Genomic DNA, 144,179 nt, shown 5'->3' with positions numbered 1-144,179 from the left:
AAAAGGCAATGAACAAACAAGTACACAGAATGCTTCTAGTTAGAAAGAAGTATATTCCTGTAGAACTGCTGCAGCTTTTCTCCAGAGCCCACGTCTTTTCTTCCCCTCACCTCAGCATTATGTTAATGGTCTCATTAGAACTGCTGTAGCAGTAAGAATTCAGCATTTGGGTTGCATGTGGCCCACAACAGACACACAGCTACTGCTAAAATGCTGTGTGTGGGGCTGTGCCATGTGGGCTCACTGCCTCTGCCACATGCAGCTGCAGCAATCTGGTGTGAGACATAATGCAAGTGGCAGCATGTGAAAGGAAAAGATCCCAAATACTGCCCAAGGCTCAGCGTTAGCTGCTTTCAAGCATTCAGTGGCCTGATTCCAAGTTGGTACCTCATGACAATATTTTGTGATATGTACAAAGGCAGACAGAGTAAAGGGATGCTTGCAAGGATGATGACTTTCTGTTGGGTTAGTGAAAAAGAAGAGAGGAATAACAAGCCTCTGTAACTATTTTAAAGGAAAAAACCAAAACCAAACAAAAAGAACTGGGATCAACGTTTCCAGGGTTTGTTGGTTTATTTTCTTTAGTATGCTAGCTCTCACTCATTTCTTGGTTTCAGGAAACAGCAAAGATGGCACTGAACAGTTGCTCACAAAATCTGCATTCTGGTTCCTTTTCTGCTCCTGACATTTCACATGACCTGGAGTTTATAATTCTGAATTTACCATTTTCTGCAGTTGAGAGAGGGGTTGCCAGTCCACTCCCACAGATAATAACTAACTTCAAGATAGTATTCCTCCAGAGGTTTTAAGATGTTTCTCTGTAATGCAGTAATACTTAACCAAGCTGATAGCCCTCTACAAGGTGCACTGTGGGTGCAGAGTGGATGAGGGAGATCAGTAAAACTTGTTTACTGTTGACTTTAGTAACACTTTTCACAGTGATTCATATAACAACCATGCTGTCTAACAGCTCTTCAAGAGAAATCTCTCTCAGTGTGCCTGTCTCTACCAGGATTCAGCTGAAGAGAGGTATCCCATATGGATTAGAACCAGCCAGCTTCCTTTTCCAGTTGGGGAAATAGCTAGAAATAGACACTGGAGCAAAGGGACTTCCAGCTGTAGCTCGCTTCAGAAGTTAGACCATGCCACTAGGATCTCATGGAAGAGATGAAAGAATCTGGTGTCTTGAAATAGTTCACTTTCTTCCTTTATCTTCTTGGGCTTTATCAGTGACAATTTAAAGATTCTAATTCTTCACTGAACTATCGATAATGAAAGAATTTCAATCATGCCTGTGAGGGTAGCTCTAAATTCACCCTAAGAAAGAAAATTGCCCTTTTGCTACATGGATTTTTTTATTTACTGCAATCATATTGTTGGTATTGGCTTTGGCATAAAAATAAAAAATAAAAAAATTCACACTGCTATTGCCATATTTTTAAGGAATATATGCCTATTTGTCTCTGTCCTCTGCAGTGAAGGAAAAATTATGTAATGCATTCTCTTTCATTATATGATAAAGCAGAAACTTGGATTACAACAACAAATTTCGGCTCTCTAGGCCTATTGGGTTTGCTCAGGGTAGCCCCATGCAGTAAGACCTTTTTTCCATTTGCAACTTTTGACAGCAATGCAGTATATGACATGCAATGTTTAAGCCCTTAAAACTGGTATCAAGAGTCTGATGAACCTGCTTTTAAGATAAGCACATTAAATGAGATTTCAGCTATGTACCAGCCCAAGCATATCCATCAGCAGCTGAAGCACACATCTGTTTCAATTACTTAAGTAAAGCTTGTCAGTGAGTTAGAAGAGAGGGTTTAGAATGTATTTTACACTTGAGTTTGTTGTGATCATAGCACAAGTTTAGCCCAAAAGGATCTTGCAAGAAAATGGTCTGCACGAATCTGCGTGGGCTTCAGCACTAGTCCCAAGGGCAGGACAAGCAGGAGCAGCTTACCATTCCGTGAACAAAATGGAGACCTAAATTCTCAAGGTTGTCATAACCTTCTCCACCAAGGATTACCAAGGCTTTTCCATAGATTAGGGAGAGAGAACACAATGTCAAGGTTCAGACACCTCCTCCCACAGCAGGAAGCTGTGACTGAAAAAACACTGTCAAGAAAGCAAAAGAAAATTCTTCCACCCAATTACCATGTATAAAATTCTTTACAATTATTAGATTATGCTGTGAAGAAGAGTGTGTTATCAGGGTTCCCTTTTTCAAAAGCAGAACACTGCTGCTTAACTCTATCAAAATGTTTTGAGTTTAAATAAGGAATCTGGGCATTCAACTGCCCCCTCTGCCATGAGGGATGCAAGTTGTTTCAGATTTCCTACTAACACCAAGTGGAATTGATGCCAGACAGCAGGTTTGCTTGTACAGCTGACCTGAGTTTACAGCCCTTCTCACTTTCATGGATCCAAAGAGCTGACTGACTTGCACGCTTCATCCACTTGAAATACATCCAGGGCACAGTGTGGAGATGAACACTGTTGCCAAAGTCAGAAATCACTAGATATTTGTACGTTCTCTTCAGTAAAGCAAATAATGTTCCCAGACTGCTTTCAATGGACTGCTATCAGGTCTTTAAAAACATTTATTCAGTTCATTGAGCTTATTATGAAACAGCTCATGAGTGTTGCTAAGATGGATATTTATAGGTGGGCAGATAAAATTAATGCAATGCCTTTATAAACCATGGGATTTTTGTATTTGCTGTTATCATGAGTTACAGGAAGCACATTATGGAAAAATTATGTCGTTTTTAGCCATATCCCTACTGTTTAAGAAAGACTTGTATCATAGGCAAAAGCTCATCAAATGAAAAGAGTCAGGACTTCCAGCATGACTCATCCTTAGTGTTCTAGAGAGCAAGAAGTTGAAGTCTGACCTCCTGATTTTTTAATCTTATTTTAAGAAGTAACAATAATCATCATCAGTTTTTCATAAGGTACCTGGAAAACAAAGGTCATATATTTTTTAAAATAATAAAGATAATATTGATCTGCTCGGAAGTATAATGCCTTTATTTTTAATAGACTAAATTTAGATTGATGTTTTTCTTGAAAAATTTAAGCTGAAAACAGCAGTTATCTTCAAAAGTTACTATAAAAACATTGCTACTTATTAAATCCCAATTTGAACACAGGAGCTTTTTAATCTGGTATCGCCACAGTTCCACTGAAGTCATGAAGTCATCCTGTTGAAGCTGTAGGCTGCAGAAAAATAAGAACTGGCATATCCACTATGAGAGCCAGATATCCCAAACCAGAACTCTGGTATGTAGCTGACAGAGAAAGTGGTAGCAAACAGATTCACAAGGTCTGATGCAGCTTGTGATCAAGTCATGCTATTACTACCCATTCCTTAGCTCTGACTCTTACATTGTCCCCAGTTGGTGGGTAATTTATTCTGCCTGGTATAGTAGTTTCAATATGCCTTACCAATTTCTCACCTTTCCCAAGGGAGATATCTGAGTAAATGCTAGTAAGAATTGCACTTATTTGCCATTTTCTAGGTATTGACACATTCGTGTGCTTTGGCTTAGGAGTTTTGAGTTGTTTCATCCAGCATTTGAACGTGATCAAGTATGGGATACAGGATTTCAGCAGCTGAACAGTGCACAGAATCACAGGAAAGCATAACATATCATTTTCCCTTGAAGTAGGATAGGAAATTGTACAGGCAGAAAATAGATTAGCTGAGATTGGTACTGGACAGAAATATCCAAACACAGTCTTCAGTTATGACAGATGTTCAAGACTAGGTTTCACTACGTACCTCAGCAACTTGGAAAATTTTTTTACACGTATTGTATATGAAGAGAAACTAAGGAGTAAATAAAGCAGCACGAGCTTTTGGCCTGTAGTTCAGCTATAGTTATTTGCGATAGCCCATTCTAAGGGGCTATTGCTGCATAATGATTATATTTTCCATATGTAAAAGATGATGTAGAGTTTACTGCTGTAGTGTGTAGGGCATAAAAGGTATAGGTTTTGATCTGCAGGATGTGTGTGGACTGGGTGAGCAGCAGAAGGTGACTGAGGGAAGCCTTGCTAGGCCTCCTGCCAGGAAGAGATGGTATCCAGCATCAGTAAAGGTCAAAAGTGTGACAACGTGGAGATTGTGAATTCTGGACATAAATATGGCCTTTTTCAGCATGTTAAAAAGGGACCCATTCTCAATTGTGTCATGATTCATGCCCAGCTGGTACCAACCAGGCCTCTGCTTGCTCACCGTCCATCCCCACTGTGGGACAAGGAGAAAATCCACATTAAGGCTCCTTAACTGAGACAAGGACAGGAAGGTTTGCATTTTCCAGTTACAGTAGCAGGCAAAAAACAGACAGGTTCAACTTGGGAAGAAAAAACCCTAGTTTTGTCTAGAAGGAGAAAGAGAAAACATGGCCAGATCTTAATACCCGCCTCCTTCACTGCTGCCTCCCCCTCGGGGCACAGGGAGGGGCAGGGGGGGTTTAGGGTCAGTTCCCCACACGGTGTTTCTGCCACTCCTTCCTCCTCAACCAGAGGGCTCCTCATGTTCTTCCCCTGCTCCAATACAGGGTCCCTCTCGCGGGAGAGTCCTTCCTGAGCCCCTCCGACATGAGTCCCTCCCACAGGTGCAGTCCCTCAGGCACAGACTGCTCCAGCCTGGGCTGCACACAGGGTCATGGCTGCTTCAGGAGCAGTCACCTCCTCTGGCACGAGGTCCTCCATGGCTGCAGATCCACATCTGCCTCACCCATGATCCTGCACAGGCTGCAGATCCACATCTACCCACCTGTGACACTTCAGGGGCTACAAATCTACATTTACCCCACTGTTGTCCTCCAAGGACTGCTCCACCATGGTCCTCCAGGGACTGCTCCACCGTGCTGCTCCATGGGCTGCAGGGGCACAGCTGCCATTTCACCATGGACTGCAGGGAAATCTCTGCTTGGGCACCTTCCCCTTCCTTCTTCACTGATCTTGGTGTGTTTTCTCTGGCATTGGTCTCTTACCTCATCCTCTGCTCTGCAGGCCCTTTATATATATATAAATTTTTTTAAAATTTTTTTTTAGGTTTGTTCTCTTTTCTTGACTATATCACCAGCAGAGGCACATCCACCTTCCCATATCTGCTTGGCCTTGGCCAGAGGCAGGCAGGGATTGGAACAGGGGGAGCTTCCAGCAGCTTCTCACAGGAACCACCACTGTGTCGTCCCCCCCGATTCCAAAACAGGACTGCACTAACCTAAGGTAAATTGCCATCTGGAAAAACGTAATTTTGCAGGTGATTTCTGTAGAAAAGTTGTTCTGAGATAACTAAAGATATGGTCCCCCATCATGCCTGACCATTTGCCTCTGTCGTTGTATGGTATCTGATGCAATTACTCAACGGCAACCACACTGTATGTACTAAGCCTGTAAAACATGTATGGACAGAAATTCGCACAGTACAATGTATTTTGAAGGTTACTGCTGTCTTTAGCTGTGCCAAACAAAGCACTGCACTCACATTAAAGAAAATAGCATGAAGTGCAGCTGTTTACAGAAATACTTGCAGCCAACAGAGTCTGCACAGAGCGGGAAGCAAGTGGCAATGATGCCACTTCACAAGTCACCTTTAAAAGAGATAAGATTTCTGAAAAAAACTTCAAGATATAAATTAATAAATATTTAAAAATTATCCAAGACCATTCTGGTCCCAAGCTTAGCACTTGTACTTGTTTCATCAATAAGCTTATTTTTAAAACACTACATTTATATAAAGCAGGAAACTATTCATAAGGTTTTATAATTCCACCATGCCTTACTGTATTTTGTAGAGTACATTGATTATTTTTGATTTTCATTTTCACCTTCTAAAACAGATTTGCACAAATCAAGAAGCTGAGATAGTTTTGTCTGCTTATGAAATACCGTGTTATCTGCTAGATTCAGTTCAGGATTAAATGATACATTATTTTCATTCTCTCTGCACCAAAGGATCAGGCTTGGTGATTTAATAAGTCCTTCTGGCTCTACAAATGGACAGACAAACCATTCAGCTGGCACACAAGACTTCTACTGAGGAGAGGGTATTAACTGGACTATCAAGTTATTTGTGTTCCCATGCTGAAAAATGAGAATCACATTAAACTTGTGAAATGTGTGTATCTGTAACACACACATAAACAATTGTCTAGAAAGTCATACGGAAAGAAGCTTATTGCATACAGAGCATACAGAATTAGAAATCTTTGCCAAGGACAAAAATACTTTGTCCACTTTTAATACCCTGAAATAATAAAAAAAACCCCTACTTGTTATGCAGGCCTTAGAGCAGAGCATTATCACCATCTTGCATTACAGATAAAAGACTGAAGAAGTCTGGCATAAGACATATTTTTTAAATTAAAAGATTGTGGTGCAATATCTGCAAGATACCTAGTATGAGAACACAATAGAAACTGTTAATTTCTATTTATTACTATAGAGAAGCAATCCAACTTTAAAGGGCAGGTTTTATGATTACAGAGAGAAAAGAATACTGTCTCTCACTTCAAAATTTTGACCTACATTGTGATTACTGTTCGATTATAACATTCACTTGGCCTGCTGAATCCATATTTTATGCTTCCATAAAGCAGTAGATCAATTAATATTAACCCAAGGATGTCTTAAGTAGCAAATCGAACACTCTTTCAAGATTATCTTATAACTCTTAGAGAAGCAGACTACTGCCTGCTAACTTTCAGGTATATTCTGTGTCCTAGTATGAAATTATGAACAATTCAGACTGTCACCACTTTTTGGTAAATAATTATGGGGTTTTTTGTTTGCAAATAGCTGATCAGGAATGTATTTATCAGAAGACACTGAGTTCATGAGCCAAATATTGAGGAAAATAGTAGACACTCTTCCAGCATAGTGGAGGCATTCCATGGGGCATAAGTCCCTGGCTTTGCTCTTTGTTGTCACAACTACTTGTCTACATGATCTTCAGTTTGCTATTTTTGACAGACATACTGGTTATGTAAAGCTTGACTTATGCAGAAAATTTACTACAGCAACCTAAGTCAAATGTTCTCTAAGTCCATGAATAATACCGGAAGATCTAATTCTAACACCTTACACAGCTACTTGTGTTAACTGAGGTAAAAGAAAACCTGAGGTAAAGAAAACTATCCCTTGGGATAAACAGTACTTAGTTCTCTATCCAAAAGTGATGGAAAGCCATCAAAATGCTGTAATACGTTTCACTGAACTTACAACCAAATACTTGAAGGGCAACAGTTGTAGAACCATGAAAACTAATACAGGGGATTTTATTAACCATACAGCTACATGCTACTTTGGTGATAATTTTCTGTGGTGTTTCTAGCTGGGGTTTTCACAGACTTTTGAATTCTTGTGGGCTGGGTGTGATGATTGCCAGTCTAACTTTGATATATGCTCCCTAGAGCGCAATTAATTCACAAGGCACTAATAGAATACATGATGGCCTCAGCTAAATTTCATTACACAGCTATAAAAGAATTGCATGGATAAATTTGTTAGTTATGTATCAATACAAACCACTCATCCAGTGTGGTCATCTCTTGTTTCTATATGTAATGGTGTCACAACAAACCATAGAAATTATGTACCATTTAATTAGCCATTTTCCTCCTAGGTCTGGAATCTTGGTGTCTGAAAGATGCATCACTATCCTGTGCCCTTAGTTGAGTATCATAGTTTTCTTGTGGTACAGGAACATGAAATATGTCCTACTAGGTAACAATAGTCTTCTGCTTGTAGCAAAAATGTAATGACACAACTTCTCTCTTTTTTTTCATGCTCCTTCCAGAATTCATGGTGATGCTATGAAAACTGTGAAAATTCTTGTAACATATAATATATTAAAAGTAATTTTTTAAAAATTTCCTAGTTAGAGCTTGTGCAAGTTTCACCAGCATGTTTGCAACAGACAAGTCAGTTGACATGAAAGGTGGTCTGTGATGACAGAGCAAACTAGAGCCTGGCTAAGAACCTGTGCATTACCAGGGTTTGATGTGCCTTTTTACCAGCCTTAAGGAAAAAGGGCTAGAATGAATGTGCCATCTGTGTAAATACACTGCCTCTCTTCCTGCACAAGTAACATCTGAGACCTTGCTGGGGGTAGAGGAATAATCTGTGGATTATTTCTGGAACACTGCTCAAGAAAGCAGAGAGTAGTCTGCAGAGAGGATGACACCTCTGCATGTGGCCATGCAAAGGCTGTGAGATTGAAAGTGGGGAACTCCCAGAAGAATGAGGAAATGGCCCAGGAAAGATTTCAACTCTAAGCTGTAAGTTGCTGTTGAAGTAAGAGAGGTTTCTGTAGGACAAATATCCATGTCTATCTTAAAGCAAGACTCTTCAAGTGGCAGAGACAGGTGGGGTTTTTTGGACTTTGGAACACTCCTAGATCTGGAACAGAATCACATAAAGTCAGGGGTTGGAAGGGACCTCAAAAGATCATCCAGTCCAACCCCCCCTGCCAGAGCAGGGTCATCTACAGGGAGGTCACACAGGAACACATCCAGGTGGGCTTTGAGACTCCACAGCTTCCCTGGGCAGCCTGTTCCGGTGCTCTGTCACCCACACAGTGAAAAATTTCTTCCTAATATTTATACGGAACCACCTATGGTCCAGTTTATAACCAATAACCAATACATTATTGCATCAGCTGCTGCAGTAAGCTTTTTTTTTTTTTTGGATGATTGACTGATACTCTACTTCATTCCTAGTTACAGGTGGCCAGGTCCACAAACACTCCTAATATTCACTTGACGGTGTAAACTCCCACTTAAAAATGGAAATTGAGTTCCTCTTGAAACATCTTGTCCCATCCATAGGTAATTTTCATGACTCCTAAGCCACCCATAAAGCATCTCTCAGTGTCAGGCACTAGCACCAGAAACATTTGCTTTTATCTCTGAAACAAGAACTTTCTCTGAATACTTGAGATTTGGAACTCAAGACACACAGTCACAATACCTTTGTGTCAACTACTCCTGGATTGTTATATAAAAAACCCAAAATCTTTAGAAATCAGACTACAGTTAACATTTAATGTGCAGAACCACAATCTCCTCCCATCCTCTGGAACTGCATAAACAGATCAGTCTGACAGGCATTTCAGTATCATATGCAGTTAAAATGGGCAGTAGTATAGTAATTATCTACTCCTTGTGGCCTTACATATTAAACCTGCCAAGCAAGAAATGGAAGACTCTTTCACCTCACATTATTTTTAAGAGGCTCTCATCAAAATTGGTGTGTAACCAAGAAAATATAGTGGTTATTACACACACTTATACACACATACATACAGAAAATAGCCCTGTAGTACTAGCTTGCTTCCAAGATTGCCATGGAGGCAGCAGCAATTGACAACATTCAAGTGGCTGTTTTTCTTATTTTAGCATTTATACACAAGAGTCTCAATGCAAGGCTGAATTTAAATAGCATAAATGAAGATACAGGGAGATCAAAAACCACAAAGATGCTTCAGAGATTGCAAAGGCTGGAAGAAATGGATTAATTGAATGCAACCACATTATTCCATTAGTTTGAGGAGAAACATAAACAAGCTGCAGGCTTCTAGGTACATTCTGGTTTAGGAAACCTAAGAACATAAACCTCACTTGCTTTATAGGAAATAACAAGGGAATATAAGACATTTCCTGGAATAGAATTACTTACATTATTCAAACTGTATATAAGTAGATTAATATGCTTTGTTCCATTAACTTCAAACATCCTGATTCTCCATGTCTCACAGTGTAAATGCAGTTTCCATTGCCCAGTAAAACAAAGCTAGAGGACAATAAAAAAATGCAATCCACTGAGGTAACTTTCTGTTATGTCTTGTGCATTTTTGCATGTTTTTGTTTTGTTTTGTTTTAAATCAAACTTGACTCAAGTCTAGAGACACCTGCCTAGTTTTCTAATGCAATTATATTTTATTGCTCTTTAAGAAAGTGTGGCCATAATTATTGGCCACTGGTAAATTTCTGCTTCCTTGCCACAGTGGCAGCCTATGAGAGAGACCCTTCTTCCCATATTAGAACATTGCATCTCATCTAGTTTAAAACCTGGTGTGTTTGCCCTTCGTATTTCACCTTGGCTTTAACTTTGTCCCAGTGCTGGAGTTATGCAATGGTGTGAAGGAAACACAGAGCCTGCAAGGAGGAGGATTGAGGAGAGGAGAGAGAAAGTGAGAGACGTATGAGAGCACTCCTCAAACTAAAGATGGGGTTACAATGGCAGGCACAGCAAAGCAAAGCGATTGCTCTTTGGAGCTGCAGATCTGAGGACACCAGGACATAAAGGTAACACAAGTTCTCCAAACATGTCTTTTGAGGTCCTGTTGCCAGGGGTGGGTGGTGCATGGTGGGGGGTTCTCTGGCACAGGCAAAGCATCTCTACAGAGAGGAGGGAGCAGGCTGGAGGCCAAAATTCCCAAGGATGAAGTCTTTCCAAAGTCTGAACAGCCTTCAGGTCTGCACTCAAGTACCACTACAAATGTCAGGAGAGGGGGTGGCATTTGTTTTTTATAAACTCACTGCCTGGCCCACTGTCACACTATTTTCACTCTATTGTAGGCAAGTACTTTCCTTAGATGTTGATTTTAAAAACCAGTAAGCTGAAAATAAAAGTTTTACTGTTCATTTTATGTCAGCAGCCCACTACTGCTGAAAGAGCACTGGAAATGCCAAAATGACCACACATCCTGTTCCACCTCACTATTACACTGCTCCTTGACAACTTCCATCCTGGTCTTCGAGCCAGGAACAAGACACAACTGCAAAGACAAGAATCAAAGGAAAAGAGAATAGAAAGGAATTAAGACTAAAAAAAAAAAATGCTAGAAGAAAGAACTTTCTTAACATTTTTTTAAAGCCAGTACATGATTAACGTTTCAAAGAAATTTTAATGAAAGACAAAGTCTCGAAACTATTTCCAAATCAGTAACAGACTCATGTTTGCACATGCATCTGTATAAACAGTATACACATTTACTCATGAGCTCTAACAAAGAAATTTAAATATGGTTTAATTGTTCCTTTTTTGTCTTTTTTTTTTTTTTTAACTACTGAAACCACCTCCTTTAATTGTGTGCCAATGCCTGAGAGAGTTTAATGGCACTTGAAAACAGTGTCCAAATAAGCAAACCAATTAGATTAATTGGCACCAGAGGTACTGTGTGCTTTTGGATAGTACACAGATGGAAAAAAAAACCCTCAATATTTAGTAGTTTAAAAGCTGTGTCTGTAGAGCTTTATTTTCTCTAAGGATGGTGTCTATGTATCATGCTGCTATTGATTTTCACAGGAGAGGAACTGCATGTACACATCCTGTCACAATGTGTGTCCATAAAATATCTTCCAGATCCAGAAATAAAAGCTCTGAAAAAATATTTATCACTTCCCTTTTCAATCACAAAACAACTCAGAAAACATACTGTGTATGCTTCTGGAGAAGAGAATTTAGAGGTGAGGCACACAAAGCAATCCTTCATATTAATTAGTAGATGATTCACATTCACATTTTGCAGTGCTATAAGCAAATAAATGCCTAACCTTACTTACAGGTTCCAGCTTCCAACTTCCAAATGTCCTTTATTTTTCAATCTTTTTTTCTTAAATCTTCACCTTCAAATAGCCAAGTGAATTTCAGCAGGAATTTTCTTTTAAGGCTGGCAACACACAATCTTACAAGGTACTCACTATTTTACAGCACCACACGTCTTCTACATTCCTACATTGCTAATTAGGAGTTCAGGCTATCTACATCTTATGAACAGTTCCACTAGGCAGCTGCAAGTGCTCCAAAGGCTTCTGCATGTGTAATGTGGATGGGCATCATGAGACAAACCAGCTATCCCAACAGCTGCTGCAGACTTGGTGGCATATTTGAGAACTTAGGAAGCTCTTTTGAGCACACCTAATATCTCTCTACTCACTCTACCTAACTGAAAAGCAATGAGAGGAAGAACTAACTCACTGCAAGTTAATAAGCCAGCTTCAGAAGTCACTTGTGAGGTAAAAAGATCATTCCCAATTTACCATACTAAAATTAATATTGAAAAACAAGAGTCTGATGGCAGCCAGACTGAAGTATTTTGTGGAAGCAGTGTTATATTCCAACAATTTTTCCCTCCCGGTGTTGTTGGGCATAAATGTGTGTCTCGTCACCAAATTTGCAATGGATTGGGAACACACCTTCAGCTCAGCAAGACTGGTAACTTGGTGGCAAGCAGCTAGCAAGGATAGACTGGCTGCAGTCAAGGTTTCAAAATTCTTAAAAAAAAATTAGCCTATGTTGACGACATAAATTATCCATGACATTGATCCTATATGGGACTAAAAGGGGGGAAAATACCCCACTCATCTCCCATGACAGCCATTTATTTGCTACAGGGAGATCAGAACCCATGAAGATGCTTCAGAGGTTATACAAGCTGGAAGAAATAGCAGAGGTTTGTAGCATTCAGTTTGCAGTAACCGGGTGACGAGATCACTGATAACGGAGCCTGCACCCTTCTTCGAAGGGGCCTTGCTATGAGACATGAGACAGGCTATAGAGCATGTACAAAAGAAAGGAGGATTATTTTGGTGGGATTATTCAGTACCTTTTTTTGTTTGCTTTTACTAGTTGGATTATGTCTTATTTAGGCGGTAAACTTCTCCATGAGGTTCAGACACCTGTGGAGTGCTATGCTTACTTGCATTGCTATGTAAGCAATACTTTGATCTCTAAAGTATCATAAAAGTGATTTATAGTGAGTGACAGTGAGTGATTTAATAACTGCTTCAGTTACAGCTGTAGGTTATATAGTAAACATCATGCCTGCAAAACTTATTTCAGCTACAGTGGCTCTCTGCAGATCCATAAAAACACATGTGTTTTGTTACTTAAATTTAGAAACAAAACAAATTTTCTTGAAAGTTTCAGATGCTGTAAAGAGACCAGACTAATAGCCACTAATTTAACTAATAATAACCATAAAATTTTCATTAAAAGATTTATTTCTATGCAATCAACAGTTACTTGCCTTCAGCAACAGTAAGAAAATAACAACCCCAAAACCTCAAGTGTTCACGAACAAAGGATGGAGATTGGGGGTTGTGGAGTAGGAAAAAAAAAAAGACCAAACACTCCAAGCCCTTAGTCAAAAGCAGCAAACAAAACACTTTAATACTTTCAGGTACATCGACATTTCAATTATTGCAATCCATCACGTAGGCTGAATGGAAAGTGTAACAGTTTGATAAAGAGTATGTTTGATAAACTGTGAAACACTGACAGGCTCTAATTCACTTCCCTACTCTTTAGTTCCACAGTTTATCAAACCTCTCCGGTGACTGTTGTGAAGATTGTATACCAAATGCATTGAGGCCCAGTGCTGTATTGTTGTTGCTTGAGCTTGGAGCCCAATATTACTATGTATTCAGGCATCCTACATTTAACACAAGGCATGGGGGTGTTATTGTATGGTCTTTTTCTGTGGTACATGATTTGGACAATACAGGAGGATCCCTACTACAAGGATAAAAACTTAAAATACTCAGAGTAAAAGCCTCAGTGACTCTGGAACCCTTTAGAAAAGCAATGTAAATATTGCTAGTATTTCAGCATGTTGTTTTGGCAAAAATCTTCGAATGGTTGTTATTCCCATATGCTTCCAGAGATGACAAAACAGTGATGTATAAAAATTCTAGTGCTAGTGCTTTTGTTTCATCTCAGAAAATGGAGTGCAAGCCCTGACTTTGTTGCTTTTAAAGTTAATGTTCAATATAGAGTATGTTAGATTGGATGAAAAAGAATTGTCTCTCTCATGTTCCAGAATTTAGAGTTGAAATACAACGCAGAACGGTCTGAGTGCGGTCTGAGAACGGTCTGTTTTTTTGTTTCTCATGTTTTTATAAGGAAAGAGAAAATAAAGAAAAACAAACAAGCAAACAAAAAAACCCCAACAAAACCAAAAAAAGCCCCAACATAGATAAACTTCAGCATTAACAGTAAATACTAAGTAGGCCATGATGAATCAGTAGCTCTGCTTAGATTTCAGCACTGTTGTTCTGCCATGCAACAAGGGAGAAAGGTTAATCAGAGTCAAGAGCACTCTAAAATTTAGAGATAGGAAAAAGTATTAAACGATCTGAAGTATACCAAAAGCTAACTTTTGAACTTTTTCAACCTGTTCCTTTGGCATCTTCACCTCCCCTGGAAGAAATCAAGATATTTTAGTCTTAATAAATGACTGCTTATCTTGCTTTTCTCGACAATGTGCTGCATACAGCCATCGTTCACCAAGTGAAGAAGTGCTATCAGTTTTCTATGTTGACTCAGTTTCCTAGAATACTGCTTACATCTGTGTTTCAGCATTTGAACAAGGGAAAAAGTTCTGTAGTTTCACATTTAAAGACCCTGTACTAGAATTTTGAAAGTGTCCACAAAAACATGTTTGATATTCTTCAACTTAAAAATATTCTCTGAAGATGAGGCCCACAAAGCCCCATTTTCTTATTTCACATCTTTTTCTTTCTCCTGCCCCCTAGTAAATTAACATGCCCTCATCCAAACCATCGTTTTGGGTTTTTTTTCTAATGAATGTAAATTCTAACACTAGTATTAGCACCTCATCTCCTTTGCACTTCTGTCAACACCCTGCATTTCTACCTCTCTCTGTAGCCCAGTCCCCACACCTAGTGATTTCTTCTGCTATTTGCTTTGAAAACAATTAGCAACGCCAAAGCTCATTTGGTGCTTCTTATTAGCAGACACACAGTGCCTTTCCCCTTGGCCTGTTTGCCTTCAGGAAGGAACAGTTGGGAAGAGAGTGTTACCTGTTCTTGTCTGAGCTCCTTGGTAAAGGTATTCCCCTCCAGGGGACAAAGCCATTAACTTCAAGAGTGAATTAACAACCAATTTTTATATTAAAAAGAGGTTTTCAACTTCAGTATTACAACTGTACACACCTTCAACCAAAGAATCTCCCCCTTCTTCTTTTTGCATATATCTGTACCCTTCACACTGCACCAACACTGCACGTGTGTCTTACCCATTTGTTCTCTCTCTGATCAGCCTTATATTTGAACAGCGAATGCTAGTTGTTTCACCAACTTTCTAAAGGTCCTGTTTCTATTGTCTTCTCCCAACTTGAGGAAAGTAGACGTATAACTCATTAATTTAGAACACATTTCTGTTGAATGTCAGTACTTGAGCACAAGATGTTTTGTAATGGTCTGTTCTGAAACCCAGTGACCACCGGGTGCTCTCTAGATGTTTTATATTTGTTCTGGCTTCCACTAAGGCTTAGAGATCAAATCTGGACACATCTTTTCAGACTTTGTAGAGCATTCTGATCTCCTCTTTCTGGTGACCAGCAATAGAACACATGGAAATGAAATAAAGCTACAACACAGGAACTTCAGGTTGGACATTAGGAAATGTTTCTTCACTGGAAGGGTGACTGGTCCCTCAAGGTGACTCCCCAGGGAAGTGGTGACAGCATCAAGCCTGTCAGTCTAAGAAACATTTGGATGATGCTTTGATGGTGTAGTGTTAGGTGGTCCTGTAAGGAACAGGGAGTTGACTCCATCATCCTTATAAGTCCCTTCTAACCTAAGATCTTCTGATTCCTGACAGACTTCTTTGGTAAGATGAATACTTCACACTAGAAAGAAAGAAGATAGGATATGCATACTCCATACTTTATGCAACTACATTAGACATGAGACAGTTAAATTTAAGTTGCAGCTAAATGGGAAAAGAAAACCATGCCCTACAGCTAGTGAAGGAAAATTGGGGTCTGGTTCAGAGGATAAAAGTTAGGTACTAAGGTTACCAAAGTAACTGAAAGTATATACTTTAAATAGCCTAAATTGGACACTTAAAACTAAGGGAAGGTTAATAATTTTAGGGACAGGGAACCCCATACCATTCTCAGATTAAAACCAAATGTCATCCAGATATGAGGCTGTAGTTCGGCTACACGAAGTTGGAAACAACCACAAGGAGAAAGTCAGCATTATATCATGGAAGTGGTCAAAATAAGTGATTACTAATGCCACACTGGACATGAAAGCTCATTCACCAGATCTCCTGATGCCAAACAGGTACTTTCCTTGGCTGTGGTGTTTTTGTGTGTCTTGTTTGGTTTTGTTTTGTTTTTGGTTTTTGAAGTTTTCTACTTACCAGATCATCATGCTAGATTTCTTCAAGTCTTTCTATAGCTTGACTCCAGTTTTATACTTCATCTTTTCTGGCAAAAGCTGTCGCTACAGCAAAGATTCTCAGATATAATTTCCTAGCATAAGGATAATATTGCCCAGAAGTTTTTCTGTAACATGTCTCATACCTCCTTGATTTTTCTGGGGAAGTTCAAAGAAGACCACAGTCCTCTCTGATCATTTATGCTATATATCATTCATTGCTAGGCAAATAACATTTTGGTTTGTAAGTTAAAGTGTATCACTATGTTCCTTGGTTTTGTTTCTGAAAAAAAAAAAAAAAAAAAAAAAAAAAAAGATGTGTGTGGCATAGTTTTCTGGCACCTGTCTTGAGAGAGGGTGGGAAAAAAAACCAACCAAAACTCTCAACCAAAACTCAAAATAATTTCTCTGTTTATTTATCTTTAGGATAGGTAAAGGATGCATACTTAGCTGTCTTCAAGACCCTTTGTGCTGCTCTGACAATAGGAAAAGCCAGAAAATCCTTGTAACAGGCTACCTGACAAGGGAAAATATCCCCTAGATTGATGCTATTTCCCTACTCTAAACTTCACCTCAGCCCCAGCTCAGACAATCAAGTTAGCTATCTCTTAATTATTCAGATACTACTTAATGACTACAGACACAGATAAGGCTGTAGGATGCTTAGTACCTTCTTCACCCTGGCCTTTGCTTGAAATGGTCTCCTAGGTCTCTGTGAGCATACACAAGGTTCAAGGAAGAAAGTAGGCACTGGAATGCAGGAGGATTGAGTCTAAAATCTTATGAGAAGTCCTGACCCCCATGTGTCCAGGGCACCTGAAAGGATGCATTCAAAGGTGCTGACCAAGCTGGCTGACACCTGAGTGCGGTTACTCCCTGATATCTTGGACAGGTCACACAGTTTGAGGGAGTATCTTCTGATGAATAGTGACAGGTAAATGTGGTATCCAACCAGAGAAACAGCAAAAAGGGTGACCTGATGAACTAGCAGCCAGTTAGCATCTTTTCAGCCCCCTGGAAGTTCATGTGGTGAGTGCTCTTGGAAACCCCTTCCAGGAAAATGAAGGTGGTTGTGGCAGGTAACCAACAGCATATATTTACCAAGACTAAAAGGGAGAGCAGAGGATATAATTTATTCCACTTTTAATAAAGGTTTGAACATATTCTCCCATAGTGTTTTTACATTCAGGTTCAGATACTATGGTCTGGGTGTGGAGACGGCTACATGAGTGTAAAACTGTTTGGGTCACCAGGTTTAAAGTCTGCTTACTGATGCTTTGTGCTCTACTTGCAAGCCAGCGAAGAGTGGCATTTCCCAAGTCTGTTGGGATCTGCCCTGTTCTATACCTTTATCAGTGACTTGAAAGAGGAGAGAGAGTGCACTCGACTCAGTTTTGCATACAGCACAGAGTTGCAGGGCCTGTAGTCAAACACCTAGGGGCAGGGCTACATGACCTAGACACGGGGGGAAGAAGGGGATGATAAAGACCCTGCGAAATTTCACAAGGACGAATGCTGAGCTCTGCCCTGGCAAAACAGAGCCTGGCAGTAAGGCAGGCTGGATGCTGGGAGCAGCCCTGAGGGAACAGCAATGAGCACATGCAGGGCAGTATGGGGGCCAGCAACATCCTGGGTGGCATGAGAAGTGTGTAACCCTGAGAGTCAGGGGAAGGATAATCTCCTGTTCTTCCTGGTCTGATCATGTATATCAATCCCATCACATCACATCCAACCACATCACATCCAATCACTTCCTTCAGTGGAGGAAATATGCTGACAGGCTGATGGGACTTGAGGGGAGGCCACCACGATGGTGGGCCTGGAGTCCTTGCCCTGTGATGAGAGCATGTGGGAACTAGGCTACTTCAGTCTGGGCTAGTTCTGCATGGGGAACCACCTGCATCCCTGACACTGACAAGAGGCAATGAAGGAGACAGAGCCAGGCTCTCTTCACATGGGTGTATGTGGGGGAGGTGAGAAACAGCAACACAAGCCAAAACAGGAGAGGATCAGGCTAGAGATATGTACAAGCTTTTGAGAACAGCCCAGTAGTGGGGTCAGGGCTTGGGAAGGCTGGATGGTTTCCATCCTTTGGATTTTTCACACACAGACTGGGTGAAACTCTGAGCAGCCTGGTCTGGGCTCTGCAGCTGAGCCTGCTCTGGGCAGGAACTGGGACTGGGGACCTCTCCAAGCTCCTTTCTGTTGAAAATATTTCCTTGTTTTGTTTCTCTGCTAACCTACATGCTACCCCTCTTTTTCTCCACATGGACAGGTTACAGTCTTGCATTGGAAAGAAATTAAACCAATCAGACCTTGGTGAAACAAAAATCATTCAGGAGCTTTCCAAGAAACCTACTCAGTCTTACATTACTACTTCAATCCTATTAGTCAAAATAGGTTCTTATAAGCTCTTGAAGGATCAGCCAATTGTTCCTGTTTCCTAAACCTCCCTTACAGAAATCACAGATTCATTCTTTATCCAGAGACAACATAACAGAGAAGTCAAATCCATTGCTTGATTAAGCTTTCCCTATAATCACTAAGGTAGGGCAATCAGGTTTTACATTTGGTCTCCTTCAAGAAGTAACTACTGGAGTTTTACCATAGTGTTGGAGACTCGCTGTCCAGTAGGCCATAGAGGGTTCAACAGTATTACTGTTTTTTGCCTTGTTTCTGCTATTCTACATATACTAGAAGTTTGTTAAGAATCCTGAGGGTTGCCCCATAATTCCAAGAGCCTGATCCTGCAACTAAACACCCTCCTGACACACATTCAAGGTTCAAAAAATAGACAGCTAACCCCATGTATCTGTTGCTCTAAAACTGGGAGATTACACAGCATCATCAGTTCTTTCAATAGATATTTTAAAATAATTCACCACACAATAATGACTGATGCACACGAACCCAGTGAAGCATGTTGCTGAGCTGGGACAGTTCAACCTAGAGAAGAGAACATTCCAGGCTGATCTTATATGTACAACTACCTGAAAGAAAGCTGTAAAAAAGACAGGGTCAGGCTCATTCCAGTGCAACCCAGTGACAAGAAGCAGTGGGTGGAAATGGAAATGGGAGGTTCGCTCTGAAAACCTGGAAGTATTGTTTTTCCAGAGGCTGACTAAGCACTGGCACAGGTTGCTCAGGGAAGCTGTAGTTTCTATCCCTGAAGATATCCAAAAGCCATCTTGATACAATCCTGGGCAGCTGGGCAGTCTAGCTCCCTGACTGACCACGGAGGTTGGTCCAGATGACTGCTAGAGGTACCTTCCAACCATTCTGTGACCTCCATTCTGCTAGATATAGATCAGCCATTCTGTTGATCCATAACAATGGTATTTTGCAAACCTTTAAGCTTTCTTATCACTGGAGAAGAAGGGATGGAGAAAATTGATAGTTTTTATTTTTATTACACCAAAAGAACCAAAGCAGCAAAGTAGTGTAATGCCTTGTTGAAGGTCACAGAGGATATGCATGGTGAAACCAGACAGTTTCTTGATTTGCAGGAATGAAGTTCCTTCAGATATGTACTCCATTCAGAGCGCACAAGCATAGATATGTGTGGGAGATTACTCAAAATAACAAGTTTCCTGGCATCTCAGCAACTTTCTGACATTGTGTATGCAGCACAGTGATGAAAGCAGTGAAGCAACAAGCTGCATAGAACTGTATTTAAAAAAAGAGCAATGAACAAGTTGAGAGCTTTTGGGTAAAATTTAGGGTCAAGCCCACAAAGAAAAGGTTGTGCTTGGTGCTTATTACGGGCCCCAGACCCAGGTGAGCCTACTGAGAATGCATTGTTACTTCAGGAGGCATAGTGCTTAGAAGCTCTGAACCTGCTGGAGGACTTCAACCACCCTGACATCTAGAAAAGCAGCATAGTGATCTGTAAACAGTCCAAGAGAGTTCTGATGCATCGAGCACCATTTCCTCAGCAAGTTTGAAGATAACACCAAGCTGACTGCTATAGAAGATTCAGCTGAGGAAAGGGATGACAGGCAGGAGGACCTTGGTAGGATTGAGGAATAGGCACACATGAAACTCATGGAGCTCAACAAAGCCAAATGCAAGGTGCTGCACCTGGGTTAGAGCAATGATCAGTATCAGGACACACCGGGGAGGATAACTGATTGATTGCAGCCCTTGGAGGTGCTGCTGGGTAAGTTCAACATGAGTCAGAAATGTGCACTTGTGGTGCAGAGACAGCGTATCCTGGGCTACATAAAAAAGCATGAGAAGCCGATTGAGTGAGGCGATTCTCTCACCCTCTGTTCTGCTCTTGTGAAACCCCACTGGGAATTTTGTGTCTAGCTCTGTGTTCCCCAGTACAAGACAGACACAGACCTGTTAAAGCAGGTCCAAAGCAGTGCCATGAAAATGGTAAAAGGGCTGGAGCACCTCTCCTGTGAAGACAAGAGAGTTGGGGTTGTTTATCCTGGAGAAGGCAAAGCTCCAAGGGAGACCTTATACTGGCCTTTCAATAGATCAAACAGGCTTATATGAAAGATGGAGACTTTTTATCCAGGCCTATAGTGACAAAGGGCACTGGTTTCAAATTGAAGGAGAAAGTAGATTGAGATCAGTTAAAAGAAAGGAAACTTTTTACAATGAGGGTAGCAATCAATACACACAGGCTGCCCAGGGAAGTTGTGGATACCCTCACCCAGGAAGTGTTCAAGGTTGGGTTGGATGGGGCTTTGAGAAACTTGGTCTAATTGCAGATGTATCTGGCTGTGGAAAGGGGGTTGGACTAGGTCACCTTTAGAGGTCCCTTCCAATCCAAATGAGTTTATAATCCATAACATAGTATGTGCACCAGTAAGAAACTTTATCATTAGTATAGAACCCACAGCCATTCAAATGCATTTGGACTGTAAAGCAGTGTACCTAAATTCTTGAAACACCTACTTTAAAATTACTTCCATGTACTGTTAATAGCGATCAGTACCAGCTTTGATCCTTGAAATGAAAAAAAGCCTGTCTTAAAGGAAGAGTGACATAAGGTTTATAACAATATTCCTCGATGCTCACAACATTTACCTTACTTGAACACTCAGTGCCTGAGAAAGACCCAATAACAAGACCTTCCCAAAGGGTCTGACAAAATCCCAAAGGGACTTTAGTGAAAAAACTATGTGGTTGGACCAGATAACCTATCAAGGTCCCTTCCAACATCAAAAATTTTGTGAAACAAAAAACTTTCCTTTGACTCTGTCTTCAGAAGAAGCAGTAGGCTTAAGGCCATCAGAAGTTCAGCAGGTGTCTAATGCATCACACTGTCAACAGAAGAGCTTAAAAGCTGAATTTTGTTCCATAGCAAGACGGTAACAAGTACCTGCTCTAGCCAACCACTCCTTGTACCAGTGATAATGCAAAGAGAAAAGGCAGCTCAGCACAGAAAAATCCCAGCAGACAGTCATAATAATTCATTTTGTGTGGTGTACAGATGTCCAAGGGATGTTAGGCAAGAGACTGTCAAAAACTAATTGAGTACCTTAATCACTTACTGTACTTGCTACACAGGCAGAGGTAGTCATATGCATACATTTCTGTAATAGTAATAAAAATTATCTATAAATATAATTAAAACAACACTGCTAGGCTGCCTTGTTTGCACTGGACCAACAGACTATCAAGAGCTCCATCAAGCCACATCCTTATCCTACATGTGTATCCTTTCAAGGAAGCTCAATCTTAATTCCTCTATTATACACCACACTAACAAAAAATTATGCTAAAGAAAGCAGTATCTTCCCACATGTAAGAGAATTTTTTTAAGGAAAACTTTTCAGTGAAAAATAAGTCCTAACCACATTCTGTTTCCCCTTGGCTTGCCCAAAAAAAAGTAACAACCACATTAAACCCCCCCTACCCCAAGCCCAACCAAATCCATCGTAAGCATGAAGCTTCTGAGAGGGGACTGGCATAGTTGCAAAGAATAATTCAGATATTTACATGAATAAGAAAAGTGAGAACCTAGCAGCTCATGAAAGCTGAAAGAAAACTGCTTTATCCTGAATAGCCTGGGTGGTGCTGGCTAAGGCTATCCTGCGTGTCTCTTCTGCACTACTCAAAAGCTAAGCCCTCCCGAGGCATTTTGCAGTGTTTTCTAGACCACCCACTCAGAATCGGATACACAAACCACATGTGTTAGGAATGTAAGCCCTGCACTGAAAGCAGTATCAGCATTACGATGTTATTACTTGTGAAACCAGGCTCTTAATACAACTTATTTGTTTTATCTTGCCAATACCTTTGATTCTTTAAAGGTTTGTATGCAGTCTCTCTACCGACCATTGGATGTTTAAGCTTTTGAAAGGAGAATGTAACAGTTGGGAAAAGACATGATTATAGGAGTGAAAATATTTTTAGTGTATTTTCCTTTTTCTCTCCTAGAGAAACAGGCTTTATTTCCAGGTCTTACTAAAAAGATGCTACTGACAGCTTCAGAAATTATTTCCCACATAGGACCCAGACATTTAATTCTTTCTCCCTTTGAGCAATGATAAAATCTAATTGTTTATTCCTCACTGTCCTCCATCAGTTCTCTGAAGGAAGACAGGAAAATATACGAACTATTTGATGTAACATTCAGGAAACGGTTACTTTTATACCCAAATTATACTGAGTGATGATGAAAATACATCTTCTGTTGTATTCACAGACCTACATTTGACTTTGCTCAGATTTTCAGACTGGAAAAATAAAAATGTAAATGAAAAATGTAAGATTATTACTTTGTAGCAGAATCAATCTGGCCAACCTAAACATATAATATAAATAAGATGCAACACTTAAATGTTAAACAGACATTAGCATCTCAAATCATAAGACTTCTAAGACTTTTGTATGATGCTGCAACCACCTCTCTCATCAGGTCAGCAACAACACCATTATAAAAGCAGTGAACCAAGGAACCTGCTACACTGCAGGCTCTCACACTATCTTAGAACTGCTGACCAGCAAAATATATTCTCTTGTTAATAAAAGGAATCACATCCAGCTACTAAGGGAGGGATCTCTTCTTGACTTTCCACCCCCCCCCTCCAAACTCCCACCCACAGGGTATTGTTCTTATTGTGGTGACACTTTTTCTTGTCTAGGCACAGTATAATTTCTTCCAGCTCATGTAAATGCAAGGACCTGAATGTGCTTTGATGTTAATTTATCTGCTCACTTATACACAGTGAGACTTGTAAATGTCACTGGTTTAGCTGTGTGTGTGCACTGATTAACTCAGGAGCACATGCAAAATCACTGTAGATACATGAGTTTTACTCCCCAACTTCTGTTAGAAAGACTTTTATGCCCGACAGTAGCTTCCTGGTGTACAATTCCTTCTTTTATGTACTGCTTAGCAATCGAGAAAGCTATTGAGGCTCATAAAAGCAGATGCCTTGCACTTCTTAAATTTTGGAATATCTTTTGCACTGCTTGTTTTTGCAGCTCCCTGATAAGGTTGAAAATCTGACAAAATTTTCTCAGTAATGGCATCAAGCTGAATATCAAAGGACCAATAAGCAAACACAAGAAATAAAAAATCTTCTAAAGTCTGAAACCTGTTTGCCATTAGACTGCAAGTGGTAAAAGATGGGATATGATGTATATGAACAAAGACAATAATGAAGCAAATCAAACATCCCACCATCAGAGTTAAGTCTGAAGTAAGATAATGCCTACAACAAATGATTAGAGCAGTTTTCTCTTCAGACCATTCTAAAGCCTTCCCATGAAGTCTGAAAAATAAGTAATGGGGCTTGAAATATTCAAGAGATGCCAAAACTCTAGTGTAGCTTGTGAGAAATGTAGATGATACTTAAGCAAGGGCCAAGGACCCGAATCAGATTGTGAATATACACTGCAAGAATGGGAAAGAAGGACAATGGGTTAGATAAAACCCACAAACTTATAATTTCATTCCCTCAGACTAGAAGAAACTTGAGAGATATTGTTGTCTCTCCAAATGTACTGTACTCTGTATACTCTGCTTCTGAAATTGAAAGCACAGTCTTAACCTAAAAACGTCCAATTATGGCAAAGGAGAGAAAAATGATCAACCATTTCTTACAATCCAAAGGCTGAAGACTAAGCATGAATTTTGTTTTACCATGGAAATCTCCTCGCTTCAGTGTATGAACATTCTTCCTTTCTTGTGCTTTCTCTTTAGCATGGACTGGGATGGTCTTCAAATCTAGATGATATTAAAACTGTAAAGCTTTTCAGTGGATTGAGACTTTGGGAAAGGTAATAAAACTTATATTCCCAAATCAGACATCTCTCCACTGAAAATTGTCCTTACTACTGGATACAGTTACAGTCCCAATAACAGTGACTCACTTATGCTGAAATCTTTTTTTTTGATGTTGCAACTTACAGCTTTACAGCTCACCTCAATTAATTGTTCGAAATTCTCACATACAACTTTGATTTAAATGAAGTTTGATGTAAAGTAAAACTGCAAAACATTTCTTGCCAAAACACTTCAACCCATCCTGAACATCAGTGCTCACAAGCACTAAAGGCTTGGCAATGCTCGGATACAATGAAGACTTGGAAGGGTATCTTAGTATGTTTTCTTTAAGAGAAATATCAATGCCTGAAACTAAGTGAACAAGGATTTATTTTGTGTCTGCATACAAAAGTAGATGAAAATAGCTTGGTTTTTTTATTTAGATCAACACTTAGTGACTCTTATTCTATCAGAGTTTTGTGAAAAAATCAACACAAACACACACACAGAGACTGCAGTCTATTTTCTTCCCTCTACTGTTGAATTAGAAAACTTGAGAGTTTTAAGGATGATCCACAATTTGCATGAACTTCAGCACTAACTGGATACTGTAATTGCCATTCATCTCTCTTTTTATACCTGTTCTATTCACTGTGTTCTTCCACCTAAGTCATATAATAAAGCTCATCTGGCATTTTAATGGTAAAATGATTCATTTCACCATTTCTAACAAAACAGTGCAACAATCATACCAGAAGTATTATAAGATTCTTCCACTCCTGAAACACAATGAGTTTTTACCACAAAATTACAAATGTCAAATGGACAAAACTCTGTATGTGTCTAATATAACTAAGAGAGAGGAAGCTGAACACACATTGGTAGACCAAACATTTTTAAAGTTGCTTTTAGAGTTCCAGACATTTTCATATAAAATAATCAATAAAAATTGAAGTGTATCCCCTTTACATGCACCCGTTCCCTATCCCCACTATCCCCTGTCTCCTGTAACTTTACACTCCCACTCCTCCTCCCCTCACACCCCAATTGCACATTAAGACATGGACTTAAAATAACAACATAACGCTTCAAGTATGCTTCATGCCAATCATCAATAAGAGTCATAACATTACTGAAAAAGTACACTTATTCTTGGGAAGCCTGAGAAGGCCTTCCTGAAGAGTGTGGTCAAACAACATTTTAAATATGAAAAAAGCTCCCAACCAAATGCGTATCCCGCCCTCTCAAAAAGAGTAAAGTGTAAAATTTTCTTTGGACTTAAAAAAACAGTATTAAGCTTTACCACCTTAATAAGAAATAACCCCGACAGGAATTCAATTTTACAGTGCTGCACAGACTGTGTGCATGAAACAGTTAAGTCATACAGATACTACTGTTCAGCTCTACACACACAAACTACAAGTGGCATATAAGCATACACATGACATACTGGCCTGTCCAGAAACAAGATACATGTTTAAGGCTGGCAAACCTGAATAAACTTTTGCATCCAGAAGTATTTTTAAAATAATTTTCTCTTTTCATTGAGAGATTGAGCTTCTAATAGAAGGGTGACGCTTTCATCAAGAAAACATCAGCATTATGAAAGCATGGAGCTTAGACGTGAAATTGAGTACACATTATTTTGGTGGATAATGCATAAAGGATACTGATTTTAAGGAATAATGGATGTTACAAAAGAGTATTCATTTTTATAGGCAAGAAATCCTTCTGGAAACACAAGCAAGTTATTAAACAGATACCAAAATCTTGAAAATGTAAGAAGCATATATACATGTGTATGTACACATATATACAGGTGCAGGAATATATGTATATACACACACATATATATGATACAACATGTATTTATTCTAATATGAAAGTGTATAAGAACATATTTTTTTCTTTTCAAAGAGAGGGTTTTAATTTAGCAGTTGTAAAAACAAAACAAAATACCATAAACCAAACTAATCATACCATATACTACATGAACAAACACAAAGGTTATGCAAATAGCTTTATGGTAAGTCACACACTGGCAGCAGGGTGTTGAAACTTGTAGTAATAAATAGCTCCAAATTAAGAATTTTCTACAACATTTCCTTAGAAGACAGGAACAATATTTCTTCTTTTATGATGATCCTGCAGAAAACCTTCACTCTTACATACGTTTCATTTCCTAAAACAGACACAAGAATGCAGACTGCAAAAGATGGTGGATTCAGGACAGTATACATAACATTTTCTGTCAAAAGTCCTACTATTCACTAAGGCTAGACAGCAAGTCATATGATCCTATTTGGTGCATTTTCTACCATGGTCAAGATCAAGATTCAATGGATAGAATCAAGGACCTGCGGTCCAACCTGCTGCAGTCCAAGCTGCTGTGGTCCAACCTGCTGTAACAGACAGGATATAAAATTTAAGACCACTGTTTGATCCCCAAGTTTTTATCTTGTTTCCTGGAACTGAAGAAGAGGAAACAAGACTGTAGCATGTTAAGTGACTAACGATAGTAAGTAGTGGTATTTTAACATGAGTAAGGTTACTAGGCTTGTAATAGTACTGCATCAACAGAGCACACATGGGACCCCACTACTTGCAATATCTGATAGTGTCATTCGATGACTCACTGACTTTAGAATACATGTGTGTATTAATAAATAGATCAGTTACGTAATAAGGCAGTGTGTTGAACATGCATTCATCTCGTGGGCTAGAGCACCACAGAGAGAGATACATGATATCATACACATTCATTAAGACCAAGTATATTTGTGTGGTTTTGTGTGTTTGTTTTTCAAGGCTAGCCAGGCAAACACTTCCAGAGCATTTTCTTTGTGAGAAGAGTGGTCCTCTGAGTCTCGTGACTTTTCCTCTCCGTTGTCAAGAAATGATGACTAGCTTTAAAGAAGAATAAAGATTAAGAGGCCTGTTTTGTTTTTTGTTTTGTTTTTTGTTTTTTCCTCCCCAATTTGGTTGCATCATCCTGAATGTTTCATTCAAAGAACAGTTTCTGATGCAGCCAGATGCTGAGTCCTCAGGAGATTCCAGATGTTTCCAGATAACTCTGTAGTTTACGGACTGTGGTTTTATCCAGTGAGCAAAGATCAAAGTCAAAGGTTGTATTTGTGATATGAAAATGTCCAGTTTCTTCTATAAGATTTACTATCTGAAAGGGAAGAGAAGATGCAGTTAAGAATTTCAGCAGTTTCACATGACCACTAAATGTTGTAACATGCCACTAAGTATTACAGAGACACAAAACAAAAGTTAAAACTATTATCCTTATCACTCAGTGCCCTTCTGATGCCAACTATGTTCCATATCAAGCACCTCAGATTTTTTTTTTAGATCATCATCAACCATAATGCCAGCCTACACATCTGATGTTCCAGCAAACACTACCATTGAGAATATTTTTGTATGTTAAAAGAAAACCTGTATATTTTCTTACTCGGTCTTTATACAACAAAAGGAAAGAAAAAAAAAAAGTAAGACTCTCCTCACAGACCACAAGCCATAACAAAAATAAATAAAAAATAGCAAGCCTATCTCTGTTTGGAATATTTATGGTGTAGGCAGCTGCTAGCCAGGCTATGTTAGAAAATAATTGGCAAAAGTCTTTCTGAAATCAATCCCTATAGAATATAGTCCATATAAAAAACCCCAAACATATTCAAGAGCTCTCTCATCAACTGCTAGTTCACATACTAGCAGTTATTTCTTGAGTAATGGACCTAAATAAATTTCTTGAAACCAAATCAGCCATGAAAGACTCCTACCAAAGGCACAAGATGACTTCTGGTGACTACTTGATCTATAATCACAGCCTTCATCCAAACATGGAAGAGGAGAGCTACTACATGTTCCTGAGAAGAAAAGGGACTAAAACATGTCTTCTGTGAAGAAAGACTGAGAGAGCTGGGACTCTCCAGTCTGGGGAAGAAAAGGCTCAGAACAGATCTTACAAATGTGTACCAATATATAATGGGAAGATGTAAAGAAGACAGAGCCAAGCTTTTTTTTCATTGGTGTCCAGTGACAGGACAAGAAGTAATGGGCACAAACTGAACACAGAAGGCTTCTTTGAACATGATATAACACTTGTGAAGGTGACCCCGCACTGGAAAAGGTTGCCAAGGAAGTTGCAGAGTTTCTGTCCCTGAAGATATTAAAAAGCCATCTGGACACAATCCTAGCTCTATATGCCCCAGGTTGAGCAGGAGGAGGTTGGACCAGATGACCTCCAGAGATGCCTTTCGACCTCAACCATTCTGTGATAACAATGGTACATATCTAACTTGTGCCTTTCTGCAGGTTTGACATTTTTAGTCTCTGAACTGCAATCATACTCAACACATAATTCAAGTGCTGTAACAAGTAACTGCGGTTATGTTAAGTTCAAAGTGCACCTACCTACAAAACCAGTGCAGCATCTTGGAAAGACAAAGCATGATTTATCAGATAGGGTTAACACAGTAACAACAAATTATGGCTATGAATCTCTTGTGCACTGTTTCAGTCTGAGTCAGAGACATCCCAAGTGAGTACAGAGAAAGGCACCCCCTCCTGAAGAGGGAAGGGAGTGCTCTGTGTAGCATCATGGACTGACAGAACATTGCTCTTCTGCTTAGCCTTTCCAACCATCCCTTCCATGGCACTGAGGTTTATGGCCTTCACTTTGAAGCTCATTCATTTCTAGGGCTTCCACATATACCTCCACTGAAATGCTGCTGCTAGATATTCCTTGCTTATTTGAGGTTTATTACTCTGTGATTCCACCTCCATAGCTGCAGGAGATACAGTCATGGACACATGGTTTACAGAGCCTACCTTAAAATGTCTAATCTGTTAAGAATACACCAACTTGAAAGAACAATTAATTTAAACTAAATGTTTTGTAATCTTCTGGTCTCCATGACGTTTTTTTTCTTCTCAGACCACAGAAGACTATGTTGACAATAAATGAAATGACTTCATGTGTATCGCCAAAGATGGAATGAGAGAGCTCAGGATGAATTAAACCGAATGGAAAACAGATAATAAAAGGGAAATACCTTTTACTGTAAAAATCTCCCTTCCCAATCACTTCCCATTTTCTAGGTTGGAAAAAAAAAAAAAAAAAAAGTACCAAAAAACATTTACTTTGGTTTGCAGCTGTTCAAAATTGTGGAAGTACTTAAGAACAATCCTGCTGCTCTTAATACTTCATTAAAATCTGAACCTCTTGGTTTTAATTTTTTTTTCCTGCATGGGAATTTTTAACCTAAAATTGCCAACTTCATTTGTCCACTTGTTGATTCACAGATTGTTGTGACTCCCACTGTTCTGCAATTAACACCAGAGAGAAAAAAGAAAAAAAAATCAAATGTGCCAAGATTGGCTGTTACCAGAAGGAAAGTCCAATATGTCAAGTTTGTCATTTTCATTTTTGGCACTCTAGAGCCTCATTTAAGAGATTAAAGTTTAAGAGTCAATCCAGCCTCCTTTAATAAAGGTAGGAATCTAATCTCAGGTTTAGTCTCCAAATATCCTCTGTGCAATAAATAAATGGCTGCACAAGATTTTTACAGAAGTTGAGGCCAGGAAGACATAGAGATGCTGAAGAATTGTGTCTAATGCTTCCTCGTGTTGTGGTGGAACATTACCACCCCGCCTAGCCCCCACAGCAATATACATGGTTTTAGAAACAAAAGATACATGAAAGTGTTAACACATATTTTTAAACAGAACTGTATATTTTAAAACACTGATAAGCACTTTAATTGATCAGGTTCTATTTGTGCTTTTAACCTCCAGGCCAAGGGAAAAAAACATTTTAAACACATCCATCATCCACTCAACAAGAAATACAGCCACTGTGTCAGGACACCTTGTAAATCACACTGAAATGAACTCCTAAAGTTTTAAGGGATGTACAAAAATGTATCAACATACACCCTGACAGCTCAATGAAAAACACCTCTGTGTGTTCCAATCAATGACAAGTTAGTGACTAAGAGCATTAGCATACGCATCCTTATACTATTCAGAAATTCCTGAAGAAGAATAAAAGGATGGCATTAGTTGCCAGAAGGCCTGAGGTTTATATTAAAAACACAGCATTTAAATGTTTTATTCCAAAAGATCAGACTGCAAAAAGCAGAAGTATCCCATTTATTCCTGCTATAGTAAGTTTTCCTTTCCTGCTGTAATGCACATCTTTGTTTACACAGTATCTTTCCAGCTCAGTTTCATCATTACCCATCTACTACAACTGTTTATCTGCCTTTAAACAAGCAAATGAGTGTGTGTGCTAGGGAAGCTGAAGTGCAATTGTGGCATTGTTGTTTTTCAGTCAATAGTGAGTTTTATGTCATTTGGTAGCTTCCAGACCTGCAAGCTGTCCCTTGCTCAGAATCATCATAGATTCACAGAATTGCTCAGGCTGGAAAAGACCTTCATGATCACCAGTCCAACCTCATCCTAACCTTATTACCCTATTTCTGACGACTCACAGAACACAGTTGCCATCTGAAATTAAGCACACTGTGGAGATGAGAAATGCAATCTTCAGCAGGGCTACAAACTCTCAACTTCCTTATGCCTGTTTTGTCTAGTGCACTGGCTTTAAAGAGATTTTTTTACCACCTTAAGATAAGGCTTCTGATGCCTCGAAGTAAGACACAAAGTCTGACCAGGAATCTTCTTGCCTCCCCTGGCATCATGATAACATCATCTGCACTGAAAATGCAATTAGGTACCCAGATTTAGACAGTCAAATTTGAATATGTAGGACATGAAGTATTAACATCTGATTGCAGACTCAGCCATTTCTACCCATTTCAATGGAAATCACAGAGCTGGGAAAAAACCAACCAACCAAAAAAAAAAGAAAAAAAGACTCATCACTGCAAATTTTAAAATGTAATTTCAGACCAGTATACATCTAGCCACGGTCCAACAGTCACATAAAAATTGTTCAGGTGATTCTCACAGGACTAATTTCTTGGTCAAATATTCTTTTTCACCTGTATTCTGCCCTATGGACAATTCTTACACATCTGTAACTATCACTTCACATCAGGATTAGTTAGCTACATGTCCAGGCATTTGCAGTTCAGTATCACATCTCTCCTTCCTCCTCCCTCTGTTTTGCAGATTTATATCATCTTCCTTTTACAAAGCATTTCAAAGAGAAACGCCTCTCTTGGGAAGGAGTTATATTCTCAAACAGGTATTTTTTTTTTCCTCATTTCCAACTCAGCTGCATTTCTGTTTCTTGTCATGCCTATAGATGTGCTAACAACTGAGACTGCAAAAACCTGCCTTCTTTTCACATCCCTCAGCATAAATTTCAAAATCCAGTGCTTTTGAATTATCAGTGCCTTCATTCTTCCCTTGCAAGTCCTTTAAAATTTCCTAGAAGTCTGTGGGTAGCAGGCATTGACATAGACAAGAGATTGTTATCTGCTCTGACACAAAGAGATGACAATCACCACTCAGGAAGGAACACAAAACTCCACCTCATTCCACTTCAACAACACCTTGAAAATTCATGCAGGTACTTACAGTTTTCCACTGCATATTTTTGCTCTCAGTCCCTCTTTTCCTCTAGTAAACACCATCTCTTTCTAGAGTTTTATTCCTTGCTCTCCTGACCTTTGTGCTTCCTATAGTCTCTACACCCTTACATTTCTTGTTCTAGAAGTTTCACATTTATTACATGAATTATTTAAGGGGTATTTATTACATTTATTCCTAAAAGCTTTCTCAGCTCTATATTCTTTTTATTTCTGTGTTCACCGTAAGTATTTCAGATTAATTACATAGCTGCAGAGTTAAGACAGGATGACAGTTTATTTGTAATGCAGAGAATAACTTACTATCTGAAAGTTATCCGTTTGATACTGAGAATGTATTTCTGTAAACTGATATAATATTAACTAATGAATTGCAGAATATTAAGGGATTAAAGGCTTTAAAACTAAACTGCATTATTTTCTTCAAAACAGCACAGATATTTTCTAGTGCAGAACAGCTAACAGTAAACTGGTAAGTAACTTGGCTCTTCACTGAATTCTTGTAGACCCCTGTGGCCACCATTATACAGTTATGAGCTATTGACACAGAACTGTACCACTGTCTAGCTTGGACTCTGCCCATAAATCTTTCACTCTCTTCCACTGCTAAACATATTCATGGAGGAAAAAACATTTCTTGCTTGTTGGTTTGCAGAAAAGGTTTTGATGATATTTTTCAAAGTTTCACTTGAAGCTACCTAAACCCTGTGCTCTGCTGATGGAGTCCCAGACAAAGCTGGATTTATGGCCAGATCATGCTGGGGCAGGGCAGTGGTGTCGTTTTGTACTGACAGCTGGTAACTGCATAATGTTGGCTACAAAGCTCTGCTAGAGGTGAAACCATTCAAAAACTTTGCCTTGGATAACTGGGGAAGCAAGTGCTCAGGACGCAAAGATAGTAAACAAATTTACAATACAGCACATATTCACTTTTTATGCAGGCTCTCAAAGAATGAATGAATAATGTAATGTGGAATGGTAATTACAATATCTTATCCTCCTGTGCAGTAATTTCCCAATTTAGATAAAAATCTACCTCTGCCACCATTCTGAAAGCATGCCTTGGTTACCTTTGCAGACAAAGGGGAACTTGGGAAACACCTGTGCGTTAAATAGGACAGATAACCAATATTCATCATCATGTGTCCTAACTTAAGAAATCTGACAAAGCTATTAAAATACCTCTTTAACTAACAATATGCTTAATCAAGGTCTCCTTTTTCACTGACGACTCAATTTTTTTTTTCATCTTTACTCACAATATTGAGCCTGAACTAATAAACAGATTAATGTTGTGACTCAGAAAATATTTTTAACAAACCCACTCAAATGCTTAGAAATTTGATAAGTGGTAGAAATAATTTAGAACTGGTATAATTTCCCTCTTTACAACATATCCACAACAGGCACATAATCGCAGTAAACTTAATAAAAACATTTGTGCTACAGTTTAATTGTTACAGTTATTGTTCAGTCTTCATATTTTGTAATCCAATAGTACCTGATTATTTCCCAAAACAAAGAATACTATTCTTTATTCTTACTATTCCATAACCATTAAATAAATCTGAGGCCTTCTTGGTTTGCGTATTTTTGTATTTTACTCCCTTCTTGACTTCAGAAGACACACTGAATGTATTGTGATTTTGCCCAAAGTGAGTTTTGCTCTGAATTCCACATGTTCTGTTTGCCATAGAAAACATTTTAAATTGTTTCTGTGAAAACACCAGTCATTTCCAGGGAAAAGCATCAAGACTTTTACCTTAAAATTAGTACCAAACTGTGTCAATTGCCCCCTCCTGTTTCTGTAATTATTGATAAAGTAAGTTGAGAAACATAACAATGAACTGGTGAAAAATCTAACTCAGATAAGCATTTCTTAGTTTGTCTTTTGGTTTGACAACACAATTAAGTGCATGAGTAAAAAATCCCTGAGCTGCACTGGAAGTAGTAATGAGCTGTGCATCGATTATATAGGCTTGAAGACTATTAAAAAATAGATGTGACTTGGACTTCACAATTCCAATGAGCACACTGTGATATTGCATGAGTGCTCCTCACCTGTTGCAGTACATGTCTTTCTCTCAATGTCATTAATCTTCTGTGGAGCTCTACTAGTTCATCGAGATACGCCTAGAAACAAATCCCCCCCCCCATAAACAACTTGTTAATTAAGTCACAGCTATGTATTTCATAAACTTCAGATGTCTTAAAACCAATACAAACTGAAATTTCATTTTAAATCTTGTTTGAGCTAAAGTTCCTTTTTCAGTAGCTTGGCTTTCAATAGCTCAATGCAACCCAAATACAAGTTTTTGTGGGCTTTCTTAGATACTTCATGCAGCTGAAATTGTTACCAGTTGCTTCTTAGCTGTAGACAGTAACACCTGTATCTCAATTGTATCTTAGTCAAGAAGACTAAGGATGCCAGAACAGCCTCTTTAAAAAAACATCTCCCACCATTTCATGTGAAATAAAACCCCAAAGGTTCACAAACCCCTCTTTCTCCAAAGGCTCCACAATTAATTTTCCATGGCAACAATATAAAAAAGGAGAAAAATAAGCAAGAATAATCCAGTAGTAATTCCACTGTCCTTTTTCCTGGGATGTTAAATATGTCCCACCCCTCCACCCAGTTATCAACTTTCTCCTTCAGTCTGAGCCATTGGAAATTTTGCTTTTAAGCAGAGAGAGATACAGTACCCAGATCAAGAAACCTCAGGAGCATATGGATCAGGGCACAGAAAATCTAGCAGCATACACTGAAACTCTGGTGTCCTGCCTCACATTATCACAAAGTTGATTTTCACCTTTAAAAATGGACCTTCAAGAGTCCTTGTCCATATTGGGCAATTGTGCTTCACACCAGATCTTAGAGCTCTTACACATTACCAGCTGACATAATTTCAAAAAAGACTGTCCTACTGTTCAGTGGTAATTGTTGCTTCACATAACTCTAGTTAACATGTTAAATCATATTCTTACTTCCTAACTCAAAACGCTCAGAAAAGATTCTGGAAAATATGGGTTTTGGGTTTTTTTTAGATTCATTTATTTGCTACAAGTACAGCTGTGAACTCTTCTCTTCAAAGAAATTATCATTTCATCAGGGAAGCACAAAGCAAAATCACAGTGGACAGTAGTTAATATAAAGAGAGATATTAGGTTCCCACCTGGTAACATTTGCCAAATCACCCCAAAAAGCACACACACAAAAAAATTCACCACTTTCAAAATAAGACAGAAGAAGAAGAAAGAATTACAGAATAAGAAAAATCTGCACCTAAAGGAACTCAAAGCAAAGGTATGCTAATTACCAAGACTTATTCTGTAACAAAAGCTGCTATTTAGTAAATACATTAATATCACATTCTGGTCTAGTTTACTTCATTCTCATTTTACCTTATCACAATCCCCATTCTTTATTTGTTTATCAGACTTGTTTTGCTTTATTGGACTTTTCACTTCCAAAATCTGGAAAAGAAAGAAAATCCTGTAAAACTTAAAGGCATAATTGAATACAATTACAACAAAAAATTCTCCTATCAGTTAACAAAACAAGGAATGTAAGAACTGGAGAAAAGGTAATCAAAACTCAAAATTTAGCTTTTAATTTTTCAATCTACATACAACCTACTCATATTTTTCAGAAAAAAAACCAGCCAGAAGCAGAGGATTAGGAGTTGCTGGATTGAGATCATATTCATATTACTAGTGCTTAGAAGAATTAATTTTATATCATGAAGCCTCCTCAAGACATTTTTCTATGTTTTGCATGCTAGTGGGATAAGAGGTCTTATTCTGTAGGTACAAAATTAGGACGAGCTATTCTCCAGTGCCTTTGAGATGTCACTTTATCAGTCTATTTTTCATGCTCTTTTCTTCTATGATAGATCTTGTAACATAGTTTTTGAAATTATTTCACCAACTGCAACTAGGAAATAACCAAAACTAACATTGTTTGACAGTTATTTCTCATATGTATATGGTACCCTTTCTTCAATGTCATACAAAGCCATACTACCATATATAAAAAACAAGAATGCTTCACCCAGTAGTGAACCACAGTTAGGAAGAGCATGTCAACAAGCAGCAGAACACCATGCTTCATATGAATGTTTTAGGACTAAAGAGAGCAATATTTGAGGGGAAAAGAATTGATTAGAGTTCTATTTTCTGCACACACAACACAGTTTTTGAGGCTGGATATAGAGTCTGAAAAAAAAACTTAAAAAAAAAATCACCATGTCATTGCTAATCTGGAATGTATTTTCTGGAAAACATCAATGGAAAACAAATTACCACAGATTACAGGAGGTTTTGTTTCACATTTCATTGTATGTAAGAGTAACATCATGAGCACGATTCTCTCCAAAACCACAGTGGAGAGTCACAACACAGGACAAAACTTAGCACAAAAAAGAAGGAAAAAGGCATGTAAAAATAAGTCTCCTACACTTGCAAGAAGCCTCACTGACAGTTTTATTTAAGTTCCCTTTCATTTCCACTTCCCTTGGCATACAAGAGTAAAATTACTTGTTTGCTCCCAAAGTGACCAGCACCATAAGACTACAGGAAGCAGGCAGCCATTTCCCTTTACATAGGAAGTTACTATAGACCTGAGTTAACCTTACCTATGGATTTTTTTCAGCCAAAATTGATGCATGGCCAGAAAGCAAAAGATTTTTTTGAAGGAAAAAAGCCCCTGGGCTTACTGCTGTGTAGGCCAGTGGAATAACAAGTCTCTTTGGAAAAACACAGACCTCTAGGCATAGATCCAATACCTCTTAGATGCTTTTCTTGTTTTTAAAGGAAGACAAATTAATGTTTTTAAATAAAACCTTAGCAAGACCACAGTAAATCTAAAAAAGTGGCTTCCTTACAGTGCTCTTGGTATGTAGCTGAAATCTAACATCAGAAGTACTCTTGTTTAGATGAGACAGCAATGATCACATCTGAGGATGTGAAATACTGTGTCTTAGCTCTTTAGTTCTGTGAATGGACTTAGTCAACATAAACCTTATTTCATCAGTCACAAGTGTCACCCTGGCAAGCAGCACTATGCTATCAAGCAGAGATTTCAGGTGTGGCTATGGTCCAAACAATTTGAATTCTCATAATGCTTCCCTAAATTTCTGATTTTCAGCTCAATTATAAACTTCAGCCCAATTATAAAACTGGAAGAAGGTATGTAACCTTCAATTTTAGATGGCATACTGCTATTATTTGGAATGTCTAACTATATGGACAGATCTTCTGTTGGATAACTGAAGGGAAAAGGAATGTGAAAGTTGTGAATGAGTGGGCACTGAGTTGATGAGTTGATACTGAGTGAATGAGTTGATACTGACACTTAGAATTACTTAACAATTACATTGCCTCTGTAGAAGTTAGTTTTCATTAAACAAACAGCATTAGATAGGTGTTTCATTTTTCCTGTGTTTTTGTCTCCAGTAAATGCACTATTTTTCATCTTTATTGTTAGCTTTTTTCCCAAAAGACTCTCTCTTAAAAACTTGTAACTTTTTTACAGTTTTTTTACAGGCTTTTTTACTTCAAAAAGCCTAGAGTTGCTGGTGGATAGTAAGAATGCTTTCTGGACGTGGAATCTCCTTCCTGTCTTCACACAAACTGCTCCACAGGGTTTTTTTCCCCAACAGAGCATTTGAACTTAACTGGTATAAATTATACAGTTTTGGATTGGCATAAGTAAGCTTGTACCGGAAATATATTAGAAAAAAATAGCAAGTAAACAATTTCTGCCAGATAATTGAGGCAGTTAACCTAAGAGACGTAAGAAAGACTCATCAATAAAAATCACTAAGCAAATCACAAACTTTTGTTAATACATGTAGACCCTATTCTAACTGTAACAGTACTGTAAATAGGGATTTATTGCAAGTCAGTAAACTTGTATGATTGCTGCTGTAAAGTCAGTATGAGTTGTTTACCTTGCAAAGTGAATTCATACAGAAAGGATGCATTTCTTCAAATACTCATGAACATATTACTTTGGTCTATAGTATTTGCTAAACCAAATACTTCTAGTGACAAAAAGCTCTTATTTCCATGCACAGAATAAGCAACTTCACTGAAGCAGACAGAATATCATATCAGATCATCAGGACTTCATTTACAACGCCTCACTTTACCTGGTTATTGTTGGTTTTCAGTAAGGGTGGTGCTGGTTCGTGATGTAGTGGGGAAGAAGCTGAACTGCTGTCACTGTCACTGCCATCACTCAGACTAACCCTATGGAAAAAATGAGTGAAAAGATTACACCTCCAGACAACGGGCTGTTAACAGGGATGAACTCATCTTGCACTTTGAGGTAGGACACTAAGAATGACCCCTTCTTAAGCAAGACATCATTAATCACGGTCACATGGAAGAAAGGCATCAGAGGAGGGGCCATGCTCTGGAAAAAGCTCTGCACAGCATGAAGAACAATGCTGTCTGCTTGCCCTTGGCTGAGATGACATGTCTTCTAGCATCAGTTAATGTAAAAGAAATAGTTAAATTATTTAGAACATTAGCTGCTGTTCCAGACTGGGGAACCTGTGTCTTGGTTCACAGTCATTAGGAATTAGAAAAATATTTGGTAGAGATAGTTCTCTGCACTTCTAAAAGCTTTCTAAATAGTTGTACTTCCCACTTGGACAAGTGCTTGGACAAGTTGATAAGTACTTTGTTTTTTGTCATATCTAACACTTCTTTCCTGGCTAAAACTTAAAAAATGGAGTATCTCAGGAGAGGCCATGTGAAAGTTCAGCTCCTAGTCAAATGACCTTCAATTCATGCTTCTAGTTGAATGACCTTCACCCTTTAATTACTTAGGAAAAACAGGGAATATTTATTGCTAGAAGAAAAAGAATTGTTACTTGGGATAAAATGAGCATAGATAAGGTTTTGTTAAAAAAACAAACAACCTGAAACAAAATCTCCACACTTAAAGAGGTAAATTAAGCTTGAGACAACTGTTCACAAGATCACTGACACAAATTCTCAAACTGCTAGTTGTCTTGGTCTCTTTCCCCTTGATTTCAGCTGCTAGAATGCACAATGCAGCTTACATTCATAATGTTTTTCTATTACCTTCCCATTTAAGCAGTAGCTGATACTGACACTTAGGTGCTGCACACTCACAGCAAAGCCCTGTGGATCAGATTAAGAACCCAATATGAAAAGGCTCAAGACAGACTGTTTCAGATTTTCTATAACTTCAGCATTATTTAGGTGGAGCTTCAAGTATTCACTGCCTGAATAATCAATATTTTTTGTACACTCTTAAAAGGTTGCAGAACTTTTTTAAAGAAGTAATTTATATGACAGATGCTTGCTTTGGCTTCTGCTACATTTCTGTTCATGCAATGCAGAAATCACTTGCAATTCAAATTTCACCGATTCTGTTCTAACAAACTAATCTGAAACTGTATGTACAGAATAGCTCATCCAGACATTGAAGGACTTAATTTTATCTATTTTATACCACAGAGCATTTATGAACTGCTCCCCTTAAGTCACAATGGCATGAAATCAAGGAAAGTCAAATGAATGAGGATCATCATAATAGTATGGATTATTATAGAAATAGTTTGCTTTGGGTATTGCTAATTCTGATAGATAAGAGACACTTTTACATGCGCATTCTTTAGAAAGAGGGTCTGAATTCTCTTCCTTTATCCTACTCCTGGCTTTTTGAGAAAGTTAAGGCGATAGCCCATTAATAACAAGCACAACATCCTGGCCACCAGGCTCCCTGCTGTCACAAGACACTCACCTGCGACTCCTGCTTCCTCCTTGTGTGTTCGCTGGTCGTTCCAACTCAGAATCATTGTCATTCTCATCTGCTTCATCTGACTCATCTTCATTATCATCAGAATGCAGATCTTTCATTATAGACCTCAGTGGACCTGAAATAACAGAGACAATAAAATACAGAAATTAAGTTCATTTTGTGGTGTTCCAGGCCATGCACTCAGCTTTGTAGATGATAGAAAACTACCTTCCACAGACAGCACTGGGAGGGGAGAGTCTTAAACATCAGAATAAGAAAAGCACTGGAGGCTTAATGCTGCAGGGACTTATCTATGAAACACTTAATCACAAGAGCAACTTGGTGCCCTTCAATAGACTTTCTTATGGAACTGAAGTGATTCATATGTTCAAGTGTTTGCACTCAAACTGAAGTAAATAAAATACTGTTATGCCAGGAGAAAATTACTACTATGGTAATAATATTACTGCATTATTATTAGAAGTAAGATTCTTGGCATTACTGGGTTTTAGCATTTCTGCTTTCTCAAAGGGTATTATATGTGAGGGGCATACTGCTCAGTAAGTAATTGAATATTTGTTAGGTTGATCCATGTGCTGAGAAGCAGCCTAACAAATTCTGACTAACTCATACTGGCCAAGGAAGTTTCTGTCTTACTGCTTTTTTATATGTTTAATGTTTCTTTTATTTCAGGGACAATTTCAGGTCAACAAAGCACTTTGCCAGTATTCATCTGTAAAACTGCATCAAGCTCATGAAACACTATGCTCTTTTCCTGAAATCACAGAAGATACAAAGCTTGACTTGTTCATAAAACTGCAGTACACTCAGTTTGGAATTTAGATTTGTTTTTACTCTATTTTTGCTATAAAAGACATCTTACAGGAAGAAGAATATGTTTAACGTATCTGGGAATCGTAAAACTACAGTTGCTTGAAGTAACAGTGGCCAAAAGCACCTTAGAAGAGGGAAGCAAGCAAGACTGATGCCACAGGGCATTTAACTCCAACTACAGCCTTGAGTGGTTCTGAGACACAAATAAGCAAGTGAGACACAGCAAGCAACAGAAGTGATGATGGATGTAGCAAGTGCATTCCTGTTAAGTTTCTAAAACTCCTTCATCCCAGGAAACACAAAGCACTAACATGAATTAAGTGAGCTTCAGAGTGGTCCTCAAATGGAGATGAAGCTCCCTGTTTCCTAATGGGGAAACAGTCCAGGAGTGTCAATGCCAGAAGAGAAGACAAACCTCGTTCCTGCCAGGGTCAAGCCCCTAGGAGGGAGAGCGCTCTCTATGTGGGAGGAATGGCTGTATGAGGAACTGCAGATGAAGCAAGGCTCAGGTCACAGACTTTTAGACTAGTTTAGTGTCAGTGACTGGAAAGCTGATGCTGAGAATGATTTACCACTAAGGTTGCACTAGAACTCCAGTGAATTGGACCAGTTTGGGCAGGTTCAGATCAATGGTTTATTTTTTCTCTTTTTACAGCTTAAGCATGGCTGGGTTGGCACAGATGGTGCTGATACACAAATTTTTGGTGGACCAAACAGTTGTATAGAGACAAGGAAAGGGAAGCTATACTTCAGCACTTCCACTGTTGACTTGCAGAAGCAGCTGATCTGTGCTCTATTTTTAGAGAAAGAAAACTGTAGCAAAAACTTGGTAAAGAACAGATGAAAGGACTCTTGATGGAAGAACAGAGGAAAAGATCAGTGGGAGGAAAGGTAAAATAATCAAACAAAATGTGATTTTTGTAATGAAATTTAGTATGACATACAAATAGCTGATCTTGCATAAAACACCAGCACATAGCTCCCCAACACGGAAACTGGTAGCTGTGCTTTCAAGTCACCCAAAACAGAAGTCTTTTATCTTATTTTAAATGGAAGCAGAAAGAAAACCAGCACACATTTTTCATAATTCCCACACAGACTGCTCTCCCAAGCCTAAGCCAATTTATTATTCTTGCCTGTGTACTTTTTCCAAGTATAACAGAGGACTATTTTATACTCTGATACTCCCTTACTGTGCTCTGGGACAACCAGACAGTCCTGTCTCAAGTTGCTAATAGGCTTACTCCTCTTTCTTGGAGAAAAAGGAACTTGGACTCCCAAAACACACCCATCACTGACAGCCCCATATATACTGAAAAGCCTCATTTAGACAAATTTTCACTAAATGTAGGACCATGTCTGGGACTCTAAATAAACATTTTGTGTATGGAGCTAGCTACCTTTTTCCACAGAGTTTCCTAACAAATCAGCAAAGCACTAATTTTTAGTTCTTTTGCTTAGCTAGTGCTGATAGTGATACCATTGTTAATATTCTGCTCATAGCTAACACTTAATTTAAAATTCCATTACAACACTTTTTTTAAGGGTTTGAGCAGTTGCTATTTCAAAAGGGTCACAATAGTTAAGGGCCAGTTGAAAACTAGAGCTATCCAAGAGCAGGTGTTCTTGGTAAGGACACCTGGAAATATCGAAGTCCTAAGGGCAGAAGAACTTGAAGAACTTTAGGTTAGCCCAGTGCTTGTTCAAAAAAGAGGTAAAAAACTTCACGTGGTGGTTTTCTGACACTTGAGTGAGCACTGGAACTTGAATGCAATGGAAAATGGGCAGTGGCCCTGGCAAATAACTTCTAGTTAGAGAAAAACACATGGGTTCTGACCAGAATACAATAAACAGTGGGAACATGCCACAGTATGTCTAGTCCTTCGTCCTTCTGGTATACAATTGCATGAACTGGGTGCTAATTTAACTAGAAATCCCAGAAAGAAGCAGTAATCTCAACTTACTGTGGCAAGAAAGATGAGACATATATAGTGCTTTTACTTCAGAGTTGTTCATATCAGAAGAAATCTCCCACCTTTCCTTGAGAAGGTACAAAAAACTGAAAGACAGTCTGTGATGTCTTATGTATGACTTAGAACTGATGGATGGATCCCATCTGCTCAAGAGAAAATACTAAGTCAACAGGTTTTTGCCCAACGTATCAGATACAGGAACAGGTATCCAAATCTCTTAGCTTGTAATGTTCACACCAGTAAGGAGGTTTTCATGAGAGAAAAAAAGGGGGTTCAGTAAGAAGGGGTTCTGTTGAGACTAAAGTAAAAACTAAATCCCTGAACCCAGTAATCAACCAGAATTCACTTTAGCTCTTGCTTGCTTTCGTCTGGCATAACACTGATAGAATACATTAGAAAATCAGTACCAGTCACCAAAAGGAAGGCACTAAGCAGATACGCACCATGTGTAGATCTGTTTAAAAATCCTGTCTGAGAAAATAATGTATTTTCATAACATTAAATGAAGTCTACCATTGAGAAATACAAATGGGAAAAATAAATACAATTTTAATTCATCAAAAGCTTTCTTAAACGCTCCTGATCCAAAGAAAAAACAAAAGCTGAACAAGAATGTATCAGTTGTACAATCTTGTAGACCCAAGAAAAAAGCACAAGCAAAAACTAGGAAGTTTAATAGATCATGTAGAATTAATCTCATCTTATTTACAGAAAACCTGCCTTGGCAAGTTCTCTGAGAAGAAAACTTTACTTCCCTACTGAGTTCCAGGTAAACTGGAATTATTAGCCAGAAAACCAAACTTGAAATTTAAAGTCAACTTGAAGTTTAACCATCATCTTCCATTGCCATATACAGCAAATACTGCACAGTCTTAAAACTTCCCAATAGTATGGGAAGATCATGGTCCTTTAAAAGGGTTCACATGCAAACATCTTTGGGCTTCCCACAGGCAGTCACACCTTCCTGAGCAGGGCTTCAGATGGAGCCAAGCACCAGGTTTAACTAACCCTACAAAAGGACCAGCTCTGAAACAGAACACTTTTGACTTCAGCATCTGTTAAGTGACTGGCATGTATTTAGTGTTGGTAACAAACAGCCTTCACACCATTTTCTCAGATAACCTTTTTCTCCCCTTCTGTTTTGCCTTTACAGCCACCTCTGAAATCAACCCCAGGAAAGGTCTCTAAAGCAAAACTGTGGCCAGTTTAGGCTGTGAAAGGCAGCAGAAAAGCATGAGAACCCCCCAGTTCTACTTTTATTGGTCCCTTCATTTAACACATTCCTTTCAGTTTATTTTCCTTTGTTAGTACCTTGTTGTCTGGTGTTTTGAGATGGTGTAAAACTGGAACTGGAACTGGAGCTGGAACTGGCAGGACTGTGCTGTTCAGACTTAAAAGGAACAAAAAAGAAAATAAATAACATTATAAGAAACATTTTTGCCTAAAACTCTGTTATTTGCTGCCTAAGGCATGCTGTTAAGCAAAAAGAACTACAGAACTGAATAATACTCAAAGATCTTTATTTCAGGCATTAGTGAGGCAAACATTATCAAAATTGCTATCAACTTAACACCACTCCAACATCACGTCTCGTTCCTTACTAAGGCTGGTACCTTAACAAGATACTCCTTAAACCTTATTTGGAAGGCTATACAACATGAGAGCCTAAATGAGTTTGTAAGAGAACTAAGGCTCCTGTGTCTTTGACACACTGGAGTTGTCACATATTTTCAAATTATTATGATGTAGTAAAATAGACAGAGGAAGACCTGAGAAGACCACACTAAATGCCACACAGTCCTCTTTCCTCTTCCTTAGAAATTAAGTCTTAAGTTGAGTATTCAAAAGAGTATTTTTTCTTGAGACTGCATTTCTCCTCATTCCAGCAGTTTCTCTGTTTTAATACTCCAATAGTGATTGAACCAGGTAGAATACCTTGTTACACAGGCAAATTATCTGGAATCCATGCATTACAAAGGAGAACTAGATTTTTAAAATAGAATTGCTAAAATCGGTCAACATATTAAAAAAACAGTTCTATATAGTGTTAAAATTCTATAAATTTCACTCTGAAATCCTATAAGATAACTGAGAAAGGCCTATTACTTCACCAAAAAAAAAGTACATATTTTTCTCATAGTGTTCATGGTTTGAGGGTTGTACGGAGAAGTCTTAATTCATGCTGCCATGTGGCATGTCTCCATATGTGTTTTGCTGTTTCTTAGGCTCAGTGGCTTGGAGTTGACTGCTCTTGGTACGTACTGGCACACTCATCTGTGTACATGACACAGAGAACAAATCTGGCATGTAGGCACAGAGGAATGCTAACAGAGAACAAAAAACAAGAAACAAGACTCCATACAGAAGGAATGGTGATAATCAGATTAGGAAGTAATGGTCTAAAAATCTACTATTGGAGAGAAAACCTGGTTACGCTTTAAGTTTTATACGACTGTGTTATCATGACATGTTCTCCAGGCTAACAAAAGCTCTCTTACTTGCCTTGCCTTTACAATATCCCTCATGATTAAGTTAAAACTAAATTGTTCTCAGAAATATCCAGTCACTGCAGAACTCTGTTTTCACACACACAGGGGCTACATAAGACTAACAGTTGCTTTTTCTCCATAAATCAATCTATTGTTGCCTTTCACAATGAGCAGGCAGATTTACAGCCTCTCACTGCCTTTTCTCACAATGAGAGATGCCTATTTGTGCAACAGAATGCTTGAGGAAAACACCATTAACATCTGCTGTCACCAAATCAACACCAGGTCTGGTTCTCACAAACAGTCAAAATAGAGACCCTGGATCTCACTGTATGGATAGACACAGCTTTTATACAGGTGATTCAGCATTTTGCAAGAAACCCCAACTCAACCAACAACACAACTAATTTCTGACATTTCCCATATAGCCCACAGGACCAGACATTTTTGGAAGACACTGGAGAGTGGCATCACTGCACAGTGCTCTGAAAAATCAAGTAATTCCGATTTTTTTTTTCTTCCCTATATTGCGTGAACTTTTGCAGAACAATGCAAGACTTCTAGCTGTAAAATAAACATGATAACATGAACAGACTGCACTGGTGCAGAATAAGGGTCAATGCAAACTTTAAAGATATCACTGTTCTGGAAACTAACTGCAGTCTTCCAGCTTCAGGTTACTTTTATCTGTCACTTTCTGGTTTTTTGCAGCAAAATTACTAGCTGACAACTGGTTTCTGTAGATTTCTATTACGCGTATTTTTTCTTTACTATTTTCAACAAAAACATTATTTTGTATAAAATCCTTTCCTTTATAAAACAAATACTTAAGGACTATCATATTCAGTTTAAAATACTTACAGCACTAAAAATGTAGGAAAATAATGACACAGGTGCAGCAATATCTGTCACTACTCAACCTTCACTACTTTCTTTTTGGGTTACTTCACTTGAAGCAAAAAAAGGAAAAACCCACAATCTCGTTCACATTGTAAGGTATGAATTTAAGTTTTAAAAAAACTTAAACTCATTAAACATGAGTTTAATTCCTCAATGTAAAATTTCTCCTAGCATTAACTGAGACAGAATCACAGGAAAGAATGGATATGAAAAAATATGAAAGTGTTATAATACCTTCCTGGTAAAAATTGTGCTCTGCAAACTTTGAGAAGCCAAGCCACAGGAAGTCCTAGTGAAACCCAAATCATCATCCATACGCTTTTTAAAAGAAGCTCTTAGCGCCTCTTGAAACAGTTTGCATTATTTAAAGGCCCAGTCTGAAAATATATTCTGGTAAATACAGGGTAGTAGAAATGTTAAAAATGTTAAGCACTGGAAATTACACCTAGCTTTTTTGACTTTGAGAAACCTGGTGTGAAGACTGCACCCAGAGGAAACATCTGCTTTTAACGTAACAATGAACATTACTAACAGAAAAGACTTGCCTTTTTAGAAGTAAAAATATGTGTCTCATATATGAATATGGATTAGTGCTGACAGTGCCAATGCTTCTGGTTACCAAAGGCTATCTTTTGTCGTTTAATCAATGCATTTTGACAGTTTTACAGGCTGCTTACCCAAGGGCTTAGGTATTTATGGCTTTATTCACTTGGTCTTTCTGCTGTTATCCACTGGTTACTAATCACCAAGCAGTTTTGTTTTTTTTTAATGGTTCTGAAATTAGCTAAATGGTGTTCTTCAACAATAAAAGCTTAAGACGGTACCAGCAAAGAACTTGTCTCATGTGTCCTTTTCCTGTTTTCTCTTCCTACAGACATGCTAATGAGAGTTTGGGCTCAAACTGTTCATTAGTGCAATGACCCAATATGATTTACTGCATTCTTAGACAGTCTATTTCATTTAGTGCTCTCACACTGATGCATAGAGACACTTCAAAAAGCCTCTTTATTATGGCTTTTTGAAGGATTTTTTGCTTTGAAACTGTTCGGCAAAAAACAGGCTCAAGTTTTCCCTGAAAAGGCACCTTTTTCATCAGCTATACCTTTTGGCTTCTGTCATTTCCAAATTCTTGTCTTTTTTTACCAGTAGTGCAACAAGTTACTCTTGAGCTGCAAACAATTTTCAGGCCAACTTACCTGTTTATGAGGTTTTTTTCCTTTAATATTTGGGTTTTTCTCAAGTCACATACCTTCCAAAAATAAACCCCATCATTTCAAGCCCCTTATTTCCATTAAAACACCCCAAAAAGTCTGTATGTAGGTGCCAATAGCTTTTCTTCTCTTCCCCTTAACCGTTTTTAAAGGAAGCTAACATATTGTTTCCTGAAATAAAATTTAAGTGGTGTAATAATATCCCATTTCGTATCAGCCAGTCTACATTATTTCCTACCATTTTACACACAATCTACACACAGTCTAAGGATTTATGTATGTCATACAGACTTAAAACTTCTTATAGCTAAGTATTACTTCCACTTTGTTTAAAGTCATCTTCTCAGGGAGGAGGAACATGCTCCCCCAGGACAAACCTTCTCTCAGAGAACTCCTGTACTTATAGCCTGTAATGCCTCTTAAGCTGCCTGTCACTGACCACCACCTCATCTTTCAGTGCAGTAATCCAACCCATCTATAGCTCAAAGAACAAAAGACCACCACCTCATCCACCATGCCCACATCTGCTGCTACCATGTGGGTGTCTATGGTACCTGAGCTGCTCATACTCTGCCCAAATTCTGTATTGCCATATCTCCCACCAGGCTGCAGTATTAGAAATTACCCTCCAAAGCAGGATAATAATATTCCTTTCTCAATCATTCACAAAAACTGCCTTGCAGATTGTATGCTCACAAGGAAGATATAAAAATAAGGCTATGGGGTGGAAGTAATTATTTTCTTATGGAAATGGAAATGTATTCAGAACTATGGTGTTTGAAAAACAATTACTTATAAGACATAATTCAAAATTAAGGAGACAAAGTTTAAACAGGAAATGTCAGACTGTTGATTTTTGAGAGGATACAGACACAGTCATTTGGCAGAGAATGTGACCTAAGGGTACTGACACAATTAGTTGCCTCATTTATAGTAATTTCAAACACAATTTCTGTACCACCGATGAAGATGACTTAATTAGTTGACTCTATACCTACTACTTGAGAAAGTCTGTGGGCCCTAATGAGATGCACCCATGAGTACTGGGGGAGCTGGCAGATGTCATTGTGAGGCCAATCTCAATAATCTTTGATTGATCATGGTGATCATGGGCAGAAGTGCCCAAACACTGCAGGAAAGCAAACCTACAAGCAACAGAGGAATGAGGACCAAAGGTGCTACAAAGTGATGACTCAGTTTGATCTCTGGTAAGGGGTAATGAAGCTGCTAATCCTGGAGCCATTTCCAGGCACTAAAGGATGAAAAATCATCAGGAGTAGTCAGCATGGACTCACCAAGAGAAAGTAATGACTGACCAGCTTGATAAACTTCAGTGATTAAATGACTGGCCTGGTAGAGGAGGGTAGATACTGTGTACCTGGACTTCAGTTAGGTGTTTGACAGTGTCTGCCCTAATACCCTCACAGATAAGCTGTTGATGTATGGGCTGGATGAGCAGACAGTGCTGTGGACTGGAAACTGTCGGAATATTTGGGCCCAGAGGGTGATTATCAGTGGTACAAAGTCTGGTTGGAGGCCAACAGCTAGCAGTGTACTCCAGGGGTCAGTAGTGGGTCCCATCCTTTTTTAACATATTAATGATCTGGATGATAAGACAGAGAGTATCCTCAGCAAGTTTTCTGATTATACAAAACTGAAGGAGTGACTTTTATACCAGAGGGTCATTCAGCCAGCCAGAGGTACTTTGATAGGTTGGCAAAATGGGCTGACAGGAATCACAGAATCGTTTGGGTTGGAGGTGGTCTTTAAGATCATCTTGTTCTAATGCTCCTGCATGGGCAGGGACACCTGCCACTAGACAGGATTTCTCCAAGTCCCATCCAGCTGGGCAGAACCTCATTAAGTTCAACACCAAGAAGTGTGAACCTGGGGAAGAACAGCCCCCATGTGGCAACATATTCTGGGGGCCACGCAGCTGGAAAGCAAATAGGTTTGAAAAGGACCTGGGGATCCTCCCTGATCTTGTTAATGTATATAAATACCTTAAAGGAAAGCACAAAGATCAGCCAGGCTCTTTTCAGTGGTACCCACTGACAGGACATCAAGTAATGGGCATAAACAGAAATAAAGGAGGTTCTCTCTGAACATCAGAAGACATTTTTGTACTGTAAGGTTGACCAAGCACAGGCACAGGTTGGCAGGGGGACTGTGGAGTCTCCCTCCTTGGTAATATTTTTTAAACGTCTACATGTTGTCTTAGGCAACCAGCTCTATATGGTTTGGTTGAACATAGGAGCTGGACCAGATAACCATCAGAGGCCCTTTCCAACTTCAACCATCCTGTGGTTCTGAAACACAGCCTTTATTTACTAATTAGCATCCAGAAAATAACTTAAGCCAAACATTGCAAGTACTTCATTTGAACAGTTATAGTGGATGAAGCAGGATTTGCAGTAACAGCAAGACACATTCAGTAAAGCAAGCAAAAACGCTTCAGTTTCCACCGATTACATGCCTACAAGATAATGAGTAAACTATTGGTAAAATAAGTAAAAATATATGTATAAGCATGGTCCTTAAACTGAAAAGTGCAAACGCATGGAAGTTCTTGACAGATAACCCCAATCAAGAAGGAGGTAAACTCTGTTCTTAATATGTAAGGTAATGCTGGAAAACACAGGATTATATAAAGCCTTAAGCTCTTCAAAACAGGTATTAAAAGCTGTGTTATCTGCACCACATTTCTTCAGAAAGGTATGAAAAAGATTTCAGCATTTGTGAAGGACAACATGAGTAAGTTAACAGTTCTATATTCTATTCAAAGTCTGAATTACATGAGGGGAAAAAACACCACAAAAATGAGGCCTGCTGATGGAAAGTTAAGACATCTTAACCAAACCACATATTTGAAGAACATTCACTATCTTGCTAGACTGAAAGCCCTGTGATGAAAGGTGATTGTCTGTGCTCTGTAAGAGTCAGAAGGTCAAACCAAGCTGACAAGCAATACTCAGATTTTTATTTTGATTCCAGAGTTTGACTTTACAATTTTTAAATGTTCACTTTGAGAGCCTTCACTGATTCTATACACAAAGCTCTTGTAAGCCAACAAAGGAGAGAAATGTGTTTTATAAAGAATATCTAATCCTCACTTTTAGTACTAGACACAAACTAGAAAATCCAGTCTATGTATTACAGCCAGCATTAGAGCTTCATAGAATTAAGTCACACTTTGTGCTCTAATGGGAATAACAGCAATGGTAGAAGATAGGTGGTAGCTGTTCTGGCCAGCCCTGGCAGCTGAAGTAATAGAAAATAACACTTCACAATTTCTTTACCTCACCTTATTTTCTCTTGTGCCCTAGTTTATGTATCAACACTGAGGACTAATGTTGATGCAGTCAGTTTAGTGTCTGGCAAATAGAACATGCAGTTTTCTCACTTTTGGTGTAACAAGAAGCTTGATCACCTAAATTCTCCCAAATCTGAGGCCCTGATGTTAGAAATTCGTGCACTCATATTCACAAAGAAGCTGGAGAGGATCTCACTACATGTAAAACTGCTTTTATAAATGTTATTCTGTACTGTGGTACATTTCCACAACATTAGAAGTCTGCCCATCTCTGCAGGAGTTCAAAGATTTTGCAAATTCACTGTAGTTCCTCTCTCTTTTTATGTAACCCAAACTTTGGAGAGTGCTCCCAGAATGATCCTACACTACACCTGTACTACACAGAAGTCTTGTCAAGGCCATACACATCAAGTAACACCAACCTAAGTATACGAAAAACAACAGGTTTTTATCTCAAGTGCTGCTGCAGAGTCCTTGTGCACTCTTCGCTACTGCAGACTGCTGGTCCTGAACCTGTATCCCAGAGGGGTTTGGGTTTTTTTCAAGATTTCGGTATAGAGTATAGAGAAATACAGTGCACCTCTTGATTGCCAACTCCATTGGCCTTGTCACTTTAACAGCAAGAATTGTTATATTAACTTTTTTTCTCAAATTTAGCTCCTGGATGTTTAATGGTTATGTGAAAATGTCAGCTTTCAATTCTGAGCATTCCACTTTCAGTGAAAAGCTGTATAGAGAAAAGTACAAGCAGTTATGTTATACCCTAAAATTACTCTATTCCCCAAAACAAGTTCCCTCGAATTGTTTTTCAAGTCTCAAAATTTTTAGCCAATCTTATAATACAATAGGCTGAACAATGCTTTTTAGATGCCACTGTTGGCAATACTATGCTGTATACACATTTTGCTCTATAAATATTTCCTTCTGAGGCATCTGCCAACATGGATCTTAAGCACTTTCTAATATTATAATGTATTTGTCTAGCAGATTTCACAAAAGATTATGCCTATTATATACACAGAGAACTTTACAATGCTAAATCTCAGAAAAGAACACAGAACAGACTGCTGCTGTCTTTCTGGTATTTTGCTGTTGATGGTGAACACATCTATCTGTGTGATGCACCTTTGTCTACACGTTTACTTTTACAGATTACTAAAAAACCAAGAATATTAATTTAAAGCTCGTTGTCCCTGCTTTGGAGACTTGAAACAGGTTTTTGATATGGTGATCACAGCTTTATGTTAGTAGAAAGAGCTTTGTAAATGCTTTTGAAGATGTAATGTAATAATTTAAAGGTGTAAATGTAATAATATGATAATGGAGTGAAGTATGTTTGTAATGTAATTCATACAGGAAACTGAAGTTAATAATAATCAGCCAGTATTTCTAATATTTAAAATATTGGATGAATTAAGAACTCAGGTACTAGTAACACTAGTAAATATAATACTAGTAAATATTGAGTACTACAGTGCTCAATGGCTCAAAAAGGCTGAATATTGCGGAAATAAATCAAGTTGAACCATCATACCTACAACCCATTTTCTTTGACTAAAATTGTAACATCTAACTTGCAAAATTTTATCTGTTCCTAATGGTCCTCTGCCAAAGCAAGTTTAGGTCCCCCAAAACACCAAGACTGAGCTTTCTGTTTTGGCTGGAGTTTGCATTTTCCTGCCTTGAACCTGAGGTGCTCTGAAACTGAACTGCTGTTGTTCAGAATATTCAGACCAGGGCTCTTTGCTTGATATTTCTACCCACTCATGGCATTTTTCTTTCCTTGTGGAAGATGCCATGCAATAAGCACTGTCTTGAAACCTCACCCTTGTGTGTGACCTGGACAGGTCGGAGAGCTGGGTGGGGAGAAACCAAATGAAGTTCAATAAGGGAAAATGTAGGGTACTCCATCTGGAAAGGAACAACCCCATGCACAGTACAGGTTTGGGGCTGACCTGCAGGAAAGGGAGAAAAAGACCTGAGAACCATAGTAGACAACAGGCTCACCATGAGCCAGCAATGTGCCCTGGCAGCCAAGAGGGCCAATGCCATCCTGGGGTGCATTAGGAAGAGCATGGCCAAGAGGTCAAGGGAGGTTATCCTCTCCCTCTGCCTCACCTGCCTCACTCAGACCTCACCTGGAGTATTGTGTGCAGTTCTGGGCTTCCCAGTTCAAGAAGGACAGAGAACTACTGGAGGGAGTCCAGCACAGGGACACTAAAATGACAAAGGGACTGGAGAATCTGCCCTTTGAGGAAAGGCTAAGAGAGCCTGGGTTGTTTAGCTTAGAGAAAAGGAGGCTGGGGGGGTTAAAAAAAAATAAATCTAAAGGGTGGGTGTCAGGACTCTTCCCTGTGGAGTTCAATGACAGAACAAGGGGTAATGGACACAAACTGGCACACAAGAGAATGAAACTATATATGAGAAAATACTTCTTCACTCTGAGGGTAACAACACTCGAACAGATTGCCCAGGGAAGTTGTGGACTCTCCATCCCTGGAGACATTCAAGACTCACCTGGATGTATTCCTCTCAAACCAGCTCTAGGAAATCCTGCTCTAGCAGGGGGACTGGATTAGATGATCCTCAGAGGTCCCTTCCAACCCTTTATCATTCTGTGATAACCATAAATGTGACATGCTTTCACTCTTACTTTACTTGCTTCATACCAAAGCCAGTAAAATCATTGCACAGCCTTACGTGCAATTTCTAACTTCATGTACCACATACCCAGAGAAGCTGTGACTGTCCCCTCCCTGGAAGTGATCCAAGGCCAGGGTGGACAAGGCCTTGAGCAACCTGATCTAGTGGTGGAACCCATGCACGGGGTGCAGGAACTAGGTGATCTTCTAGGTCCCTTCCAACCTAAGCCATTCTATTATTCTCTATGTCACTTCTGACTAGTTTTGCTAGCTCATAGGACTCTAAAAAGATGCACACTGTTTTGAATAACAAGACTATCAATAAAGTCCAACGTATCATGGACATATTTGAAAAGTGGTATTTAACAACGAAGTGAGAAATCAAGACACTTCTCACTTGTCAACAACTCAAAGACAACAGAAAAACAGAGCTAAAATAAACACAGCAGTTCACCACGCTGCAGTGTATTCCAAATTGACCACAGAGAAAGCACCATGTTATTCTTTAAGTCATTCATAGAAAGGCTATTAAGCAAGGGCATAAAGTTTATCAATAGGCAAGGATGCAATTCACTTTATTTTCTGTAATCCACTGTAATTTTATAAAGGTATTTGAAGCTCAAAAGAGACATTGATTAAATATATCAAAGGGTATTGTCTGGGTTTCTGAAACACCCCCACAGCAACAGTATGTTAACCTGGCTGTGTTCTTAAACCTGAATTTTCAGGAACAGATTGGAGGGCGGATAAGTCACTGGCAGACATGCTCTGACACATTAAAAAAAAAAATTTAAAAATCCACCGGTCTTGGAGAGTGTTCTGTGTCCTCCACTTTTTGAAGGCAAAAGCCAATATTTCCAGTCTGTATGCCCAGAAATAGGTAGAGCATGATGCCAGCATTGAGAACATTTGAGCATTCCCTGCTTTTCAGTCTGAAATTAAAGAGCACTGATTAAAAGGATAAACTCCACACTGACTCACAGAGCAGGGGCTCTATCTGACAAAATCAGAGAAGCAACATCATTGCCTTCCTATAGCACCTACTTAGTGGAACAGCACCTCTGCCCAATGATGTTTGTTAAACCCCCCTTACCATGGGGATTTCACAGAATGTCATCCTTAGTTTAAAAAACTAAACCCGGCCTTCACCTATTCACAAACTGAACTATCTGTAAATTATAAAAAGCACAACTTAAATCCTTCTAGGTGAAAAAATACGATCTTAACTACAGAGCAGTTACAAACAGCTCTGTTCCATTACACCTCTAGTTACAAATTTATCATGTTTCATACGCATAGGTATGCATAGTTATGCATTATGAGCTGTACACCAACATTACTTATTTCAGGACGTAGGTGTGTGAGAAAGAGAACGCCTCTTACTCCAGTGCCATGAGGAGGCCTGTCTTACTCCATACCTTTTAAATTTTATAAGCCTTTGCATGCCCTAAGGGACCAGTCATTAAAAGCTCACTTCAGAAATAAATTACTTTACCCTTTGTGGTAAGTTTCTATGACGTAAAAACCTAATGCTGACATTGCCCTGCAGCAGGGTATTTATCATTTGTTCCAGAGGTCAAAAAGGGCTATGAATCTCATGGCAGTATCTGAGCTACACAAGAGAAAACATTACAGTGAGAGAATTGAACAGGTATGGCCGAGATGACTTCCTTTCTCCTGTGTACACACTACTCTAAAATTCTTAAGATCAAGAGCAAATTATTGACAAAATTTTTCAGAAAAGTAAATCTGCACACAAGCAGTCTCCCCTTGGGTAAGCCTGTTGCTTTGGATAGATTCTCCCCATCAGAGCAAGGAGGATCCACCTCGGAACTCCTCCTCCACAACACTGGAATCATTCACCAAATTGCCATTTTTAGCAGAAAAATAACAAGCACCGGGGCTGACTTACTGCAACCTTTTCCTGAATTTACTGAGTTCTACAACACCTGAACACAAAGATTTACAGTGTTAAATACAAGCACTTACATCAATCTTTTTCTCTCATAAGAATAATAAAATTCAAAAGAATGAGATCAAAAGAAAAATACTTATAGTCAACTCCTACATGCTAACTTGTCATCATGTTGACAGATTTATAAATTGAGTAGACTTGAATAGGCAATACAATTCAACTAGAATGCACAGCATAACTTTGAACAGCCAGAAGTCAATCCTTCATTTTGAACAACCTTCTAGTGAACAGGAAAAGGAGAAAATACAGAAATGGTGCCAAATCCCACAGGCTAGAAATACTCAAGACATACAAAGCAAAACAAAAGGCCACTTACTTCAGATTTGGAGGACACATTTTCCTCCGCATCAGAATCATTGGGATCTACAATATCATCAAATGGTGGCAGAGCAGGTGTCTTCCTTTCCAGTGCATCATTTTCAATTTTGACTCTCCCCACCTGAGGCTGAGATCTATCCTTTGGCTGTTTTTTGTCAGCTGAACAAGTAAGAATCAGTGGTGGCACACTAGAAATATTTTTAAATAATGAATCTGAGCCACTTTTCTTTCTTTTTTTTGCAGAAGGATCATCATAGTCTGGAACAGAAGGCCTTTTTGTGGGGGTTTTCTTTTCTTGCTGCTGCCCACCTGCTACAGTAAGGATAGGGGTGTTCTCAGATTTTGGCTCCTTGGACATGGGTTTGGGTTCCTTGAAGGCCGTCTTAGGAACTCCTTTTTCATCCTTTAGTGGTTTGTTTTCTTTGGGTTTCTTAGAGGATTCTTTGGAAGATTTATTGTGTTCCCTGGAAGATTCTTTGAAGGCACTTTTATGTTCTTTTGAGTCTTTGTAAGTTTTTTCCTTGTGCTCCTTTGTTAACTTGTGGGTCTTTGTAAAACTGTTACTACTGCTGCTGCTATTTGTGTTCAGAATCCTAGCTGGTTCCTGCAAAAAGGAGATGCAAATTTTGTTTTTTAAAAAAGTATAAATAATAATAAAAAAGAACACTTAAAGCCCCAAAAGACAGACACAATATGGACACCAGATTCATATTAAGAACCCTGAACTGCAGATTGAAAACCAAACACTGCAAATATCTGTGTAAGAATAGATTAAAAAAAACCCAATTCTGGTCAACTTATCTGTTACCAAGCGGTGAACATAAGTAGTTACTGCTGCTTGTTAATATCTGAAAGAAAAATTAGTTTTCATTTTATGAGTAAGTAGCATGTTTTTAAAAACATCGTAACAAGACAGTTTAGAAAATGTCAACCACAAAAACCGCCTATCAGAACAAAAAAAAAATTATAAGGAAAAATCAGGATATGAACAATATACTGTCAAGAGAATTGCTTCAGGATCAGAGCAAAACATGAATTCCAAATAACATTTCAAGCAAACTTTTACTTCTCTACTGCTATATCTCCATTTTTTTCCAGATCCTTTTTCTCATACACCATACAGCAGCCCTGGATCCAGCCTGGCTATTGAAGCCTTGATTTAACACATAACATATCAGCAGTCAAGGCCTTTTTATGGAAAAACTCCTTTACTAAAAAAAAAAGCTTTCATCTTTGTATTAATTGCCACTGTCTCTCCTGAGCATCTAATTGTTTTGTGGTTTATTTTAAATTCAACATTTTTAAGTGAAAAGTTTTCTGAGCAGCTGATGACTCTGTGGTCCAGGATGATACACAAAAGTAGAAAGAGCAGAGCAGTTGAATCACACAGTTGAATCTCAAAAGCTGAAATGGGAAGAAAAATGGTGATCTGAAGCCAAACTGACCTTTAATAAAGGAAATGAACTATCTGGAGTGGGCAGTATGGGATTCTTTCTTCTCAGAATCAATACCCATGAATTGTCAAAAATTGAGGGTAGCTTCAGCACTGCCCACTTACAATGAAATTGCTAGCAGTAGATGCTCAGCATCTCAAAACTACCCAGAAGCCCAGATGCACTCTTATAAACACTTAACACCGACAGCATTCCCTCCAGAAACAAGCTTCCTTTTCATACTGCTTCAAATCTGAAACATGACATTGTTGTTTCAATTTAAACGAACTTACTGTCAACAAGTTTAGGTTGCTTGCTTTCTTCAAAGCTGATAATAAGCATTTCTACTTACATAATACCTGGCATCATAGAAAATTCTAGAAAGAAACAATTCAACAAGTATATTGCATATACACATTGATTTCCTTTCCCTTTAACTAGACCAGAAGTTTAAATGGTTTAGAAGTGTGAGGCTCACGCAGGCGAGACTTGGTGATCTTTAAGGACCTTCAAGCCCAAACCATTTTGAGTCTAAAACTGAAAATACTAAAACTCTGAAAAAAAAAAAAATCATAACAAGCCATGAAACCTCATGTGTTGTGAAATTTTTAACAACCCTAACTCTGGACATAGATTTCTACGGAATAGGGCTTAATTTAAAAAAAAAGCAAAAAAACCCCAAAACAACAAAAATCCAACAAGCTGAAATACCACAAGAAATACAGTCAGTAGAACTGTGCTGAAAGAAACCCAAACAGTAAAGCAAAGCAGAACTAACCTGTTTAGTGACAGATATGTCAAAGATGAGAAATTAAGACTAGGAATACATCTGCTTTGTGCTCCTGTTGGCAGATAAGTAACTACAGATGACTTCTCCAATTATGGTATGTTAAGCCAGAATTTGATGCTGTAGCACCTGGACAGTTCACATATCACATTCACAAAAAAGTATCTCGCTTCCTCTCTGAAGCAACAGGTGGGAACAATTAATTAAAAATAACTACTCTGAAATGGTTATTCCCTTCCTAATGACCAAAGGAAATTGAATTTTCATGCAGAGCTGCACAAATTATTCAATTGTTCTTTTCTGTTAATGTGTTTCTTGCATCAGGAGTGCAAATATATTTTTAAGTCCAATTTGGAAATCTGTGTATCTATATAGCATATATGCATCAACCTTCACAATGGGCAGAAGCATCCACAATGAACAGTACTACGATGACATCTGAATGTCTGAATGTAAGGCACTTTCTCACTTCCTAAGCCAGTAATCAAAACAAACAAACAAAAAACCAAATAAAGCACTAAGTATTCACTAAGATGTTTTACTGAAGTCAAAACTCCTTTCTTGGTGTGTGGGAGTTCAAAATAATTTTTAAAATAAACTCTGTATTTTGTTGGATGCAAGACTAGCCCCAAAGGTTGACACATGAACTACTTAATAATGCTTTTATCTTCACATCTTGTTCCATCATGCCAGAACTGTATATGTTACCCTGGGGAGGAATAAAATAAAAGCCATTAATGAACTAAATTGAGTCCCTCTGTTTCTTTTTGGTCTCCTTAACATGGATTTTAAATTGTTCAAAAAAGAAAGACTCATTTTAGCGGTTTTCCAGCAGATGAAAACTGTGAGATAGGTCCTTGGCTACAGTAATATTAGAACCAATATGCATTTGAGATGTTTTAGAATTGAAAAGACAGGAAAGAAGTTGTCTTCTTTCTATAACATGAAGGGTGATATTTACATAGAGATCATAATACACATACATGACATTTATGATATAAACTTATACATGTATGTGTGTGTGTATACCCTGCCATACTCTCTGAGAGCTGCTTTTTTCACGAAGACAAGCAAACTTACTGCTTTTACATCTCTATTCATTTTTTAAGTAAAAAATAAAAACCAGCCTATCTTTTCTCATTTCCTGAGTTTCAGCAATGGCAAGCCAACAATGACTTAGAAGAAGCAGTAAGAGGAACACAAAATTTCTCAAACAGAAAAAAACCCCAAATATATTCACTGGTAAAATTATAACAAAACCAGTGAGGAAGGCTGGTAAGGATGAAATGTAGCTAAATATTATCTTCATGTACAGAATAGTCTTACTAAAAATTAGAATGTACTTTCAATCCATTTTCTTATTTATCAAAACCTAACAGTGTTTAACAGTTTCTTTTCTTTCCTGCTTTAAGAAATGGTGTGTACACAATTGGACAGAACAAGAAGTTGAATAAGCAGTATCCTCCAGAAATAATTTCAAACCTCTCCAGTTTCTGACAGACACTAGAAACCTAATTAGTAAATGAAGCGATTGAGGGGAGTGAGAGGTGGTTCATTAAATTTTTTTAAGTCATTAAAGTAAATACATTGGCATAGCCATGCCTGTCTACTGTAATCTGGGGTTAGTCTACAAATTTAGTATAAGTGATCAAAATAGCATGTGTTATTTTCATTTGTAATAAAAAAAAAGCATTTCTTTAAACATTTACCTATTTAAGTAATGTCTCTATCTTAAGCCAATGGACTGGAATTAGTCTCAAATATGCCTGCTTCACTTTAGAGGAAAAGAGAAGGAATATGTCTAAAAGAAATTACTTGCTCCAGGAAATTCAGCTTTCTGCTGAATACAAATGTGTTTATTATTGAATAAAAACACTATATGATTTGGAGAAAAAAAAACCAAACAACCCAAAACAAAACTCAGAACATTTTGAAAGCCTCCACATTTATTGCAGTATTCTTTCACTTGCTAACTGCATGCTGGAGAAAAATTTACCTGCTGCTAGTTCTTCTCACAGATTGGTACTCTATCACACACTTGCAAAGCCTTTCACATGTCAGCTTGTGCATCCCTTCAAACCATTATGACCAATGAAATCAGGAGAAATATAAGCAGATGGAGAATTACAAGGCTTCCTAGTTTGACAGAGAAAGCCCAAAGGGGGAACATGAAACAATTATTTACGTTTTTTTTCTTGTCACACACAGGAATTTGTTAGTTATAATAACACAGGTTTGTTATTTATAAATACCATTTCATGGCAGCTGACACCATAGCTCATTCTGAATGACATAATCATCCCAACAGAACCAATCAAGCAGCTTATCTACATTATTTGCATGTAGCACTTGCATAATACAAATAGGCACAGTAATAGAACACATTTGAAAGCAACACAAGTATCTGTAGCTAGTCTGTGGTTATTTTTATATACTGGAAAAAATGCACAAAGGTTTTGTGCATTTATGCCTGTTCTCTGTATTTCCAAGACTAAGCTTTGTTTGAGAATCAGAGTACTGTAGCTCACTAATACCATCTCCATTAAATTAAAAACAAAATCACGGAATTTCAGAAATACAAGCATCTCTATTTTAAAATATGTATTTCAGAAGAGACTGTGACAGAAAGCAAACTGAAAGTTCTGTCTTACTTGATACTTCATTGTGTTTTTCTGTAAGTGAATGCTAAACCAAGTGTAACGCTTGCACTGGTTCCACTGTCTTGACTGCAATTCTCTTTTAACCAGAAAGTCTGTGTGGTGCTTTGTAATGGCAAATGGGCAAGTGAATATTGTTAGGTCTCATGTTTCACACTAACAATTTGAAACTGACCTCAAAATGTACTTTGGTATTCACAGACACAAAACAAAGACAAGACAAGCCAAGGATGTCAAAATGCTATTGCTGCAGCAGGAAAATCGCCAAATCATCCCACACAAGAACCTTGAGTACACGCACTCACACACACTTACACAGACAACTTGCACCCAAGATCTACCTCTCTACAGCTCCTATTCTAGTCATCTCTAAACAAAATGTAGACACTGAAGCTGGTCTATTACTGGGGTTATAGATGAGAAAAACAAAAATCTATTTACACGTTGGCTGGAACTTGCTTGACCCCAAAACAAAACCCCTAGAGATAAAAGTCCAAGGGTTCTCAGCTGCTAGGACTTGTAATAAGAAAAAACCAAACTTTTTCTTATACTAAAGCCAAGATTACTTTGTATTTCCACTACTCAAAAACATTCACTTACAGAGTGCAGGAAACATGCAACACTGCTTTTACTATGTCACCCCAACCACACTCCACAATTGCTAGGTTTCCACACCAGACAAAAGTTCATTGTCTGTATACAGTTCAGAAAATGACATCCCAGGTTACCATTTGCTTATGAAAAAAAATCTTGTTATTTATGCAGTTCCTAGATGGAGCATTAGTGTAGAACTTGGTATCCTGTCTCTCCCTGAAGTCCTTCTGGAGGTGTCTGGGTTGCTTATTTAGGCCAAGCCTCACTATGCCTGCTTTCAATCCCCTATGAAGCCAGGCTGATGAATTTGGGATTGTTCAGCCTGGAGAAGAGGAGGCTCTGAGGTGACCTTATATTGACTTTCCAATACCTGAAGGGGCCTTCAAGAAAGCTGCAATAGGACCTTTTGCACGGGTGTGTTGAGGGACGACAAAGGGCAATGGTTTAAAGTTTGAAGAGGGGAGGGAGATTTAGATTAGATATGAGGAGGAAATTCTTTACTATAAGAGTGGTGAGACACTGGAACAGGTTGTGCAGGGAGTAGTGGCTGCCCCCTTCCTGGAAGTGTTCAAGGTTGGGTTGATGGGGCTTTAAACACTCTGATCTAGTGGGAGGTGCCGCTGCTCATTCAGGGGGGTTGGAATGAGATTATCTTTAAGGTCCCTTCCAGCCTTAGCCATTCTATTATTCTATGATTATAGCCAAATATGAATAAGCAACTGGAAACTGAATCTTAAGACTGATAGCCAGCCTCATAAGAACCCCTACTACAGAAGGTAAAGTATCAAAATAACTTATGTTCAGTAACTGAGTAGATGTAGGCAAGTCCTAGTCTAAGCGGTCAGACAGCTTAGCACCTTGCTTCAGCACCTGGTATAGCTAAATGCCTTCATTTTACGCATTAAGCAGTCATTTTACCATTTCAAAGGAAGTGCCTTCAGTCTGATTCTCATATTCAATCTGCCTCGGCTCCTCATCAAAAAAATAAAAATAATCACACATTCCTATATCCTTTGAATATTATAAGACCTACATTACAGATTGTGAGGCCCCCAGTTACAATGCAAGTAAAGCAGAAGTATCTCAAAGAATTTCTATTTTCTCTCCTGCTATGTATCCTTACTGTTGTGACACAGGCTCACCGTCATAATTAAGCATGAACATATTTTACCACCTTACGGATCTTACAAGATACAAGATCTGGCACAGCTAGAGAGCATGAAGGTCATTGATAAAATGGGTATCGCCCCTTGCAGTACATGCACTGCAAGATTCCGTAACATTTCGAATTGGCAAGCTGCTCAAAAAGAAAATAAAAATCCAAACAATTTCCAGAACAAAGGTATTTATTTTAATTCATTTACAAAGCAACATGTTGTGTTGCATTTCTTATTTAAATAAGAAATAAAAAGCTCTTTCTTCTCCCACATCATTAACCAATTTTTTCTAAGTGATGTAATTACCTGCTGTTTTGGAAAAAATTTCAAACTCAACTCAAAAGGTTCACAGGTCTATATCTTGTTACTATTTTCTACAGTGGGAATTCGATGTTATGTCATAGAGACTGATGATGCAAAAATAAAAATCCTGAAGAACCCAACTAAAAATTTTGCTCTAAACAAATAACTTTGAAAATATGCAGAAATCCTAAATGAAACTATCGTTGTAGTATTTTTTCATATTCTTCTATTCTTTACATTTCTGTAGGTCACACTTCCATCACCAGACTCCTCTAATACTGCAACAGACAATTAGCATTCTTTCTGGGAAAGGAGAAAAACAATTGTACATGTATGAAAGCTAGAAAAGTAGTGCCTTCATTGGCACCTATTTTTACAACCATCCTTGTTCTGCATTGTTTTCATCTGATGAACAATAAGTCCAAAAAAAAGGTATGTCAAAACCTATTACCACTGGACTATGTGATGGGATTGCAAAAAATACCCAGAAATATTTCTTTCCTCAGTTTAATTCCCAGGGGAAAGCTCCACTGGCTCAACTACCTTATAGCAAAATAAGCCTCACCTTTGTCCCATGAGATGATTTCTTCTTCACCTCAGAAAAAGACAGAGAGTTACTGGGAAGGTTGGGGAGGTGGAGGCTCTGTCCTGAAGAGAATGATGTGCCATCTGATGTTACCATGATCTGTTGTAAGAGGGAAAACATATCAGTCAAACATTATCAACAGAGTCTCACTTGCCTAAGAGCTAGCAAATTACATTGGTAGGAGAATAAATTCAACAAACAGTATCCATTTCTATTCTCAACAGGGAATGGGTTAATGAAACCACCCAGCCAACCTCTATTTGATAAGCAAATCATGTATTTCAATTTCCATGCAAATGTAACACAGCCTCCTCAGAAAATGGTGTAACTTGTTCTATTATGGCTGCTCATAGACCATGGCACCTGAGTCCTTGGCACTCCTTACATCCTGAGATATGTGGAGTAGACTTGACAGCTCATCCCACCTGCAGCAAAAGGTTCTGCAGACTGCTGATATCCCATAAATTTGTATGCACAGCAGACTTTACTTTTAACTAAAGCAATGTGAAAGAAAACTAATGTGCTCAGCTATTCATTTATCTATTGTTTCAAAACCCTAAATGCCAGAGACTCCTTTACCTTCTGTCTGATAAGCCCTGCAGAGCTGTAGAGAAGCTGCATCTCTCCCTTCCCATAGATCCCCATGCCCAAGGTCAGACTTGATTTTGTGTATGACCTGTGTGGTCACCCTTGCCTCTTCAGATGACCAAAACATCCTCTCATAATTGGAGATGGCAAGAGACTGACCCTTCACAAACCTCTATTCACCTTACATTAAGGGAGGAATGGAAAATGCAAAACTGGGACACCTGAGATGTAGATTTGTATACTACACATTTAGCATCTCCAAGTCAAGATGATACTTGCTTCCTACAGCTGCTGCTACAGGGTCTCTTTTTTTTTTTTTTCTTTTTTATTTAGACATCACTCTAAATAAATCTTGTTGAAGATAACTTCATTCAAAAGATCATGTGGGAGGTTGGAGAATATTAAGGAATATGTCTACGTAATAAATTACCTGTATTGGACTGCAAGTTGAGTATTACCTTTCAACACTGCTGCTAGAATTCAAAGATGGAGGAAGAATGCAAAGTTGTTCTCCTTCCTTGACCACAGGTTCATATATTTAAAAAAATAAATCTTTTCAAGGTACTTATGTTTCCAAACATTTTGTCAAGTAAGATTCCACACAGGGTATATAATAAATCTTCTCCCAGTTCTTCATTCCCATTTCTCAGCCACCTAAACTAAAGCCTGCCAGGAGCCAGAACTATATCAACTCTCAGCTGGGCAAAAGCAATGGTATTCTTCTTGTAATCATGGTAATGTCAACATCAGCTAGCTATCGTGAATCAGAGTGATTTCCTTTAGCCTAATAGATATTTTTCAGTCTCAACTTGCCAAGGGGTTGATTGAATTCAGCCCCACTGAATCCAAGGGAAGGCACAGACTACTAAATTGTCAGCAACAAGGACTGTAGCCACATGGGCATCCCATACACCTGTAGAACAGGCAAAGAAAATGTATGTCGCTATTTCCTGTCACAGACTAAGTCAAATGGATGGTTATATAAGATTAAAATTAAAACGTTTGAACCCCTAAACTTCATGGAAAATACCAATTGCATTAAAACAAAACCTTTCAGAAAAGGCAGATATAAGGTTATCCATTATAGAGTTCAACCAGGTATTTCATTGACAAAAAGTAGTTTTATTCATCCACTCATGAGAAAAAGACTCATATTCAGGTAGGAGAGAAATACAGTCAGGAGGCTCAGGGTTTGCCCTTCTTTTAAGAAGAAGAAAGAAGAAGAAACAAAAAATTCTGCCAAGGATTTTTTCTCCTAATGTTGAACGCTTCCATTTTCTCCCTGAAGCATAAAAGCCTAGCTCACTAAAATAAAAAGAAGTTCAACCAACTCCAAACTGATAATCCTGAAAATTTCAGTGTATTGAATCATGCAGCCTGTTATTTCATTATAAACCCTACAAAACATGGCAATTGTGGATTCAAAGTTTTTGTGTGATTAACAATATATGCCATAAGACAGTTAAGTTAAGACCAGAGACTTTACCGTCTGTAAAGAGGACAGAAGACCAAAAACAATCTCACATGAAATTAACTTTTTGGCCACCGTGCTAACAAATCACACCTTTGTTTTCCAAATAGATCTCTTTTCAGAAAAAAGATATGGTCCTCATCAAAATCCCTTTTATCAGAAAAAAAACAAACATGTAAAATGTAAGGTAAGAGGTCACACAAAAGCAGGGAGTTAGATGTACTTACTTACAAGGTTTAAAACCTCTAAAGGGTTTTAAAAAACAATTGTGTGTACTGGATTACATGGTACTGGGCAGGCATTAGAAACACGGCCAAGAGTAAATAGTTTTACAGTTAAATACCCAGGTACAAATAAGGGAAACACAGAACAGATTGTACCAAGAAACCTATCAAGGGAGGTAATTCTCCTCCTCTGCATTTCACTGGCATGGACCCACCTTGAGAAGTGTGAGCAGTTTGGGACACCTCAACATAAGAAAGACATCATACTATTAGAGCATGTCCAGAAGAGGGTGACCAAGGTGGTGAAAGGCCTCAGCAAGCCTTCTGAGTACCAGCTGAGGTCACTTGAATTTATCATCTTGGACAATAGAAAAGTGAGGGGTGACCTTATGGCTGTATACAACCTCCTCATGGTGGGGCAGCATGGGTGACCAGCAACAGGAGATGAAGAAAAGGAATGAAACTGTGTTAGGAGAAGTTAAGATTGGATATCAGGAAAAGGTTCTTCACTGAGAGGGGGTGATCAGTCAATGGAACACACTCCCTAGGGAAGTGATGATGGCATCAAGCCTGTCAGAGTCTAAGTAGCATTTGGATGACACTCTTAATCATAGTTTTGTTTTAGGTAGTCAAGTGAAGAGCAGGGATTTGGACTCAATGATCCTTGTTGATTCCTTCCTGATTCCCTCCAACTCAAGATATCCTATGATTCTAGGTATCCAAGTTCAGTTGTTTTCTTTAAAATTCAATTTAAAAACAAACAAAAAAATCAACAGGCCCCCCAGCCCCCCACATATTATACCTTTTAACTGTCAGCAGGAACTTCATAATCCTCAAGAACAGAACTTCTTTGGACTCTTAGGAAACAGCTAATATTACATGATGTGAATGACAACAAGAGATGCTTCTAAAAACTGACACACCATAAAAAAAAAGCTAAACAGGCCCACAGCTCAACAGAGCAAAAGACCTCATTACAAAGAACTTGGCTTATGTACTCAATGTTCTTTTAGCCTCTGTTTTCACTAATGAGACCTTCTTTTCTCAGGCCTTCAAAACACCGAAGCATCCTTTACAGAGCCTATGGCAACAAGTCAGTGCCAGAGAGGAGGATTGAGTTAGGATACATTTAATCCTCAAGGATACTTAGGTTCATGAGACCAGACTGGATACAAGCAAGTATACTGAGGGAGCTAGTCCCTGGTGACCAGGAACAACTCGTGGTAACTAGAGAAAATCAAATGTTACCCTCACCTCCAAGAAAGGAGAAAGAGAGTGCCGTAAGTCTCACTTTAGTCCCTTGGAAGAATATGGAGAAAATGCCCTTGGAAGCTACTTCCAGACACTGAAGGAACAAGAACACGACTGAGAGCAGTCAGCATAGTTACAATCAGACTCAAATGGTACTATTCAGCTGTGTGGGGTCCAGCTAGAAATCAGTGACTAATGGTGTCCTCCAGGATCAAGACATAGTCCAAAACTGTTTGGTGTCTTGATTAATAATTCAGGGTGATCAAGTGAACTCTCAGCAAATTCACAGATGATACACAGCTAAATATTTTTCAAAGACACCCTGTGTTATCCAGGAGAAGCTTCAACATACAAACATGACTGTTGGGTTTGAAGAGATTCAAGGAAGAAAAGAAAAAAGGTTTGATGAGCTGCTCCACATGGCATATAGAAATTCCGTCAGTTCAGGTGAACTCTCGAAAAAAACAGCCTGAAATCTAATGAAGATAGAGAGATGATGCCCCCACGGCACAGGACATAAGTCAAGATATAGAGAAAAGACCAACTGATTAATGAAATAACTGATGTATGTGAATGGACAAAACCAGAAGAAAATGAAGATGCTCACTGATGTTTTTCCCTGTCTTGCTTCAAAGCCTACATGTTCCAGTGAAACCAAAGACTGCAATTAATGAGCAGTTTTGGAAGGAGAGTTCTTTTTATTAATGCATATCAGATATGAAGGAGCTACACTCAATCTCATTTTCTCTGTGAAAGGAAAACTGGACAATCAGTGTGGGCAACTACTTAACATACATCACTAAACATGGAGAAGAAAAAAAATACCTGTCTTAATTTTGCTTTCTTCTGGTCTACACTGTAACTGGGAGGATTCCTAGACCATGACTAAGATGACATTCCATACAAGTTTCAGCTAAACACACAGATGAGATAGTAACATCAAAATACGGTTTAAAAATTTTTTGTTAAACAGCAGCCCTGGGAAAGTCCCAGGCTGGACTCCTGGAGTCAGAAGCAGTCTGAACAGCTTCATTCAGCAGCCTCAGAGGAGGTTGCTGAGCTTTCCTACAATGTGCTGCTGAAAAATTCAATTAGTACTTTCAGGAAGAGCTATGAGGTATCTGTTTGAATTCCACGAAAAATGAACCATTACTATATTTCTGCAGCCCTGAAGATGAATTATGCTAATTGTGCATAAATAGCAGACAAATGGACTTTGTCTGGTCCTGTACTGCCACAGCCCACTTTGTTTTACAGTGAAGATCAAGTTCATTCACTGCTGAAAGTACTAACAACAAAAATCCAGTTGTTCTGAACAACTATTACTACTATTTCAACTGAAAAACTCACAAAAGAATAGAAAGCCATTTAGAATTCTTTTGAGTTATTTGCTTCAAAGTAATATATAGTTTAAGAAAATTCAATTACTTAATTATGAAAAGCATAAGATTAAAGATAATCCCTTCCCTAGAGCAGCATTATATCTAAGGTTGGCTCTGGGTAGAAGCCAACTATTCCAACAGACACAGAAGAATTGCAAGAAAAGAGACAGGATAGAGAAAAGAGGGAAATCCCCACTATTTCATGTTTGCTACATGGATTAGGAACATAGGTTATAGAACAGGAATTATGCAGGCATCTCAAAGCCTGGAAAATGAAGAGATACATCTTGACTATTAAATAGCAAAACCACAAAGAGTGAAAAAGCAACAACAAAAGAAAATCTGGGGGGGGGAAACCTGAATTTTTACCTTAATATTGTTTTTGTAAAAATCTGCCCTTTAAGAACGATTCTTTCCCTCTCTCTTTACTTACTAATAGATCATTTGTCTTCTTCAGGGAAGGACTTGTCCTGATACAGCTGCAGAGCTGCTTTTATTTCCAAATCAATTTCACAGAAAGGACACCTCTGTTACTGAAAAGAATCATTTGTACTCTAACAGTGACCTAATCCTCACAGCCTTTAAATCTGAAACCTCAAGCTGTATCACTAGTAGCCATATATATTTGTAATAATATTACTAATTTTACTGGGTTTGTCTACAGTGGTAACTGCCCTCTAAGGAGCACCTATATGGCTTTTCCTTTTACAAAAGATAATTCCGCTACTAAATTTAGTCTGTGTACTCCTTGATTAAACAACTGATTTTTAGACTCCTTCCAAAAAGATGTGTTACACAATACAAACATTTTTTATTTATATACTGGCAGCTATGAAAAAGCTGTCTATATTAAACGGCTGTGTTAATGTGGGCTGAAAATATTTTCACTTTTTTGCTGCAACAATCAAAATTAAATTAGCCAAAATATCATATTCTAAAAAGTTATGCCTAAGCAAGCCTGTGTTTCCAAACACAAAAGTCAATTTATCTGTTGGGTAGATGTCATTCAGCATTTTCAAAATGAATTCATTTTTATTCACTTAATATGTAGATTCAGTATAATTTTCAGTTTTTTCTTGAAATTAAAAAGCATGTAAAACAAAAAAACCAACAGAACCAGCACTACTCACAACATGAAATACATCAATGGAGTAAGACCATATCTATTAATTGTTTTAGTGGGATTCAGTATTCAAAGTCCACATTAAATTTGAAGGTTGCTTCTTAATTACTATAATTTCTTGGTCAGTGTCATCTGTCTGTCCGTATCCACACACAGGAATCGCAGTGCCCCCTCTTCTCCCTCAGGTGCTCATATTTATAGGTTGCAACTAATCAGTTAAACTAGAGTTTACTCGATGAAAACTTCAATCCTACTGTGCCTATCCATGCTTCTTTTTGTACTCTGTCTATAGAGTGAACTCTGTAGAATACGCTGTTTATATAGTTCCCTCACTATCTGTAGCCTGAATATTTGCTTGGTAAGAAATGGATTAATTAAAAGTCATCATCTATATACAAGGTGTCTCTGGTGCTTATGGTATACAATGCTTATTCCCTTGAGTCATAAAGGTTGGAAGGGACCTCTAGGATCACCAAGACCAAATGAATATTTGTATCACAACACATCCAACAGTCGTATCCGCACACATGCTAGCTTCACATTATGGTGTAAAAAATTTTCAGTGGCATCATTTCTACAGCAAACCTTTCTAAAAGAAGTATTTAGAATATACATGCAAATAGATGGAACAGAAAGAATTACATTGAATAGTTTGACTGAATTTGCCTAGTACGCTCTTGAAAATATTTTACTACTTTCTGTAAACAGTTCCCATTTATGAAAGATACACTTTAAGTAGGTAAATAGTAGGGATAAGTGTGAGAACAACTAAATCTTTTCAGGGGGTCAGGGTAAGTTCAGTGTATAAAATATGTTTTCTGAAGGTGAAAAACTTTTGCGAAGACAATTGGATATGGCCTTTGTAAGACTGAACCAGAGGTTCCTATTTATCATCCTGACTACAGAAATACAACCCCTGCAGCCAAATCAAATCCACCTTGTAAGGGCTAAAGAAGTAATTCTTAAAGAGAAATTAGTAAGTTGGTGACCTCCTACTAATGATGGCTAACTGCAAGTTTACACTTTGGTATCCCAAATAAAATGCTACAATAGAAATATTCCACAAAGATGAATCTACATGTCTGGCACTACCCCAAATGCCCTGTTTACCTTAATTAAAGTGGCCACAGCAGCACTGCCAAAATGTGCTACAGTTGTTTTCTCACTTGTTTAATTGCTCAGAATATCCAGATTTAACTCATACTCTGTATCACCGAACAATTAGACTTTTGAACACATGAAGGATGGGATGCACATTGGGGGGGCTAATTGTGAGAATGCATTGAGAAACTGCTAGCACTTTATTGTAAAACAACAACAAAAACAGGTTCTTAGCCTAAAAGACAAAAGAACATTGCCTGTAGCAAATACCCACAACTAGCTTGCATTTTAGATGTGACAAGATGCATGTGTGAGGTGACAGGGAAGTCGTGGGCATTCAAGCAGTAATTTAAGGAACCTGCAGCAAGAGACAAACATATAGCTGAGTCTATTGTGACTATGGCAGCATGCAGGTGCCAGGTGAGCCTGCACTTTTCCCTACAGAAGGACATACTATTTGTAATACACATGTTTATGCAAATAAGAAATAAAGAATCATGTTTAGTATTTTTTCATCAGCGAACAACACATCCCATGAATTTCGGAAGAGGAAAAACTACTGAGAGATCTGGATTTCAAACTGCGCAGCAATCATGTAATTTACAACCTTATTTAAAAGCATGTAAGCAAAAGTCTGTCATCTTAAAGACTGCTCTTCTTAAAGCTACCACTCAGTATTTTACATTAGTAGGGTATCTCATTAATTTTGAAGGATGTGAACATCATTTTGCCTCAGTTGCTGCCTGTCAAGAAAATTCAGTGACTTGACTTTGTTTTCTTGAAGACAAACATAAGCTAGAAGTATTTTTTTTTTTTACAAAGTGCAAAGCATGTCTTGTACTTTATTATCCTGCTTTTCTCAGCCTGTAGCATGGGAGATACAATTGAGTATGTTTCATCAGTTGATTCAGTTATCTATTCAACTTACACTGGAAGCAAAACCCAGCTTTACAGGCTTCGACAGAAGTCAGCGTACAGCATTTCATAAATGTGTTAACAGGCCTTTCAATGCTGGGAGATATAGGCTCTTGACAGATGGAATGCTATTACAACACCTCTGCCAAACTGAGCAAATTCACAGGTCAGGAAGCCTAAAGAGGGGAGTCCGAAACACCAAGAGCTCCATTAAAAGGGAACCCATTTCTTGGCAGGATTGTTGGGAAAATGGATAAGAAAAAAAAAAAAAAGCAAGCAATTTATTGCTTCCCAAAGACAAAAGGCAATGATGTGATACATTTTAAGAATGACCACATTCAGGAAAAAAATTTGATCAAAGCATCCCATATTCCATTGTTTACCAGTCAACATTTTTGCTTTTGTTAACTCAAGAAACCTAAAATTAGAAGGCAGAAAATGAGCAACAAAAGGGATGTTTCTTATTTTCACCCTTCAAACCACTACCACCACCCCTTAAAGTCCCCATACCGACTAGATTTGTTACACTTGCCAGTAAAACTTGTCCCTTGACAAATGACCTGATACAAGTGTACAAGATGACCTCTGAGATCATCAAGTCCAACCCTTGATCCACTACCGCCACAGTTACCAGACCATGGCACTGAGTGCCACATCCAGTCTCTTTTTTAAATATCTCCAGGGACAGAGAATCCACTACTTCCTGGGGCAGCCCATTCCAATGCTTGATCACCCTCTCCATAAAGAAATTCTAATATCCAACCTAAACCTCCCCTGGCACAACTTAAGACCATGCCCTCTTCTCTTGCTAAGAGTTGCCTGGGAGAAGAGACCGACCTCCCATCCTGGCTCAAACCTCCTTTCAGGGAGTTGTAGCGAGTGATGAGGTCTCCTCAGAGCCTCCTCTTTTCCAGGCTGAACAACCCCAGTTCCCTCAGCCTCTCCTCATAGGATCTGTGCTTGAGTCCTTTCACCAGCCTAGTTGCTGTCCTTTGGACCTGCTCCAGGACCTCAATATCCTTCCTAAACTGAGGGGCCCAGAACTGGACACAGGACTCAAGCTGTGGCCTCACCAGGGCTGAGTACAGGGGCAGAATCCCTTCCCTGGACCTGCTGGCCACGCTGTTCCTGATACAGGCCAGGATGCCATTGGCCTTCTTGGCCACCTGGGCACACTGCTGGCTCATGTTCAGCTTCCTGTCAATCCAGACTCCCAGGTCTCTTTCTGCCTGGCTGCTCTCCAGCCACTCTGTCCCCAGCCTGTAGCGCTGCATGGGGTTGATGCGGCCAAAGTGCAGGACCCGGCACTTGGCCGTGTTGAACCTCAACCCATTGGAATCAGCCCAACTCTCCAGTCTGTCCAGGTCCCTCTGCAGAGCCCTCCTGCCTTCCAGCTGATCCACACTCCTCCCCGGCTTAGTGTCATCTGCAAAGTGCTGATGATGGACTCAATCCCCTCATCTAAATCATCAATGAAGATATTAAACAGAACTGGGCCCAGAACTGATCCCTGGGGGACACCACTGGTAAGCAGCCACCAATTGGATCAGCACCGTTCAGCACCACTCTCTGGGGGCCTCCAGCAGTTCCTAACCCCGCACAGAGTGCTCCTGTCTCAGCCCTGGGCTGACAGCTTTTCCAGGAGAATGCTGTGGGAGACGGTGTCAAAGGCTTTGCTGAGGTCCAGGCAGACTCCATCCACAGCCTTCCTCTCATCCCTCAGGTGGGTCACCTGATCATAAAAGGAGATCAGGTTGGTCAGACAGGACCTGCCCTTCCTAAACCTGTGCTGGCTGGGTCTGATCCCTTGTCCATCCTGTAGGTGCTGTGTGACTGACCCCAGAATGAGCTGATCCATAACCTTGCCAGGCACTGAGGTCAGGCTGACAGGCCTGGAGTTTCCTGGGTCCTCCTTCCAGCCCTTTTTGTGGATTGGCGCAATATTCACCAACTTCCAATCATCTGGGACTTCCCCAGTGAGCCAGGAGTGTTGGTAGATGACAGAGAGAGTGGCTTGGCGAGCTCTTCTGCCAGCTCCCTCATCACCCTTGGGTGGATCCCATCTGGTCCCATAGATTTGTGGAGATCCAAGCAGCTCAGTAGGTCACTGACCGCTTCCTTCTGGATTACAGGGGGCTGTTCAGATTCTTGTTTCTTTCTACAAGCTCCAGAAGCCATCTGTCCTCAGGACAACCTGTCTTACTGTTGAAAACTGAGGCAAAGAAGGTGTTAAATACCTCGGCCTTTTCTTCATCTTTGATAACTATATTCCTGCCCATGTCCAGCAGAGAATGGAGGTTTTCTCTGCCCCTTTTGCTATTGATATATCTGCAGAAGGACTTTTTGTTATCCTTCATAGAGGTGGCGAGATTCAGTTCAAGTTGTGCCTTTATCTGTCTGATTTTCTTTCTACACAACCTAACTATATTCCTAAATTCTTCCTGAGTAATTAGCCCTTTTTTCCATAATCGGTAGGCTGTCTTCTTTACCCCAATTTCTTTCAAAATCTTGTCTTCCCCTCCGACTCGCCTTTCGGCACAGCGGGAAAGCCTGCTCCTGTGCTTTCAAAACTTGCTCCCTGAAGTACATCCATCCCTCCTGGACCCCTTTGTTTTAAAGGGCTGTTTCCCAGGGTACACTCTGAATCAGTCTTCTGAATAGGCCAAAATCTGCCCTCTAGAAGTCCAGCGTAGAGGTTTTATTGACGGCCCTCCTTGCATTCCTGAGTATTGAAAACTCTATTATTTCGTGATCACTGTGTCCCAGACGTCCACGGACCACCCCATCTCCCACCAGCCCCTCTCTCTTTGTGAACAGGAGGTCTAGGGGGGCTCCATCCCTGGTAGGCTCCTTTACCAGCTCTACAGCTCTACTTACACTCTATGAATTTCCTAAACTGCCTCCTCTGCTGTGTGGAGTTCCTAACAGACGTCTGGCAGCTTAAAATCACCCACAAGAACAAGGGCTGACGATTTTGAAATATCCACCATCTGCTTGTAGAATAATTCATCACCCTCATCATCCTGATTGGGTGGTCTGTAACAGACTCCCACCAGGATATCAGACTTTTTGGCCTTCCCCCTGATTCTGATCCACAGGCACTCAACATCATCGTTACTGACTTCAACTTCTACAGAGTCAAGAGACTCTCTACACAGAGCTACCCCTCCAGCTCTCCTACCCTGCCTGTCCCTTCTGAAGAGCCTGTAGCCACCCATGGCAGCACTCCAGTCATGGGAGTCATCCCACCACATTTCTGTGACAGCAACATCCTAGCTTTCCTGCTGCACAATGGCTTCCAGCTCCTCCTGTTTGTTCTTTTGTCTCTCCGATGAGGGACCTGTTTCCATTCCCTCCCCTCCACCTGGTTTGCTCCAAGTGCCTGATGGCAGAAGGGGCAGGGCTTCACCATCTCCTTCTACACTTCTTTTGGGTTAGAAAGGGTGTGACTCCACCAGTCAATTTACCTTTCACTGTCCCTAATACTTCTTAGTCTCTCTACCTCCTCCTTGAGCTCTGCCACCAGGCATAGCAAGTCATTCACTTGCTCACATCACACACAGACCCCACTTACACTGTCCTCTGGTGCTAACACGAGGCTTAGACACTCTACACAGGCAGAGGCTTGAACAGCTACATCCCTCTTGCTGTCCCTCTTAAGGGGTTCCGTCTGTGTGGACACACCCTGCGTCTTAACAGCAACAGCTTTTGCTTTTTTGGAGACCATTGCTCCTTCAAGAGAGCTGGGAGGTGGCTGTTCCCCTCCTGCTTGCTCTGCCTGCATGAACTGCCTCACTCACTGCCGTGCCACATTCCTGTTCACCTGCTCCTGTTCACCACGCTCCTCACCGCCCTTTATATACCTCTCCCCAGTGCTGGGTGTCACCCCCTTATCAGCTGATTGGCCTCACCCGAGACCACCAGCACCAGAAGCAGCAGCGTAAGCTGACACATCAGAGTTTCAGGCAGGAGATAAGGAGAAGCCTTTTCCCCACAAAGACAGCCCAGAAATGGTGATGCCAGGGCCCAGGAAGGTTGCACCATCTCCAGCCAGGGAGGTTTTGCAGCCCCAGAAAGAGAGGTGAAGTCCTTAACAGCCCAGTTTTGTACTAAGGTTGTGCCTTTGGTGGTCCTTACCTGCATGAATGATTCTGCCATTATGTGAAACACAGTAGAATGGTTTCCCCTAACAGACAAAGTGTAAATTTAAAGATTTGGCTCTCTCCCTCCTCCAAGTGGAAAAACTTCCTTTGGGCTTTTTCATATCAGTTAATTCTACCAACATGTAAAGAAGTCTTGGTAAACTTTACGGTCCAGACTGTGTGATGTATTATATAAATTAAAATAGGTTTATTTATACTTACAGTTTCTACCTTATTCTACCTTATAACTACTAAATTTATTCTGCTTAGTATAGAACCATTTCTCTTCAAATGAGAGTCATTTTCTTATTACTTCCTCCCATCACAGTAGCCCTCCTGTATTTCATCTCTGGAAAATCAAGCAAACAATGCTTCATGTACAAGGTCTAAATTCTGCTTTTGCAGAAGTAAACATGAATTGCTTGGAGACAGCTATCTAAGTGTTTACTAAAGATAGGCACTTGCTCATTTGCTCACCCATTCCACTTAAAGACAAGAAGAACTAAGCTCTCACATGAAGTTAATCACAAAAACCACTTAATTTCCCCTTCAGGTCAATCTTTCTTCTACTAATTATGCACCAGCAATAAGCAGCAACATCTTTATTGTGATGGCTTTTGACACGGGTGCAGGACTCACCCCTCCTGCCTTTAGCAGCTTTCTTCTGAATTCCTCTGTCGGGTTGTTGAATGTGAGCTTTTCACAGCGGAGGTGATTTACAGGTGGGTGGCCTTCAAGGTGCAGGAATAAGTCATAGTCAAATCGAACTTTCTTAGGTTCTTCCTGAGGGTTGAAAATAACCAGACAAGAAACATCTAGCACCAATACTAATCAAGTTGAAAACAAGAGCTACATAAAGACTGTGAATTAAAAATACATCATTTTTAACCATTCTCTGTGCTCTTGGACACATGATGGAATTTACCAAGTGTGAGCTGAGCTACAACAAATCAGAGAAGCTCCTATCAGCTCATGAGAACACATGGTAACATCCATGAACTTCACACTGTTCTGACAGGGCTTAACTGAAAGTGTTGTGTCATGTTTGGCACCGGCTACAGACATATGCATAGGCAAATACCATGATTCAGCTGACACAAGGTAAGTCAGTCACCAACACCATCACATTTCTGAGTCCTAGATAGCACTGAAGACACTGCAGAGTAAATTGTAAATGCAAATTCTGCTGCCGTAGCCAACGTTGGTTTCCTCATGAGTTGTAGAAAGGTGCAAGAAGGAAAATGCTGCAGCCTATTTTATTTGATCCCCTCTGTACGGAGGTCTGGTTATTTACTAATGATACTTCATTGCCTTCAAACAAGTGTGGCCAGCTAGATTTCAAGTGTCCCACCACAGCCTGAAAGCAACTAAAATTCTCTGCCATTGCAGGTAAAAAATGAGACTGAATGTTCCCTGTAACAATATGGAGAGAGAAAGAAAAGGCAAATTTATCTTGATGGAAATCATCATTGCTCTGCCGTCCTGAGAAAGTCTTCACTGAAAAACAACACCAGTGGCACTGAATAGAACTCGCTTCATAATACCAAAAAAAAAAAAAAAAAGACGCTTTGTATGCTTTGTTACACATTCACACAGACCCTTCTACAAACTGTGTGAGTCAAGTGCTTTTTTGTGAGGCATTATTAAATAGCCTTACCTCCAAAGGTTCAGATGTGAAACAGAAGGCACCAAATGAGTGACAGCGTTAAGGCAGAACACAAGTGGAAGGTCAGAATCAAGAAAAGGTTTAGTAAAAGGGAACCATGAAGGAAGAGAAGGAAATAAAGCAAAATCTTATCACACACTGAACACTGCATGTAAATAAAACGTGTGTTCTGTGCAATGGGAGGTGTTTAAAAAATTCACATCAAAAAGCATTCAGTTTTGATTCAGGATACCAAGGATGTGAAGAACAGCCTAGAATCTCAGTTGCACTATACGTTAAATCAGATTTCATCATGGTCAAGGGACATCCTCATTGTCTCATCTCTAGGCTTGGTGCAAAAACAACTGAAATTACCTAAAACAAAAGGCCTGCAGTAGTCTGTTTCTCAAGACACAAGAGAGCAGTTCCCTATATTCTTGATGGACTACTTTCAAAGGCAGCTGTGGATGAAGGTATTTTTTACTGTTAGAAAGATTAAAGTAAGATTTCTCTCAGAAATTACTGCAAGTGACTTATTCCCAGTCTGCTTAAAAAATTGTCTTGTTGCTACAGGCAAATGTTTGGTAGCAGTAGCTTTGCCATAAAAGCGGTTATAAGAAATTATAAATTGGAGTCTTCAAAGAATTCTATGGAAAGCCAGATAACATAACCACTGATTTCAAAGCAGAATTTTACTGTACCCCAGTACCACTGGTGTTATTCCAAAACAGTGTGAAGTGAAGGAAGAACATACTGCAGTTTATGAGCCTCATCCTATTTTCTGCCATTGGAAACTTTTGCTCTAAAAATGCTTTTCAAGGAGTAACAAATACAGCCTACTGCTGATGGATTTGGGAGGGGGTTTCTTTGTTGTTTCCCTAGTTCTTTAACATTTGGAATATTTGTCACCAGGGTGAAATGCCTATTAGATTTACTTCCAATTTCTGTTTAGTCCTGGGAACAGGCACCCTTTAATTCTTCACAGGTCAAGTGGCTTCCTGTAGCCCTCCCTTCTCTGTTCATTAGGGCACCTTCTGAACCAGAAATTGAAAAGCTATCTGCCTTCTGAATAAACTGATGGTCTCTGTTCTTTTTCTCTTTCTCTCTACCTCCTTTTTCTATACTAGGTTACATGTGAACTGGCTTAGAGAACGGAGTGTAGATGAGCTAGGAAAAAGCAGTAATTTGCCTCAGGAATGCCAGCTCAACTTTTGTGCCGCTCTTCCTTTGTACTGTACCAGTCCCAGGGAAGGACATCCTGCTGCAGCTGTCTGAAGAGCTACCTGACCTGCAGCTGCTTGTTGTATTCCATGACACCAAAATAGGGGTGAGGGATGTTTGCAAACTTCCTAATTCCACATGCTGTTTGAGCGTGAGGTGAGCTGTAATCACTGCTGCCCTCTTGATCTCAAGCCTAAGCCACAACTCCTGCTGGAGAACGGAGATTTGCAGGTCTCCACAGTCAGAAAAGGCAGCAAAAAGTGTTAAGTGGAAAACAGAAAAATAAATGTCAGATAGGAAGCTTTTTGTAGAGATGTTTCAGTGATTGACCCCGCTGCCTTCTGACTTCGTCTGCCTAGCTCTCAGGTGAGCTTCTAACAGAGTTAAAAGAAAATGGGCTGTTTATAATCAGATTTCCTGAACGAACCAAAACTGTTACACTAATGGAGACAGAGATAAAAAGCACACCAAAAAGCTAAACTCTCAAAAAGTGAAGTCTAACTCTCTGAAGCAGTTTTATTTTCTTTTTCAAATGCAAAGAGTGTAGTCTAAGCCCTGCTCTTCACAGATTGATACAGGGAACATTTCAGAATTACCTGTTTGAAACCTACAACTTATAAAGAAAGTGCCTTTGCAGAATTATCCAGACAGTTCACACTTTGACAAAACTTTCTGTGGATGACAAAATATCTGCTTGAAGGCACACACAGCTAATAAAGTTGTCATGTTTAAGACAAGTTTTAAGTGACCAGGGTTCTAGTGAAATCTAGTTCTTTTACTACACATTTCTCTTTACTTTCAGTTTTAGTTTTTCACCAAGGATTCAATACATTAAAGACATAACAGTGACTTGATTAAAATAAATATGTGAACTGCATGCTGGTAATATAAAACAAACACACATACCTTAGAAGCACATGTGAAGTACAATAATAGCTCCGACAAGGCACATGACATACAAAAGAAACCTCAAATACTGCAGTTACTAAAGTAGCTTACATTGAACCATACCTACTTTTTGCTCTTTATGCCATAATATTTTTTTTTTTTTTGAGTTAATATAGACCCTGTTATATACATTAAAGGATATCTCTATATCTAAAAGACCCATAGTAAGTGCAGCGTTTACTTAGACTTGGAATTTGAGACACTACAATAATGCAAGCTTCATGGAATGGCACTGGGTTTGTTTTTAAACTATACCCCCTGGTAATGTTAAGATGAGTAGAAACAAGGTTCACATGCAGTCTAAAACAATGTTTTTTCAGGCTAAGTATGTAGATTTAAAAAAACAAAAATTGTTTTGAAAGATAAAAACATGAACAAATTGAAAATAACTGTAAAACTAAAATAGAACACTGAGTTCATTATTAAATCGACACAATCAATATCTGTTTCCTTTTTTAAACCATAAGTGGCTCTTGAACTTCCTTAAGCCTTATTTAAAGTCTGTCAATTTCTGAGTAGGTATATTACTTCTCCTGAACAATTATATCAACTTCTTTACCAGGTAATCCTAATTTCAGTCATCTACTAAATAAAATTACACATTTCTAAAAGTTACAAATTCTGAGTTGAGCAACAGCACTGATAAAAACAGCTTTGAAATTATTTTAACTGAGTTTATGATTGAACTGTGAGTCTTTTAAAAACCCTCAATTCCATGTGAATTTTTTTTTTTTTAAAGAAAATTATGTAATTCCATACCTTGTTTTTGAAGTAAACCTCAATTGGTAAAATGAAACCAGCATACCCAGATTCTTCAACTTTGTAGGGTGGATCCTTGCACACTGAAAGAAAGAGGAAAAGGTGTATTTAATAGAGCAAGAGACTTTGTTAAACACACAAGCAAAACATACAAGCAAATAGTCTGCAAAAATGTTTCCACGGCAGCACCATGAAAAAAACTGCACACACACAGCAGGACATATTTGTACACAACTCAACATAATTTTGCCATAATTCTTCCTGCCTGTATACAACCTACAATTTAGGGATAGCAAGTTTTAGGTTTGGGTTGTTGTTTGGTTGGTTTTTTCATTTTCAATCCTCTCAGACTGCTAGGGCAGAACCAGCAGGGACTCCAACACCATGCAGACCCCACAAGCATCCAGAATGGCTAGAAAGGTAGAGCAGACAAGGCTACTTTTGGGGAATAGAAAATATGTAGGATTCTACCCTGAGAAAGCTGAATACGTAGAGGGCAGAATGACATGCGTCATTCATGTACGCATAACCTAACACTATTATAATCCTAATTCTAATGAATGTCATTTAAAATAAAATTATTGAATTAGAACTAATACTAACAAAAGAGAAATTTGTGCTACTGGGCAGAAGAAAAACACAAAACAATGTTCTAGTATATATATAGTGGAGAACCTCAGGAAGGTTAGCTATTGTATTATATTAAAACAGTATCCAGGTCTACCCTACAGGATTCAGACTTCTTAAAACATGATAGAGAGTATATCAATCTTTTCCTTTTTTAGCTACATGAAATCCCTTTAGTATTGAACACCATCTCTCTGATGAAAGTAGCACTAGCCAGTGACAAAAACTGTATTATCAAAGAACCTCTTTCCTTCTTCTGTCTGGCTGCCTGGCAACCTCATTACACAATTTATACCCTCTAACACACAGGCACAAAGGCAGGCTGAGCCTGAGAAACCATGCATCTCCTACAGCATCAACTCAGACACTTCCAAATGCTGCATTAGCATGTATGAAACTCTTGTCATGTGTGCTACGGTCTCAGTGATATTGTAAGCCAGTTACAGTTTCCCTACTATATTGACACGCCTTCCCTTCCAAGAGCTCAGCAGCACTTGAGAAATGTAAATATAACAGCCCTAGTTAAGCAGAGTGACAGGTTACAGTGACACTGTAAACCTTTTCATAGAGGAGCCCCTCTGCTCCTCCTCTGCCTTTAGGAGGCAACTTGAGGAGAAAGCCTTCTGCATTATCTGAATGCAGAGTTCAGGAGACTGAAAACCACTTAAATAAAACAAGGAAAAAATTACACAGCAGGAAACAGAAAATTTGGAAACTGTAATAATACATTAAATGTTACAAAGATTTCTGGCTTCATTACGTGGTAAGTCACAAGTCCCTTTTTTAAAAAATATCACATCAACTTTTTCCTGAGCACTTAACAGGTACAAAAAATACTATCAGCATAGATATTTTTCATTTTCTCCTTCAAATATCTCTGATTTACACAGCTGTTATCCATACTAAACAGTACCTTGCCAAAGTTGCACATTACAGTTCTGAAAACAAAATCTGTTGCACTTGCACCTTCTGCTGAAACTTAGCTGATGGGTTATAAAACAACTTTGGGTGCCTACCCAGACTGAAAGACAACCTTAATAAAAGGAAAACTATGCCATCTCACAAATGCAAAAAACCAAAGAACAAAATTTGCCAACTCTCTGTAGAGTACACCTAAATTGAAAGCTATTACACTTCCTCCATCTTTCTTGTGGAAGTCACTAAGAGAAATAGCACCTTTGTGGAGGCTGAACCAGCACCCATGGGCATAAGCACTTTTTCTTCTGTTTAATATATGAAGTAGTAAACACGACTGCACACGTGTGGTTTAGCCAAGCTAAGAGGCAATTATCCTACCAAGGTCTGTGAGAGGAGAGAAGAGAATTAGAGAGGCAAGAGTTAGAGAGGAATGGCAGAAAGAAGAAAATAACAGAAGAAAAAACAAAGCAAAACAAACAAAAAAAGCTCCAAACAAAAAAGCCCCAGCCAAAAGTAGTGGAGAAGGAAGAGAGAAACAAAAAGCAAACTGCAAGTACAGAGCAAGCAGCAGAACCAGTAACAGAAATTAGAAAAGACTGACTATAAAGAAGGAGGCACTTAGAAACCTTAATATGCTTCTCAAAGCTCACTAAAATAGCAGCTTAACTAGATCAGGTACTCTTCTACAGACAAACAAGTATTTTCTTTCCTATCCAAAGGGAGATGGCCATTTCCCCAAAGAATTCTCTTTTCCTTTGAAATGGCACCTACAGATGCATTGTAAGCACCAAATAAATGAAGCCTCTTATGCAAAATTATCATTAGGACAACTATTTTGATCAGTACTTTTTTTTTCCTATGGAAACAGCTCTTATGATCACAGTACACTTCCTCCCTCTTTTATTTTTTGATTAGGTGGTCCAATTTGAAGACAGTTTCTTAAACAATTAAGGCCCTACAGTTCCAATGAGAAAATTAGTGCCTGCCCTGAGAAGGAAGTTTCCAAGAACATTTTGACTGAGATGTTAGGAGAAGCAGCAGCTGCACACTGAATTACAAACCACTTATAACACAATGTCCCTTCTCATGAGAATTGTAGGGCCAACAAAAGAGAAGTAAAGAGAAAAGTCAAACTACGTAGATTTCTTTCAGCCCACAGGCCACAGAATAAGCTGGGTTTTTTTGTCGTCTGTGTAAGGTAAGTTCATGAACTACTATCATTCAAAATGTAGGATCACTTCCCTTCTTCCATAAATGAAATCTTTAACCTTAGGTAGCAAATGCTAAACATGGGTGGATCACACCCCTTAAAGCAGTCTTGGGTGCAATTTTGAAATAAAAATAGGAGTTCATGCAACACAATTACATAGCCAAAGTAAATCTGTCCTGTTCATCATGTTCCATTGTAGTGTGGGATCAACACTACTGCAATAAATCGCAATGTAGGTATGCTAGAGGTCGCAGAAGATAACTTTGGTCAAACTGGGCCCTAACTACAGCAAAAGCTGTTCAAATACTGCACAGGAGCTTAAACTTAGGTGAAATTTTAAGTCTACACAAGCTGTAAAAGGATGGAGGCAAGAGGTAAAAATACAAAGCTAGAGCACAAGGTCTAAGGACCTAAGACAAGGGGCAGTTCCCATGGCTGGATTGCCCTTTCTCCATAATGCTGGGGAAACAAATGCATGCACAAACTTGTGTAAATGCACAGCTGATTGTCAGTACTGCACATACTCAGGTGCCCACCTATGGCATATGGTCATTCAGCAGAGGACTGATACAGACACTCTGCTGCAATCCTAACTGTGTTACAAACACTTCGTAAACAACCAGAATAGCTAGAAGAATATTTGCTACACTGATGCATTAATTTTGATAGACCTATTCTTACACAAAAGTGGAGTAATTTCAAGCTGATAAAAATCATTTAGATGCTTCTCAAATAAAATGTGCCTTCCAGAGACCAACTGCAAAGCATCACTGCGTATCTTTTAATGGAAGCCGAGTTGTAACATCATCAGTACTAATACACAATTTATTAACAAGGATTTAATCTCCGTAAAATTTTAGTATCTGTTTTGGTAAAACTGGCTATTATACTCAGGTTACACATAAGAAAAAGATGCAAACCCTCAGTTCTCGTACAGTGCACTTTAAACTTAAATTCTTTTTATAATGCCAGCACAATGAGTTACTAGTCTGGAAAAAAAACAATGTATCTCGGGTATCAGTGGATCAGAGTAAAGAACTTTCAGAAGTACCTGGTCTATAAGTCTTCTGTTATTGTTAACAGTCAATACAGAGTTTGCATTTGAAGCAATATTAAATAGTATCTACGAGCAAACCAGTAATGCACTGGAGTTAGCACATATTCATTATTTATCTGTTGAAATAGCATTCTGCCCTTGGAGGAATGATATCCATTACATATATTTATTGTCCATTGAAGCCCGAAGACACACTGCAATATATTTTAACTTGGGTCAGCAAGAAACTTCTTACAAAACTGTCTCAATATTCATTACATTTTATCAAATTACATATCCCAGAAAACAAATTATTTTGTTTCTGTGATCTACCTGATAGACTGAGCAGACACATACAAGATCATGAATGCTAGCCTACGTTTCAAAGTTACTTTAGCAACTGGAGAGTGGAACTAAGAAAAGAAAACAAACATTTTATCAATACCATTCACTAGCAATTGGGAAAACACAATAAAGTATGCTACCCTAATTACAGCAAATCACTGATTGTTAATACGATATGAACTTAAAAGTACAGAAGGGCACCACTAAGGCTGGAAGAATTGTGTACACTGTGCTTACATGAATATGCTGGCTTTTACTGACTTTCACTGAGCTTTGCGTGTGTAACAGACCAATATTAAGATCTACAACCAAAAATACCATGAATACAGAAATTTGAAGTCTGTGTGCAAACACATTTATAATGAATATGATGTAAATGTATTCTCCTCAGGTGAACATAGCTTAAGACCTGTGTCTGCATGCATGTTATGCAGATGTTACATATGTTGGAATGCAGTTAAGGATCACCAAAATTACACTATAGAGCTATCTGATACTTGGGGGGAAGAGAGAAGGAGAACAAGTAGCCATGTAAGGCTAGTAATGAGTGAATTCTAAACAAGGGACATAGAAAACTAATTTTCTTTAAACAGAAAAAATTAAAATTGTCATGTTGTTGTTCTCCCAGAAGAGCACTCTCCTGGCCTCTCTGGCTGGTGTGCTGGCTGGGTTAGGGGCTGTTTGTTTGTTCCTGCTCCTACTGGTGGTTTCCTCAACAGAGGAGAACGTCATTCATCAAGACAGGTCACCTTCTCCTGCCCTCCCAAGCAGGACACACATCCAACGCACTATATCCTATTGTAGATTTGACTGACAGTAACAGCACAAGATGGGTTTTCAAAATCTGGCATGTTTTATTCTGGGGGTTCTGTACTTTCAGATTTTTGATTTGTTGGTTATGTTTTGGGTTTTAGTTTTGAGGTTTTTTAAGCCAGCAATTGACACAACAATTTGTCTGAATATTAAATTTTATTCCATGTCTCACCTTCATAGTTTTGAAGAAAGAACACCCCTAAGTAAAAAAACAAACCACCTCTTTTTCTTCAGTGACAAGGTCACAATGTTAGAAATGTGCCCACACATTGCAGAACCCCTCCTCACATGCATAACAATATATTACTAAGAAAACACTAACAAGAAGAAACTGAAGCTGTGAAGAGAGTCAGTGTTCAGAAGTAGAAAATCCTGAAAGAAAGACCATAACACATGCTGGTATGAGCCTCATGGCTGAAAGGTTCAGCAGTCATGAGGTGGAGTAGCACAAGAAGACGACTTCCAGTCTAGCACCAAACTGACCTTCATCTTCAGTAGCCAACTGCTGTCAGTAGCAGAACTTCAGTCACATGCTTCAGAAAATAAAAATGCTTCCATGGCTGTTTGCCAGGATACTGCTTGTCAATATCCAGTGCCATTTAGATAGACTGAGATTACAGGAAACACTGAAGACAAAATAAATCAGTCACAAAGTTGTCACCTGGAGGAATGTATAAACAGGCTTTCTGTGGGTTTTGAGACACATGCTCAGATCTCTTCTATTTCATAGCAGTCCACTTTTAAGAGTCCTTCAAAATCTAACTGATATGATTAAAAAAAGGATTAAGAGAAGCAAGGGAAGAATAGGTGTTAAAAATATACATAGCAAAAATTTTTAGAACTCCCTACTACCTTTTAAAGTGCCCTGAATTTACTTTTTGAAGAATGCATTAATGTACACAAAAGAAAGCATGATAAAAACCAAGCTATATTATGGTCCACATGAGTATAACTGCACATTCTTGATTCTCCTCAGCTGTTTACATTACTCTTAGGACAGCATGGAAGATCAAACCACCTCCTGCTCCAGGGTAGGCTTTGGGGAAAGCAGAAATCAACAGAATCCTTCTCTTGCAGGAAACATTTTGCTTTAGTTAAGATAGACTGTAAATAACATTCTAAGCAAAGACTGACCTATGTAATTCAATTTTCCTTTCAAGAACAATCACGAGCACTAGACACTCTTAACCTTGTCCACAATATTTAAGATATCAGAGACGAGAGTGAAAGATTGTAGGGATTGTCCACTTTACAGGTAGAGAACGAGGTACACACAAGAAGAGTAGTGCACAGTATTAAAGAACATATATGACAAAGTCTGCCTAAAAGCAAGTCCAGAACTCAAACACAAATTCATGACAACACCGTCAATTCTTACATGTAAGACTCCAAACCCAAGGAAAACATTGAGTTGGGCTTGAGAAATAGCACGCAGATAGAAATAACTTACTGCAGAAAAAAAAATCCATTAAACCAAAAGAGTATAGAACAGTCAAATGAGACAGCACTCTTAATTTAATGTATTTATTTATTAATCAGGCAGATTGCTTCTAGTTTGATAATTCTTACTGACATTTTTCAGTGCTATTTAGAGCATTTATCGATGATTGGCTGCAAAGTAGGTAGACTGCTGGCAAAACACTTCGACAAAAGACAACTAGATTAAGCTCCAGCTGAGCATAATGAAGAATACCAGGTGATTTACCATAACTTCCTACACTTAACAAGGTAATAACAAATGGAAATGTAGAAAGAAACATAAAGCAAATTTTTAAAGGACACTATTTAAACTATAATACCATTTTGAATACCTACCACTAGTACTATAGCCTATTTACAAATACAGTAAGTCAAGATGATTTCAGCATGAACCTGGTAAACTGGATGACTGTTTCAGTTAATTATAGATCTGCTCTTGTGCAGTGTAGGATAATTACTATGGGTAACTGAATTGCTGTAATACTCACGAGGTTTCCTCTTCTCCCCATCCCTTAAAAATCAGCAAAAGCAGAGAAACCTCAAAGCAGTTCTAAAAGGCAAGAATTGCAACACCACCGAGAAGAGTTACAATAAATCTGTAGCATGTTTTATTCAGATAGCATAATTAGGATGCCCAACCATGTGCTTATAAATGCCATTGACACAGCTTCAACACGCATACAAAAACTAGGCTCTTAAGATGACCCCAAATATGCATGCCTTTCCACAATGCCCTAGCTGAAGCCTTACAGCAACATCTGACAATCATTTCTCTCAATTTTAAATGTGAACTCTCTCGCAATAAGATTCCCACAACACTTCCCAAAAGTAAGTACCAATTATTGTGACTTCAGACCACAGCAGTTACCTTAAGAGGACATTGAGCACTAAGTGCTGGTAAATATTGCTTGTCTGTCCTTTAAACTGTCAGTCCTCTAAACCACCTAATCTATTTCAGCTCTCTTTACCATACTTGTGCATGAACACAGAACACTTGAGTAATTCAAACCTGTAATTACTTGCAGAGACACAGTAATGCCCCCACACATACAGTGTTGCTGAAGGAAATGCATATCAAAGTCAAAGCATATGACAAAGATAATTTAGCAACACTGAAATTATGCTTTCAGAAAGCAGCATACTGTCAGCTGCAAAATCTCTCTAAAGTTAGTACCATCTTTGTAAGATGGTTAACACACAGCTGTGGTCCTACAAAGCTAGTTGTCTCTGACATTAAAGACATTGCACTTCAGACTTTGGCATTCCAGTACAAACTTGCTTACACCTGTGACATGGTTAAGATGCTATTCAATACAAATGCCTTGATACTTCTGTTGAGCACTACCCCAAGCCCAATTTCACTCTATATGTAACATTATCTTTTTGCCTGGGAACCTACAAAAAGCTTGTGAAAGTGTATTCTGTTCTAGCCTGCCCCTCACTTGCAGAAAATACATCTGCTTGCTACATTCTGAAGTGGTAGGTCTCTTTAGTTATGTTAATGTAAACATTCTAACTATTGAATTACATAATTTTCATGTTTGTATCCTTACTGACTAATTTTACACTACAGGATTTCCCAGGAAATTCCCAGGCTTTGTCTGCCAGTGACGAAGTATTTGGCAGTCTTTAAGGTATGGCTTCAACACAGTTAACTAAATGGATGACTTCCACGGAGCTGCAGAAAGAACAAACTTACACTTGGATGTTGGCTAGTACCAAAACACTTTCTCTTCTTATGACTCAGTCAGCTTTCCTCCCATTAAACTAAACAGGGCTGTATAACAAACCATACTTCTGCCTCCGCCACTACTGTTTCTTAGAGAAATAGACAAAAATGCATGACCCATCTAGGTGTTTGAATAAAGCTTACTATTCCACACTGAATTCCTCACAGCCACCAGTACATTTCGTCCTTTGAAAGTTTACACAGCTTTGTTGTAAATGTCATGTCTGGACTTCAAGTCAACCCATCCAACTCATCCACAACACTACACCTGCATTAAGATCCCCAGCCTGAGACTGAAAAACCTTCCAGGGTCCCCCAAATCTTTGAAATAACTGTTTTACACTTAAATTCTTTTCAGCATTCTGGTCCCTCGGGTTCGTGTCTGAGAGTTAAGGAGGCACAGAATAAACTCCGTTCTGGTTGTGTCTTCTAGAGAGCTAGTGACTAAAAACACTGCTCTTTGGGAACATGGTGTAAAAGCTTAGCTAGTATGACACTTCCTGCCCTACAAACAATTTCATCTAATAACTAAATCATACAGGATCTGCTTATTACAGATTTCTGAACAAGCTTTGTGGGGTTTTTTTACTTCAATGCTTTGAAATAAGACTAGGGATTTCCTTCATGTTGTCCACTCACAGGAGGGACAGAGAAAGATCCTTTTCACTAATTTTAAATGAGAATGGCAAAAAATAGTCAGTTATAGTTTGGCACCCCACAAATTATTGGGAAATAATTCAGACTGAGGGTCATAACTGGGAATCTGTTACCAAATGCTATTCATCCAGAGATTTTGGGCTAGAATTCTTCTAGATAGCCACAGATACTTCCAGATAGCAAATACAAGAGTTACCAGTTCTTCCTACTTCCCAGTGCTCAACCTCTTTGACTGTGGTCATTCTTAACCTTACAGAAACTCTTGCTTGCTCTGTTCACTTCCTTCTGGATGTTACTAACACCAACGTATTTCCAACACGTGAAACATTATTCAAGCTGACATTCTCTGTAAATGTCATTTTACCTCACTCATTTTTCCTTACTCCTAGCAGCAGTTAACTGGCTTCACTAGAAAGCTAAGGCAGATAGACAATCAGTGCTTGCACTTTTGTTCCCTATTCCTCCTCACCACCCCAAGAAAAGAACAGGATTCAAAATTAACTGTCAGCCTCTGAGTGGATTTGGAAAAGGACTATAGAGAAAGCATCGTCTGCTCATCTTTCTTCTGAGATCCATGCTGAGAATATGAACATTGCAGGAAAGCAGCATGATATTTTGGAAGTTACAGAAAAAAAGCTATAGTGTCTTACCCTGTCAAGTTTCACACAGGGTAAGAGATCTGTACCACTGATTCTTCCATCATACTGTCAGACTGTGGCTACAGGCAGGACAACAGAAAAAAAAGAATTAAAACCATTAAAGTTTACATGCCTTATGTGAGGAAGAAGAAATGCTTGCCTTGACTAACTGCAAAGAGCAGTTCTCAAAGCAGCAGTTAATTTGTCCAGATTTTGCACAGGTATGTGGTCTTTGTGCCTGGGGCATCTTCATCTGTACCCCAGGTCTTTTCCAGGAATATCTTCCAGCTTCTTGTTCAGCAGGATATCCAGTCAGCCTCACACATCTGAGGAGGAGTGCTGATGTGTATCCAAGTTCATGGGTCAGGAAAACAGCCAGTGGGAAAGGCAAGTATTAACCTCTGTGTTGTTTGTTCTTCACTGATGGCACTACCTTGGGTCTCTCCTCCCCTCCACAAGATACCAGTTTTCACACAATATGGAAAAACTGAACACCCTCAGGACTCCCACTGCTTGCAAAGTTTTGCTGAAACTGGCTGGTTTTTGTGGGGATATGTAAAAATGAGAAAATAGCCTTGGTCTTAAATGAAAGCAGTAAGGCTTAGGTGCTTCTAGTCAGCCATGCTCGTTAAGATTCACTTATGATTGTTTATAGTATAAGCTAAATTTTTGTTCATCTGTTCCCACTGAATTCTACCCCCTGCTTGTCTGGTCTTTGCTTACAGTAAAAGCGCCTTTAACAAAGCATTTGTATTCTGATCATCTTGTGAATCACGCTGTTTTTTCCTTCACATTCTATAAAATACAATTTTCCCACAAGCGCCCTTAATATGTACCATGTGTATCAGGACAAAATTCCCAGAGGCTAGTAGCTTATTCAACTTGTGAGAGTTTCCTTGGCACCTACACATTTTTCCTTGGTTGTGTCAGCTGTTGCTGCAAATTAAATATTAAGAACACATTTAACCCTTTGGACTGTCATGTTAGGGCACTGCTAGAAAAATGCCTCTGTAGAAAGGCATGTGGGCATTGAATATTTTTGTTACTCAAATACCCACCAAATGAAAATTTTAGTCAATGGCTAATAATGGCTTGCACAGCCAAGGCTACAGTACTCTAGATACTTAAGAATAATACAGAATCTCAAACACAATTTTTGTTGTTTTGTATCACAAGCAAACTATGAGCAGCTCTGTGCAGCCTGGGGACTTCCTGTGACAGTATTTAGTTTAGTATTTTATTTAGTATTTATTTAGTATTTTATTTAGTATTTAGCTCTCTAGTACACACATCGTAATTTCTCCTTATCTGCATATATGCCACTGGGTTCAGAGATATCAATGTCCTATTTCATAGGATCTCAAGTACAACTTAGCATCTCAGCCCAAATAAATTTCTCAATATTTATACAGAGCTTGTTCTAGCTCAGTCAAACTAAGTACTTTGTTCTTTGCACTAAGGATTCTTTCATATTCTGAAATACTAAAGATGCAGGCATTGGTTGTAGGCATCTTTGAAATAGTAAGAGGTAAGTAATTTCAGTTTTCTGCACTGTTGTCTGAAAAAGCATAGTTCTTTCTGCCTGCTTCATACTGGACTCAAACCACCAAAATTAGTGCCCAAGTTAAACAGTACAACTCTCCCTTTACATTTACATAACACCTTTTATGAAAAACATCTCTACAATACAACCTACAGCTTGTGCATGTACTGAGCATCTCAGTTGTGGAACAAAAACTATGTAAAGATGGTGGACAATCCACTTTATAGGGAGAAACAACTCTGTAAAGCTTCATGCTGTTGTTGAACTTGTGGTCTAAAACACACCAGAAAGTCACATAAAAAAAAACCAAAAAAACCACCAAACAAAAAATCAACACAACCAAAATATAAAAAGAAGTTTTATAGCCACGTGAAATTTCACTCTTGTAAGTGAACTAAAACCGAGAGAAACTGAAGAGATGCAAAGAAGGTTAAAATTCACTAAATTTTCATCTAATCAGTACAAATGAACAGATTATTAGCATCTTTTAGTACTATTAAGCAAGTATGGTCCAGCCTTGATATTTTCTTTACATGAATTAACACACCTTAAATTATTGTTTGATAATTATACCAGTGACTATTTTGTAAAATCCTGTTTTGTTTATTGTAAGCTGAGCCCATGTTAGTACCCACACAGCCCTTCAATGCAGCTGAAAAAGAAAAAAAGGAAAAAAAAAACCAAAAAACCCAAACAACCAAACAAAAACACAAAAAAGCCCAAAAAACAAACAAACAAACAAACAAAAAAAAAAACAAAAAAAAAAAACCAAAACCACAAGAAAGTGGATTGTAGATTGATTAATAGAGAGGGAAGTTGTTTTAAAAAAATTAGGTCCCCCATCTAAAAAATAAGTATTCAGGAGCACAATTTTTTTTAAAAGGGTACAGGAGCAATGTTTCACCATAAGGATGACATTACTGTGGAATCTCATCATATTTGTATTCAGCAGTACAGGAAATGAGAGCCAATTTTAAACCATTCCAAGACCAATATAGTAATAACTTAGGTTACCTCAAAGTGTATGACCAAGGAAGCTAGTATTATTGGCAGCAACTGAAAGAGGATTTTTTTTTCTTTTTCTGGGGGGTGGGGGGAGGGGGGTGAGGGTAAAACACTTTGTTCTAAGTCATCCACCAAATCAATGGCAGAGTTGAGAATAGATGCAAGGGCTGCTGACTACTGCTGACTACCATTATAAGAAAAAGCTTCAGTTTTGCTGAACATTACAAAATTGAACCTGGCCTCATATTCAGCTTGTCCAAAAGGCACAAAGTAAATTATAGAACAAAACAAGAACAAAACAAAACCCCTTAGATCTTTCACACACAGACATTCCTAAGTTGCTTTGAATGCTTATAGCATGAAATACCTGGCCTTTTCTACCCCTCTTTTCAAAGGGAGTTTAAAAGTTTGAGTTAACATTTCGAGATGTATTACAGAAGTACATGCATACATTTTGTCAGTCTTGGCATCATTAAGCATCAGTGATAAAATATAATAATTTTGGACACAGCAGATTTATATAAGATTGTTTCCTCAACTAAAATATAACAAACATATCCTCCCAGTAAGGTAAAGGTTGTTAGTTTGTTTTAAATCAAAAAAATTTTAGGGGGATCACTTTGAAAATAATTGCAGTATATTTAGAGTAGAAGTTCTCTGAATACCACACATTTTGTCTCAGTACTAGAACAAGGAATGAAAAACAATGAGGCATGAACTTTTAAGAGGCAGACCACTGTAAATCCCACATGTGTTTAAATCACAGCGCAAGACCAGCTATCACCAGACAATTAGAAGCAATGGAATGAGACTATACTGTAGTAAGTAAGGTACATTTATACTCACATTACACAGGGTTAAATCATAGGCAGCACTTAGCTTTCACTGAAACATCACAACACTTGAGATTACTAACAATATACCAAATAGCGACAATTTCATTTCTAAGTAACAACCTCCACATTTTCCTAAAAAGCTATTTGCTCAAATAGTTTTGTATGGCAAAGTTTGTTTTCATAAAAGTAAAGACATTTTCATGCCTTTGATACAAGTATTAATGCAGAAGCCAAAATCCTAAGCAATGGCAACAGACAACTCAGTTATGCCCTTTCCTATAAAATGCTTAATTTAAAAATATGAAATGCAGCTCTGTGAAGAAGCAAAAGCTTGCTGAAAGTGTTTTAACACCACTAAAATTAAAGAAGCTACAGTATTGCTTAGCTACCACCCATAGGAACTCAAAGTTTTTATGAGAGAAAACAGGTTTTTCCATTGCTCACTTTGCTGGGATGAACTGTATTTGCACTGGATAAAAACACTGCAACTCAACTTTACTCTACGTTGGTTCTTATTAAGAGATGGTAGAGATGTGGAAGGAAAAACTTGTTGGGAAGCAGTCTATAATCAGGATCTGTAAGCAGAAAACCAATATGATCAAGGGAAAGCTGAAGTATCAGTAAGTTTTTATTTGACTTGCTTGTTTTATAAAGCAAGCAGTCACTCATACCCCAGAAGCCTTTTTTCTATTCAAAGCTGCTGTTTTGTGCATTTTGCAAAATTATTACTTGCAGGATTTTATACTCTGACGAGGTTAATGCATACCAACAATGCTATTATCTGTCACAAAGGCAGATCAGATAAGCAAGATGTTTTACATTTTGCTATCAGTATCCATATACTGCACTCAAAATGCAATATAGTAAGTAGGTCAGTGCAACTTCTTTTAATAGCCTGTACTACAATGCACTGAAAATAGCACAACCCTAAAAGCAGAACAGATACAAACTGAAAAGAATCTCCTTCACTAAAGGACCACAAGCTTTACTGTCTTATCTTACAGCTAGGATTACAACTGCATTCATAGTTTAGGTGATTACAACATACTTCCAGAAATTACCCATTTTTCAATTGAGACATCAGCATTGACAGAGAGATTGAACATACTACAGCAAAACAGCAAGATCATAGTGTATGATGTTTTCCTCCCAGTGGCTCCAGCACCTGTCCTAAAACTACATCACAGCACTTGATACAGGCATATATAAAAAGCAGAAAGAATAAAAAAAATGCAACTTATTCACGGTCACATGATGAAGAAGCAACAGCAACAAAATCTAAAGAACTGTATTCCCTGTTGAGAATGGAACCTTTGCTACACACCAGGTGTTAAATGCCTAAGCAATGCTTCTCCAGTGCTAGTTTCTCCCAGATTTTTATAATATTGCCATCCAAAACAGGCCAAACTGGTAAACAAGTCCAATGGAAAACACCCTTCCTCGCTACTCAATACATACCCAGTCTTAGTCTCCTGTCCCTCCTATACAGTTCATTACAAAAAACTTATCAGCGTGGCAGTATGAATTATTACGGCTTCAGGCAAGCTAATAAAAAAGAAAAACCTCTGTGAGGATACCAATGGAGAGGCAGAACATGTTGTGTATGTCTGGCTGTTCTCCGATTTCTGCATGTCTTCTCAGACGCTTAAAAGCACGTTTATCACTGAAGAGCATAACAACTTCGGCAAACAAATGGCAATCAATCTCTGCATAGTAAAAAAAAAATGCAGAGACCTTAAAATACAAGCTAAAGTTCTATTTTTCATTCCAGCCATCAAATGTAGCTATATACTTACTATACATGCTTTTTATTTCTCTGATTTGAAAACCATTCTTATGAAGACCCCAAAGCAAGCATTCAGTCACAGAATTACTAAAAATATGTATTTCTTTCTTCTCCTCTCTCTGTAAGTCAGACTTTGTGGATTTTCAGAGGACTTTCGGTGATCTTAACATGACAATTAGGCTTTTCACCATGTCAGATGGTTATTTTAAATCCCTTACTTGCCTTTATTGTGGCTTTGTAGACCTTTGGTATTGCAGTGTAACTGCTATCTTCCAAAACTGCTACTTCAAAAAGTTTGTTCATAGCCACTTAGAAAAACTAAGCAGGAAAAACTGCTAACATTGCACTTTGAATGGCACAAAGGATGAGAACATTCCTCTAATCAGACTTGTGCAAGAGATGGGCAACTCGCTGCGTGCTACCATCTCTGGTGCTTACCCTGACTCAAAGACAGAAACCCACAGCATACAGCCAATTACTACAGAAATTCATGCTTTGGCTACTCTTTTCTGTGCACCGAATTACATATGGCAAGCCATTTATCCTTAGAGTTAACTGCTTATAAGCATCTTACACATCTCTACTCCTGATCCAATACTAGCCAAGTCATGATGCTTTAGAGCAGGGTAGTTCCTATCTTTGATTTCAGATTACCTCCACTTCTCAATGCACCTTGTTAATACTCCTCTTATTATTACTTCTTTCTTCTGTTGAAAAAATACTTTGCTCTCTAGTTATTCTACATGCTTCTGCAATTTTTCTTCTCACAGGCCTTTTATAGCACCCATAGCAAAGATCATGTGTTCTACACACTGTCCACACATAAAAGAACAGAAAGAGAACAGAAGCTTTATTTTGCCATGACACAGAACGACTGATGCACAGAGGTCCTTTTGAGATTCAGCATTTATTTGTGATTCTCTATTTTTATACTTGTCATTATCTTGTTCACAAGTACAAGCATATTTCATGTTATTTTGTAATTGGTTATAATGAGCTGATCACACACCCTTATTGCAATAGGCTATGACTATTTGTTCATGCGAAGCAGAGCCTCCTCTAACTGGTAAATGTAATCTTCCTAAAAGCAAAATATCTGCTACTCTATTCTATGCCAAGGTCCTGTTATGTCTGTTCCCTACATTATTCTTACTTGAACTTATTAACTGCTTTTGCTTCAAGGGCAAAGAGCTAATTTATCTAGGCCAAAGTCATTAAAGCTTAAAGCACTGTCTACAACAATATTTGAATTGTGAATTAAAAAAAAAAATTTACAAGAAACACTTGCCTCTGGAAAAGACAAAGTCCCTGTTCTGTTGCCATTAACACAAATGGGCAGGCAGATTTGTTGCATAAAACATACACCTATAAAAGATAGTGGGGAAGTCTACTGGCTGTGTGAACTCTTAATTCCAATTGAAATTGTAAATGCTCCTCTTTATAGCTAATGTAGAAGTACTACTGTATTTTCAGTACAGTACGTCCTCCCCTCATTTACTTTCCTGGAGTGATCTAACAGAAAAGTCAGGATTTATTGTTTTAAACCTTCTGCTGTAACTGATGTTCATCTTGATTTCTAAGGATTTTAATTTAATTTCAATTCAATATGCTTGCCCTACTCTATACTTCCTATCCATTTTTCTGTTGTTGGGAGACAAAACTTCATTCTCGGAACAGATTTTTAATCCATGGAGAAGCTATTGTATACAGCGAGTCTTCACAGAGCTCACAGACGCCAATCAGCTTTAATGTATGATTTTTCAAGCAGTGATATTCCAGCAGCTTTTTGTTCTACATTCTCCACCTATTAAATGCATTTATAACATATCTGATCTGATTAACAAAAAACTAATTCATCAACCAAAGCAAAAGACAGTTGGAAAAACCTTCCAAACCCTCTCTTTGGATGTTATCTACATGTAAGAAAGAGCTTGCCATGAAAATGCTTCGCATCTCCATATTATGCAAGAGCTGTTGTGCTGTCATGATTGACCATCTTTTCAGGGTATACTATACATGACTTCTGTTTTGTATCTTTAATAAACCTTTTTATGTTACAACCTGAAGCAGTGTAACAACTAACAGTAAATTTTGAAGGTTTGGAATTATTCTAATGAAAACTTCCAGATGTTAGAAGTCAAGTTAATTCATATTGCAACGTCTTGAAGTAGTTTCTCCTATTTTTGTGTGAGCTGTTTCAATCTGTGTGAAGCCCTTACATGACAGTCTAAATGTTGAGTCTGATCTGCCTACACCTTCTCCTCAAGAAGGAAAAGACCTTACAATTATTTTTATTAGAATACCTCTTATTTTCAAGTTAACTGGATCAAATGGCAGAAATACAATGCATCCAGACACCACTCTTCCCTTGCCCCACCATGTGCTTGTGGCATGCCGATGCTTTCAGTCCTGTCCTGCTGTCTCTCACAAACAGTCCTTTCCCTCTGCTATGTGGGAGAGTACCTGCATTTCTGCTAAGATCTGTGTGTGCATTGGAACCACCTGCCCCCTACCCCACGAATTTCATCTACCTCTAGAGTCTGGGATGTAACCAAAAGAACACTGGGTGGAAATAAAAACAGGATCTAGGGGGAAGAGCAAACATGCATCCAAACTCTTCCTCCAAAGAACAATTCATTCTTTCTTTCTTCGATCCATTCCCAAGCCCCCACTCTTTTAACCCAGTCAGTCTACTCCTTCCTTCTCTTCAAAATTGTACTGGCTTTGGGAAAACAAGGCCTGAAAAAAAGCTCTCATTTTTCCTCAAAATCCATTCATTCTGATGCAATGAGGAACAAAGACTGTGAAGGAAAAAAGAAAAAAAAAAGAGCAAAAAAGAAAAAAAGCACAAGCTTTAAAATATGTGTTTTGCAAGCTACCAAACATCAACTGGAATTTCATTATACATAATTCTTTCAGATTACTAAAGGTGGAAAAAAATTCTCTAATTAAAAAATCCACCACTTTTAAAAAAGGTATTTTAAAACAGAAAACTCTCAGAATTTCACCTAGCTCTAATGTCCAAATTGAATGTAACCAGCTCTCTGCTGAAGACTTTGGCATAAGTGTCTTTGAGTGTCTATCTCAACTAATCCTTTTCCACTTATCAAAAAAGGCAAACAAAACAAGAGTCTTGCCCAATTCACAACAGCACAGTAAATTTCTGGGGCAGAAAGTAGGTCTATAGTGGCAGTTCATTTCCACATCAGTTCACAATGATGTGAAACATACATACGCTCGTTTAAATAATCAGAGTTTAAAAACAAGTCTATGTTAACTATGTTAATTAACCTTCTGCAACACTTCTACTATATTCAAATATGAAAAAGCTGTGCAAAGTTTCAGCAAAGAAACATTCAGAAATGGTAAAACAGATAGGTAAATAGGTAAAACAACAGGTAAAACAATCACCGAGCTTTTTTTCTGAATGCAAACAGTTCTTACTTGCATGTCATTACTCTAACTCTAAAACAAAAGAGAGAAAGGCATGAGCTTATGTAGGAATTGCAATTGGTTTGTAAACAGTTTAAGGCCAAGTAAGGATTACTGTGTTGTCTTTATTAATCTAATTTTGATACTGGTAGATATTTGTGTTGAAAACTAAACATGGTAACAATTTAAATGTTTTTATTCAAAACTTATGAGTGGCACAGGGCAGAGGTCAACACAGTTTATTTTCTGAAATTTTGGTGCCTGAGTTCTATGTCCACTGGAAAAAAAATATTTTCCCTACCACTGTCCTTTAATAATTACTACAGATTATTGCAGGACACATGAATCCTAGAGTGGATGTACCAAAACAAAAAATCCTCACATACTCTTGCAATTCAAAATTTGGCATTTTTAACAGTCATTTTGAGCTTACATTTTGGAGATTAGACAAAGATACTCACAATACACTAGGGAATAAAGTATATGCTCTTTCCAAAGCAACACTCAAGAAAGTAGTAGGATTATAGCAGGAGGCAGTGATACCAAGCTGCCACAGTTATCTGGCCCAACTATGACTGCCACTGGAATTCAGTTCTCCATCGGAATTATTTAATAAACACTAAAATGGCCATGTTTCTATCAAAAGCACCATTATTCAACCCTGTTACACAAGCAGATACTTCAATTGCCCCACACACTCTCAGACATTGCAAACTAATCCCCGCCTCATCAGAAACCTCCCATCTCCTCTGCTCAAGTCTGAGTACTGCTTCTTGAAATCTGACATTCACATTATTTAATTGGCACCCTACAAGAGGCATCACAGCTGCAGGGTAGTGTGTCTTACAGGCCCCTCATTACAGAGGGTGTTAATGACTGCAATCAGCCTCATTTCACTTCCCTGCCCAATTTCCTGTACAGTACAGCTTTCAGCTCCCCTTTGAAAGCCCCCTCAGGCAGGACAGCACAGGAGGCCTCTGCTCCATCTACCCACAAAGAGCTTCTCATGGCTGCTGCACAGCCAGCCTCTCACTTGGAAGCAGCTATGTCCCTCACTGTCTTTCTGAAGATCCCTGTTGAAAAAGAGCTGTAGAAGTTACGAAGTTTGGTGCTCAGTTTTGCACAGATCAGCCCAGCTGTGACCAAAGGAACAACTTCCAGACAAAACCCAGAACAAAACCTAAAATGTTACACCCCTCCACACCCCACCCCCCCCAAAAAAGGAAAAAAAAAAAAAAAAAAGCTTCTCAGATTAAACCCCTACACTGACAGACAGCCTGCTATCAAAAAGCTGAAAATCAAAACCAGATTAAAACCCTAGTGGTTCTTATCAGATGAACTTGCCAGAGTTGGAGCACAGAGGAAAAGCAACAAAACTTTAAACTCTAAACTAAATGCAGATACACAAGGTAAAGAAAATACCATATTTTGTCACTGCTCATGAACAAGATGGACAACCCTGGTATGCATGTTGCACACAAAAGGAAATGAATGGCAGAGAAAGGTTGATGATGTTCAGTGTATTAAACTAACATTATTCTATTTTCAATCATCCTCGTTTTACTTCAGAAACTTTACTTCTATGCCAGTGTCTGAAAAGGTACCCAATCTTAAGATGTCAAGAAATATCTTAGCTGCAATTATTTAACACAAAATTCTTTTTCTTGCAATTGCAAGAAACATGGGAGAAGCGGGAGTACAAATGCTATTTGGTGCAACTGACTTGCATTCGGCTTCTTTAGCATCCCTGTGGCTTCTTGAGCCTACTTATAGAAGACTTACTGCAAAAGGCATCTTTTTAGTGATACCAGCTGCTTGACTCAAGCTTCTATAGGAGGGTAATAAAGAGCAATTCTGTCCTCTGGTTTTTGTTCTGCCCAAACTGCTAAACCATGACACTCTACCACAAGGAAAGCATCACTGAGTCCACTCCATTACATTAACATTACAGCTGGAAAATCTTCACTGTCCAGGCAGTCAATGAGAAGCTGACCACTCATAAACTAAAGAAATTGATCTTATCTGATTTTTTCTGTCAGTCTAGGATTGCCACCAAGATACTGAGGCTAACCCTTCTCCACGGACATCAAGAAACTTTCCCAAGCAGCATGAAATGCAAAGTCTTTCTCTCCATCCCATAGAGTGCAGGCCTCATTAACAAGAACAGATTAAAGTTGTTTCTCTGCTGTAGTGTAGTAGAACTAGTAGTTGTGCTTTTAAATTTTTCAAGGGGGGGGCTTGTAGTGTGTATAACACTGCTGAAGCAATAAAGACTATTCACAGTATAATGAAGTTAACAAGTTTCTAGAAATGTGGTGCAGGCTTATAATTAGGGTTTAGGAGGGAATACAGAGCAGGGGAAGAATCTATTTTCAGACCTTGCAATTCAGAGTATCCAAAATGCATATAAAATTGCCTGATGGTGAGCAACTATTACTTTAATTCTGCAGCTTTAACACATTCTACCACTTATTGGAATAATGAGATTCCTTGAGTAGGAAGTCTACAATGAACCCATAAGCATATAATAGTCAGGTCATAAATACCTCCTGCATTATTAAAATTTATTATAGAACAACTTCAATCAGGTAGTCATAAAAGAAAGCATAAAAAAACCCCAAAACCACAGTAGCTGTTGGTCATTAGCAACTTGCTATGTTTCTATAAAAACAGGAAATAAATTTACATTGAAGGAATAACTTCCTGAAGCAGTTTAGAATTACCAGAGTAGTGCTAAGAAAAGTGCCAGATCTGGTACAGTCAATGTCAATAAGTCATCACTGTTCAAATAACAGCTAGGAACAATTGAAAAATCTCTCTGCCTAGTATTCTTTGAAGCATGTGAAAAGTTATCCAAACGTGTCACCACTGGGTGATCACTGATCACCACCAAGAAGACCAGAAAATACAGACAGTTCCTGAAAATGTTTACATATTTGCATGTAGTTGGCAGAATATTAGTATCCCTTTACCAGCTACCGTTCTGTAAGCAAACTCAATATATCTTCTTTGGGACTCACCAAAGAAAGGTATTACAGACCAAGCAGAGACTGCACTGAAAATTCAGTCTGTAGCACAGCCATAATAAATGACAGATCATAGATCTTTTATGGGCCTGGCAGCTCAGAGGGAAACATTGAAGTCACTGAACCTGACCTACAATGAGACACTGTAGTCTTTGATGTCCTAAGAAACAGTAGATTTTGCTGTGTTCTGGCTGCTGGGAGTGGGAGATCTGAGGAGGAAGGAGCAGAAGAGAAATCATTGTCACCTAAGCAACTATTAACATTACTAGGGTACCATATAAATCAGCTGAGACACAAATAAAGACTCTGTGTGTGCTTTCAGCCCATGGTATGTGAGGTAGAACATGGCAGTCTCATTGCAACAAGCACATTACAGCAATGATGCCACCTAACACAGAAAGGAACCCACTGAGCCTGCTTGTGTGCCAAGAGTTATGTATTGTGCCTTAAATGGTTTCTGGACTGTTGAAAAAATAAGTTAAATTATGTCTTTTATTAGTAGAAAAGACAGAAAGGGGACAATAACAGTAGCAAATACAGACAACAGCAAATTTCTGTCAGGAGATGATGAAAGAGATATAGGTCATGTGCTACTTCCACACTCCCTTCTTCATGTCCATGTACAAGCAGGCACAGGGTTATGCAGAAGTGCCATGCCCCAAGAAGAACTGGGAGTACACAGTGAGCAGGGCCTTTTCAAATATGACTTGGGAACCAAGTGGTCAAAAGGGCCTAGTTGAAAAGCTGGGAAAAGGAATGTAACTGTAGATAGTCCATGAAAAAGGGGTCTGGGCTCAGTTTCATGCACAAAGGAACTATCTCGGAACCAACTATGATTCACAAATCCTGTGACAACAAATTATCACGCTTGTTCTATGACCAGTTCAAACCCTTCCTTCCCTCTTGTCACGGTTTAATACTGGGATGGAAAATCAACCAAATGACAGATGCTCTCTAGTAACCCCCCTCCCCTCCCTGATAAAGGAAAGAGAGAGAATAAGGGAGAGAGACTTACGAGATGGAAACTAAACTACACAGCTTTAATGAAACAGTGATAAAAAGGAAAAATTATTAAACATATACAAATATACAGAAAAATGATACCACTTTGCTCCCTGTTTTTCCCAGTAATGCTCACATCACTACCGAAGCTGCAAGGCAGTGTTGCAGGTGTGACCTCTACTCTTTTTCTCTTTCTGAACCATAATATGTTTTTCAGAACTGAGCAGTGGTCTTGGTTCTGCACACCAGTCTCTAGCCACAACAATAAACACCAAGTGCTACCAGTCCTAGAAGCAGACACTAACTGAGAAACTTGCTGTTAATTTCAGCAAGTGCAGCTACTTACAAGAGACTCAGCTAAAAGCAAAATTACAGGACAGAAAATGGCCCAAACCAGCACACCCTGAACACTTTCAGAGCACAACCACTAGTTTTATTACCCTACAGCACCATGTAACTGAAAAAGGAGAATGGGCTAAAGACCTTCCATCCTGTCCGGCCTGGTGAGGGAAACCCTGGTCCTTGTGCTCAGAGGAGTTGGACTCTCATGCTGGTTCTGCCATCAGCCCCTCAGCTCAGTCTGCCACCATGTCTCAGGCTCCGCAAATCAGCAAGTAGAGATACGTATCCCTCCTCCATGAAATGTTCTGACTGCCACAGTTGAAATTCATGAGCTAAATATTATCATGGCTGAACCCACAGAATCTTAGCTGAAAACTGAGATACCAACCAATGCTTTAATGATCCCATATTGTGCTCAGATAAACAAGTCAAAAAAAAAAAAAAAAATTCTTATTCTTAAACTTACAAGCAAACCTTACTGAGACCTTCTTTCCAGAACACCACAGTCAGAACCATGAAAACCAGGAAGGAGGAGGCAAAGGTATATGACAAGACCTTGCTACTCTTCCCCTTTTTTCCTTACAAAAGTCAGCCAGTAATCATCTGCCAGCAGAGAAGACATATTCACCATACTAAACATCCTGAATACAAAAGGACTGATGAGAGCTGCCTGGTAAAGCTGTTAAGTGTGGCAAATGAACCCTCCATGTGCTGGTTTAGAGAACAGGATGCAGTGCACAAGCAATCCCACATAAATCTGTGGAGCAGCATTCTGGTGTTTTATTAGTCACACAGCACAAGCATGTGGATCTTCATTGCTAGGAGAGTGATAAGTGTTGTGAAGGCAGAGTAAACTCAGATACAAGGCAGACCACATGCAATTGACTCCAGACACAGGAATCGGGGGAAACAGAACACAACGAGCGAAGAGAGATTGAATACAGAGGGTGTTCTGAATTGCTTTGTGAAATGTCACATATTTAATTTGTCTGACAGCTGACAAATTTGTGTATTTATGAGGACATACAATGGCTGTGCACAGCAGACCTTATCTATATATTCACTTTAATGCTACTGGCTATGGATTAAGGCATGTGTCCATTTCTGGCCAAGTAAACCCTAAAACAGATTTATAGAACTATACGGTATGGTAACTATATGACAGACAAAGGTGCTGAATTAAATCAGTCAAATTTCCAGACATTGTTTTGCAATTTGCATGAATAGCCATACAGTCCACTAAGAAAACAATTACGGAAAGTCAATTCAGAACTGAAAGTTATAAACTCCTTCCTAATGTTGGAGTGACATGAAGATACAACTACACACATATATGCAAGTGACAGACCTTTCTTACCTGTTTAGACTAAATTTTAAAAGTTACTTTTGTTTAAAGCAGTAACAGGGACCAACAAAAGCTTTCAGCTCCAACCCTACCCCTAAGTGGGTTTTTTGGGACCTTTTTCAGTTTGGGGGGTGGAGGGTGGAAAGGAGAGCGCCAACTCTATTCCTACTACCAATGCTGAGACTGAAGGCCTACTGCCAAAAAAACCCATAAAAGGCACTTGAGATTCTGATTTTTAAAAACTTACTTATGCAAAGGTTTGGTGCAAGAATAGTGGTCTACTTGACTTTACTATTCTGTCAACAATTCCTAAACTCTCATTTTCCCCTCTAACATAATGTATCAACTATTTTTCATCCAAAACTTCAAATGAAATATTTCAGATGACCAAAGAAAAATTTTAGGGATCTAACTTTTCAGCTAGACAAAAAGATGACAGAATAGTTTGGGTTGGAAGGAGCCTTTAAAGGTCATCTAGTCCAGTCCCCTACAGAGAGCAGGCACATCTTCAACTAGATCAGGTTGCTCAGAGCACCATCCAACTTGACCTTAAACACTTCCAGGGAGGGAGCATTTACCACCTCTCTGGGCAACCTGTTCCAGTGTTTCACTACCCTCACTGTAAAAAATTTCCTCCTTGTAGCTAGCCTGAATCTCTCCTCCCAACTGAATGGTTTCAGTTTAAGACCATTAGCTCGAGCCCAGTCACTACACACCTGCTAAAAAGTCCGTTCCATCTTTCTTATACACCCCCTTTAGGTATTGAAAGGTTCTATCAGGTCTTCCCAGAGCCCTCTCCAGGCTGAACAACCCCAGATCTCCCAGTCTGTCTACATAGGGAAAGTGCTCCATCCCTGTGATCATTTTTGTGACCACCTCAGGACTAGCTCCAACAGCTCCCTGACTTTGTTGTGCTGATGACTCCAGATTTGGACAGAGTACTCCAGGAGGGGTGTCACCAGAGCAGGTTAGAGGGGGCAGAATCACTTCCCTTGACCTGCTGGTAATGCTTCTGATACAGCCCAGGACATTAATTTACTTCACAAAAGCTGTAATGAACTGCTGTAAGCAAGCTGATATATTTCAGAATTACTGGAGAAATCTTGGTGTTGTTTCTGTTCAGCGTCTACCCCTCATTCCATGTTACTGCATACATCAGAAAGTTGATTACAGATGAGATTTTTGAGTGCAAGTCCACTGTGTCATTAACTGGCTCTGTTCAAAGCCCATTTTCTAAGATTGTTCTTCCTTGGAATTTCTCTCCTCCCTTTCTTAACCTGTGATCAACTTTCAAGGCCACAGTAAATGTATTTCAGCTTCTACTAAGCACTTAAATGCCTTGCCTCTAGTACAACTCTAAGGAGTTCATACTCACTCAAAAGCACCCCGATGATTCCAAAATGATTGGAGAGGCTGACGCCTCAGCAGGGAGAGCCACCCTCCAGGATGAATTAAGACAGACTGGAGAAGTGGGTTAACAGGAACTTTATGATAAAATTCAGTGTAGAAAAGTGCAAGGTCTTGCACCTAGGAACACAGCCCAGGAGTGCAGTTCAGACTGGGATCCACATGGCCACAGAGCAGCCTTGTGGAAAAGGACCTGGGAGTCTTGGTTGACAACAGGCTCAACATGAGCAAACAGTGCTCTCCAGCAGCAAAGAACACCAACAGGATGCTGGGTTGCATCAACAAGGGCATCATCAGCAGAGACAGAGAAGTCCTCATCCTGATCTACTCAGTGCTTGTTAGGCTGCACCTGGAGTACTGCATCCAGTTTTGGTCCCTGCTGTACAAAGAGGATGCAGACAGGCTGGAGAGGGTCCTGGGAAGAGCCATGAGGATGATCAGAGGACTGCAGCATCTGTCATATGAGGAGAGGCTGAGAAAACTGGGTGTGTTCAGCCTTGAGAAGAGAAGGCTTAGAGGAAACCTTACTATGATATTCCGGTACTTAAAGGGGGGCTACAAAGAAGATGGAGACTTCCCATTTACACGGAATCACATGGTCAAGACAAGGGGCAACAGGGATGAGTTGCTCCTGGTGAGATTGTTTGAACAGAAGAGGAATATTTTCCACTATGAGGACAGTCAGACATTGGAATGGTCTCCCAGGGAAAGTGTTGGATTCCCCCACTCTGGAAATTTTAAGTCTCAGCTCAACAGGATGCTGGGACATCTCATAAACATTACTATTAGAAGGGTTGGACCAGGTCATCCTTGAGGTCCCTTCACACCTGACATTCTATGATTCACTCAAGTTTTCTCCTTGTATTAAAGTGAAAACAGGAACTTGCAAGAAGAACCTGGTCTCCCCTAATCTTGGGGTCAGAAACCTGCTGATGACACAGCAACTTAGCCTGTGTTTCTACTTCTGTTTCAGTAAAATTCCATACTGCTTTGCCATTTAACTAATGCAGTCTAGGGCAGCAAATTAAAATAGTGTTACTACATTTTCAGTGCCTCTGGAAGATGAAAGAAGGATCCAATACAGATCACAAACCATGCCTTCAGGTAACAATCATGTTGATAAACTACATATGAACTAAGGTTTCCTCTGGACTGATAGGTCCCCAAGCCTGTAATTCCCAGCCTTGAATACTTCCTTCCAAGCTTCTGCTAGGGCAAAAAAATCCTGCTAGTGGTTATACCTGTCTTCCAGCTAGCGCCCTGTTTACAACTCCTGCATGAAAGGGTGAAGAACAGCTGCCAGAAAGAATTATAGGCTTTTGTACTTCACTTTCCTTAGATAATGATGACTCTAACATCAGTACCAAGTATTATATATTGTAGAGCACTCTTCACACAAAAGTTCTATCCCTTTGTATACAATCTATCCCTAACTTCGGCTGTTTTACTCTTCTTGCTTTCCAGATAAAACTTTGGGCACTCCAAGTTCCTGACACTTCGCTCAACCTCAGCAACAGTCCCCAAATGTTAACACAAAAATGTGGTACTGACTCATAAACCAAATAATTCCTCTGAATGCCCCAAATATACATTTTCCTACCAAATGTAACAAGGCTAGGTTTTCTTCAGAATTAAATAAATCCCAGGAGTTAGATCAAACAAAAAAAGGGAAGATTACTGGATCTTTTACAACTTGGAGCTATACAAACGTATAGTAAACGTACTAATTACTATGTACAAAACGAACCACTGCTGTTTTCTTCATTTTGCACATGTAATGGTGAAACATACATGCATGACCCTATTCAGTGTTGGATATACTTTCTGCCCAGGCCAAGAAGCCCCATTTTTCTTATATACCTTCTCTCACCAGAAATTTTAAAAGACATCTGAAGAAACCAAGGAGCCACTTTATAATACATATTAGCAGCTGATCACAGCATACATCCACAGTGCATAAAAAGAGTCATAAAGGGGGGGACAACACTGCTTGACATGCTCTTAGTATGTTATACCCTATCTACATATATCCCTATCTACATAACCTAACAGCTAACACCACAGCCTGAAGAAAAGCCATATTGTAACAGCTCCCTGACTTTCAGAAACAAACAAATAAAATAAACCAAACCAAACAAACAAACAACCCACAGTACTGTACTAACACACAGGCTACAGAGTGATACAAAGGTTTGAAAGGAACCATTGTTATTCTTGATTAGCAAGTTTAAGAACACAAGTGAAAATACCATACCCACACTTTTGTTGCAGTAATATTCTGAACAGTGGATATCCCTAAGTCTCTAAGGTTTCTTTTATACTCAAACTAACAATTCAAAGGATGCTATTTAAAAGAGAATCTTCATGCCTTTTCAGCATCAGCTCTGTCACAAAGTATTTCTTGCACAAGCTACTTTGAAGTTCGACAATTACTATGGCCATTCAAATTCTACTAAGTAACTTTACAAGGCCGGACTCTGGCTCCACAGATGACTGCGGATGTGACTTTTGATCTCAGTGGAAGCAGGACCCAGCTGCCTCAGTTCAATTTCACAACTTCATCTCCCCAGCGGGATTACCAAGGGCTGAAGAAAAGCAGTATAAGAAGGAGGGAGGGAAAAACAAGTCTCCTGTTTGCACCTTCTCTTATTCTTGTGTGCATTTTAAACTAAAGTATATCCTGCAATAATGTTAACATGAGAAGCAAAACATTTCAGAGGCAAATAAAAAGAAAACCCAGCAGAAATATCAGCTCCTTACTATGCACATCTGCCTGAAACAAAGGGAAGTTTCATCACGTACCTGTATGTTTGAAGTAATCTGAAATCTATCGATCTGAAAGAAGCCAATAGCAGCACTGTATTCTACTGTATAGGTTTACCATTACAAAACATCTGGAAGATTTGGAGCCAAAATACTTCAGCTCCCAATTGCCTAGGAAAAACAATAAATTACACAAAAGAGCCCAAAAATTTTCAGAGGATATGGTCCCCTATAAAGGCTGCTACACACCCGTTTTTTTTACTGAACAACTCTGAGAACAAATGTGCAGTTTCTTTGTGTGTGTAGAATCATTCAACAATTTTTGCCTTGAACATTAAATCAAATTTTCCAATACTGTATTCTTCCAAGTTCTACACTACTTGTTTTTTGGCTTTTATAGTCCATCCTGCATAAATTTAATCTTGTTTGTGGAACATTAAAAAAAAAAAAAAGGATTTCTTGCATAAAGTGAAGAAGGCATGGTTTAACCTTCTGCTAATTTAAACACCTATATAGAGATTCTCCATTTACATGCACAGCATTAAAGCATTCTTCTAAAATTCACTTGCACTCTCCTCCCATCTTTCCTTCCCCAAACTTAACCAAAAGCTCACTTCAGCAAGAAACAGGCAAGGCTGGGTGAGGAGAGACAAACAAAAACTCTCAGATACCTCTGTTTATTTCAGCTATTCATTCTGGTGTCACCTAGCACAGATTCAAAAACTGGAGGCAGATTTGTCTTCACTCCCAAATGGGAAGAATGGTACCTTAGAGATGCAAATTTGTACATTTTTATACAACACCATAATATTCTCTCAAATTTATTTTTTTTAATGTAAAGGGAGTCACAACATTGTGCATAATTTACCTGTTTCAGAGATCAATCTTTCAAATAATTGCAAATTGCAAGGGTAGCTTTTCATACACAGTTAATCACTTAAGCATATGACAGACAGGAAGAAAAAAAAATCAGAATTACGAATACAAGAAAAGAGGTTTGGAAATTTTTTTAACTAGTTGGAAAACTCCTTTTCCAGCAGGAATACTTTAATTCCCTAAAAAGTGAATTTCAGTATCAATTACAGGATCGAAACAATGCAGGGGTAAAAAAAACATATCCATAAGAAAGGAAAAAAGGAAGAGAGAAAAATGGAAATTTGTCTTGAATATCATTAAGAAGCTGTCAACTTTGCATCTATTTCCCAAGCATTTCCTAGGACAACAGTATCTCTTAATTCATACCTTACAGATGTGAAATCACAGCACATTCCTGTTCCTCCATGTTTTTTTATTTAATTTATTCTTTCTTTTATTTAAAAAAACCTTCCAAAAAGCCTTTAGGTCTCTAGCAACAGATTTATCCTCTGTTCCTTTTACAGACTCCAAATTTTCCTGTTCCAAGTGGGAGAGTCTCTTTTTTGTAAGTTGCAACAGGAAATACCAATACTTATGATTCAAAGCCATAACCAATAAGCACTGTGTGGCCTGTAAGTCAAAATAGCTTAAGCAAAAGATCATAAAGAAGGAAAAATGAGGTTTCCCTTGTCATTTCTGTTGATGCAGTGGCACATCCAGTCCATTAGCTGGTGAAAAAATGAGAAAACTGGAAAACTAAGAACAAGGAAGCATATCACACATACACAGAATTAACCAGTCAGAAGGGACCTCTAGAGACCATCTGGCCCAACTCTCCCACTTAAGCAGGATCACCCGGAGCACATTACACAGGACTGCATTCAGGCAGGTTCTGAGTATCTCTATAGAAGGGGACTCCACAACCTCCCAGGGCAGCCTGTTCCAGTGCCTTGCCACCCTCTTAGGAAAGAAGTTTTTTCTTACATTTAAATGGAATTTTTGACTTTCCAGATTATGCCTATTGGCCCTCATCCAGTAAAACTTTATACATGCACTGATTTAAGTTTGAAATTAAGTATCACTGAAAATTACATTTAAGCTGCAAAGGTTGTGCATTAAGCACTTACCCTAAACAGTAACTGCTATGGTATAACCCACTGGTCACATTTCCTGGTACCAACTTCTTTCATAACTTTCTGAAAATTATCAAACTTGTGACATGGACAGAGTACTACTGCAGCCACCACAGTTGCAGTACAGTTTCTGACCACGTACAAATCAGGAAGACAGCTTTGGATTGCAGGAGCCATTTTTACATGAATGTCAGGCCTCCATCTACACCTTCTGGTATTCATAGAATTGCAGAGCAGACGAGTTTGGAGGGAACTTCTAGGTTCTCTCCTTTGTCCTGAATTCCAGACAGCTTTACTATTCCTCCCTCCATCACACCTTACTCCAAACAGAGCCATTTTTCAAGGAAGTGGGCAGTTGAGCCTTGAGTAACTCAAAGGATGGAGACACTGTAACATCTCTGAGCAATCTAGTCCAGTCTTCAACCACCTGCACACTTCGGAAATACAAGGTGGTGTCTGTTCAGATGAAATTTCCTGTATTTCAACATGTGCCCATTTCCTCTTGTCCCACCAGTGGGAACTACTGAGGAAAGCCTGGTTCTACCTCCCTTGCACCTGTTAGTTACCTAAAGAAACAAAACTGGAAAACTCATTAAAACTGAGCATTGATCTTATTTTAATAAGAAGCTATTCCTAAGTATTTCACTGTGTGTTCAATATGTTAAATTCCTTGACCTTTATTATATTTTCAGCAATTCAATTTAAAATATATTGAGTGTTAAGTCATGATACATATATTGGTATGTCAACAACTATGTTTTAATTACACTAAGCTAATGCCAACCTCTTCAGCCATCAAGACCACATACTAAATCTTAACATACAGATACTCCAACTTTCTGGTCAGAGTTCATTCCCATGCAGTTCAGTTACTTGTTAGATTTGTAAAAACGTTCCCATTATGTGGGAGGGAAGGAATGACATCCCAGGGGACCTTGACAGGCTGGAGAGGTGTTCCCATGCCAAACTCATGAGTTCAATAAGACCAAGTGCACCTGGGTTGAGGCAATCCCAAGCACCAATACAGGCTGAGCAGTGAGTGGCTTGAGAGCAGCCCTGAGGAAAAGGACTTGGGGGTGCTGATGGATGAGAAGTTCAACATGAGCCATCAGTGCACACTTGCAGCCCAGAAAGCCAGCCAGATCCTGGGCTGCATCAAGAGCAGCATGGCCAGCAGGGCAAGGGAAGTGATTCTCCCCCTCTACTCTGCTCTTGTGACACCCTACCTGGAGTACTGTGCCCAGTTCTGGAGCCCCTTTTACAGGAGGGACATGGATGTGGAGTGTGTCCAGAGAAGGGCCATGAGGATGATCAGAGGGCTGGAGCACCTCTCCTGTGAAGACAGACTGATAGAGTTGGGGTTATTCAGTCTGGAGAGGAGAAGGTTCCAAGGAGACCTCATTGTAGCCTTCCAGTATCTGAAGGGGCCTGCAAGAAAGCTGGTGAGGGACTTTTTAGGATGTCAAGTAGTGATAAGGCTAGAGGGCAGAGATTCAAACTAGAGGAGGGTAGATTTAGTTTGGAAGTTAAGAAGTTCTTCACTATGGGGATGGTGAGACACTGGAACAGGCTGCCCAGAGAGGTGGTGGAAGCCCCATCCCTGGAAGTTTTTAAGGCCAGGCTGGATGGGGCTCTGAGAAACCTGATCTAGTGGGAGGTGTCCCTGCCCATGGCAGGGGGATTGGAACTATGGAACTAGAGGATCTTAAAGGTCTCTTCCAACCCTGAAAAGTCTATGATTATATAATGCACATGGGTTGGTTTTTTTTTTTCCTTTGCATTACAGTGTTATAAGGAAAAGGCTAAATAAATTCATAGGTATTTCATAGTAACAAATGGCTCTCTGGTTTGGGAAGAGCCTTTTTGAATAAATGAACCATGCTATGAACCAAAGCCACAATGTAAACTATGTATTTCAGTAATAAAAAATATATTTGTATCATAATCATTCCCAAACAACTTCCAGGAAGTCAGGCAGCCCCACAGTTTTCTTCCAAGTACAAAATGACATGTGATGCAGAGTTTTACCTCCACAAAAATATAGGGAAAACACATTATTTTTCCCCTGTAAACATCAGGCTCTTATAAGGGGAAGAAGAAGAAAGAGAATAAAACAAAACAAAACAAACAAACAGAAAAAAAACAAACCAGACTTCAGAAAGGGGGGCTTTTGATAGTGGGTATTAAAGAAAAAAAGCTGAACTACTTGCAATTATTATACTAAAAACAAACTGCTTTAAGTCATAATAATCATCATTACTTTACATATTTTACAGAAATTAAACTAAATAGTAAATTCCCAAGTAGTATACTGTAAAATGTAATAGTATAATTTTAAGTGCCATTAGTGCTAGAACCCCCTTTCTAAGGCAGGGCACGAGGAAAAGAATGACAGACATTCTAAAACAAAGGCTTTAGGTCTGCAAACATTTAAGTATGCAGCTACATGCATGTGCCTTGGAGGGTTTTACTGCCGTGTTCAAGAATTTGTAATATCAGGACCTAAGATGTTGGGATTTCTGCTGGGTTCAAGTTAAAAGAAACTTGATGTTTCAAAGCCAACTGCTTACATGAATAACATCACAAATTTTCAATAAGCTAGTAGTCAGTAAAAAAATTAATACATTTTTTGACAAATCTCTCAAAACAAGTGAAAAATACAAGCCCACTATATTAGCCTTTTAAGAATGCTGCTGGGTGGTGAGGAGGAGGGAGCTGCTAATTTTTCAAAATACCATCCAGGTGTTAAAGAACGATTCTCATTTAACTCAAACAGCTGTCCACAACAGCTTGTAACTTCAGTAAAGGCAATTTTACTTAATTTTAAGTATCAAAAAGGAAGACTAGTCACATACACAACATGAACACCTTGCTTGCTACCAATTTCAGGAACCAGTCAGTACTGTCTCTAGCATCTCATGTAAACAGTTTTTGACCTTTTCCAAGGCAGATAAAAACCAAAATAACAAAACACATAGGAAGCTTTTTAGTGTGAGAAAAAATAGAAACCTGAAATTATAACACCTATCTAGACAACCTGTTAGACAACTGAGATCCTCTGTACCTTTTTTGGTCCATTCCAAAGCCATGCCTTCTCAAGTTAACCCATTCCACAGCTTGGTAGGGGGACCCTGTTGTAGTAACACTACGCAAATTTAATTTCCAAGCTGCCCAATCAGCCTACTTCAGCTATACTGAAAAGGAATAACTACAATTCTGTAAGAGAAGGTCTGATACAGTTTTAAACTTCCCAGTAGAATGCTTTGTGGAAAGGTGGATTCTAAGGACTAGTATGACAGAAGTTAAAAACTTGGGACCACTTGGCTATAACCTGAGAGGGATCATATGATGCACAATACTACTGAGTTCAACTGTTTTCTGAATAAAACCACTTTAAACAGGCTTTTTGAAAAACTCAATTTTTGCATCTGGCTCCATTTCTAACACTAGGGATGAAAGGTAAGCATATTAATGACTCTGACAGAAATTTTTACACATGCTATTTAAAAAGCTTTCTCCTCCTTCACCTTGCTCAAATGAAACAACTCTACATTCCATATTTCACATTAACTCTATCCTGATGACACCAGAAACCCCTAATGCTCAACTCTATCCTCATGGCACTCTATTTTCTCCTGAACATTGATAGCCCAGGAGCAGGTGAAAGAAGAATGCAGCAAACTATCTATTCAAATATTTATTGAATATAACAGCCTCATTTACTAATAGAAAACAGTTTCAGTAGTTCTGCCTACCTTCAGAAGCAATGGAAGTCACAACTTTTCTTCTGTTGCTAATGAGGCAACAAAAATTAAACTAAAAGATCACAGCAACTGAGAGATGGCCATATCTTTTTTTCAAAAAGATATCATATTATATGAGTATTAAGTTGTGCTATTGGAGGCAGACAGAAACGTGGAACAGGCCCCTGGACTGGTAGACACAGAAGCAAAAGCAGTAATGAGTTGTTGCTCTGCAATTTGAGTATTTCGTTTTTGCCAACCAACTGGCATGAGTCTTCAGGTTTATGTGAAGTACTCTGAGCCCATCCAAGTCCTACCATTGCCAACAACCTGAAAAACATCCCATGATTGCTAATGATTCCGTTCCTTGGCTGAAACACTGCACAGGGGTCATTAGAGGTCTCTGACACATTGTAGCAGGTGCCAAGAGAAGTAATTCAAGCCCTACACCTTTATGTCCTGCAGACTCCGGACCAAAAAAATCTTTCTTGGATCAGGAAAGTACTATCCTCCAGTAAAAGAAAGCAAGCAAGTAATTTATTTTTTTAAGACTTGTCAGAAACGAAGAATCTCTCAACTTCAGATTTCCACCAAACTCAGGCTAACTGTATGTATTAGAAAGTGCCAAGTTGTCAATAAAAATACTTGCAATTAGAAATAAAAAAGTTTGTGCTGTTTTTATGAAGTCAGGACTGTTTCCAAGTTATTAATTTCTGCAGGAAAAATGAACAGTTGGTTTCACTTCAGTATGGATAAGTTCCTCTGCAGGGACTGTTAAAAGTAATAGTTCTTGTATAATACTGTTAAAACCATAAGAAGCAGCCTGAGTCAGCACTGGCCTCTTCTGTTTAAGTCCTTAGAGACCAACATTTAAAGAAAAATGTAATGGCTTGCATCCAGTTAAACCTATTAAAGACATCTCAATAGTGCTGTCAGCTTTCAATTACCTGTCCACCTTCAACAAAAATGTCATAAAAACCTAATGACTTATGGTCCTGTATTAGAGAAAATTCTGATTTGGGGAGGCAGAGCTCTCAGCTCCTGCATCACTGACAGAGAGCAGCCTAAGAGGCCACTGGACTTTTAGACAGAGGTAAATGTAGTAATCAGTTGTTGCCCTGAAATTTTGCAGATTGCTCTGCAAATTTTCAAATTTGGAATTTAGCTTAGTGCCACCACATGCCTTACATACCAGTAAACTTGCCAGCATTTTGGAAAAAAAGAAAGAAGAAGGAATTCACTGGCTCTTTATAACTGTACAAACCCTAGAAATACAAAACAGGCAGCTCCCTTTACCAGCCTTTTTAATCCACTAAGTAAACAGAACAAAAACATTTCTGCAAGCTCTGCAAGTTCCTTTGGGTCTTGAAAATTAATATTGCAGTGTCCTGTATCTCCCAAACATATCACAAAATCCACAGATCTTACAAATATGTGAAATTCACTAAAAATAAAGACAGTCCTACAAGGAGTTAAATATTTTTGTACAAAACCACAAGTTGCAGAGCCAAACAACCTACAAGTTCAGCAGCAGCAGTGTCAAAGCAATACTTACATATTCAAGAACTCTAAGGAAGTGTTTTGTTTTTTCAACACAGTATCTTATGTGACAGCAAAAAGAAAGTCTTGCTTCTTCTTCCACTTAGACATGCCTTCCCACATCTCCTGCTTGCACTGGATGACACTGTTAGCTCTAAAGCATGTCATTTCAGCCCAGAGATACAACAGAAAAAGGATTTCTAGGAGCTCAGAGTCAGCAGTTGTAGGAAAGGCTCAGAACCTGATTTCTGTTGAATCAGGGCTGTGCCAGCCCAGCTCACACCAATGTCACATGGAAAAACTGACAGAAGGGGTGAGCCATCTGCACCCAGCCCTATTAAGACATACCATGTAAATGCATTCTAGGAAGTTGCTGTCTGTATGAATCTAGTTATATTCACCAGACTTCTGTGAGGAAAAAAAAAAAAAAATTATCTAGCAACTGGGACAGCAATCCTTGAGAAAGAGGAAGAGAACAATCTACTTAAGCGAGGTGCTGCGCAACTCCAGAAGAGTTACCTTCAGCCTTAGTTAAGGCACAGAAAGATTAGCCACATGGGAGGGAGCTCAGCTTGGCAGATAAGCTCACAAGCTGCAAATCCACTTTCTAAAGCTAGAGATCTTTTACAGAAGTTTCAAAGGGATCATGTTGCTTTTAGCTATAAACTTTACAAAGGAAATAACAACATAACAGCACCATGTTAAAAGTAGTGGTATAAACAAAACCTCTTCTAAGGATCCATTACCATTTAAAGTTTCTCAGGCACTCTTAAGAGCTCACAGTAAGAATGGATGCACTTCAGATTCCTCCCCAAGAGCTACATTGTGCATGCTACTGCAGGGTAACACACTAGCAATAAATAAACTCTTCTGGGTGCCTCAACTACTGCACAGGGACCAGGACAAACAGACATGCTACATTATTGCTGGTTTACAATCAGGGACTGGGGACAGTACAAAATGGAAACTGAATTTCATTTTAAGACCTGACCCAAATCTCAAATACATTTGTTATTAGGAAAATATTGAAAGTTAAATGGCTATAGTTATGCTGTTAGAACCAACAGTTGGAGAGTCCCCTTTCATACACCAGTTAGCCCTCGTGTGCCACAAATTTGAAAGCTTGAGATACCTCCAAAACCTCCACTCTTCCACTGCTTCACAGATGGAAAGCTGGGATAACACCACAAACATACCCACATGTTCAGAATACTCTGTATAGCCAAGGGAAAAGAAAGGAAAATGTAAATTAGTTGCTCTCACCAGATGCTTATCAATGTACTGGAAAGCAGAATAATACCCCAAAGTTCCTTGGTCGAGTTCAGTGCTCTCTTAACTCCTGGTTTTTAAGTACGATTGCCAACACATTTCCAAGAAGGCTTCTCTAACTAAGTTATCAATTATCCTGCTAGAGTTTCAGGTCTGCACACCCAACTGTTCAGTCATGAACACCACCTGGACAAGTAATTTGGAAGAAGACTTCCAGAAGATAAAGGACATTGCACTTATATTCACAAAAGAAACTAAGAAGAAAAAAGAAGTGGAGTTACTTGGACTACTTACTCATGCTGCCTCATACATTTACATGAATTTACCTTCTGACATTTTAGTAATGAAATCTTTTTTTGTGCTATAAATTTTTAACACTGTGATCTTGTATTAAAGGAATAAACAAATGTCCACTTTCACAGTCCAAGTCCAGTATTAAAATAACCTTAGACAGGGTCCTTTTAAAATTTTCTTCAATAAAAAGCTGCCTAGCCCCTGTTCCCTTTTTGTTCCTTTGAGTAAACAGAGAAGCAATTTGCATTTACAGCTTAGTTCCTGCTTCCAAAATACCCATTTAATTTCTTTTATTATTACTTTTATGGTGGATATAAATGGCACCAAACTGTCAAATCACAGCTATTTTCTATGCTACCTATACAAATAGGTCTGATTTCTGGCAAGCTGTAAAACCATTACAGCTGGATTCCTGTAGCTCTTTGATATCCCAGCTTGCCTGCAGTGCTTCAAAGCCATCTTTGGGCAATGCAAAAAAATCTCAATTTTCAGAAGACACAGAGGAAAAAAAATATAGCATTTCACTTCTCACATGTTCAAATATGAACACACTAACATCATAGCACTGGGATGATTATGTTTGAAAGGAAAGTGACTCAGAAAAACATAAACAAACTCTTGCTGGATTTTAAAGTTAAATCAACATAATCTCACAGGAGGCAGAGATACAGACAACTTGAGAAAGCAGGTCAGGGAGCATATTATACATGCCTCTGATCCCCCAATACTTACTGCAAGTTGGGATACACATTTTCCTGCTTCAGGATTCCGCTCCCACCCCTTCTTGGGTGGATGACAAAGAAAGGAAAGCAATATTCATTAGCAGTAAAGGAAAATGGCGAAACTGCCTAAGCATGCAAAGAAAGGAGAGTTACTAGCTTGCCCTTAAGGAGAGGTACCTTCCCAGCAGTAATCTACAAATACATTACAAGTCGACAAGCAGAGGTACCTGAAGATTTATATAGCCATATTTTATGTTTGTGTTACTTATATTATGAAAGTGTCCTCCTACCATGTAAACAAGGGAAGTTAGTTCTTGTTGTACCAATATGGTTTCCAGTCCCAATCAAACATCTCCAAGAGATGCAAGGGAGAGCACTGTATGACCTTCAAATCGCACAAGCAATGGTTTTTTTCCTCTTAAATGACCTGGAACATAAAAGATTAAACTGAACAAACTGAAGACTCTAGTCTTTTACACAAGAAAAACTTTGGTCTTGGCCAAGGAAAACGGTATCACAGTACATCGTTCCCAGTGATTAAAAGACACACACACAAAACAAAACTTTAACCTCTTTGATCATTTTAAAGTGCCTGTTATTTTTTGGTGGAAGACTAAAAAAAATTTTGCCAGCAATTTGTGATGTGAGCAGCCACAAACACAAAATTAACATTACATTAGAATTATGAACATTCCATTCAAGAGTTACAATTTGTATGAATGATGCATGTGCCTACATCCCTTTTTCTCCTCACAGAATGAATTTGCAGGTTCTAGAGATGCCACATAAAATTAGTACTGTCTTAGCAAAATCCATCATTTTGTTTAAAATCCTTTCTTTTAAAAATAGGTAGGAACCTAGTGATCTCTAGCAAGGGAAAAGAAACTATCAATAAAGTAGGAAGGAAGAAAGAAAAAAAAAAAAAAAAAAAGGGGTAAATTATCTTTAATCCATGCCTTTTCCTGATTCATCCTCTCCCCCCATTCTTTTGTGGCACTTTTCAAGAAACACACTTCTCATGGTAATTCCTAATTCTGCATGATTTTCATGAAGTACACTATTCTTATTTTTGGCAAGGAAAAGCTGAAAAAACACTTTTAATTCCATACCTGGCCATAGCTGTAACACATTTTATACTCACTGTATTACTCAATTGCACTTAAATTGTTGGTCTCCCACTCTGTGAGAAGCTCTGTGAAACTGACTTTGTGAAAACTCTTACGTGAAAGACCATTTAGAGACATGAGACTAGCATACAGTACAACAGGAAGCATAAAAAGGAGGGGGGGAAAAAAACCAAAACCCAAACAACACTTCAGGGCTGGTGGAAATCATTGCACATCAGTCTTAACACCCATAATTTGCTTTTCATACTAAGATGTATTTTGTTTTTCATACTAAGATACAGATGTCAGCTTTCTTTTACAGAATAGTTTTATTTTACAATAAAGAATGACAGAAAATTTCCAAGTTTAGATTGTACCAAAGCCCCAAGGCAAACACATGGATCTAATCACTGCATTAGATTCCAAAATCACTTACTGTTGAAGTAGAAAAAAAATAAATTATGCTTCTAAAACTGTAATATATCTAAACATTTTCAAACTACATTCTAGCTGTACACAGCTTAATATTTACATATCAAATGAATCTTTAAAAATGCATTCCAAAACCATGAGTTAGTTTAGATTTTAATCAGAAAACTACTGCTATCTAAACTTCAGGACAGACCACGAAAGAAGAAACTAAAACCAAAATGTAAAATTTTCTGTTGTCTAGGGTCACAAATCGACAACATCCCACATATAACCTATTCAAACACAAAAAAAAGAAAAAATCCATTTAAGTATTTTATCTGAAACATGGATAGAGAATTTTGACTGCACACTTAAAATGTCAATCCTCAAGCAGTTTATTAGTATTTCAGCTTCCGTAAAATTGTAGTTCAGGCATTAAGCCAGAAATGTAAGGAAATATTCCTGCAGATTAATATTAGTAGACGAACATAACTGAACTCTAGCCACAAAACCTTGAAGGTCTGCAGTGGCTGTTCAACATTGTCTTTGTTAAGGAAGTAATCTGCTTCATTGAAAAAAAAATTGCTTCTACTTAGCTTACAGGCAATGGAAACAATAATGAAAACAAAAGTCATTCATTGTTTATCAAACCTATTTTTGTTAAATATTAACTTCTACTCTTATGTACACTCAACTGAGACATTTATCATTTGCTTGGAAATAATTTTGTAAGTGAAAAATAAACTTGAATACTGGAGGACTCAAAATTTAACAATAGTCTGAGTAATAGTAACAATACTAAAATAATTGATGAACACCATTTTAAGAACAGCTTTTGATTAAGTGTAATTTTCAAGAGATTTCAACCTGCAGCTTTCCAAAGCACAGTCATTTAAACACAGCAGGTGCAACCTACTATTCTCAACTTAAAAGGATGGAGAACTACAGAACCCACACAAAAATGCTGTCCCATGCCCGTGTAACAGTCAATATTTCTAAGAGCCACGTGTTCATGCATATAAACATTTTTGTTTGTGGTGGGTTTCAGAAGTTGATCCCCCACTGAAACAATTTGGTTGTTGCCTGTAGTGGCTTTGAGGAGCAGAAGTGCTGCAACTGGATTTGCACAGAACAACCTGCCCACCTGGGTCTATACTGAAGACCACTCTGCTCCTCTGCTCCTTCCCTAGTGCTTCCTCCAACACACACCAGCAGAGAAGCAGCATCTATTTTAGGGCACCACTCACTGTACAGGAGAGTCTTTTCCATTATCACCTCTTCTGCATGAAAGGCAGATGCAGCAACTCGCAGGGTGCCCAGGCACTCACAGCAAGTTGGTGCTAGGAGCACACAGGAGTGTTTTACTGTTGCTGGGCTACCTTATTTGATTTAGGTTCAAGGGCTGGTCTTGGTGTATTTGCACAAGACTGTCAAGGGCACCCAGAGAGCGTGGATGAAGTTGCTTCACAGTAATTTACATACAAATACCTCACAGCATTTGTAAGTATTTTCCTTTTTAATTAAAAAAAGAAAAAAATGTATCTTGGGAAGCATTAAATAGTACTAAAGGATAATAAAAAAAATATCACTGTAAGAAAGGATGTTAGGTAAATAGTGACTAGAAGAAAGGCTGAAACCTTCCCGTATGTCCACAGAGAAGATAAAAGTGTGTAAGACCACAAGATAAATAACATATTTCTGTGAATTAGCTGCACTTTTATTAAGCAAGGGAGTGCACTGGTTTTCACACTGAAGACAAATCTCAAAAAAAAAAAAAAAAAAAAAAATTAAAACCAAGAAAAACTTCCAAAGTATTCTTATTCCTCAAATTATAAGAATGTGCAATTATACTACTATATTGCTCCTTCTGTTAACCTAACTGCTGTGAATTACTTAGCAGACTCCATGGTATGGGCAAAATACTCTTCGCTGAGTAGACATCACAGCCATATTCTGCAGAATTGGGCTAAAATCTGGCTCAGCTGAAAGGGGCAAAAATAGCCTCACCAAATTTTGAGAAGTTGGAAGAAGTCCTGGAATATCCGCTACAAAGAAATGGGAGCATTTACAGTAACCACAGAAACCACACTCTTACTTGAAAGACACTTAAGAATTGGTGGCAAAACGTGCTTCAGTGTCAACAAGCTTTAAAGTCTTAACAGTACAGGAGTTATACTACAGATGGGGAAAGACCTTTATGCATCTAAGAGGCATATAATCTTAACAGCAGACATATCAAAACAGATAAGGAACCTTCACATCTCAGAAGTTCAAAAGAATACTATTTTCTGACCCTGGTGTAGCATATAGAGACATTTCCTTTAAGACTACATTCTAAGTAAAAGGCTAAGCAGTATGGTTACAAAAAACACCTTTGAGGGTTTTCTCCTCTCAAACTTTATGCATATATTTTTGAGATACTAGCCTCTTTATTAGATTCTGCCTTTATTCCTAGTCGTGTCTTGTCATTTTTGAGATGACTGAAGCTTACCTGCTGGGTTCTTTTTCTTTGTTTTGTACAAGGCCAGTTAACTACACTAGTACAGCTGCACTTCCATCCTCTGGCCAGATACTAAACTTGAGAAACTGCATAAACACTTTCAGTGTTCAGTCTTCAAATTCACCAAAACCCTGACACATCTTTGCTCCCCATTTCCTAAAAGCTTCAAGGCAGATCTTCACTGGCAGTAGATATCCACCCGTCTCCTGGCCAGCCTGTCCATCAGAGAGCAGGTAGCTGGATGCTCTCGTGCCTGAGGTACATGGGAATCAGGCTCTGGAGCTCAGCAATACAAAACCACAGAGTTTACTGGACCCTGAGCAGTAACTCCAGTTTCTAAGTGGTCCTTAATGAAAGACAGAAAGTGGACATCGGCTGGAAAAGGTTGCACAATGTATCTGGCTAAAAAGAAAACATCTGTGCTTATCAGCCTTTACTTGTTTCCCCAGGTAGAAGTTTACCTTTTCCCTGATGCAAAACACCACAACACTGCCTCAAAAGACATTGCAAGGGCATGCTCTTCCTTCAAAAGTCAAAGCTCTTCAGCTCTACATGGTAAGGGGCTTTTAAGGACATACTTTGGAACAGTTGTAACAAAGTTATTTTTATTAAGATTTTTCATAGAAACAGGTAGGTTTGAGACTAATTTCTGTCCCGCTAATACGACCATACACATTTCAATACAATTTTATTTGTTCATGCAGTTTTGTCTTTCATTGCAGTACTATTAAATCATTTTGAGTCACCAAACATGTCCGGCAATATGGTATGGCCCCAGGTGGGATAAATAAAAGGTAAAAAAACCAAAACAAAACAACTGTGAGAGGCGGTATCCTATTTTTAAAACTGCTTTTGCATATTACACCAGACCTGCGCATCTCCATGTCCAGAGAGCGTACAAGATTTCAAGTTCAACCCACCTCTTTCCTGCTTCTCATTAAAGTAATACTGCGGTAATGACTAACAGCTATTCTGTAAATGGTTTTACCAAATGGTTCAATACAACATGCACTTGAAATGTACATTACGTGAAATGAAACGTGTATGTATTTTTTTCTGTTAATTTTAGAGACTCGAAGTGAATCATGAGGAATTCAAAAGCTATTCACTCATTTAATTTCTCAAAAGAATTTCTGCCCTCCACTACCAGAGAGCCTCTGGGTAGCAACAAGTGTCTTTGAATCTGCCCTTTTTTCCCCACACACAATGGAAAAAAAAAAAACTAACAACAAAAACACACCACACTTTGCTGGCCTCCAGAGCACAATATCAAGTAGTTCTGACTCAACTGAATCACAGCATTATTCCTTTCTGGACCACTCACCCTTTGAAATTAGCACAGGAAAAATAAAATTCTCTGTCCCTCTCAGTACGCAAAGAAAGTCCTAAATTTCCCTTAGAAACTTACAAATGCAAACCTGTCAACCCTTATTTTCAGACATATGTTACGCCCACATTACTTCTCTCTAGAATGAGGAGAAAAAATTGATGTGCCACAGAGTTGGGTGCAGTTGTTTTTGTATAAGCTTTGGAATAGCGTGTACAAACAGTAAACTCAAACTTACTGCAAATCACTCAATATCCTAACAATATTGAATAAAATCAAAACATTTCACATTGCTCGTTCAGCTCTTTTGGTTTCTTCTTATGTATAATATTTCCACTATAATCTCTGTCACCACAGTCATCCGAAAACAAAAACACCTATCTTGGTTTCTACCCTCACGTGCGAGATTCCAAAAGAAAAATACACACGCCACACACACACAGAGACATGTGCATTTTTACATAAAATCATGGAAAAGGCACTAAACCCACACAAAAGCAGGTTTATAACCTAAACTCCTGAAGAGAGACAGAGCCAATGAGGGAGCTCAGCATGAGATTAACAGCATGATAAAGGCAAGTGAGGAAGGGAGAGCCTGATGTGCTAGGGACATCATCAGAAGGATACTGATGAGATAAACCCTGATTACTGACTCTGCCTGACAGCAAGTCTCACCCACTAATATTATTTAAATAAAAGGTAGGCCAGAAAGAACTTACGATTTTTAACAGGTACTGAGCCACAGGTTTTACCCAGTAGTGTACAGTTTCTAAAATTTCCTACATTGCAAAAACTGGTATTTTAGCTTTATCTTAATAGTAGGCAGTATAAGAGTACATTTATTTAATTATACCGCTAATATTTTTTTTTAAAAATAGAATTCCACACAGAAACTTAAGTAAGCATTGAAATATCTTAAAAACGAGCCTGCTCTTTCTTCCCCTTTGTACAAGAAAGGATAGGAAAAAGCCAATGGTCATCCAAAAACCAAACATTTTCAACTAGAAGTGGTTTACTACAAGAAACCGTAATTTTCATACAAACATGAAGAGTGGCTGAGGGAGCTGGGGTTGTTTAGTCTGGAGAAGAGGAGGCTGAGAGGAGACCTCATCACTCTCTACAACTACTTCAAGCAGGGTTGGAGCGAGGAGGGAAACTGCCTCTTCTCCTTAGCAGACTGTGATAGGACCAGAGGAAATGGATGTAAACTCTGCCAGGTGAGGTTAAGGCTGGATATCATGAAATATTTCTTCACTGAAAGGGCTGTCATACACTGGAGTAGTTTGCCCAGGACAGTGGTGGAGTTTAATACTGGAAGTATTTAATTGGGATGTGGAGCTGATCCCTAGGGACATTGTTTAGTAGTGATCTTACAGTGCTGGTCAAAGATTGGACTGGATGATCTTGAAGGTCTCTTCCAACCAAAGACATTCTGTGATTCTGTGATTAATGCAAAGTACAGCAGTCTATACACTTAATTCTGATCAAACCTGAGTGAATTAATCTGTGCTTTCCACATCTGATGAAAGCACTACCAACAGTCTTTATAGGTTGCAACTATCAAGATTCTCCCAACTTTTCTCCCCAAAACCTGAATTAAAAAAAAAAAGGTAAAATAAAAGAAAATCAAACCAAATACACCAAAGAACAGCGCTAACCTATTTTAACTGTAAGAATAGCCTCCATATATTAAACAGTACCATAAAACAGTAACATAAATCAAATTTTCAAGATTTTACAACTTATTCATAAATGACCAAAAAAAACTTAACAGATGTAACTACATCTGCAGTTCAATTTGTCTGATATGCAATAGCAAATACATGGTTTGAACATTTCTTATATATATTTTTCTAAGAGTAAAAACTGCATAGGAGTAACAACAATAAACAGCTATCAGACAACCCAGTTGCTTTAATTTTCTCAAGCGCTAACGAATTTAACTAACTACTGATTTAAGTCACTGAATCATGGAAACATCAAGGTTGGAAAAGACTAAGATCACTGAGTCTAACAGTCAACACAGAAGAAAAACCAGCAAGCCAAACAGAGCACATCCTGAAGTTGCCCATCTACATACTTGTTTAATAGCTCAGGGATGGTGACTCCACCACCTCCACAAGCAGCCTATTCCAGTCCCAAGCTGCTCTTTCAGTAAAGAAATTATTCCTAATACCTAGTAAAAATCTCCCCTGGTGCAACTTCAGGCCATTTCCTCTAGTCATACATATGGTTTATCTTCCCTCTCAAGTTACTAAAGAAGTGACAGAACTAATCTTACACACAGCAATTCGGTTTTCTGTATTTCAAGAAATACAGAAATATTACTCTACAGCTATCCAAAAAATCTTGTGTACAATAGTCCTGAAACTACTTTTCATTTCCCACTATCTAAAAATCAGAGTATTAATATTGTTGCTCTAGAAAGATGTAAGCTTAGCTTCTTAAGACTAAGAATACTTTATAGCCATTAAATGCTATTCAAAGGTAACCTAATGTGAAATAAATCACCTGGGTTCATCTTTTAAGAGCGAAGAAATGAGAATAAGAACTGCCTGGCAATTCTGACAAAAATCACCTTTTGCCCTTAGGGAAACACACTGTCAAGGGCAGAAAATCTAGCTGAAACCAGGTATACCAGGCAGCAGAATTAAAAAAGCACCCACTGGACACATAAACCACACAAAACAGTGTGCAAGTAGAGCTTAAAATTCTTAAGTCCGGGATCCTGGAAGCTGTAGAAGTCTTGAGATTCACAAGTCCTGTCACCCTGAAGGACTGTATAAACTGTACAGCCACCACCTATCTTATGTGTGAGTGCCCACTGTCACACTTCATTCTGCATTTAACTGCATTTCATTTGAATGCAAGGCAAGTCTTCACAGTCAGGAAATCACTTTTGATGGAATGGGATCAGCAGATTTCCATACTCAGAAAACTGCCCCATCTATGAGTCAAGGCCTTATTACAGACTGTACTTCAAAATAAAGTATAAGCATTGACATCAAATGTGACAATTGTTAGAGATGTATCAGAGAGGGGAAATTTATTAGAAATGGGTTTTCACATAAGGGTAGCTCTTACCATCAAAGTCACCAATTATTTACTAATAAAATAATTCACAATACTGTGAAATGCCCTTGTGATTTGCACTGGGCTGAACTAGAAAGTGGACTTGAAAACATGTAGGTACCCTCAAAGCTATTCAGCCATGTACTGAAGTTGATGTAACATTAAGTCTCGGGACTTTCCTGTTAAATTAAATTTGTCACTGTGATACCCAGATGAGCAAATTCATGCCCAGTAACACAACAACTCTGCAACTAAAACAGCAACACCTGCCCTAAAGGTGCAGTAAGACTTACAGAAAAAGTAATTTCCATATGCTGATCATACCTAGAGGGTGTTAGGCAAAATTTAAGGGGCAGATCAAGAACCAAAGCAAACCTGCAGTTACTCTGAGCTCCCACAAGTATAGCTAAATATCCTACTAAAATATCCAGCAGAACGTTGGCTGCTTGTTTCTTGATTTAGACCATCTGCCCATGTTTGTTGGTACAAAGGTAAAATTAAAGCTGTTGAGTAAGAATCTGCTGTGGGTCCCTACCCTCACACCACTCAGCTTACTAAAAATAAAGAGTTCAGTCTCTCATTGACTTCAAAGTTAGCAGGGACAGACAGCCATTTTTTTCTTAGAGTTTGTATTTTAAAGACACCAAATATTAAAAACATAATTATAACAGTGAAAGAGTATAGCGAAGAGATCTGTGAAGATCTTCTCCAAATTTTTCCAACGTAATATGCAAGCTACTAAAAGCAACAGGATTTGCACTGTGGTTAATACTTTAGTAAAATGGGGTTGGAAAGGAAAGGAATGTTAAGGATCTTCTATTCTCTTCCACTGATGTGCCTTCTAACAAAGTGAAATACTTGAAAAGCAAATTAAAAAATTAAAAAATAACCAGGGGAGAACTGTATCACTTTTCCTAATCAAAGTTAATTCTAAGACATTTTATTAATTTTCTCAGCCAGCATATTCTCAATAAATACTTTTGAAAAACTTCATGAAGCATTTTTACAGACAAAATATAGGCTACTAGAGACGCTTTAAAATATAGTATGATATATATTTTCACAGGATTGTCTAAATTTAAACTTTCCTTTAGAGCAGCAGAGTGAAACATGTCCAAGAAAGAGATCATCCATATCTTGAAACTGCACCAAACTGTACATCACAGGTTGAGCAACTGGTACAGTCAGCTCAGTCTGTTCTGGTTTTGTGCACCCAATCCAAACACACAGAAGCAGAATATAATTGGCATTTTTTCACTTCAAAAGGGAACCAAAAAAAGGCAGTGTATAGGGAAAAAGCCACAAGATTTTTTTTTAAACCAAAAAGAAGTTTTCCCTTTGTAAATAAAATTCTGTGTACTATACTAGGGTTTATCTACACAATTTTCCCCAAGAAGAGGTTACAAGCAAACTGAAGAACGCTCTAACTGCAGTTTCCAGTCTGCAACCACACTGCTATGCACCAAAGGTAAGAGAGACAGAACTGGGTGCTGTTCATACCACATGTGCCATCACACTCTGACACCACAGACCTGAAGTCAGCTTTTGGGTTTGTGCAGGTTCACAGGCCAGGATGGGCACACCCCACACTATGCTTCCCATGCCAAAAGATTCTTACCTTGCCAAGGCCCCAAATACCGTGGCCTCTGGGACAAAGTTATTTTAAAAACCAAACAAACAGGTTTTTTTTAATGCCAGCAATAATAGGGACTGCATCTTTTAGAGCTTCCTCCTTTTCACTGTACTTCTACAAAACAACAGATGCAGGACTTTTCATAACTTCTCTATGGAAGACTATTCAGAAAAAGTGCCCAGCTGAATTGCCGGAATGAAGCTGGAAAAACTTTCATCTAAAGGAAAGAATCTCTTAAGAGGAAGAAACTATTGGCACTTTTTACAGTAGCTAAGTCTATTGAAAAATGCAATAGTCTACTAAAGTCACATTCTGTGCTAAGGAACAACCTTAACAAAAACAGCCAATACTGGAAATGTGGACTTTCTAGAAGAATGCTACATCAGAGTCACAAGCAGCTGTTTCCATCACTTTGTCACATCATTCTGACACCTACTGAATTGCAGCATGCAGCAAGCACAGCTCCCCTTTGCTCCTCAGAGGAAAGCAACACCACCCATCTTTTGAGTAACAATGAGCGTCCAAAATGCCATGTTCATATGGATCAAGTTATTAACAGAGAAATACTAAACCATCCCTTTTCTATCAGAAAAATCTAGTTTGTCAAAATGCACCACTGATTAATAGAAACTTAACTTGGGCCACACTAGTTCCAGAGTAGTTTTTGACACTAATTTATAAGTTATTGAAATACAAGAAATGTGCTTCCTTACCCAACTGAAACACTCTAAGATGAAACAGCAAGTCGGACTGCTGTTGCAGAGCACCAGCACAGGTAAGAAGAGGAAGAAAGTATTTCCTCATTGCTTGGCATCCAAAGAAATAATAAGACATGCTATCAGAAAACAGCAGCAGCTCTCTTTTCAGCAGCAGTATCAAGTAAATGAAAACTAATCATAACTGGGTGACAAATCTTGCTCCACAGACATCCACTATTTTCTACCCATGAATAATGAAAGGTAAGAAATACATGGTTTGAAATAAAGCTAGACTCTTAGAATTTATCTGTGTCTTCTCTGAACCAATTTGTATTAGACATCATGAAATGGACAAGATTTGAAAACTGGTATTTGTGGTGGCATGATGATTTTGGAGAGCATTTGCCTTGCAAACTCTACTCAAAACTAAGCCTGGGCATAAGTCTGCTGGTTTTAACCTGGCAAGTAATCCCGTAGCACCCTCCAGGAGACTACTTATGGAAGTCAGATGGCAGGAACAGGCCAATAAGTGGGAGAAAGTATGGAGAACTAGTCACTGTGAATGCCTCAGTGCTCCACCATGCAAAGATAATTTGAAGAACTCTGGCACCATAAAGCAAACAGAAAAAAGTGCTGCAAAGCTCAAGTTTTTAAGGTGAGACACAGTGAAAGATAAAGGAGATTCTTTTGTTAGGTCACTCTAGCTTATCTATGCTGTTCTCCATTACTCACCATCACTTTCCTGATCCATCTACATAAGCAAACCAACCTGCTCTGCAGTCCAACAACTGAACACTTCTCTGGCTATGTTTCCACCTTAAAACTCATGTAACTTCAGTGTACAGGACCTTGCACGCTCTGCAGCAACTATCAGTACAGAGCAAACACTTGGACACACCTCTGCAAACTCACCATTAGCCTCTAGTACTTCCAAAATTACTAGTATAGTCAGAAAGACCTAAGAAAAGCCAGAGAGGTGGCTGGCAAACTGACAGCTTGACCAGCTATTCTTATAACCATGCAAAGTAAATACATAGAAAATAATTCAAAATGATCTGTGAGCTCTACAGATAAGCTTAATAAATTAAAGCTCTTCCTAGTTAGCATACATGTTAAAGCAGCCATTCACAGCACAAATCCAAAAGAGGAAAAGATCACATAAGAGAGAGCTAGGTGTTATTACTGCAAGCCAGTATACCAGTACTAGTTTTTCATCAATATCATACACCTAATTCAGCTTGCTAAACCCATAGCTCAGCTTTAACACAGGATTAGCTTGAAAACTTATCAAGTATCTCCAAGTGGTAAGTTATCTTCTACTAAAATAATATGTAACTTCCTTGGAAGGTATAGAAAAGAGGTAGTTTAACTAATGCTATAAGAAATTATAACATTCCTATTAAAATATGCAAAACATAAAGATGCCAGAGCCAAGAAAATGTATACCATTTCTGACAAGAAATGTACTTGTACTTGTACATTAGAAAGCCAAACAAAACTCTCCCATTTGAAAGCAACACAACTCACACACCACTCTTGCAGACACTCTTGAAGAGCAGAAGATGTGCAAGGTAGCTTTGGGCATGGCTCGGCAGCACAATGCTCATCTTTCTGACCATGATTTCAGGGGCCTGAAATTTCTTCATTACCTACTTTTCACTAATTGCTGTAGCCTTAGAAGGCTGAGCAAAGCCCAGAAATGGGGTGCCTGCCACTTGAGCTTACACTCTGCTGGACAGGAGCAGCTGCAGTGTTCCCCTACAATCCAAATCATGAGCAGTCACAGTATGACAAGTCCCCTTCTTCAGCTATATAAGCTGGCATCTTTCCCAGCAGTTGCCACATCATCAAAATGATGCAGACAAATAAAACCCCAAAATAAACACTTCAAAACAATGGCTTAAACTCAGCAGCTGGAGACATGGAGCACTCCCTATGGCAAACTGTATGTCATCCACTTGCAAAAGTCCTGAAACATATTCTTACTAGCAAGCTTCACATCACATCTATGAACCGACCCCCAAGTGCGGACTGAAGAGTCATGTCAACAAAAAGTAAATAATTAGATAAAATAAATAAATAAAGCACAGATAATAAAAGCAGAGAGCATAGCAAACGTCCCCTGTGCAGAGAGCTTCACAGTATTCAATGTATATTCTACCACTGATATGAATACACCATCTAATACACTGAACACTCATAATACTGTTCTAGAGGAAACAATAACTTATGTTAAAAAAAATTAAAATCACAGTTTAGTATCTTCAAATTGAGAAACACGAAATCAAAATACATGTTTTTACCTTTCCAAAGCTCCCCTAAGAAACCCACAAAACCTCAACAATGTAAAGTTTCCTGTCTTCTGCTCCTGGAACATTCATTTTTTCCCCACCTAACTATAGGCAGCCAAGATTTATGATGATGTTGTTCTAAGGAACTGCAGGAGCTCTAGATGCAAATAAAGATTACAGATCGAATGAAAGGTAACTACTAACAATTGTGTCTGCAGAGGTAAATAAACCTTCTCACTTCTTTTATTTGCACTATTACCTCTACTAATCCAACTACAACAATCAGGACAGGAAGGGCTCAGACATCAGATCTGAAAACAAAAGGCTTCTAACGCCTCTCCCAGTCCAATTTATGCGTGTACATATTCACCACACATACATACCTTTCAAGAAGTTTTCACATCCTTAGGAAAGGGTGAAGCCCTAACAATGAACCAGAGAAGTAAGCAGAAAGCAAAGCGCTAGGGGGGAGTCCAAACGCATGCACCGAAATCGGAGCAGGACTGCATTTCCACGCGTCCTTGTCCCCGCCAGACTTGCAGTAGTACATCGGGAGAAAGCAAAGCCAGCCAGAAACGAACAACACGTGGGCAAAAACCTCCGGTGCAGAGCTAGCCCGAGACGCCGGCAAGCGAAGAGACCGGGAGGTGCCAGGACCCAAACCCACGGTGCCGAAGCCCCGGTGGCCAGGACAGCCGGCATCCGCCAGCCGGGATCCCCGCGGCAGCAAGCGCGGGAAGGGGCAGAAAGGAGATCCCCCGATCCCTGGCAGCCCCGAGGCGGGCGGGAACGGGAGCGGGGCCACCGGCTGCCCGCTGTGGCACTGACGGCCGCTTTTGTTCTCCACGGAGACCGGCACAGCCCCGTCAGCTGCGCCCGCTCCCAGCCGGCTGGGAAGCGCTCGTCTCGGGGGAGAACCCGCTACCAGGCGCCGGAGAGGCCGCCACCGCCGCCGGCGGCAGAGGAGGCAGCCGGTCCCCTCGGGGAGGCCCGCGGTGCGCTCCACCTACCTCTTTTCGGCCTGGGGAAGCTCTCGTGCAGGTGAAAGACGACTTTCTCCACAAAGTGCTGAATGTTGCTGTGCTCGGGCCCTCTGACGAACACCATCCAGTCATGGGTGAAGCCCTCCACGGTGGGTTTCTTCCTGACTTGGGCTCGGTGCCCCAGCTCCAGCTTCACCTGGACGGCGCACTAATGGGGGGGGGGGGGAGAGAGAGAGGCAGGGAGGGAGAGGCCGGTGAGCCCCCGAGGATGCGTGGCCGGCGGCGGCCAAGGGACGACCGGCCCCATCACAGACGGAGCAGGGACACGGGGACAAAACGGTACCATAAACCCGGCACGAGGAACACGAACAAAAAGGCACCACCGCAGCAACCGTGCCGCAAAAAAGAACGGCCCCGCAGGCGAGACCCTAAAGAGTTCTCGCCGGCACCGAGCAAGCAGCGGCACCACCGGGCAGCGCGGGGCGAAGGGGCTCGCGGTACTCACCGAGCTGGCCATGCCTGGGGCGCCGGTTCCGCTGTAGCGTTCGCTCCTGGACCCCGCCCCCACCCCGCTGCGCTAATTCATGAGGTCGCGGAGGCGACGGCGGGCGCGCTGAGGAGCGGCGGGCGGGCGGCGGACATCCTCTGCCTCGCTGCTCCCGCTTTACTCCCGCCCTCGCACCGCTCCCAGCCCGCCGCAGCCCCGGCCCCAGCGCTCGCCCCGGCCCCAGCGCTCACCCCGGCCCCGCCGGCTACCAGGAGCGCCCGCCACGCATGCGCAGCGCCCGCTGGGCTGACACCGAGACACAGACATAACAGTGCGCGAGGGGGGCGGGCCCCGCCGCGGGGCCTCCAGCCAATGGCGCGCAGCGGCGGGGCCGCGAGCCCCTCCTCCCCGCCCCGGAGGCCTTTAAAGTAACAGGTGGGGGGGCGATGGGCGCGGAGGTGGGGGTTGTGCTGTGGGAGAGCGGTAGCACCGGGGCCCGAGGTCGGCGGGGCCCGTACGGGAGCGGGAAGGGAAATCGAGCCAGAGGAGCTGCGAACAAAAGACGAGCAGGGTAGCGCAAAGGGAGGAGAGAGCGAGGAAGAGGCGCGCTCCTCCCGCGCGGTGAGCGGCAGCGTGGATGGCGCCGGTTTGTGATCCCAGTAACTCCTCACAGCTGGAGGAGCGGGAACGCGGAGATCCCGCCCCTCGCTTGCCGCTGCCGAGACCTCCCGAGCTCAACCCCTGGGAGATCTCCGGCCAAAATTCAATAGAAGGACCCCCTGTGCCAAAGATGCACTACAAGAAGGACCTCCCTCCCTTCTTTCCTCCCCAGATCTCGGCCTCTGTCTCGTGTGCCGTCTCAAACGTTTCACAAAACCCCCCATAAAGCCTCTTGCAAAAAGTAAGGGAGGAAAGCGCGATGGAAATGTCCTAAATTTCTGCCCCTGTACTCAGCCCTGGTGAGGCCACACCTTGAGTACTGTGTCCAGTTCTGGGCCCCTCAGTTTAGGAAGGATATCGAGGTCCTGGAGCAGGTCCAAAGGAGGGCAACCAGGCTGGTGAAGGGACTCGAGCACAGATCCTATGAAGTAAGACTGAGGGAGCTGGGGCTGTTCAGCCTGGAGAAGAGGAGGCTCAGAGGAGACCTCATTCACTCTCTACAACTCCCTGAAAGGAGGGTGTAGCCAGGGGGGGGTTGGTCTCTTTTCCCAGGCAACTCTCAGCAAGACAAGAGGGCACGGTCTTAAGTTGTCCCAGGGGAGGTTTAGGTTGGATATTAGAAAGAATTTCTTTACCAAGAGGGTGATCAGACATTGGAATGGGCTGCCCAGGGAAGTAGTGGATTCTCCATCCCTGGAGATATTTAAAAAAGAGACTGGATGTGGCACTCAGTGCCATGGTCTAGTAACTGCAGCGGTAGTGGATCAAGGGTTGGACTTGATGATCTCTGAGGTCCCTTCCAACCCAGCCAATTCCATGATTCTATGAAATTGCACAGGTACGGCAGGTGATGACGTGCAGCAGGCCGGGAAGGACACTCGGGGTTATTTACCGCGTGTTTGTAGCACTGACTGCTCTTTAGACCCCCGACGGGCTCGTAATCTCTCAAAACAAGAGTTCGTGCTTCAGCAGTTTCCGTGCCCCTTCCTTGCTAAAGCGCTGGTTCGCGGGGTTAACGCCAGCGCGGAGCTGGACGCGATTTGCCGCGCCTCTCCAAATTACGGAACTGACGCTCGTGAGAGGCGTATTCCCCGTCAGCCACAAAATGGTCCAAAATTGCCTTATAGCAACTTTTGCCATTCTGAAAACTACTTTTTTTTTTTTTCTGTTCTATGGCTTTATTTTTTACTATTTTTTCTGATGGCAGTTAGAACTCTGCGATTCCACAATCAACACAGGAATCCTCCCCTACAGCAGCAGACTTAGAAACGAAATACTCTTCCAGATTTGACCAGGAGATGGCACACAGAGCCCTTTCGCTGATGTCCTCGTGTCACCTCGCCAAGCATTCTCTTAACTCTCCACTTTCGTAGCTTCTGTTTTCTCTTCTGAACCAGAAACGCTCATTATCTAAATTCTAGCATGACTTAAAAATTCCTTCAAAACTACTGAGCTGTATCATTTTTCTTACAGATGCTGTAAGCCTTAATTAATAAAATCAGCACTAACAACTAAAAAGGATGAATAGAACTTGTAACAATTCCAGAAGTTACAACATTACTTGAAATTTATTAACTCCTCAAGTATATGAATACCCATGTTTCAAAATTCTAGTATGCAGATCTAGTAGTTCACACATTTCCTAATCTTGCATTGGGCTAGCCACCAAGCCAGCACGCATAAGAACTCATCCTGAGTCCATAAACCCATCAAAGATGATTCTGGTAACTTCAAAGCAGTAAAACACAATAAATCAAAAATACATACCAAGGCTATTTACCAGAGTAAGGATTTTTGCACATAACCAAGAAAAGCAAGGTTGGCCCTCTCTTGCACTTAATGCCAGTGGGTTTCCAGATGTCAGGGACCATCTGAACACAGCATGTCCAGACTGAGGATCCCTAGCATTAGATTTCTAGGAAGGTTCCATTTTTGCTGTGGCTGAGCTGCTCTCCTCAAGTGTGCAGCCACTTAAGGGACTTGTAAGGACTGAAAATAGATCACGAAGAGCACTTAGCTGTCTAGATCCCTTTGTTTTCACTGGAAATCAGACTCAAGCATTTTGGAGTTAGTGGGGTATTTTGGCATTCAGATGACACGTTTTTTGGTGCTTAATTACAATCTGCTTTTCCAAGTTAGTGCAGAGTTGACTGTGCAGCACATTCCCAATAATAACAATTATATATACACTGAAAGTATTTTTCCTTTCATTATTATCTATTTATACAAATAATATTTAACTATTTATTTTAGATTTCATTTAAAACCGTGACCTTTCATTATCCAGTAATGCAGCTCCTGAAAATACTGTTTAATTCTTCCTCTAGCAATAAATTTGAAGCACTGGTGATTTTACAGTAATAAGTGTGCACAATTTTTTTTAATTACTACCAAAACTCCCATCTTTCTTTTCTTCCACTCCATCACCTGCATTCCAACTTCATGTTACTCTGCCAATGTGAGCAAAGAATTCATCGTGAAGAAATGGAAGATGTGCTTATTTGCTATCAAAATGGTGCTACCACTCAATTTTCAGTGTGACAGACACAGATGATTTATGACAAGTATAATGCATTTTTCTGCATTCTTAGTATTGCCTTTAGAAAAATAGCCTTACTTAAATTAGTAATAGGCACACTTTAATTTAGCCCATAAAGATTTTTTTAAACATGGGCAGCTAAAAATTACAGCTCCTACATATGTAGTTTCATGGGTAATCTGAATGCATTTAACATACTCACTGCAATTATGCAGAAAGCAGGAAAATGCTCTCTTGGTACAGATTTGTTGCTGGAACTGGTCTAGGGCTTTATTTCCACAGTTAGTGACTGTAGTGCCAGACCTAAGGGTCTTTTATTACCCACAACTTTCAAGACTTGAGGACTACAAAATGCTGCCCTCAAATGTTCAGGTGCAGGCATTTTCTCTTAAGGAAATGAATTTTAGAAACACTGTGGTTCAAAACTCTATTGTGCATGTACTCCATGCTAGATAGAAAGTAAATCCTTTTACAGACTCTCTCAACGTTTCTACATTGGTCAGCTCTTCAAGGATATTGATTGCCTGTTTGTGTTTTCCTTTCTTATTTACCCAACAGTTTCACATTGTGAAGGATGGATTTGCTTCCTATTCTGGGGCAGAAGTTGGGTACACAACCTTTTTGTGTAACAAATCATGTTCTGTTATGGGATTACTGTATAAGGATACAACATATAAACTCAATTTGAAGGGAAGACAGTTTCTATGTATAAAACTCATGGTTTTGCTTAGCTCAGTGGGAACAAGGCAGACAATTGAAGAAATCAAATGCACAAATAAAAACATGTCTAGAAGCTGGAACATTTCTACTTCTTGTCCACCTCCTTCCAGCTTTTGTTCTTGTGCAAACATTTGAATCAGTCTTCCCAAGTTTTATTATTACTTAATAATTACTTGATAATGAAATCATTATTACTTAATATTATTATAAACTTTCTGCCTGCTTCAAATTTTTTCTCTCTTGTATAAAAGTAGAAATGTTCTAGCTATAGCTAGAGAGAAGACAGGTCACAGTGGGCCTCATCCTGAATGTATTTTCACTAGTCAGGATCCATGGTAAGGATGGAAGCATGTCTGCAATGATGATTACTACACCTTGCAAGTTAGAAGCCATGATGATATATTTTTATGCAAGATATACATTGATTTGTTATTTGCCCTGCTTTTCTTGGAAGGCTGTAAAGATAGGGTTTAATTTCTTTCTTCTTATACACAAATTTCTGAAAAAGGGAGGCTTCTTTTGGTCCTGGCAGCACCAAATCTACATACTACAGAAGAGAATGAATTAGACAAGTCAAAAAACTGCTTTTTGTCTCCACAAAGCCTTTGTCTCTTTGTTTCTGCTAGCTTTTATGCTGGTCAAGAACCCAAAGTCCCTCTGAATCTTTGGGAGCCCTTTCTGAAAGCCACAAAAAAATTGGTTGTGCTGTTACTTTATTGTATCTCTTGTAACTTTTGTTTTACCAGAATTAGAGTGTATATGGAGCAGTACAGCTTTTATAGTCAGGCCACTTCAAAAGAGAAGTTTTGGTAACAGCAGAAACAAACAGAGGAATTATTGGGCTTTTTATGGTAGTTACAATGCAGCTGGTGATAATCCAATCCTAGTTCGATAGATAAAAAGATAAGCAGTCCAAGAAGTAGTCTCCTCTACACTGTATGATTACAGTTGCTGAATTTTTAATTTTTAACCACAGAAGGAAGAGGGAAGAAGAGAGAAAAAGAAGTCTTCCACCAAAGGAAGATGTTTTTGTCTTCAATAGTTTTAGCTTGTGTTACCATTCAGAATAAGATAAAATAAGATTGTCAGTAATTGGAAAGTTCGTTTATCCTTAACAGATACCAGTGAGACAATTCCCTTTGTCAGAAGCCTTTAAACAGGTGAGTTTTCTGGCACATACTCATACTCTGTGTGGTAGCTTGGGATTCTACAGGAAGGAGAGGAGGTGAGTAGTTCTCTGGAGTCCTTCTATGATGATCTTTATTTTTAATGCATTTAGACAAAAACATTTCTCTCTTGACTTAGAACAGGACTGAATCAATGCAAGCTGTTTTCCTCTATTCACATCACCGTAATGATGGACATGTTTCTGTTACCTAAATTTATTCATTCTAATAGTCTTTTTAACTACATAAATGAAATCACTCAGTTGGGTAATGATTACTTAGACACACTTGCAGATTCAGGCTCAGATTTGAAAAAGAGGAGACAGATGTTTAATAACTGTTAGTAGTGAAGCAATGTTAATTTTTAAACTAAAAAAGAAATAAATAGAAATAGCATTTGTATTCAAGCTGAAAGGATTGTGAGGCAATTACAGCCATTAAAAAAGCCATCCATTTCACAAACAGGAGCAGAATCAAAGAACAGTCTTGAGCTGGTTAAGTGACAAACTGGTGCAACTATTTTCATCATTTTGGATTAACAGTTAAAAAAACCCAATCTTTGATCTCATTACAGCAGATGGATGCAATTACCTGCATATGAAAGTGTAAAGACCCTGGTTCAAAGAACTACAGACTTATAAATGTGAAAGCAATTTTCTAGTGGTACTATCAAAACTGCATTTGCAAGGGAATAATTATACAGCTGCTGAAAAATGAGAGACATTTGGTTCATGTCCTTAAAGATATTTAACTAACTAAAGGTTCATGTAATCAGCTACTGCAATGCCAAAAACCCTTGCACGTTTTATCTCTGCTGAAATGGCTGAAATGGCAGCTATAAGCTTCCCAGTCCCTATGTTAAAACACCTTCAGACATACCTACAGGTATGTCTGCTGTGCAGCCTGATGTACAGATACCAGATCTTTGACTCAGATGGAACATGAATCAACATCTCTGCTCAATGCACCACTATCTGTGGAAGCAGCATAGCTGTGCCAGTATCACATTGCACCTGACCTGGGAAGAGCTGTATTTCACAGCCACACTGCTGGTGATCTCATACACAGCCAAGAAGAACTGCTGTCTTTCTGTATTATTTTCTTACACAGATACGTCCTATATCACAAAAAGAATACCGTTTCCCAACTCTCTTGGACACATTGTTCTGTCTTCAGTGTTTCAAACACAGCTGTTTTAAATTTCAGTGTGAAATTCAAACTTTGTTACCCAAATATATATACTGGTTTCTACACGGGCCTTGCTTTACATGTTTCAAAAAAGCATCTAGCTGGAGCAGCTAATATTACTAGCTATAAAGGAAACCACAGTGCCTTTCAAATATATTGTCAGCCTGAATTTCTCTGTATTTGAGGTATTTTAATTTCCTTATGCAGACAATACATAAAATCATAGCCTGACACAAGCCAGACACTTGGATTACAGTGCTAAGATGCTGGTCTGAAACAGAGTCAAAACTTAAAAGGAACCTACAAAGGAATATGTTGTTTGTACTGCCACTCTGTCTGCCAGGAAATCATGGAAAAATACTCTCTATGGATTGGCTTTTTCTCGAGTTGGCTACATAGGCTGAAAAAAATGCCAAGAAGCCTGGGCCAAGGGAGTGCCTGTTTTGAGGTTTTATTGGCTTGTCCACTTTGTAATCACAAATCAAATAGAAAATAAGCACTTCAGGTGGTAACATATTAAGCCCCTAGTCAGTGGAAAAGATCTCTAAGATCTTTAAGAGCAAGGGATGCGTGTTTTATAAAACAACATGAAATAGTTTATAGCTCACCATGAACCATATCAGAGGGATGTAGTAATGACAAAAGATAAATGCAAAAATGGAGTTGGTTATGCACAGTATTGCAGTATGTAAGTTAAAAAAAAATAAAAATTAAAGGCCTCCGGGGATGCATAAGGAAATCTGTTCAGAGCAGAAAGTCTTGTTGAGAGACCTACAAGGAAGTATTAAGCTTTTTATTTCTTAACAATGGGGTAGCCCCTGGAAGAAATACTTGTGCTAGACAAAGAAACACGGTGAAACACGGTGAGTTTAGGACTGTGTAATATCAAAGTTCAGAGAACCTGTTCTGGATTTTCACAGCAATAAGCAAGAAAGGGTCTCATCACAAGTGCAAGGGAGTAATTCCAGTGGAAATCAATGTTCTCAGTTCTTGGCCTGACAGAAGATCTCCCTGCTAGAAATCAACCTAAGAGCATAAAGGAATTGTCATTATCCTCACTCTGCATCAGGTCCTCATGCTGGCCACTGCATTAGTTACATAAGTAACCATCATCCAAGATACGAGTTTATACACAGGGTTACCAGTATGTCTTGGTCATAGACTACTTGTCATGCTCTCTGTACCTCAGAAAGTAGTTTTACTCCGACTTTATGGGCGGGCAGTTGAGGTTAAATTACCTCACCAAAGATAATAAAATAAGGAATGAAGTGGGCAAGCAGGTAAACACAGTGAGGACAAATCCTGGGCTTCCCCAACCCCCCTTCCCCTCCCCCAAAAAAAGAAGAACAAGAAGAAATTGGGGAAAAATCTGTAAACAAAGATAGTATGAGTTAACAGAGACAGAAATTCACAGCTTGCTCAACAGTCAGTATGAGAAATGCTTTGACAAATATGAAAGAACATTGGAAAATTTCAGGGATATGTTCTCTCTGTACTTGCAGAAGTCTGGCCTTAGGGGCTAGATAGGCATAATTAAGAAATCCAAAAAAAAAAAAATCATCTGAATGAGACATAGCTACTATTACACATGAGTAAGTTGCAAAGCAAGATTGTTCAACATATGGATATTTGAGAGCCAGATAGTAATCACAGCATTATAAAGAAGGTGGAGGTAGTTTTTTATGAAGGCAGAGAAGGCAGCAAAGCAGTATTAAGTTGTGTGGAAGTACCAGATGCTGGAGGGGAACTACTGGAGCTGCACTTGCCATCAAGATTTCAGAAGCCCTTCCATATGATCTCTGTGTGGGCCACTGAATTCAATAGATTTTAGTAGCAAAGCAGCTGCACTCCTAATGGTAGGCACCCCTCAATGCACAGTGAATTTCCTATCAGAATACTGTCATCACCATATGACATTAAATCCACATACTTTACCATATATTTACAATTTCAAATAAAACTCTCCAGCTCTCCAACAGATATAAATGCAAAAATCATGGTGTCCTGATATACTGCATTTTCCACATTACAGTGCTCTGCTGCCTCTTTTTATCCATTTCCCACTTACCCATTGCCCATGCAGAGTATTTTAAATGGACCAAAGCTATCAACTTTATCTTCTTCAAATTGCAAATACATATATGTGTGTATATACACACTCAAATGTAAAGAGAAATTCTTTCCAAATGCATCATTCATCAGCGTTCTGCATTTGTACCACCATCCCAAGGAAATCCTTGAGAGACTAGGGTGAAAAGGAATACAGTTTCCTATGAAAATGGATGCCAGGAGGCCTGCAAATCTTGTGGGGGGAGCAGTTGGATCATAAAACATTTGCTTTCAGGGTTCTGATCTTGAGGCAGAGGGATCAAAATCTGCATGTTCAAAAAATGTCTTTTCAGTAGGAGTAAGGTGGTCTCACACTTTGTAGGGACGATTAAAATGGAAAGTTTGGGCTGAGGAGGTGTTTAAACTGCTATATTTGATCTTATAACAAACACTAGAAATAATTTCAATACAAATTATTTTATTTACTCTGTCTATTAGCAAGTGACTGTATCAATAAGGAGATTAAAATCTCAAGGGTTCCAGAATGCAGCCTCAAACAGAAACAAGGGAAACGTAAGTCCTGTGAGCCTATAAAACAAAATAAATATGACATGATAAATAAATGACAGATAAAATAAATAAAAATATATAAAAATAAAAATATATAAAAATAAATGACAGATAAACTGTCATTAAAAAAAAAATAAATGGAAAGATGGCAAAAAACCAAAATAAATTACCAGGCAAAAGTCTGAAACACAAAACCAACTTAAGCAGTAAGAAAAAATAGTATGTTTCACTGAGCATTTTTTCAACAGTGAGTTCAGTCGTGTCATTAGTCTTCTCTCATACTGCCAGTCCTTTCCATACTGTTAGCATTATCTATGTAAAATGGAGTACAAGTTGTTCCAGAACTTCCCATAAAAGGCTGACACCAGCTCTTAGCTTTAATTTTTGTATCAGTGGTTCAGGTGAAATCCAGTGGACTTCAATGAGAACATTAAAATTCAAACCTTGCCTTGCAAACACACACTGAAAAAATCTGAACGAATGAAGAGTCTCATTAACCCCAGTGGCAATTACTAGATTGCATATCTATTTGAAATAACTGGAAAGACTAAAGAGATTTTAATCCCTGCCATTGATTCAGGCTTTCTCGTGCCCCACAAGTAATTCCCCCACTCTTGTCTTCTGTGTGGTTTCCTAGTTCTGGCTGCACAGAAGAAATAAAATGGTGGCACATTACCCCAAGAATTCTGCATTTTAAGACCTATGTCACTTCTGGTTTTGGTATAAAATCCAATCCAGGGGCTTGTCCTCATCACAGAAATTCTAAGCACTGTCCTTTAGTCCAAGCTAGAAGCGACTCACAAAACTCCTGTGTTAGAAGCACACAGAAACAAAAGCCATTCTTGTTACCTATCTTGTAATCCATAAGACTCAAATACAGCTTCGCCCTGAGCCATGGAAACAGACCAGATTGTGCTGCTCTTGGAAAAGAGTGACAGAGCACGATCCCAGTAATTGAAGTGCATATGCTGACATTTCAGTCCCCTTCTCTGACACAGCTGTACAATTGCAACTGGCAGCATCAGACAGGCATGTTGCTCTAAGACAACCTACCCGAGAACTGAAGGTTTCCAGGTGACTAGCAGGCATTTAGGCAAGTACATTACGAAGATAATAAATCTTAATCTCATGTAGCCTGAAATGAGCAAAAGTAAAAAACACTTTTTTCTTTTTTTTTTTTTTCTTTTTTTTTCTTTTTCTTTTTCTTTTTTATCAACACTTTTATGTTTGGAAGTGGATCTGAGGCCTAAGACAATTTAAATCATGTTCTTAATTGCACTCCTTGAATCCTCCTCTGGTTTTGCTGTGCTGCATTGTGTTAAGTGAAAGCAGAATGCAGTTTGTCTTTTTGAAATCACTCCTATCTCACTCTCCTGGCTTGTTTGCTGCAGCTGGCAATCTTTTTTCTTGACTGTAGAATCCAGAAGATCGTTACTGATTAAGTTACTGCCATAATACAATCTAACATTTCAAAATAACAGCTTCAGGGGACTTCAGAAACTGATGGGAATATAAAAGTAGACAGTGAGGGCACCTCAAGGATTTGCAGAAATATATTCAAAACAATATTTTAAAGCTGTAGGATGTTTTCAGAAGTCACTTACTGAGTTTAAATTTCCCACTTGGATGATGATGCTCAAATACAGAATTTTCATAATTATTAACCATCACAGAGAGCAACTAAGTTTCTAGATTATGTTACCTTGTTACATTGATCATCCAATGTTAAGAAAGCACCAATGAGATCATAACTTCACATATGAATATGTATGCATGTGAAGCACCCATTCTTACTTTGAAGTAAATTCTTGTTCTCTTGAAAGTTATTAAACTTTATTTCTAAAAATCTGATTCTCCTTTCTCAAAGAAAGTCATTCTCTTTGAGAGGGTAACTGAGGGTAACTTAAATAACCCTAAAAGACATTAAAGGACTGACCCTGGTATCAGCCCCTGGTGTCCACCATTAGTGACTGGCCTCCAACTAAATGTCATGATCATAAACCTTTGAGCCTAGAAGAGCAATATGATGGGTATCCATTTATCACACATTAATGTATACACAGGGTGTTCATACCTACCAATTAAAACAATTTTAATGGAATATAGTCTAGGTAATAATAAGCAGAGTTGGAAAATATTTCTATATTTTTTGAAAAATACAGAACAATACCTCTTCAACCTTAAAGCTGTCTCCCTGTCTGTGGGACTCACCTTTTCTGAAAATGTACTATGAACTCTTAGTGCAGCTGAAGATCTGCCTAAGCCATCTTAGCCACACAGGAAGTACAATAGTACTCACAACAGTACTCACTGGAACAAAGCGTACTTTTTGTCTTTTAAATATAAATTTCAGACAAAATTATGTTGAGCACATCCTGGTGAAAAAAATACACATCTTTCTGCATCCTTCCCACATCCAAATACTACAGAAGTAAAATACTGCTGATCATAGAAATGAAGAAGCTTCAGGAGATCATCTGTATAACCCTCTGCACACAGGCAGGATCAAATATACATGAAACTAACCCAAATCTCTGACCGTCACTTTATCTTTCTGTAGTTTCGTTGTGAAGCTATGGGCAATTTTTTTCCTTTCTTTTCTCTGAGTTTCCTACTTGTGAAATGAGATAAAAATAACAGAAATAGTATTTGAACAGTGCTCTGAAATTTAGTATTAAATGTTACTTCTCCATCTTAGTTATGAACCATAGCTGTGCTTTTGATCCCACATATTAGAGAGACCTGATACAAACTGAATATAACACATGAGAAGAGTCCAGGTTCTTTTCTGTCAGATCACAGTCAGTTGTCATGACACAGCTCACAAATGTGCAGCCGAGTTTATAGAGAAAGATACAGATTTTCTTACAGACTTCAGGAGTACCTTTATTTGAAACAGCTAAAGATCAATTTGTCAAGTTTATGTAACTATTCTTCAGGTAGTTCGAACAACTACTTAAAGGCATTTCTGAAAATTAATAGCAGAATGACTTGTGCAAATTTGATTAAAAAATCAATTCAGTATTAGGGAATGTAAGTAGCCTACAAGATGAGAAGAAATTACTTTGGGTCAAACGCTTTCCAGATGCTACTTTGGGCTTCTAAATCCAATGACAGCTTTACTGACAGGAAAGCTGGAATCAAATGAGAGGTCATCAAGAATAATGGACCTCAAATGCAGAAAGGAAATATTTACAGTGAACTTGCACAATATTACAAGTTTCCTGGGATCCCTTTATTTCAACTTCACTCATGCCTCAACAATCTAAATCTGCTTGCAATTTTCATTCTTATGAGCTTGAAACCAAAATCAGATTAATAAATCAGCAAATGTATAAACAACAGGAGATTGGTCAGACAGATAAACGACTTAACAATGACCAGACACATCAAATCTAAGGGCAAATCAGAGGAATAAAGGAGCAGAAATCCATGTATAGCAAGCTGGATCCTATCCTCTCCTCACAGGGGTTAGAATGTCTGTGCTCAAGCCTCACTGTTGGCTCTGACTGCTGGGAACAAGCTGTGTGAGCAGGACCCTCGGTGGGTCCCCCCCA

The 144,179-nt window shown here is 39.0% G+C and overlaps 1 protein-coding gene across 2 annotated transcripts; it reads right to left on the bottom strand.

Moving 5' to 3' along the window:
* Window positions 1-27,412: 27,412 nt before the first annotated feature.
* MLLT3 (MLLT3 super elongation complex subunit) lies at window positions 27,413-131,910 on the bottom strand. Of its 2 annotated transcripts, none has more exons than XM_030467218.1 (12): window positions 131,749-131,910; window positions 131,271-131,451; window positions 79,729-79,811; window positions 75,795-75,938; window positions 62,938-63,057; window positions 55,440-56,045; window positions 43,905-43,983; window positions 39,790-39,922; window positions 38,162-38,261; window positions 35,412-35,483; window positions 34,071-34,142; window positions 27,413-27,616 (listed from the first exon to the last, which is right to left on the bottom strand). In XM_030467218.1, exons 1-12 carry the CDS (start codon window positions 131,758-131,760, stop codon window positions 27,485-27,487), a joined length of 1,734 nt encoding a protein of 577 aa, XP_030323078.1. In that variant the 5' UTR covers window positions 131,761-131,910; the 3' UTR covers window positions 27,413-27,484. The 2 variants fall into 2 exon arrangements, with proteins under 2 accessions (XP_030323078.1, XP_030323079.1); XM_030467219.1 differs by lacking the exon at window positions 131,749-131,910 and adding an exon at window positions 131,587-131,711.
* Between the last annotated feature and the right edge of the window lie 12,269 nt (window positions 131,911-144,179).

The sequence above is a fragment of the Calypte anna genome, chromosome Z (genome assembly GCF_003957555.1).
Source record: "Calypte anna isolate BGI_N300 chromosome Z, bCalAnn1_v1.p, whole genome shotgun sequence".
In the NCBI taxonomy this organism is placed as follows: domain Eukaryota; kingdom Metazoa; phylum Chordata; class Aves; order Apodiformes; family Trochilidae; genus Calypte; species Calypte anna.
Note: the sequence above shows the minus strand (reverse complement) of the source record. Positions and strands in the feature narration are given on the sequence as shown.

Bases quoted from the DNA above. Each gene is read 5' to 3' on its own strand.
- MLLT3 (XM_030467218.1), bottom strand. The intron at 63,058-75,794 runs GTGAGTCCTGCA...CTCTTACAACAG, and splicing joins AGCTGCTAAAGGCAGGAGGG to ATCATGGTAACATCAGATGG. The intron at 35,484-38,161 runs GTAAAGTGAGGC...TTTCTTTTCCAG, and splicing joins TGAAAACCAACAATAACCAG to ATTTTGGAAGTGAAAAGTCC.